This window comes from Vulpes vulpes, chromosome 4 (assembly GCF_048418805.1).
Source record: "Vulpes vulpes isolate BD-2025 chromosome 4, VulVul3, whole genome shotgun sequence".
Taxonomy (NCBI): Eukaryota; Metazoa; Chordata; class Mammalia; order Carnivora; family Canidae; genus Vulpes; species Vulpes vulpes.
This window is the reverse complement of record NC_132783.1, coordinates 25738958-25883136: the sequence shown is the minus strand read 5'-3', so window position 1 is coordinate 25883136 and position 144179 is coordinate 25738958. Positions and strand designations below refer to the sequence as shown.

The 144179-nt window shown below is 39.1% G+C and overlaps 2 protein-coding genes and 1 long non-coding RNA gene across 4 annotated transcripts; all 3 read right to left on the bottom strand.

Annotated features, from left to right (window-relative positions):
- Positions 1-16387: 16387 nt before the first annotated feature.
- LOC140598556 (uncharacterized) lies at positions 16388-28334 on the bottom strand. Of its 2 annotated transcripts, XR_012000998.1 has the most exons (5): positions 26956-28334; positions 26004-26161; positions 19332-19393; positions 16608-16698; positions 16388-16446 (listed from the first exon to the last, which is right to left on the bottom strand). It is a non-coding gene; the product is annotated as an uncharacterized lncRNA (long non-coding RNA). The 2 variants fall into 2 exon arrangements; XR_012000997.1 differs by having other exon boundaries at positions 16388-16698.
- A 50387-nt stretch (positions 28335-78721) lies between these two features.
- On the bottom strand, positions 78722-88090 carry LOC140598735 (rho GTPase-activating protein 20-like). Its single transcript, XM_072757263.1, has 5 exons — positions 87978-88090; positions 86976-87165; positions 85633-85744; positions 81501-81582; positions 78722-78743 (listed from the first exon to the last, which is right to left on the bottom strand). The coding sequence occupies exons 2-5, from the start codon at positions 87069-87071 to the stop codon at positions 78722-78724; spliced, it is 312 nt and encodes a 103-aa protein (XP_072613364.1). The 5' UTR covers positions 87072-87165; positions 87978-88090.
- A 749-nt stretch (positions 88091-88839) lies between these two features.
- LOC140598734 (rho GTPase-activating protein 20-like) lies at positions 88840-131733 on the bottom strand. Its single transcript, XM_072757262.1, has 16 exons — positions 131219-131733; positions 131024-131138; positions 120102-120411; positions 118997-119164; positions 111875-112024; positions 110075-110116; positions 109355-109439; positions 105625-105702; positions 103421-103481; positions 100597-100785; positions 98817-98989; positions 97342-97503; positions 95495-95569; positions 93428-93539; positions 91391-91566; positions 88840-90064 (listed from the first exon to the last, which is right to left on the bottom strand). Exons 3-16 carry the CDS (start codon positions 120164-120166, stop codon positions 89867-89869), a joined length of 1734 nt encoding a protein of 577 aa, XP_072613363.1. The 5' UTR covers positions 120167-120411; positions 131024-131138; positions 131219-131733; the 3' UTR covers positions 88840-89866.
- Between the last annotated feature and the right edge of the window lie 12446 nt (positions 131734-144179).

Here is a 144179-nt window from a genome sequence, read left to right as displayed (position 1 = left end):
AGTTCTGTCCAATAGACCAAGCATCTCTCCCAATTTTTTGCAGAATCACAGCCAAACTGAGCAAAGTGCAAATATACTTTTATCCTTCAGACATATCCATGTAGCTTGTAAAGTGGAAAGACTGTAGATTGTGAATTCAGAGAAATAAGGGTTTGGATCCCATTTTCTGCATTTCTAGCATTTTATCTGTCCCTAATGTGATTCTATTACTCATTAGGAATCAAGTGATAGAAAAGTTAAACTCTCAACACATATCTAGCACACAGTAATGGTCACTACTGAGTTCCCTCCCATCCTCAACAACACAATGCAGGCACCAGGTAAGAAGCCACTGCTATATTATATTGTTTGAAATACAACTTTAGCTTCACTGAATTGAGGATGTGGTACCTGAGAGCTAACATGAGGCCAGGCAGTGGGCACGAGAGTTCATGATGGTTCAAAATACCTGAAGATATTTATCCAACAAATTGCACATTTAATAATATTGAAAAATGTTTCCTGTGGGAGGAACTAGAACAAATGAGTCAGAGCATTTGTACCTCACAACATTACTTGCTACTTACTTGCTTCATATTTTTTATGCCTTCTCTTCCTCCTGTTTTTGGCTCTTCCTCTTCTCTCAGTGACATCTACAATGGCTTCACTTTAGAGAACTGTGGAACTGACGTGAATAGCCTACGTTCTCTACTTTTCCCTATTAATATGCTGCTAAGGAGAACCCTAACAATAACTTTTGTGGTTTAATAGAAACAGCTACTCAACTAGACCAAAAATACTCTTTACATTATAATGCACAATTACCCAAACATAGGAAAAATGCTCTGTGAAATTATACACTAACATCTTCAAATAATTCCAAATGCTTAATGTCTACTGAAAAAAAACTGTCTGATAGAGCTCACATTTCATACATGCATTTGCTCACTCCACAAATATTTAAAAGTCTACAATTGGCCAGACAAATGTTCTAGGTCTTAGGTACAACAAGGGAGCATAAGATATGAACGTAGGGGAAAGAGAATATTAGTACATAGTATCAGGTGGTGATAGGTCATAATTGATAAGAGAAAAATAAAGTAGGGAACAGAGATTAGGAAATAGTGGGAGGTTATAATATTAAATACAGTGGTCAGGAAAGTCTCCTTGCATATGAGGGGGATAACCATGTACATATCTAGGGAAAAAGAACCTTGAGGCAGAGTGTCTGGGCAGCTCAGACAATTACATGTCTGACCGGTCATGATCTCAGTGTCTTCGAGTGGACTCCTCATGGAGGCCCTCCTCCACTCCAGGGTGGAGTCCTCTGGTCAAGCCCCCTTTGAAGACCTCCCTAGAGCCACAGGGGTGAAGCCATACATTGGGCTTAGCGAGGAGTCTGTTTCTACCTCTTGCCTTACACCTCACCCGACTCATTCAGTCTCTCTCTCTCTCTCTCTCTCTCTCTCTCTCTCAATTAAATTTTTAAAAAGAATCTTAGAAAAAGGGAAAAACAGATATAAGGAACCTGATATGGCAGCAATATTGACATGTTTGAGAATAGGATGCTGGAGCAGAACGTGGAAGGCACAATTAAAAAGAGAAGGGATGAGAATTAGGAGCCATAGAGGGCAGAGTTATCAAGCTTACTACAGACTCTCAATGAAGCAAGGGACCACTGAGGAGTTTTGAACAAAGCACTGATGTAAGACCATTTGGATTTTTTTTTAAAGATTTTTATTTATTCATGAGAGATGCAGAGAGAGAGAGAGAGAGACAGAGACAGAGAAGCAGAGACACAGGCAGAGGGAGAAGCAGGCTCCACGCAGGGAGCCTGATGCGGGACTCGATCCTGGGTCTCCAGGATCATGCCCTGGTCTGAAGGCGGTATTAAACTGCTGAGCCTTTTGCTTCAAAATACCATGGACTTTCTTCAGAGAGTTAGAACAAATTATTTTAAGATTTGTGTGGAATCAGAAAAGACCCCGAATAGCCAGGGGGATTTTAAAAAAGAAAACCATAGCTGGGGGCATCACAATGCCAGATTTCAGGTTGTACTACAAAGCTGTGGTCATCAAGACAGTATGGTACTGGCACAAAAACAGACACATAGATCAATGGAACAGAATAGAGAATCCAGAAGTGGACCCTCAACTTTATGGTCAACTAATACTCGACAAAGGAGGAAAGACTATCCACTGGAAGAAAGACAGTCTCTTCAGTAAATGGTGCTGGGAAAACTGGACATCCACAAGCAGAAGAATGAAACTAGACCACTCTCTTGCACCATACACAAAGATAAACTCAAAATGGATGAAAGATCTAAATGTGAGACAAGATTCCATCAAAATCCTAGAGGAGAACACAGGCAACACCCTTTTTGAAGTCAGCCACAGTAACTTCTTGCAAGATACATCCAAGAAGGCAAAACAAACAATAGCAGAAATGAACTATTGGGACTTCATCAAGATAAGGAGCTTTTGCACAGCAAAGGATACAGTCAACAAAACTAAAAGACAACCTACAGAATGGGAGAAGATATTTGCAAATGACATATCAGATAAGGGATAGTTTCCCAGGTCTATAAAGAACTTCTTAAACTCAACACCAAAGAAACAAACAATCCAATCATGAAATGGGCAAAAGACATGAAGAGAAATCTCACAGAAGAAGACATAGACATGGCCAACACGCACATGAGAAAATGCTCTGCCTCCCTGGCCATCAGAGAAATACAAATCAAAACCACAATGAGATACCACCTCACACCAGTGAGAAAGGGGAAAATTAACAAGGCAGGAAACCACAAATGTTGGAGAGGATGTGGAGAAAAGGGAACCATCTTACACTGTTGGTGGGAATGTGACCTGGTGCAGCCACTCTAGAAAACTGTGTGGAGGTTCCTCAAAGAGTTAAAAATAAACCTGCCCTACGACCCAGCAATTGCACTGCTGGGGATTTACCCCAAAGATTCAGATGCAATGAAACGCCAGGACACCTGCACCCCGATGTTTCTAGCAGCAATGTCCACAATAGTCAAACTGTGGAAGGAGCCTCGGTGTCCATGGAAAGATGAATGGATAAAGAAGATGTGGTTTATGTATACAATGGAATATTACTCAGCCAATAGAAATGACAAATACCCACCATTTGCTTCGATGTGGATGGAACTGGAGGGTATTATGCTGAGTGAAGTAAGTCAATCGGAGAAGGACAAACATTATATGGTCTCATTCATTTGGGTTATATAAATAATAGTGAAAGGGAATAGAAGGGAAGGGAGAAGAAATGGGTAGGAAATATCAGAAAGGGAGACAGAACATGAGAGACTCCTAACTCTGGGAAACGAACTAGGGGTGGTGGAAGGGGAGGAAGGCAGAGGGTGGGGGTGAATGGGTGACGGGCACTGAGGGGGGCACCTGACCAGATGAGCACTGGGTGTTATTCTATATGTTGGCAAATTGAACACCAATAAAAATAAATTTATTATTTAAGAAAAAAAGGATGCAAGTAAGAAGACAGCACAGAGAAACCTGCATTTCTGCCTCCTGGGCGGTGAATGCCGAGTGGATCTTTCCAGGTTGGAAGGAAAAAGAGAAAGAGTTTGATGTACTTGTGAAACAGGACATAAAGCCACCCCGACGAGGCTTTGACAAAAGTTACCGGTAAATAAAAGATGAGCGATTTGTCTTTTTGAGGCTTAACTAGGGTGGCACCTGGCTCCGTGATGGGGTTGTAACAAGGAGAAAGCTGCATAAGCAGGCACGATGGGGATTCGGTCACGGGGGGACAGTCTCTGAAGGTTGAGCCACTCACAGGAACACGGCCCCCGTACCGCAGCCTTTCAAAGGGAGTCGCACGGGATTTCTGGGTCTGGTTAGAATGAATTTACTTAATTAAGAACAAACTTTAGTTATGGGCATTCTCTGCAATCTGAGAGTGCAGCAACCAAAAGAAAAGCAAGGACATAATCCTGCTGCCTTTATAGGGGATTACGGAGATGCTCCGACTCGAGCCTTTAAACCCACTCCAGACACGCCTCCCGTCCTGCAGGCCTTAAGACCCCTTTGAGCAGCTCATTCCACCCATCAATGTGTCCGACAAACTGTGATCACATAGATGCAAAAAGGACACTTCACACCCAGATATGTCCCCACTCAGCAGCGTCCAGAAAGTTGGGAGCCAGGCCGCTGCACCTCGGGGCCAGGTCCCCCTGTGGCCAGGCCGGTGGTGCAGCCAGGCCCAGCTCCCGGAAAGCACGGTGTGGGCAGCTCAGGGTGCAGGTGAGGGGGTGCTGTGATGTCCGGGGGTCGGGGGCACCCCACCCACCTCCTCCCGGTCCCCCTGCTCTGCACGAAGGCTTTGGCTACTGGCTCTGGCCCAACAGTGCCTGCCCTAGGCCTGTGTCTCCCTTCCTGTGGGAACCAGGACACAGCCAGGCTTCAGGGTGGCCCTGGACCCCTGACACTCTGCGGGGGAGGGTCCCCAAGGGTCCTTCAGCCTGGCCCCCGGACTAGCCAGCCCTCCACCTCCACACCAGGATGCTCCAGGGGCAGGACACAGGACAGGGCCCCGGGAGGGCCTGGCGGGTGGGAGGGTACTCCTGTGACTGGCCCTCCTCTCCATCCCTGGGGTAGGGTGCTCCCGTGACCCAGTCCTCCTCTCCATCCCCAGGGGAGGGTGCTCCTGTGACCTGCCCTCCCTCCTCTCCATCCCCAGAGGAGGGTGCTCCTGTGACCCCACCCTCTTCCCCATCCCTGGGGGAGCTTGCTCACAGTGACCAGCCCTTCTCCCCAGTCCCAGCCCCTTTGCCCTGGGAAATGTCTCTCTTCATGTCAGTTGACACCTTGAGCCTTCCTGAGACCTTTGCCTCTAAAATGGGCTTAAAAACACAAAGGCTTTTACAGTTTGACTCCTTCTCGCTCTTAAAGTGCAATGATGGTCTCTTGCCATTCTGGACATCTTACCTGTAATTAGAAGAAATTCTCTGAAGGTGCATTTACCTTGTTTTCAATGATGAGAAAAATTATTATTTTAATGAACCTGATTATCCCTGTCTTTTTGGTTGTGTGTGTAAGTGCCCTCCGCATGGACTTTAGGGATGGAGTTCTGGATCATAGGCTCTATGTAGTTCGTGTATTTTAATTTTACATGCATTTTATACTCCATGAGCTATTGTTTCTGCTTTTAGGGTCATAATTTACTTATATTTGCCCACACATTTTTTCTTTCCATTACTCTATACCTTAATGATTTTAGTGTTTCTCTCTGTTATCGTATTTTTGTCCTGGAAAAAGTAATTTTCGTAACTCTTTCAAATGAGAGTGTGCTGCTGATGAATTCACTCCATCTTATTTTGGTTGGAGATATTGATTTCTATTCTTCAGTCCAAAAGATACAGATATAGAATTCTGTTTGGCAGTCATGTTCTTTCTGGAATTTAAAGGTTATTCCATTGCCTTCTGGCTTTCATCATTTAAGATGATAATACTTAACTGTCAATTTTATTGTTACTCCATGAAGGCTAAACTTCTCTTAATGCTCCCACCCCTGGCTGCTTTTCAGTTTCTAATTTCTTTTTAACTTATATTTTAATATGCTCAGATTCATATGTCTTATGCTAGTTTGCTTCTTTGTGTTTACCTGCCTGGGATCTATCATTCTTGAATCTATAGATGATGCATTTTATCATTTTTAGAAAATCTCAGCCATTATTTCTTCAAGTATTATGTTAGCATCACCTTCTCTCTTCTGTGTTGCTTCATTTGCAATTACATAAATTAGACGTTATTCCATATACACACATTTTATCTTTTTCTTCCTTCTCTTTGTTCACATGTAAAAGCTCTTCTGGTGCTCTAGTCTGGATATTTTCTCCTGAACTTTATTCCAATCCTCCATTCTTCTTTACCTAATCCATGGATGAGTGACTTTTTTTTTTTTTTTTTGTAAAAGACTAGATAAGAAATATCTTATGCTTAGGACATACAGGTAGAAAACTGGGCATCCTAATACACAGAGAGTCAGACACATTATGTAACCACGTGGCTATGACCTGTTCCAATACAAAATCCATTATCAAGTATTCTGCACTTGGACTGTAGGCTGACATTTGCCAATATTATGTTTAATAAGACCTTTGAGTTCATAATTTCATTACTGTATTTTTTATGCCTAGAGTTTACATTAGACCATTTTCATAGCCTCTAGTTCTCTGGTGAAATTTAACAGATTACCAGCTCTTTCCTGAGCACCTTAGTTGTCATTATTTTGTCATTTGTGTCTGAGAATTCCAACATCTGAATCAGCACTGAGTCTACTTCTACTGCTGTTTTTTGCTCTTAGCTGTATCTCTTGCCGTGTCTATTAACATCTTATGAAGTCGGAGACTTAATTAATATGAAAAACTCTCAGAGCTCTAGATGATACATTATCTTCAGCCTGTAGTCAGCATATGGACGTATCATCTTAGTACAAGTCAGGTCAAGCTCGATCAAGGCTGAGTTTAGTGCTTTTAAGTCCTGGTGTATTTCTGCTTCTCCCTTACTCCTGTGGTTACTTGTTTTCAGAAGTCCTACATGAAATTCTTGGGAATTTGTAAGGGGCCCTACTCAGTGGCAAGCCCTGTGTGCCGTCCTGGTGCTGGAGCTGCCCACTGCTGCAGGGCCCCAGCCCTCTGGCCTGCATGGCCTCGGGGTCGCTGGGTTCCTGGAGGAGGCAGCGGTGCTCCCTTGCCCAAGTCTCACTTGCAGGGAGATCTTGTTACTCAGGCATGGCGGGCTTAGCATCCTTGGCGTCTGGGTTGCACCTACCAGTCTTCAGAAATGTGGAGAAACTCCATTTATGGTCTCCGTCCCTTAGCAGCCATCCTGCTCAGCTTCTCAGCTATTCCCTCTCATCTTAGAAATGGATGTTTGCTTGTCATGAAGAGCGACGTGTGGCACCAAGTCTTCCCCTGTGAGCATCTCTTCTCCTGCCATAATCACCTTTCAAGCACACACTTACTTGCTAATTTTTCATTGCCTTTAAATAGATGGTTGATTTTTATTGTCTGCTTGTTTGAATAATTTCTAGTTTTTTCCTTAGTTTTTTGCTTCGTTTTGAGAGGATATTATATAGATTGCTACGAGCTAGTCTGTCATTACCGGGAAAATGAAAATTTACCTATTATTTTTTTTAATCTCTTGAAAATAATTCAACATGACATTTTCTCCTCTTTTTATCACTTGCATTTGCTGTATCAAAGTCATGCACTTCATGTTTCCTCTCTGCTCCATGTCCGAGGAGATCCCTCAACCTGTGTTACCCACACTCCCTTGCTGCCTGGCTTCCTAGTGGGTTTGGGGGGAAGAGAGTCCAAGCATGGCAGCTGAGAGGCTGAAGCATTTGTTACCTTTCTTCATGGAAGGAAGCATTCTCACCCTTTGGCCTCAGGTTCTGTGTAAAGGCTGCTCTCACACGGGTCTAGCTTCCGTTTGGCTAGACCACCATCCTGCTTTGCCCTTTCCATGTACTTTGGGCCTAAGGGTAGGTGGTGGGGTTTCTTGCTTTTGCTGGAAATGTGGTATTTAACTTGACCTTGGTTATTCCCTTAATAGCCCCTTAGTTACGTTTCTTTCAGTTAATCTTTTGAATATGCCATCTGCTCTGCTTGGACCTTGACTGATACATATTCACATTCTTCATTAGGGTAATGAGAGGGGCTTTTGGGGATTTGTAGCTAGGATGGTTCAGATTTTGCCCCAAACTATGGACCTTTTAACGAATGTAGCCTTGCATTCAACAGAGTCAAACCTAAAAGAACAAATAGTGATAATTTCATAAAAAGAACTCTCCAAATGCACGTGTACACTAATGTAATTTGTGCACCTACAAAACACAAGATTAAAAAACAAAATGTTAGTTATGAAGTAGAACAAGATACATAGAGTTGTTAAGTAAGATTCCAGCTGGCAATGTACTACAAAGGTAAGTCAGTAATTAAAATGCATTGGGCTGGACAAAAATGGGGTAGACAAAGCTCAACTGGCTTTAGTATGTCAGTGTCACTGACTTTGAGTATTTTTCATTACTATAACGATTAGTCTAAGATTTGCAGTTCTTCCCTTGACATGCTGACCTTTTCACACTGATTCTTTCTACCTGCTGCTAAGATGCAAAATCAATATAATCAAACAAGCAAATCACTTGATACTGAAATTGCCTGATAATAGAGAAGAAAATCTTATTACCCAGTGTCCTTGGATGTGCTTATGCATCTATAAAGACAGGCCCAGAGACCTACCTTGAAGGAGACCTGTTACACTCCCACATCCAACATATGACCTTAGTATTTAAAGGTGTGCTGTTGAACAGAATCCAGTGGGCGGACATGCCTGCTGATGTTTGATGCCGTCTCCCCTTGATGATATCCTATGGTATTTCTTTCTCTTTTACTTTTATGGTAGTTTTGTTAGCTTTCCTCCCATCCCCATTTCTATCCTGTTTTTCTGCACCTCACCTGACATAGAGCTCGTCGAAACCAGATATGTAATGGAAGGGTTTTAAGGAGGTGATTCAAAGGGATTGTGGACCCTGGTCGTTTTTCTTCCCTTCCCATCCTTCCACTCCTTTGGGAGACATGCTGGTCATTTGAAGTATTAACAGCAGCCCCTTCAGCCTTTGTGGGTTTTTTTCTGCCAGAGTCCTGGATCTTGTTCACAAAAACCCAAAGCAAGTTGCTTCCTTAGGGGGGTTACCCTGACACAATTCCTTAAATCATAGTTTGTCAGTAGTCATCCATGTATCAGTTAGATTTAATATACTACTAATTAATCTGTATAAAAAAACTAACTGTAGTACTTGTAAAATTTGTAAAACTTTGTTTTTAGAGCACCTTGCTCTGTTTGGAAAGTTTTGACTATTAAATTTTACTCCCTGAGAAAGAAAATCCCATAGGGAGTTCTATGATTCAGGTATTTGCTGGAAATGATATTTTATTTAGCTGTGCTATGTGTTCATCATTGTCAAGAGTGGCAAAGCATATATGCTGATTTAAGGGCACAGTGCATTTCCTTTTGAATATTTTATCAAAGTTAAGTTTCTTAGTTACTTTTTTAAAAAAGTGGTAATGTATTTTATAATCCATTGTTTTGAATCTAGGAATCAAACTGGTAACAGGACAATATAAAGAATCTACAACACGTTTTTCCCTTTGGAAGCAATCTTCATATAACTCATCTATAATAAGGATATTACATATTCTCCAAATGTAATGCATTCACGTTAACTGGTGATAAATTGAGATGTTCATTCTTAATGTCTGGTTGGAAACTAGTCCCAAATTTTAAAAATTGCTGTTTAAGGAAATAAATCTTCTATAGAAAAATGTATTTTTATAGCATACTTGTAATTCATTCCATGAATGGGGCAGATGGGGCTAGTTGTAATCATCAACTCAACTAAGTGCCTTTTATTTGCTGAGATTGGGTCTCATGTCTATAATATAAAAATGTGTTCTAACACATTTGTTAGTTGTTTGTCTCAACTTTTAGTGGAAAAAAAGGTGATTGGTGTTGGGTTTAAATTATGAAAACATTTCAGACTTAAACTGCAATTGAAAAATATATTCTTTTTTTAAACTTTATTTTTTAGAGCAATGTAAGCTTCACAGCAGGACTGGGAGGATCATGGAGATTTTCCACACATTGCCCACTGACACACACACGTGGCCTCCTGCATTATCAGCATCACTCACTAGGTAGTGCATTTGTTACCAATGATGAATCTACATTGAACATCAAAATCACCCAGAGTCCAGAATTAACCTCGAGGTTAGTGCTTGCTGTTGTGCATTCCGTGGGCTTAGACAATCATATAATGACACTTATCCATCATTCTAAAATCATATAGAGTAGTTCCACTGCCCTAAACATGTGCTCTGTACATTTATCCTTTCTTCTGCCACTGTTGACATTTTTACTATTTCCATATTTTTACTTTTTCCAGAATATCATTTAGTCATAATCACGCAGTCTATAGTCTTTTCAACTGGTGTCATTCACTTCGTAATATGTACTTAGGGTCTCTCTGTGTCTTTTCATGGCTTGAAAGCTGATTTCCTCTTAGCACTGAATAAAATTCCCTTGTCAGATGTACCATAGTTATTTTTCCATTTACCTACTGAAAAAGAATAAAAAAATTTAAAAATGATGGATATCTTGGTTGTTACCAAGTTTTGGCAATTATGACTTAAAGATCTATGTGTATGTTTTTGTGTGGACACATTTAAAACTTTTCTGAGTAAATGCCAGGAAGAGTGGTTGCTGGATCAAATGGTGCGTTTAGTTTTATAAGAACCTGTCAAATTGCTTTCCAATATGGCTAGACCATTTTGCATCTCATCAGCAGTGTATGAGCGTGTTCCCATTGCTTCACATCCTCACCAGCAATTAGTGTTGCCAGTGTTCCAGATTTTAGGAATTCTACTAGGTATTTTGTGGTATCTTCTGCATTTTTCTGTGGGCATATAATGTGGACTATTTTTCATATGCTTGTTTTATATCTGTATATATTTTAAGGTCTTTGGCCCATTATTTAATTGGTTGCAAATATTTTCTCCTGGTCTATACCTTGTCTTCTAATTCCCTTGACATTGAATTTCATTGAGCAAAAGCTTTTCATTTTAATGAAGTTCAGCTTATCAATTATTTCTTTCATGGGTTGTGTCTTGTGTTATATCAAAAAGGCATCACCATACCCAAGATTATCTAGGTGTTCTCCTATATTGTCTTCTAGTTCTATGACCCAGTTTTTTCTTTAAGAATTATTCTAACCACATATTTTATATAACCACTTTTTAAAAATATACCATTTATATAAGAGAAAAATGAATGACACAGTGTTTTTATATTAGATTATATTTAGATTTTTTGACTGTATAAATGGCCAGTTTCTTATAAGATAAAATATATTTGCACATCATTCTGAAAAATGGCTATTATAACTATTTTTAAATGAAAAAAAAAGATCTCATCTAATACAGTAAATTCTGTAGTACCATTGATACCACTGATAGAATCATCTTCATTTGGGGAAATAATTACTAATAATTCATAATCTTGTGTTGGAATAGCTCTCTTAGAAAAAGGATTATTTAACTATTTTATTAAAGGTTTCCTGGTCAAATGATGAGAGACTCTTTAACTCTGGGAAACAAACTGAGTGTTGCTGAAGGAAAGTGGGTGGGGAGGATAGGGTAACTGGGTGATGGGGATTAAGGAGGGCATGGGATGTGATGAGCATTGGGTGTTATACTAGATGTTGCAAATTTAATTTGTTTATTTTTAAGATTTTATTTATTTATTTACTGAGAGAGAGAGAGAATGAGCAGAGGGAAGAGGCAGAGAGTGAGAAGCAGGCTCCTTGCTTGAGCAGGAATCCCTGATGTCGGGCTCAATCCCAGCGTCCCAGGATCATGACCTGAGCCCACCCAGACACTCCAGCAAATTGAATTCAAATTAAAAAAATCAAATAAAAGTTTCCTGGAATTTTGTGCTATGTTTTAGAAACTCCTCCTCCTGACTCCCTATCAATGGATTCACTTATTCACCCAGAAAATATTTACTCAGTACTTTCATAGACACAACAGGGGTTAATGGATATTTGTATTATGGATAAATGATTAAATAGAATGCAAATAAGAGTGACATGCATTCTTTCTTTGACAAATATTTACCTCTCAACTTTTAATTTTTAGCTCACTGATCCTTCATTGATGAAGTCTTTCATTTATTTAGCACTTACACTGGAATCTCGACCTGTAAGTTTTAGATACTAGATTTATATAAATAAGAGATAAGTATCCATTCTGCATATGGGTATTTTTTAAACAAAACAAAATTTTGAAAAGACAATCTTGTGCCCAAATCCTTTTCTAACCTAAAAGGGGGGGAGCAAATATGGTGGCAGGAGTTTATGGAACATCTCTTATTTCTTTCTATTTGTTTGTTTTCTCTGAGAAATGGAGAAGAATAAGAAGTCATAGACTCAGTAAGGATCGGTGAGGATGCATTATTAATTTGAGAAGAGGTCTGGCCTAGTCTTCCAGGAATGCAGAAGAGTGAACAGAATAGGAAAAATATATTGGGTGCCATTAAAGTCCTACTTGTGGTGAGACTCAAATGATCACAAAACTCACATGGTATGTGTTTTTCTTTAGCTGCATGAAACTTTGTGAGTTCAGATCCCAAGGAGGAGGAAATTTGTTTTAAACTAGGATTGTGATTATTCAAGCAAATGCTCTGAAGGGAGCATTGCATAACGGAGTTACAGGTACATGCCTGAAAGAAATTAAACCTTCCATGGAATTTAAGCTAGTAATATTGAAAAGGAAGGCACAAGGATGAGGTCATAAAGAACATCGAAAATGCAGTAGAAATGATGGACCGAAAGTCCAAGTGGGTCTGTGGCATTTTTGGAATTAGAGTACTAGAAGAAGTAAGCTGGAAAGATAGGAGCTGGTGATTGGTGAGCTGGGTTCTTAAGGCAGTGGAAATTAGTAATTACAAACATAGGCATGATTATGTGAGTAGCTGAAGCATGCTGAGAGCCAAATCCACTGGAGAGAAGGACATGGAGTCACTGAGTGAGACACCAGGATCAAAAGTCATCAATGTAGATAATAAAATTATCAAGGATTTTGATAAGAATTGTGGTGTAAGTCTTCAAGGAATAAGAGGAAACACAAAGGAGTAATAAAAGGCTTATAAGTAGGGAGGAATATAGTGAGTGCAATACATATGGGTAATTCCTCAAGATTATTGTAAAAAACATGAAATTTTAGAAAGGAGGAGGGAGAGAGCCTGGTCACAGCAATGATTACAGGTCTTGTTACAATTCCTGAGCCTCCAGAGGAACAACTATGCCCCCACCCCCACCCACCTCTCCCCACCTCTTGCCTTCTGCGTTCCAGGCATTTGTGGGAAGAGGGCAATGGAGGACATAGCCTTCAATTGACAGGACTTTAGGGGAAGCGATGTCCTCAGTGGGGAGACACTTTCAAGTAGGAAAAAATATTGATAAGAACTTTGGGGTAGCAGTTAGAGATACAGGCAGGTTTAGCAAACCCTGATCGTGAATTCTGAACATCACTGTGCAACAGTGTCAGGATATAAACGTAGGAGTATCACCTAACAGAACGGGAATTTAAGACTGATGTTAACATATTTGGGGATTAGATCCGAGAAAGTCATTATGCAAATGTGAGAAATGAGGAAGATTTGTTTAATGCTGCAACATGCTCTGTTTGTGAGAAATAAATTTTTTCTTTTTTTAATAAATTAATTTTTATTGGTGTTCAACTTACCAACATACAGAAAAACACCCAGTGCTCATCCCGTCAAGTGTCCCCCTCAGTGCCCGTCACCCATTCACCCCCACCCCCCGCCCTCCTCCCCTTCCACCACCCCTAGTTCATTTCCCAGAGTTAGGAGTCTTTATGTTCTGTATCCCTTTCTGATATTTCCTACCCATTTCTTCTCCTTTGCCTTCTACTCCCTTTCACTATTATCTATATTCCTCAAAAGAATGAGAACATATTATTTTTGTTCTTCTCTGACTTATTTCACTCAGCATAATACCCTCCAGTTCCATCCATGTTGAAGCAAATGGTGGGTATTTGTCGTTTCTAATGGCTGAGTAATATTCCATTGTATACATAGACCACATCTTCTTTATCCATTCATCTTTCGATGGAGACCGAGCTCCTTCCACAGTTTGGCTATTGTGGACATTGCTGCTAGAAATATCAGGGTGCAGGTGTCCTGGCGTTTCATTGCATCTGAATCTTTGGGGTAAATCCCCAACAGTGCAATTGCTGGGTCGTAGGGCAGGTCTATTTTTAACACTTTGAGGAATTCCACACAGTTTCCAGAGTGGCTGCACCAGTACATATTCCCACCAACAGTGTAAGAGGGTTCCCTTTTCTCCGCATCCTCTCCAACATTTGTTGTTTCCTGCCTTGTTAATTTTCCCCATTCTCACTGGTGTGAGGTGGGATCTCATTGTGGTTTTGATTTGTATTTCCCTGATGGCAAGTGATGCAGAGCACTGTCTCATGTGCATGTTGGCCATGTCCATGTCTTCCTCTGTGAGATTTCTCTTCATGTCTTTTGCCCATTTCATGATTGGATTGTTTGTTTCTTTGGTGTTGAGTTTAAGAAGTTCTTTATAGATCTTGGAAACTAGCCCTTTATCTGATACGTCATTTGCAAATATCTTCTCCCACTCTGTAGGTTGTCTTTTAGTTTTGTTGACTGTATCCATTGCTGTGCAAAAGCTTCTTATCTTGATGAAGTCCCAATAGTTCATTTTTGCTTTTGTTTCTTTTGCCTTTGTGGATGTATCTTGCAAGAAGTTACTGTGGCCAAGTTCGAAAAGGGTGTTGCCTGTGTTCTCCTCTAGGATTTTGATGGAATCTTGTCTCCATTTAGATCTTTCATCCATTTTGAGTTTATCTTTGTGTATGGTGCAAGAGAGTGGTCTAGTTTCATTCTTCTGCATGTGGATGTCCAATTTTCTCAACACCATTTATTGAAGAGACTGTCTTTCTTCCAATGGATAGTCTTTCCTATTTTATCGAATATTAGTTGACCATAAAGTTGAGGGTCCACTTCTGGATTCTCTATTCTGTTCCATTGATCTATGTGTCTGTTTTTGTGCCGATACCACACTGTCCTGATGACCACAGCTTTGTAGTACAACCTGAAATCTGGCATTGTTATGCCCCCAGCTATGGTTCTCGTTTTTAAAATTCCCCTGGCTATTCGGGGTCTTTTCTGATTCCACACAAATCTGAAAATAATTTGTTCTAACTCTCTGAGGAAAGTCCATGGTACTTTGATAGGGATTGCATTAAACGTGTAAATTGCCCTGGGTAGCATTGACATTTTCACAATGTTAATTCTGCCAATCCATGAGCATGGACTATTTTTCCATCTCTTTGTGTCTTCCTCAATTTCTTTCAGAAGTGTTCTATAGTTTTTAGGGTATAGATCTTTTACCTCTTTGGTTAGGTTTATTCCTAGATATCTTATGATTTTGGGTGCAATTGTAAATGGGATTGACTCCTTAATTTCTCTTTCTTCATTCTCATTATAAGTGGATAGAAATGCCATTGATTTCTGGGCATTGATTTTGTATCCTGCCACGCTACCAAATTCCTGTATGAGTTCTAACAATCTTGGGGTGGAGGCTTTTGGGTTTTCTATGTAGATTATCATGTCATCGGTGAAGAGGGAGAGTTTGACTTCTTCTTTGCCATTTGAATGCCTTTAATATCTTTTTGTTGTCTGATTGCTGAGGCTAGGACTTCCAGTACTATGTTGAACAGCAGTGGTGAGAGTGGACATCCCTGTCTTGTTCCTGATCTTAGGGGAAAGGCTCCCAGTGCTTCCCCATGGAGAATGATATTTGCTGTGGGCTTTTCGTAGATGGCTTTTAAGATGTCGAGGAAAGTTCCCTCTATCTCAACACTCTGAAGTGTTTTGATCAGGAATGGATGCTGTATTTTGTCAAACGCTTTCTCTGCATCTAATGAGAGGGTCATATGGTTCTTGGTTTTTCTCTTGCTGATATGATGAGTCACACTGATTGTTTTACAAGTGTTGAACCAGCCTTGTGTCCCAGGGATAAATCCTACTTGGTCATGGTGAATAATTTTCTTAATGTGTTGTTGGATCCTATTGGCTAGTATCTTCTTGAGAATTTTTGCATCCATGTTCATCAGGGATATTGGTCTATAATTCTCCTTTTTGGTGGGGTATTTATCTGGTTTCGGAATTAAGGTGATGTTGGCCTCATAGAACAAATTTGGAAGTACTCCATCTCTTTCTATCTTTCCAAACAGCTTTAGTAGAATAGGTATGGTTTCTTTTTTAAACGTTTGATACAATTCCCCAGGGAAGCCATCTTGCCCTGGACTTTTGTGTCTTGGAAGGTTTGTGATGACTGCTTCAATTTCTTCCCTGGTTATTGGCCTGTTCAGATTTGCTATTTCTTCCTGTTCCAGTTCTGGTAGTTTATGGCTTTCCATGCAGGGATCCCAATGTGGGACTCAATCCTGGGTCTCCACGATCAGGCCCTGGCCAAAGGCAGAGGCTAAACTGCTGAGCCACCCAGGGTGCCCTATTCATTTGTTTCTAATAGTGATTAAGAAAAAATCATTTTAAGATACATTGAGTACCACGTGCCAATTCAAAGTTACCATTGATGTTTTTTTTTAAATTTCCAACTGATCTAGATACTGAAAAAGGAATCTGACAATATTCAGTTACCTGACAAATAAAATACATATACATAAAATATACATAAAATATATATTACAAATAGAGACAGTCATATATATCAAAGGAAAGGCTAATTATCTAACTTTCTAAAAGTGAATTCCACATCATCAATTTGCCCAATGCAGTAACATCTTGTGGAGGCCTGTAAATGCAGCAAAAAGAAGTTTATTAGGTAATGGTGTCATTTCTGCATCTAGAGAACAATATGCTATCGGTGATCTAATTATTAATATTAAATTTAAACTAGAATATTAAAATTAAGTTAGAACTTTCATGTTATAGGACAGGGAACTACAAACAAACCTTAAATGAATTTCCAAAACCCTGGTCCAGAAAGAGAAAAAAGAACAGGCAACTGAGAGGTTCAAAGAATTGAGAGAATCATCATGTGTACCTAAATCCAAAAAATAAATCATTTTAGTAACAAACTACTTGCAAAGCTCTTCCTTTGGACTGATAATCTATTCAAGTAAGTAAAGTACAGGAGAATGTTGATCTGTATATCTGAATGACACACAAAATCATGGTGGCTTACAGTTTTATTAGATTCAACATTTGGGTAGTAACATCTCATAGAGAATTCAGATTTACAGGCAAATTTGCACATACAAGAGCTTCTCTGAATGTCCTAGTTGTTAGGGTTTTTCAAACAAACTTAGGAAATGAAGATAAACAAGCCCAGAAAAATGTAGTAAGTAACCTGGCTGGAATGATTCAACAGGAAAACTGGAGATAGTGCCTTATGGTAGAGCTGCTACAGAGTATTCTCTTGAGGCGGGTGCTCTGCCAAAATCCTAATGCACCACAATGACCGTTTCTGAATTCATAAAGTATGGAAGGGTTGCCATATAGTGTTATATCCAACTGTCATGAAGTTTGAATGATTACCTGTATGCATATAGTCTTTAAAAAATACTATCATCAGTGTCATTACCTCTTTCCTTACTAGTAACCTACTCTTACCTCGCTAGAGTGTCTTAGCGGATTGGGAAGTTCCAACACAGGAATCAGTACATAGTGATGGAATCAGCCCCTATGCCAGAATAAAAACTCAGGTCTAGAGAAGAATAAGGAGAAAGACTGGACGATGGGCTTTAGAACTAGACTAGGAACTGACACTACTCTCTTACTTTCTGCCTATGTAGATATCCTTCCTTATCCCATGGGCCTCAATTTCCTCATCCATAAAGCAGAAAATAGAAAACTTATTTATGCCTTGGATCGTACTGCTGTTTTCCAAAAAGTGGCTAAGAACACATAAAAGAAACAACAATACCTCACATTGATATAGCACTTGGCAATTGTCTAAAAATATCACGTACTTTATCAGGCTTTCACCTTCTGAGAGATGGATGAAAAAGTCAAGTGCATTTCCAAGTACACTGGGTGGAGAGACTCTGCCTTGGAATCAGATAGACCTGACTTGGGATTCTGGTATACAACTTATTAGCAATGTATCCTCAGGAAAGGTTATCTTAACTTCATTTATTACCTTATCTACAAAATAGGATCAATAGCACCTACCTAAAAGAGTAATTCTGGATTAAAAAATTCAAAAAATATCAGGAAGGGAGACAGAACATAAAGACTCCTAACCCTGGGAAACGAACTAGGGGTGGTGGAAGGGGAGGAGGGCGGGGGGTGGGGGGATATGGGTGACGGGCACTGAGGGGGACACTTGACGGGATGAGCACTGGGTGTTTTTCTGTATGTTGGTAAATTGAACATCAATAAAAATTAATTTATTAAAAAAATTTCAAAAAAATCTGGGTCCATCTCCCAGAAGAACACCTCCAAGCTGTGCACATTTTACCAATGGGAGAGTTGAGACTAAGTGATGATAAACAATTGTAAAGCTCACACTTAGCAAATCCTAGAGCCAGCCTATAACTAGAACCATGAGAAGAACAGGCGTAGTGAACTCAGGAGTGAAATAGAATGAGTTAATCTATATATAGCTTTCAATTTTCCTGGATAAAACATTTCTTAAAGGAGGCTAAAACAACCCAATGCGTTGACAGCTAAATGGAATTTGTCCTCATATATTTCTTTTATTTCTTACGCTTACTTTTCAATGACTCACAAAACAATTTCCTTTCTTTGGCCAGACACCTATTATTAACTATGCTACCTCAATGTTATGTGCAGGAAGAAAACTTATATTCTGTTATGTAATCTGATATTAATATACTCATGAAATAGCCACTTATATGTCATATACAAAGTAAGAACACTTAATTAGGAGACAAGATTGTTCTTCTGGCTTTGGCTTTCCCATTTGGGCCCTTTCACCTTGGGCGAGTCTCATCATCTTTGAAACTCTTTCACTTAATCTGTAAAATGGTGTAGGTAGACTTTGTAATCTCATCCCTTTCAGAACTAGATTCAATCACAGGTGAAATAACATCTTTCCCAAGAGCTTTAATGACGTTAAAGAGAAATGCATATACAGGATGATGTGATCATTGCTGCCCCTCTCAGACCTCACCCTTTGAAAAGGACAGTTGGTATGGAATTAAGAAACACACTTAAGTGGGATATGACAGTGAAAAACTGGAATACACAATCTTGGAAGATTGGGGGAGGGGACTTCTCTGAAATTACACAGGATAATGTAAGCCACCATTTGATAAGCTTTTACCAATGGAACTGCTTCTGTATTGTGGCAATAGCTAGGACCAAATAAACTCACAATGCCTTCCAGTCTAATTCTTTCTGATTCCATCACTATCACAAAACATTTACTCCTGGATATCTAGATGTATCTACTTTTCAAACTTCCTATCTCCTTCCAACATCCAGCATCACTCACAAATCTCCAATTTCTCTGACAACTTGCCCACTGTCCCTTTTCAAGTACCATACCCCACTAAGATTTCATGTTCTCATGCATTTGAGGTTCAGTTCTGCTATTTCAAAACAGCAAATGTAACTATCTCTTGTTTTGTAAGGAAATATAGTCCCCACTGTGCACAAGTAAATATAACTCTAGAAAAGGCCATGCGTGATTTGGTATTTCAGCTGCACCTGTCTGTGACTTAACTTGGTTTCTCTTTACTTGCTGGGAGACTGTTGTCCACATGTGGATGCTGTTAAAAAAAAAAACAAAACATGACTATGAAATTGGCAAAGGCATAATTTAGTGTATTGAAATGGTAGTAGATAGCGTCAGATTATCCAGCCAAATTGACTAATGACTAATCAATACAATAGGAAATAGTCTTCAAAATTCCTAAAGTTACAAACTGAAACTATACCAGTATGGACGAAAAAAGTTTGAACTCCCGCTCAATTATCAATAGAAGTAGGAGACAAGTGATAAAGGTGGAGAAAATAAAATATAATGAAGTAGGAAGTAAGAATTCCATATGTAATGTCCTTTCACTTAATTCTTCCTTACAAAGATCCTAATTCAATCTCAACCTGTATATTAACATCAGTTCTACAGAGTTCCAAATATAAAGCTGAAAAATATCAGGAAAAAATTATTTCCACAGTAAAATTCACAAAATATATCCTTAATACTCCTCTAACAAAACAAAAAATCTTTAAAATGAACACTGGGTGTTTTCTGTATGTTGGCAAATTGAATACCAATAAAAAATAAATTTATTATTAAAACCTAAAAAAAGACCTGACTGTAACAGAGCATTGCATTCCTATTTATTTACTCCCATCCCAGGAGGGGGGACTGTACCAAGTTGTGATCTAGCCCAGAGTGGTGTGTGTGTATGAGGTGTGTACTGTATCAGGCTTGACCAAATGACTTGTACTGACACATGAAATGTGACTGGAAGCAAAGTGAATCATGTCCAAGAGAATGCTTTAAGAGTCGTCATGTTTGGGGGACTGTTCTTTCCCTTCTGCCAGAAAAATGCATGTCTCTTGTAAGTGTTGTTCCCTTACACATCAAGTGGAACCAAATGCTGGAAAGAGTCACAGCCTCCTGTACCCCACACTTGCATGGACAAGAGCTAAATCTTTGTTGCTAGAAACCGCTAAGACTTTAAGGTTATTTGTTTGAGCAGTCTTCTTGGCAAAAGTTGACTGATACAATGACTTAAGCAAAATAATACTTTTTAAATTATTCCCTTGGTAAAAATGAAGCATCTTTTAATCAAGGAAATTTATGTGAAGCAGAAAAATGACAGGTGTATTCAAAAGAGTGAACTGTGCAAAATAAGTTAATTTCATATTTACGGCACACTCATCGGGTCCTATTAAAAAGTGAAGTTTCAAACAAATGTAAATGTTTCTTTTCTTTTCTTTTCTTTTCTTTTAAAAAAGATTTATTTATTTATTTGTGAGAGAGAAAACAATGGAGGGGAAGAGGGAGAGCAAGAAGGAGAGAAGCAGATTCCCTGCTGAGTGTGGAATCCTACTCAGGGCTGGATCCCACAATCCATGAGATCATGACCCGAGGTGAAATCAGGAGTCAAATGCTTCACCAACTGAGCCATCCAGGTGACACTAAAATGGTCTCTGATGGTTTCTAATCACAGCTAATAATCAGCCACACAGCAAGGAAACAATTTAATAGGATTCCTAGGAATGGGATACTATATTAGACAAAAAAACTAAGTCCATAAATAAAAAACAACAACCACAAATCACTAACATATATGCTATGTTTCTCTGAGGGGCTCAGGCAAAGACAGTAATCTTTAAAGTATCTTACAAAAAAAAAATCTGACATGGAAAAAAAGTCAACAGAAAAGACAAGAAGAATAAAAAGAAAAATCTGTTACACAGAAAACATGTGATCTGATCCTAGGAAACAGGTACTCTTCACAGGAAAAAAAGGTATACCTCAACTATTTTACTTAGATAAATTACCAATCTCGACAGGCCAAGAAACTTTAGAATAAGATTATGTCACAGAGAACAGAGTGGCTATTTTATAGACAAGCAATTAGAGAGCATATTGTGTTCCCAGAGCATTTTTGCTCTATTTTACATCAGAAGTTTTTTAACTGACCTCCACTTAACTCATTCCCAGATTTACCTGACACTGCATCAAGTCAGCTGAATGACGTCCAAAGCAAAGTCTTCTCAGTTGGCAGCCTGCTCTCTGCTTTACGGGCACACCTCTGTCCTCAGCCCTTGACTAGCATGCTTGTGTCGCGAGAGTCCCTTGTGTGTGTTCCCACATATGTTTATGACACTTGTACAAGATATTTTAATCGATAACTTAACCAAATATTACATAAACCAAAGATATACGAGTTAGAAAAAAATTCATTTGTTTCTAAGAAAATCAGCTGTATATTTTTAAAAAACACTCAAAGGTAAATCTGTAAAAAGAATTGTCAAGTTACAGAAGGAAAAAAAAAGAGGAAAAAAACAAAAAAAGTTATAGAACGAAAGCAATTATAAAAGATGGGGGAAAATCATAATCTGGAAGGAGTTTATACTCCACTTGCTTTACAAGAAGGAGGCTTTATTCATATTACTTTAAAAATAGCAAAACTAAAAAAAATAAAAAATAAAAAAATAAAAATAGCAAAACTGAATACTATAAGGAGTGGTTATAAAAAATATATATGGTTGCAAACTCTAGTGAGAAAACCTATGCTCAGAATCATGAAGGCTTTGGTCATAAATTTTATTTTTTTTAAAAGATTTTGTTTATTTATTCATGAGATAGAGACAGAGACAGAGACACAGGCAGAGGGAGAAGTAGGCTCCATGCAGGGAGCCCGACGTGGGACTGGATCCCGGGTCTCCACTATCACGCCCTGGGCTGAAGGTGGCACTAAACTGCTGAGCCACCCAGGCTGCCCATAGTTTTAAAAATTAAAGAATCAATGTGTTCTCATTCATTTAGGGAATATAAATAATAGTGAAAGGGAATATAAGGGAAGGGAGAAGTAATGTGTGGGAAATATCAGAAAGGGAGACAGAACATAAAGACCCCTAACTCTGGGAAATGAACTAGGGGTGATGGAAGGGAAGGAGGGTGGGGGGTGGGGGTGAATGGGTGACGGGCACTGAGGGGGGCACTTGACGGCATGAGCACTGGGTGTTATTCTGTATGTTGGTAAATTGAACACCAATAAAAAATAAATTTATTATTTTAAAAAAGAATCAATGTATACTTACAAAACTTAAACTAAAATTAAATGGTTGAAATATCAGTTCTATTTTCCCTGCTAGCACAAACTTTTTCTATTACCTGACCACGTACCGGTCCATATCACATCAGAAAAGAGAATTTCAACCAAATTATTATATAACCAAGTTTGAGCAACAGATTCCCCACACATGCCTCCCTAACCAACTTTGCTATCCCTATCAAAGTATTTCCCACCCTGATCTGTATTTATTTAGATGCATCCCCCAACTGGGCTGCAAACTCCATGGGGGAAAGGATTATATCCTCAAATTACATATAAATTATCATTCCCCAAATATATATTATTCTAAATGGCAGGAGACTTTACTAAACACAGATTTCTCCTTCCCCTTGCCTCCTCCCTTCCCCAAAGATTCCTTGCTCCCAGAGGGCACGCACTACATCATATTCATCTATGTAGAAATCTCAGTACCTGACTCAACACCTTGCTCATGAGGGCCAGACACAAAGAACCCAATGGACTAAAAACTAAGAAAAATAACTGGCATTTTCCTGTAAATTAATAAGATGATAAAGGCAAGAATGTCATTCAGGAAAGTGGAACTTGCTAGAAAAAGGACTGAGGAATCAAGTTCCCATTCCCAACAAATTCTTAAGAAATCAAAAGTTAACCAATAATTGAGAGTATTTTAACCGACTGGAAATAAGAGGACAGAGTAGATAAGCAGATGTGCTTCCTGGAAAGAGAACCGGAATCAGGCCAAGCACACTCCACTCACATACCAAAAGTCAATTCAAAAACCTATGAGAGAAACCGAGTGTTCATTCAATGCATTTATTGTAGCACATCATGTGCACCATCCTGCAGGACCCCCCCACCCCCCACCACTCACAAGAAAGTCAATACCAGTTTCTGCTCTGTAGGACTTGACATGCTTTTGGTGGAAACAGAATAGGAACTGGTTAAATTACCATAAAAAGTAAAAGGGGCCAAGACAATTGCATGGAGAGCAGCAGCTATGGAAGTCTCAGAGGCAGTTTCACAACAGTGTTTGAGATTCACTCTGAACCTTGAAAACTAGGAAAGTTTGGGACAAGACAAGATTGAGAGGGAGTGGGTTTATTAAAATAGGGCAAACAATGTCAGCAAAGTCACAGTATTACCAAGCGTAGCTCAGATTATGGTAAGCAACAAACCTAGCTAGAACACTGGGTATTGCAGACAAGTTGTAGAAAAGGAGACTGAAAGAGCAGCTTCGATGTGTGGAGTGACTGAAAAGTCAGGCACAGATTCAACATGCCCTGCCTTTGGCTCAGCTCGTGATCCTGGAGTCCGGGGATCCAGCCCTGCATCAGGTTCTTTGCTCAGTAGGGAGCTTGCTTCTCCCTCGGCCTTTACCTGCCTTCATGTTCTCTCTCTCTTGCTGTTTCTAATAAATAAAAAAAATCTTTTAAAAAAATCTAAATATGCCTTGTCAATTGCAGCATTTGAAGAAAATTATAAGGCAACCACCTCACCCTAATGAAATAGAAAAAAAAAAAGACTAAAAAGTAGAAATCTATAATAAATTTTGTTCATTTGATCAATATGATGGTATATTTTATGTATCAACCTGACTGAATCATAGGGTGTCAGATATCTGGTCAAACATTATTCTGAGTGTATCCATGAGAATATATTCAAATGAGATTAAGATGTGAATTCATTGACTGACTATAGGAACTTGCTAGCCACAACATGGGTGGGCCTCATCCAATCAGCTCAAGGCCCAAACAGAACAAAAGACTAACCCTCCCCTGAGAATTCCTCCTGCCTGACTGCCTCCAAACTGGGACATTAGCTTTCTTCTGCCTTTGGACCTAAGTTGAAACACTGGTTGTGTCTCGAGCTTGAGAGTCTTTGACCTGAGCTATACCCTCAGTTCTCCTGGTTCTTAGGCCTTCAGACTCAAACTAGTACAGCACCAGCTCCCTTTGGTCTCCAGCTTGCTGGCTTACCCTGCGGATCTCAGAACTTGTCAGCCTCCATAACCACCTTAGCCAATTCTTACACTGAGATATATATATATATATACACACACACACACACACACACACACACACACACACACACATCCTATTGATTCTGCTTTTCCGGAGAGCCCAGACTAATACAATCAAACTTGAAATTTCAGATGTCTGTTATATTGCTACAATAGAATCTATCTGATAAAAAACTAAAGGACTCTTGATACACCTTCTAGTCAATGAAAACATGTTAACCTTGACCAAAATGTAACATTAAATAGCCTTCAGATAAGTTCAGAGCAATAGTCATTCAATATCAACCATTTTTAATTTTACTTCTTTTTATTTTAATGAAGAAAGAAATACTTCTTATATAGATAAACAATTCTTTTGAGAAAAAAAAATGAGCCTGTATGTGCAAGAGTAATGCTAGGACTAAGTATATCACAGTGAAATAAATAAAGCAGGCACAGTACCCAACCTCAAAGAGCTTACAGACTAGGTAGGGATAAGCCATTAATCAACCACCAAAGAAATGGAAAATAACCTGATGAATGCAAGGACAATGATGAACATGGTGCTACTGGAGTATATAATGGAGAGAGCTAATCTCATCTGGAGTTCAAGGATGGTTTCTTGGCCCTGTGATGACTGAACAGAGGAATCTAGCAAAGGAAAAAGAGAAAATGCAAATGTAGAGCAAGTGGAAGGCACTCAGACATTTAATAGCTGGGTACAAAGCGTATAAGCTGCAAAAAAATAGAACAAAAAAATGAGTGGCTAGGAGATGGTTTCAGTGAAGTCAAGGAAGAGAGTGCTTTAAGAGGGAGGTATCTGTCATCTGTCAACAACCCCTAATGCCACTGGGCAGATCAGCAGAAGGAGCTCCAAAAAGCCTGCAGTGCTTTAGTGACACAAAGTGCATGGTGGCCTGAGAGAGTCACTAGAAAGCTCAGGGCAGAAGCCATCTCAGTGCGGGCAGAGGAGCACATTGGAGGTGAGAAAACTGGAGACCTAGAATATCCAAGCAAAGAGGGGATCCCTGACGAAAGGGGATGTAGAATCAAGAGGGAACAATTTTGAAAAGAAAAAGTCTGAATGTTTAATATCAATGACAATGATCATCAGTGTCAGAGGGTGAATATCAAATGAAGAGAGGGGATGCTCTACATCCTAAGTGTTCATCAGAGGGGGTACACAGGCTTGTTCTTCAGAAAGAGGAGGGGACAGACACTTCTCTATGCCTGGAGGACGAAAACAGAACGAGTGCACAGATGAGTGAGTGTGAGTGTGTGCTGTCAGGAGCTGATGTGTCAGTGTTATTTACATTATCTTTCCAGTTGTTTACTGACATTCTAGGGTTAAAATTACCATAGGGTTTCCTATGGGATTCAGATGGTGTCAACAGAATTAAAAATCTTACGTGTGGCAAGGTACAAAGTATTTCAAGGGATTATTAAATGTCACTTTTGTGTATAATATGGCATTGGTCCTACCATGAATTGAAACAAAGCAAAATATATTTATAAAAGTTTAATATAGCATATAAATACCCAATAATGTGCATTTAAATTTAATAGAGAAAAAAATGAAGAAAGATCAGGAAAGCTGTTTACAAGCACACTACATTCCAAAGTCTACAAATGGGCCCATGGAACTAAGTCGCGGAGGGAAAGCTCTCCAAAGCCTGCTTGGTTCCATGCTGTTGCTAGAGGAAGAGTCAGGGAAACTGTCAGCAAGAATGACCATGCTCCTTTTTCTTTGCTTTTCCTTTCTGAAAAACAAAAAGAATGGGAGGCAGGGAGGGAGGGAGGGAGTGAGGGAGGGAGGGAGGAAGGAAGGAAGGAAGGAAGGAAGGAAGGAAGGAAGGAAGGAAGGAGAAAGAAAGAAGGAAAGCAAACCGATAGACAGACAGACATGTAACCCACCCCTAACTGTGCACAGCCATACATCACAGGACTTAGTTCACCAAAGGGAAAGACACAAGGAAATGTCGCTGTCATCTCTGCCCACTGAGATGAATTAAATCAATCGCCCATTCAATCCCGCCTGAAGGAGGCAGCTGAGCTGGGGCGGGACCCTGAGGCTGCTTGTCCTGCCCCTGAACAAGGGGCCTGGGACGCGGCCTGGGCGCTGCTGCTCCTGCTGGCGCGCCTGTGGACAGCGCGCGCCTGCACGGATCTCTGCATGCAGAGAATTCGATGCCTCAGGAAACCACCAACAGGGAATGTCACCTCTGTGACCTCCAGCTCTAGGAGCCAGGCCACCAGCAGCTCCGGGAACCCGCTGACCAACCGCCATCTCCATCTCCAAGACGCATGGCTACAGCCAGAATCCCAGCAGCTGGGGGCTGGGCCAACAGGATCTCCAGCAGCTCAGGGTCCCAGAACACAACCCAGGCGACACTGGCCTCGGAGACCATCCCCACGACAGTTCAGCCGCGGCCTTTTCTTATCAGTCACAATCACACCAGCTATTAGCTCTAAAGGAAATCCAGGATCCAGAGTGGATACTGGCAGCTCTCTGGGCGGTATTGTGCTGACACTGGGTGTCCCGTGGGTTCCTTACATCGGAGGCAGAAGGTATTATTCCAGAAGAGGCGTTCGATCACGAACCATTGGTGAACATGATGCCATCATCTAAGGAGGTCCAGGACCAGTGGAAGAAGACGGATACAGCCCTGTCAGATCATTTCGGTGATTCGGCCATGCACATAATATACAATGTGCTATATAAACATGTGGAGCGTCCTCCTGGTTCCTAAAGGGAAAACGGGTTTGGTTTGGGTTTTCTAAAGGAGTATTTGGAACATAGAGTTAATGCAATGGTTATAGTCACTTTTAAGAAATACACAGTAAGACAAGGCCTGCCCTTTCCTTGTATGGCACTGGTCACAGCAGGGGAGTGATCGGCAGACATGGTCCCCCATGGGTGCTGTGCCCTCCCCACATACAAATAAGGCCCTCAGGATGCTGACAGAAACACCACACAGCAAAAATTATAGGAGTTCACCAGCTCGCAAGCATAACTTTAAAGCGTTGTGCCGGGTGCACTGCCCCCAGGGCCCAGTCAAACTAGCGATGATATCTGGGCTTTGCCCTGCTAGGGAGAGCCTGAACTTTCAATGAGAGGTAATCTAAGTATTTTTTTCCTCTGTGTATTTCACTAAATTGGAACACTGAACAGTGTTTTAAAGATTTGGTTAGGTTATTGCTGATGTGAGACTAGTGTCACTACCAGAAATCGCTCTATTTCATATGGAACAGTTATTTTCTGTTTAGTGAATATTTTTAAGAGGTGTAAAGCTTTCTGCTCCTAGAATCGCTGAATGTCCTGTAAACTTCCCTAACCTAAGTTCCTCCTGTGATTTCCAAACCCACCCCACAAGCTAAGGCTGTGCCAGTCCATCCAGGGGCCGTAGGGCAGCACTACCTACACAACCCCTCAGGCTCCCACCTACATACCAAATGCTGCATTTTTGTGCACTGTTGATTTTACTCAGATTGGGGACATAGCATTTTTATACTACAAAAGCTTTGGAGTACATTTTTAAGGCTTTTAAAGATAAGCTTTTATTATTCTTCAGGCCACTGGTCTCCTGGGGGCGGGCACATGGCTGTATTATGGTATTAGAGAAAGCCCCATGTTGTAGGGACCCCAGGGCCAGTCAATGTAGTTCCTGTTACAAGCAGCCAAAACTCGTTCATGTTTGGTGAAAAAATGGTACTTAATCTGACTATATGACCATCCGACAGAGTGTTGCTATCTTAGTAAATTTCTGCTAATCCAGAAATGCACTAATATGTCCTAATGTCCCTCGTCTGCACTGCAAAGGATTTAAATGTGACTTGTGATCAGCTTTTGTGTTTCAGAGGATGCTAGGAATTTCTATGTAAAAGCATCACGTCTACGCACTGTGCATTAAGGCCTAGTCTGCTGAGGACCAGGTAATGACGCAGGCCTGAGATGTGTATTGTAGAAGGAATCCAAGAAAGCCTGGGTGGGCAGAGTTGGTAACAGACCACATACTTGCCTGGTAGGAACCCCCACTGTTTCCATTTCTTTGTAAAATGAGGATGCGGGTGGGGGGTGTTTTCAATTTTACCTTTTTCATCTCTTGTGTTCTTTGTGCTTCCCAGCTTGAGGTCCATTAGAACCCCAGAGGCAGGGGATCCCTGGGTGGCGCATCGGTTTGGCGCCTGCCTTTGGCCCAGGGCGCGATCCTGGAGACCCGGGATCGAATCCCACGTCGGGCTCCCGGTGCATGGAGCCTGCTTCTCCCTCTGCCTGTGTCTCTGCCTCTCTCTCTATCTCTCTGTGACTATCATAAATAAATAAAAATTAAAAAAAAAAAAGAACCCCATAGGCAGCCGGAATCTGAGCACTCTGAGGATAGGGAACCACTTCATGTCCCTGAATACCTTTCCGGTGGCCTGAGGCCTGTCTTCTCCGTGTGGAAGCTGCATCGCTCACTTCCCAGGCCAACCACTGCTCCCCTAGTGCACATTTCACGGGCATAAACTCATTACCTAGTCCTGTTCACTGCGGCAAATACTCGCTTCTGTTCCCGCTGAGAAATGTATTCACTTGAAGATACGTGAGAATCCAATCCAGGACTTTAGATAATCCAAAACATGAATCACTCCCATTCAGGTAAATGAGAGTTGACAATATATTCGTGAGAATTTTGTATTTTTAAGGAGAAAAATTTAAAGCAAATTCCTTTAACTCTTTTTTCCTTTTATTATAATGACCAGGTTTTGGTATTTAATTGTCACTGAGAACTATTTTTAGAATAAAATTTTGTTCTTCATCTAAAAATTAAAAAAAATAAAAAAGTAAATACCAACCTAAGAAATAATAGACACATCAGTCAGTTGATTATGCATTTAATTAAGAATAATAGTGTGTATAGTTTTGACAGAAGTCAGCCATGATAATAATATATTTAATTACTTTTTAGACTCTTGTTAAACAAACTCCACAAAAGGGAAGGCCACATTTTAGAACTCCTCTTCCTTTCTTTAATTTATTTTTTATTGGTGTTCAATTTGTAAACATACAGAATAATCCCGTCATTGCTCACCTCAGTGCCTGCCACTCAGTCACCCCCACCCCACGCCCACCTCCCCTTCCACCACCCCTAGTTCGTTTCCCAGAGTTAGGAGTTAGAACTCCTCTTCTATTCAACTCTGTACCCTCTTGATGCAATAAAGCACCACAAACAGTGGCCTACAACTCAGTAACTTATCTTCCTTTTTCTTTTCTCCAAGCCGTCTTTTTTTTTTTTTTTTTTTTTTAGGCACAGGATTTCTTTTATTTTTGATTTTTTTAATAATAAATTTATTTTTTTATTGGTGTTGAATTTGCCAATATACAGAATAACACCCAGTGCTCATCCCATCAAGTGCCCCCCTCAGTGCCCACCACCCAGTCACACCCCCCGCCCACCTCCCCTTCCACCACCCCTAGTTCATTTCCCAGAGTTAAGAGTCTTCATGTTCTGTCTCCCTTCCTGAGCAGTCTTTTTTGGATCATGTGAGATTTCCAAAGAGGGCTAAGGCACAATGAAGGATGACTAAAGTTCTAGGAAACATTTTTCCTAAGGTTCTAAGAAACATTTTTCTTAATGTTCTGTGAGCTTGTTTCTCAAATTCTCATAATTTAATATACTTAGCTGAATACATCTTTATTGTGCAGGTTACATTCACTGAATTATATAAAGTATAAATATAAATCATAAAAATTTATATTACAAGACAAATTTTAAACCTTCTTTTGAATATTTTATTAATTCAATGATACAATGTAGAACTTCACATTTTATTTTGAATGGCTAAGTAGTGGCTGAATCGTTTATGAGTATCCACTCATGTTACTAGATGGAATACATTTTTCTTGAATAAAAATCTCCCTAGAAACACAACTTTCCTTCATAAAGAACTAAATCTAGCTAATTCAAGTGTTTTATGTTATGTGCATTAAATTAACTTCACTTTGCAGCTTATTGACTATTTTTATACCAATCATTAAAAAATAATCTAATACTCATCATAAAATATATCCCCAATTAAAAAAAAAGGCATTTTCTTCTTTATCTTCCTACACAAAGAAATCCTGTCTGGAAACAAGCAATATGTATGTTTAATTTTAGTTGTCTAGATATTAGATTTAACACTTAAAAGTGTTATATTCTTTTAATTTCCTCTTGTGATAAGTGATGTATTCATGTTATTTGCCTTACTGAATCTAACTCGAATGCCTCTTCTTTTCATCATAGTTTTTAGCAACAAAAGATTGTAAACTTTCTCCTTTTTAGTTTTTACCATATCTCTTCTTAAACCTGTGTATTTAATGCAATGTGGATTAATTTTAGAATACTAAACTTTCATTATTACATTTGTTAAGCATAATTTGAAAGAACCCTGCAGCAAATACCATCTTCACATGAACCTTAGTCATTTCACTGCTCTATATCCAGGTTTCTGAGTAGTCCAGACAGGACTGCCAGGTTCTTAGTCAATGGGGTATCTTAATCGAAGGCTCTGATTATCTGTGGTAATAACCATAAAAAGATCTATGACCTAACAACAAGATGCTGTTGGCCACACAGTTATGTGGCTCAGAGATAAGCTACTTACACAGTAGACCAAAATGTGTACACACATACCAGTACATACTCAGCAATCCCAGGGTAAAAATGTAACACTTTGCCAGAACAAATACTTCCATGCACATGAACAGCAGACCAGAGTTCAAGTGGAAGAATTTGCTTTCTGTGACTTCCAAGGAAAGAGACATAAGCTTTCTTCCGAATTGAAAAGGCACACTGGACGAGGTGTACTGCATCAGGAGAGAAACGAAAGGGAACAGAGGAGGCCAGATCACCCAGCATTCACTGAGCCCCGACTGCCAGGGTGGGCAGTAAGAAAATAAACATAGCTGTTCTATGTTCCTCAGTTCAGTTCTTGAGGAACTCAGTTCAGTGACAAAAACACATATATAAGTAAATCATTTCTCTAAGTGGGCCCATGGATATATTACTCTAGATTTCTATTCTAGAGGTATTGGGAAAATCTTAAACAATTCTGCTTCAAATTCACTTAAAATGTTAAATTAGAAATTAAATAGAATTTAATTTTCAATTAGTAATAATAATAACTTTAAATATAAAATCGAAGACTCAGCACTTTTCCTCCCAAAGAAGAATTTCACAGAATTCCTTTTTTAAATTCTATTTCATACTTTCAGTATCACCAATCCTGTTAACAAAGGCCGCAGCGCAGTTAGGAAACAAACACTCTAGCTTCTCCTTGGTTGATGCCTCAGCGGTAGGCTTTACTGCCCTACAAATTATGAAGGTGTAGGCTCACTTAAATGATTTCTAAAGACCCTACCTACTAACATCCAGCATTCCCCATTCGGAAAGGTAGCTGACTGCAGGCACAAGGTTGACTAAGAAACAATCAGCTGGCACAAAACCTGCTTCTCTTAAAAAGCTGAAAGCGGTTTAGCATAATAATAATGATCTTAAACCTATCTCTAAAGCTGCCAAACCACCATATCTAATAAAGGTCTCTGCACAGCACAACAAGATATCTTCCCTACAGGACATTTCTTACATTTATAAAGTCCTAGTAACCTTTCCAAAGAGAAGACAGGCCACCCAGCCATAGCCAGTACGATGGCCCCGGTAAACAATATTCAAGTGGCCTAAGCGAACACATGCTTCCCTGTGCATCCAACTGAGGAGCCCAGGAACAGGGCACTAGGCTGCTGCTGTCCTCATTGGGAGTAGGCCCGTTAGGACTGTCATCCACATAGCACGTTGTTCCTTGAGTGGTGATTATTTACTTAAACGTCTTTGGCATGCTTGGGATTTATACCAGCTACCTTGAGATGTTAGAGAAATAAAACAGACTTTGCTCTGTTTTATATAGAAACAAAACTACAGAGACAAAAACTATACACATGGCAGAGTGGTGATAAAAATACTTGCTAACTTATATGGCACACATAGGGGCCAGGTGTTTTGCTTATGTTATCTTATTTAACTTAATCTTCACAAAATCCAATGAGGTAGGTATTATCATCATTAATTCACAACAGAAACAAGAGTTCCAAGATTATTTTTACCACTATGGAAACAGTGACTAGATTATCTTTTGAACTATAACATGTCCAGTGTTCTGTACAGGCCCTGGCCCACAGCAGATGCTCGAGGGCTATCAGTTGAATGAATGCATCAAGTGAAGTGTTCAGCCAACAAGGGTCAGAAATTAGGCATTTATTGCCTTTCTTAACAGAATCCAAACTGGGCTCAGTTTTGTACAGGCCCTGGCCCACAGCAGATGCTCGAGGGCTATCAGTTGAATGAATGCATCAAGTGAAGTGTTCAGCCAACAAGGGTCAGGGCCAGAAATTAGGCCTTTAAATTGCCTTTCTTAACAGAATCCAAACTGGGCTCAGTTCTGCATTCTTTCTACTTCTATATCAAGTGTTTGTTTTGTCCACTGACTCTAACTTTTCCTCATCCTCCAACAAAGCTAATTTCCCTCACCAAAGGGAAAAAGAGGCTAAAACACATATTGCCTACGCATGACTTTTGTATAAAAGAAAAGAAGGTGCAATGCCTTTGAATGAATTCAGGATGTTTTGAGAACTTAAAAATATCAAGGAACATGAGTTCTAAATAACTCTAAACTATGTATATTCTTAAATGAAACTGTTTGCAAATGTTCAGTAGTTTCAAAACTATCTAAATAGTAAATTCAGAAGCATGGAAGGCTTTTAAAATCTGTGTTTACTCTTTTGCAAATTAACTCTAAGGTATTAGAGCACAGAGGTTTACACGGTGGACAGGGAAGACAAATTACCTGGACTCAGTTCCTATCCAGCTACTCAATGGCTGTGTGGCTCAGGCAAGTTACTTAGATTCTGTATCAGCAACCTCACCTGACAGAGGAGGGGACAATTCTAGTGCCTTCCTCACATATTCATGGTACATATTAAGGTTCTAATACACATGACCACTTATAGGCACATAGTACCTATTCTGTGCTAGCTGCCGTCACCATCATCATTATTAAGGATTAAATGATGTATTTCAAAGTTATCAATCTATACAGCTTAAGGATATTTCTAAAAATAGTCGTTTGACTTGCGGATAATCTCCAATTGAATTAAAATAATATATTTATAAGTAATATAATAATTTAACTTCCTATAGTAATATGTAGCCACAGTAGGGCTAGTACTTAAAATTTCATAGGACCTACTGCTTCTAATTGTACTTATTTTAAACTTTTAACTAAGGAAAGACAAATATGTACTTTACTATAAAATAATCCATTAAAAGATCTCCAAGATATTTAACTGATATTATTATGGTATTACTAAAGAAATCATTAGATAGCTGCTCCCTAATATTCTGTAACAGAGTCTAGAAAAATTATTAAAAAAACATTTATATAAATCTGATTTAAAAAACAGAAAAGAAACTGAATTAGAGAAAAGTCTTTATAATTTTTGGTATAAATGAAAAATCCAGTTGATTTTTTTTTTTTTTTTGGTTGCTAGGTTGGTGCCCCTGCGATCTGAATGCTGCATCAACAACATTTAATAAGCCCATGGATCTCAATGTCTTCATGACAATGGAGAAAGTCTTGTCTGTGCTTTAGAAACAATCAAGTTGCTTCTCTCACAGGAATCCACATTTGATCTCTTGGCTTGACCATTTTGAAATATCATGTGTCACCAGAAGACTCCAAGATAAACTGCCTAAGACTACCCAGCCTTGCACAAGGCAGAGAAAGGAGAGAAAATAATATGTAATAAAATAGCTCTCCTGCTAATGGGAAAACGAAACTGACATCAGAATTGGGACAAAGCTTTGTTGACATCACAAGTTTGGCTCAATACCTAGTGCTCTCTCAACATATTCAGTCCATCCCCACAACCTGACATCCCTCATGAGGTGTTCCAAAAACCCAGGTTTTCTATATGCTCCTTTTTCTTATAACACCAAGCCACCTTTTCATTTATGTTGATATTATGCTGCAAAAAAGTCCCAGGAAGGGATGCCTGGAACTATGTCTTTAAGAACATGAGATGTAGCACTATATCTAAAATATTCCAAGAATTCAAAGTCTTGACTTTAAATGATGTAATTCTGTACATAAATAATTTTCTATGAAAAGATCAGAAATTTTTAAAAGCCTGTAAAATCTGAGTAGGTCAAATATTTCTTCCAATATTACATTTTTCCTTTGGTGTAAAGAAATTAATACTTAGTCATAAGAATCACCCATTTTTTATGGAGCCTAAGAATTCTTTTGGTTCATTTTAAGCCACATCTTTCACACTTAGAATTTTCTGGTTCAGTTGGAAATACTTTTCAGAAGTCTGAACATACAGTTCAATGAATTGTTCTGAAATGTGTGCATGTGGGAAGAATTTTTTGCTTATGAGATCCTTCAATAATTCATATATTTAAATCATCATTTCCAAAGCAAATCTTCCAAAATCAAATAAATTGCAAAACTACCAGAGAACTAAGTCTCCAAAAAGGAGTTCCAATTCTCTGCCAAAACAGACTTCAAATTCTTAATCCCTTGTCCAAAAAAATTGGACCAACTATTGATGTTTTCCACCAAGCAAGCCACATAGCCACAAATGTTTCTCATTTACTCCAATCCTGGGACATACAGCTCAAACAAGAAATTTCCTGAATACCCCAAATTTCAGATACAATTTGGAATGTAAGTGATTCATAATGTTAAGCAGGAAACATTATGGTCTTCTCCTACCAGCTCGATGTTTCTGGAATGCAACCCTCAGGAGATTATTCCACCGAATCAGAAGGCTGACATCACTGTCAGCCTTGTGACCCATTATAGCTGGGTCCTCTGCTCCCAGCTCAGATGTGATTCTGAACCCTGAACAGTCTGCTACTCCAGCTAGCATTCAAGGAAAACAGACGTTCCGCCAAGGGAGCGAACAAAGATCCATACTGTGCTCTGTGGCAAGGAACACAGAGTGCACTCGATCCCACTCTAAGGAAAAGCCAAGATAATGTTAAAAGGAATTAAAGACACTGTCATCACTTGTGCACCAAAAGGCTCTCACACTGGCCTCTGAACAGATTCTAATTAATTTGAATATGAAACTTCACAGATCTTCTAGTTTATGAATCCTCTTCCAGTCCCACCCCCACTTCACCTCCTCTTAAATCGAACAATAATTTCTGAGAGTATCAAAGTTGCCAACAGTCATCTTCTGTAGATTCCTACTCTATTTCAAGGAAGGAAGCGCACCTGACATAGCAGAAGACAGGTACGACACTGAATGACCGAATGACCGGGAGAACTGTGTGAGTCTTTGCAACACCGGCTACTAAACAAGAGAGACGTGCAGGTGGTTCCCTTATAAAGAAATACATAAGTAGGGCCTAGAGGAGTGATGTGGGTAAAAGGTAGATATAAAAACTTACCGACATAGTATTCCATTACCTAAAGGGATCATTGCAAGCAAAATATACAGTTAAAGGGAACTCAAAGCTGAGCAGCCAATCCTTTGGGAGTCTGGGCAAACGTAGAGTGTTATCGATGATACAGACATAACCACCAATAGGAAGAAAGGTCACAAACAAAAGGCAGCTGAGCAAAGGTAAGAGTTACTATTTAAGCATAAGGAAAAAATGTAGTTTAAACAGAATAACATTCTCTAAAACACAGAATAAAGAAAGAACACAAAACAGTGGGTTTGCCTAAAGTAAATTCCATGAGTCTACATGTAGGCTTTTTGATATCAGTAACATTCACAAGGAGACACTTGAACTGAGTTTGTAAATTAAAATTGTGAGGTCATGCTGGAGGTGCTGGAAGAGGACTGCATCAGGAAGCCATAAAAAATACAAAATGCTTGGAAAAAATTAATGTATGCACATTTAAAAATATCAGTTGAAATTTGTGGTTGGATCAACGTATATCATAAATAACCTAAAAAGTGGCTTGAATATCTCCAGCTGCCAAAAAGATTCTATTTTCCAGCCCAATCTAGCCTTTTGTAAGAGGCATCTATCATTTATCCAGACAAAAAAAAGACAGTAATTACATTGGTTATCCAATGCTTATCTGTATGGAGAAAATATGGTTAGCTAATAACATCAGGAAATGGAATATTCTAGATGACTATCCTTTCTGGTTACTTTAAAACCTAATTCTGTGCATTTTCCCTCTTCTGACTGTGGACTTTACACTCAGAATGGAGTGAAATCAGCATAACTCTCAGCAAATTATTAAATTTACAGTCTTTCGGATCAGAGTAAATGACATGATGTACAATGAAGCTTCTAGAACAATAAACATGGTAAATTCTTTGTTTTTAAAGATTATTAATTTATTTATTAGAGAGAGAGAGAGAGAGAGAGAGAGAGTGAGAGAGGCAGACGGAGAAGCAGGCTCCATGCAGGGAGTTTGACATGGGTCTTGATCCCGGGTCCCCAGGATCACGCCCTGGGCAGAAAGCAGTGCTAAACCGCTAAGCCACTGGGCCTGCCCGCACATGGTAAATTCTTAAAAAAATATTAGTTTCCTTATTCTTTCCCTTCTCTCTTACTTCTGCCAACCATAGCTTTGCTTTTTTTTTGCAGCTTAGGTACCAGGAGCTGTGCTTTCACATGCAATCAACCAATTTCCCAGTGAATTGCAATGTTTCTTCATTCTGTTAACCATCTGATAAAGGAGTTTTAATTAGAGGACTCCTCTAAAAACTTATTGCTTAACTTTTTCTCATCTTGGCGGAATTTCTGCTGAGGAATCAGCTATGTTCAACTCACAGTTTCTGTCAGAGCCCAATGTAATGTGCAGCACTAGGCAAGGATACAGGGATATGGAATTCAATAAAATACGGTTCCTACTGAGGATGGTTAATTTTATGTATTAACTTGACTGGGCCACAGGATCACCAGATAGTTGTTCAAACATCATTCTGGGTGTTTCTGTGAGGGTGTTCTGGCATGCGATTAACATTTAAATAGATGGACTTGACTAATGCAAATTGTCCTCCAGTGTGGGTGAGCCTCATCCTATCAGTTGAAGACCTGAACAGAACAACAGGGTGATCCTCCTCCACATAAGAGGATTCTCCTGCTTGATGATCTTCAAACTAGAATATCTGCTCTTCCAGCCTAACGGTGTGTAAAGTGGGACACTGGTTCTTCTACGTCAGCCTGTGGCCTCTAGATTCAAAGTGGGACACTTGTTCTGCATATTCTGGACTTGGCCAGCCTCCATAACCACGTGAGCCAATTCCCTGGAATGAATCTTTCGATAGATAGAGATATATATAAATAGATAGACAGAAAGACAGATATCTAGATCCTATCAGTTCTATTTCTCTGGGAAACACTGGCTAATACACTATCCTCGAGAAGCTCAAAATCTAGTCATGAGGATATACCCAAATAAAATTTCTCCATGAAGCCTTTCCCAAGTAATAACACAGAATATTGCACTATGAGCCAAATAAACCATCAAGTAAAGAAACTATCAATAAATGTTCACTGAATGAATCAAAAGTACTTGAAAACAAGATCTGCCAAGGACATTATCAGAGCATGTAATTCATTCCCTCAAGAATTCTCATAAAGAGAATGATCTGGTGTCAATTTACAACTAGATTTAACCCTTTTCTGCATATGCTGAATACATGAGATTTCTCTGCTTTATGAGTTAGTTACTGTTATTTGAAGCAGGTCATTGGGAATAAATTTAAAACAGGGAGTGCAGTTATAAATTGGTTCATTCCTCTCACAGTACATAGTACAAATAAGAAGCAAATAAGCTTCCTTGAATGGCAGCCAAGTTTTTCTGCTCCTGAGATGGTGCCTCATGAACAAAGCGAAGCCAGTTGGAGTGTCGAGGGTTGGTAGCATCCAAAATGTATAGTACTTCTCCCTTACTCCCACGAACCTGAAACATAAAAAGCTGCTGAGTTTGGACATGAAGTTAGTATTAGTCATACTAAACATATCAAGAGTAGGATATGATATTTTCTCATAAGGATACACATTTCTTATTGACAGATGTTGAATAGATGCTGGATTAACATCCATTCTCCCCCTTAAACATATGTACAAATAGAACCTACTATTTTATTTGGCAGATGTCTAGACGACTCACAATTGCAGCAACTCTCAGAGTTGATAGCTCTTTTCTGGTTCAAATTATTTGTTAGTTGGTATATTTTAATAGACGTGTTGCAACTGCAACCACCCAGGGGACAACCATAATTGCAACCTGTCCCCCTTTTCCCACTGAAAAGGGGATACTGCTTGGTTCCCACTTGAGGGGGGCAGAGCTGGAGCAATCCTTTCAATTTCACTCTCCACCTGTTTCCTGAATCTTTTCCATATGAGGAGAACTTGCCAATGAAACCAGTAGAATCTGACATCCACTGAGCCACATTTTCACATTTCTAAATAGTAGATAAATAAAATAGGTTCCATTTTGTCTTTTCATGGCCTGCTCATGGCTTGTTGAGGTCAGTGCGCCCTCTGTCTTTTGTTTCATGCCATAAGGCTTCCTGGTCAGACCCACTCAACATTCAGTTGGAGGGAGAGAGGTAACTGCCAAAGGAGTGGGTAGCTCATTTTACATTCTGGAAACCAAGTTGCTTCAACTCAAGCTTCTCCAAGGCCCCCACGCTGTAGGTTATCAGGCGGTGCTCAGTTTAATAATGGAAAAATCAATCTCCATCCAACTCACTGTGTGTTTAAATTCCATTGGAATCCAGGGGAGGAGGAAAGGAGTGAGTGATCAGCACTTCAGATCTCTAATACCAAGTAACACAAATATAAGAATATAAATTCACCTTTGCAGACTTGGGGTGGGGATAAACAAATTCTACATCTCCAAAACTTCATTTAATAAAATAAAGCACCACGAGCCTAATAATGTCTGAATTTCCCAATGATCCATTTGGACAATCATGCATTCACTGGACATAATTCACTGAGTCCCTACCATGTGCCAGGTACAACTTAAGGCACTATGAATCTTTCAGTGAACAAGACAGCTGGAACTGGACATCGTTGCAGCACTTAAGAACAAACAAGCATAGGATATCACTTCAGGTAAAGGTAAGAGCTGTGAAGACAACTCAAGCAGAGCAGAAGGAGGCAGAGTGAGGGGAGCTGAGCAATCTCAGAAGAGATGATACAGCCTCTCTGACCTGAGAGGAGCTCTAAAGAAGGTAGGGACTGGCCAGTGGCCAGTGGAGGGCTGGAGACAGAGTGCTCCTACCCAGAGAGAACAGCACATAGAAGGCAATTAGAAAGGCCCCGGGAGTGGCACAGAAGCAACCAAGAAAATGAGGGGCAGGGACATCAAACAAACTGCACAGGTCCAGCCACATACTGATGTACAGACTAGGAAGCCATCTGCAGAGGTCAAGTTACCTCCAAAAGACTGTTACATCAAAACATCTGCTACATGAGCTCCAAACACTGATATGTCAAGATTTTAGCATATATTGTCCAGAAAAAATGCAGTTTTCCTGTTCTGTCTTTATACCATTCACTGCCATGTGTCTCAAACAATTCCTGTTTTCTTAAATGCCAAAGGATCCTCAATAATCATTTAAAAATCTTGCTGACAAAATGCGAGACCTCCATGAGAAGCAGAAATTTAATTTTTGATATTGTAACTGCTAAAAGAAGAACTCAGGACTATAAACACCTACTATTTATATCTCATATGTTTAGGTGAGAAGCCATGGGAATTTGTAACTTCTCACTAGGAAAGCTCATACTGAGATCTCCTTTGGGAGGCACTTGAAAACTGTGCTATGTTGCTGCTTACCCCTCACTGCCCATTGGGTAACGTCAGAAGTGTCCAGAAAGACTGCTGGGATACATAGAACTCTCCATGCCCCTCCTCAAAGAGGACATCAACTCACTGTTCTTTAAGGACAGTGAATAAATCATTAAATAAGTCACGTTAGATAATTGGGTATGAAGTCTCCTTTCCCGGTTCCTCTGTAGCTACAGTAACAAAACTGTTTACCTTGACAAAGAGCTAAATGAAGCAGAATGAGCAGCAATGCCATTAGATTCTTGAAACAAAAATTTTCTTAGAATCAGATTTTAAAATCTGCGACTGTTTTGCAGAAGGGAGACTGAAGCAGTGGAAGGAACACCCTAAGGCACGGTCCCCAGTCTTTAAAGGGAAATGATGGGGAGAGGAGCAGAGGCAAGGCTGGTGATAAATAAGCTACACATTAAAATCCTGGGAAGAGGCATGCCTGGGTGGCGCAGCGGTTTGGCGCCTGCCTTTGGCCCAGGGCGCGATCCTGGAGACCCGGGATCGAATCCCACATCAGGCTCCCGGTGCATGGAGCCTGCTTCTCCCTCTGCCTATGTCTCTGCCTCTCTCTCTATCTCTGTGACTATAATAAATAAATAAAAATTAAAAAAAAAATCCTGGGAAGACAATGGCCTCCTTTGTAGTTTCTAAGACCTTGGGGTGGGCAGATCAAATGCCTCAGGTGTAGAACATGCTCTCTCCCCTTCCACCCCTACCCCAAGGTAACCCCTAGACTCATTATAATGTATTTGCATAATGGGTACAACACTCTATCCCCCCCCCCACGGAGAAGGCTGCCAAACCTCAGAGGGTCAAACTCTTACTCCCAACTTGTGGGAGGAGTTTCCCAAATGACTGGAGGCAGCCTCCATTAAGAGACCACCTCACTGCAGATCACAGCTCCTCCCAGCCCAGAGAGGCCCAGTAATACCCAATTCCAGAACAACCTAGGAGCCGGTTCCACCTCTCAGAACCTGCCTATTCTTCCACCTTGAAAGTGCACTTTTTTTGCTTTAACGAACCGCTTTGCATTTACTACATTCTTTCTGGCTATCTTTATTGGAGTGCAGATCCCCACATAAATCTTCTGGGGAATCCAAGGACTGAGACCTCCATTTACACAAACAGACACTCTCTTCCAGAACACCATTACTGTTGGAATCCACACAATCCAACTTTTTTTTTTTATGTAGGGAAACCCCAATGGCTCTGTCAGGGACATATCTCCATTGGAGAGGACAGCACTACTCACAGAAACTACCTCTGAGTCATACATTGGCTGCCCAGTAGGAAGTACAATATACATCAGATGTGTCTGACATTTGGAATTCTTTCTTCAAAGATGTGAAATGTAACAAAGATTTCTCTGTGACTTATTAGAGTAAGGACACTCGGCCAGGGGCATCGTTGGCTCTTTGTATATTTCAGCTTTTTCCCAGGCCCTTTGCCTCCAACCAGGTCCAAGTATTCAGTATTAGTGACTTATTTCCGGTCCATTAGATGTATTCACTCTGGTTGTCTGTAACCATCTCACACCACATCACAGCTTAGGAGACAAGCACCATTTAATTTTATATTAAACTTCTGATGAAACCTGTCCCTTTCAATACATCCATTTTACATATCGATTCAGGATTACTTATATTCTCATAGCAACAAGATCATAGACAGCAGTGTACTGTAGAGTTGCTTACATATTCATAGCTGAGATACTTCTTTTTGTTCATTAACAGAACCACTATTTATTTTATTCAAAACACCCTGAACCAAATGACTTCTGAGTTCCTCTCTGCAGGCTACCTGTTCCCTCCAACTCTGAAGTGCCTTGTTCCCCTTCCCAGTCTTAACACTTCCCTGAAGCTGTAAGATCATCTGCTCATGTGATTTGTATCTTCCCACCCTACCCACAGCATTCCCCTCTTGAAATATCTAAGAGACATTCAAAGATAATCTAAGCCATCCTTCCTCTCTCCAGACAAACCAAATAAAAACTCTCCAGACAGATGGCTACTATTAAAGTCTCCATTTATCTATTTTTAATTTGATACCAAACCCTGAGGTAATAAATTGAACATTTTTAAAGTCTAAGGAATAAGGAAGATATTCCTCTTAGTATCATTTTCCTGCATCTAACTAACCTTTCAGCCAAAATATAATTTTTTCCTGTCAAAACTTGTCTTCCAAATAGCATCATCTTTTATTTGAATTTTCATGAAGATGAAGTGTATTGGTTACTGTCCTACTGAAGATCATCTCCCACATGTCTGGGGGCCTGTAATGAGTGAATATTCTCATCTTGCAGTAAAAACCATCTCGATCCCAAACCCTGTTTGATTTGCACAGACCTCCTAAGCCAGTTACATAAAAAAAAAAAAATGTAGCTAAGGTGGGGAAGGAAAAGAAAAGAAAAAGAAGCTAGTTTTAAGCACTAATATTTAAGGTAGGGATATCTTTGGAGAATCAGATGGCACCATATGTTTATATTAAATTACAGGCATTTTTTCCTTTGTTTTTAACTGAAGTTAGGCCAGATGCTCTGCCTTCAGTGTCCAATTAAACAGATCTCAGGATATCCTTAGAAGCACAAAGAAAAAAAAAGTCTGCTCATGTAATCAATTCTGACAGCACACCGTTCTCAGATTTAAACCCAAGAGAGACACATTTTTAGAAATCAACAAAGATCGTCACTAGGACAGTAGAGATTTACAATTTTTCAGCAAAGGGCACAGGGCTTTTTCTATTGATTTCTCAAAGGATTCTTTTTTTTAATAATAAATTTATTTTTTATTGGTGTTGAATTTGCCAACATACAAAATAACACCCAGTGCTCATCCCGTCAAGTGCCCCCCTCAGTGCCCGTCACCCAATCACCCCCACCCCCTCGCTCCTCCCCTTTCACCACCCCTAGTGATTTTTCAAAGGATTCTGTTAAAAATTCTTGCTGTTTTGGGCTTATACACACGTATACACATATCACCGAGGCCTACCTGTTTATATCTTCTCCAGGGGTATTATCCAATAACCCCGACCCATGGAATCCCCTATCTCCAGATTGAAAAGCAGATAGAAAACACATATTTTTACAGATCGCAGTCTCTTTAACTGAACAGCATTCAGAATACAGTACACAGGAAGTTAAATAACTTAAAAGGGTTGATGTGAAAAATTAAGTCAGTTTTTCATTACAAGTAATTAGTGCCCTAAATATGTGTAGCTGAAGAATGTCAGAAAAGTATTCTGGGCAAGATGGTGGAAGAGTAGGGTTCCCAAGTCACCTCTCCCCACCAAATTACCAAGATAACCTTCAAATAATCCTCAAAATCTACCAATTTGGCCTGAGATTTAAAGAGAGAACAGCTGGAACGCTACAGTGAGAAGACTTCATGCATCTATCAAGGTAGGAGGACGGGGAAAAAGAAATAAAGAAACAAAAAGCATCCAAGGGGAAGGGGCCCCATGTGGAGCCGGCTAAGGCTGGGGACGGTGTCCCCAGGACAGGAAAGCTCCGTCCCGGAGAAGCAGGAGCTTCACCAATCTTCCCAGATGGAAAGGGGCTCACAGGAAGTTGGAGCAGGACCCAGGAGGGTGGGGATGCCCTCAGGCTCCCAGAGGCACTAACAGACACCTGCACCCCGGGGACAGCACGCCACACCCCAGAGCCGAGCTGCCTAAAGGGCTGCAGTGCACTTGGCTAGACCGGGGAGTAGCTCGGAGGGGCTCCAGCTGCGGCTCCGCGTGAAGGGGGTTGCGTGGCAGGAGCAGGATTCCAACAGCACAGGCCTGGGAGCCCAGGGCGCCGGGGACACAGCCCAGTATCTGGCCTCCTTCGCTGACAGGTAGAAGCCGCGAGGGCCAAGGACAACAAGGAGGCTCCTGCCACAAGCTGAGCAGATGAGTGCCCCCGCCCCGGAGTCTCCAGGCCCCTGCAGACTAAGAGCTCCCGAGTTACTGCGGGAGCTGACTGTAGGGCTGGAGAGCTGGCTGCCACTACTCTGGTTGCTCCTCCTGGGGCCTCAAGGGGTAAACAACCCCCACTGAGCCTCACAGTGGCCTCACCTGATAAACAGTTTAAACATCTTTCACTGAGCCTTGCAGCAGGCAGGGGACTGAGCAGTTCCCCCAAGTGCTAACACCTGAAAATCAGCACAGCAGGCCCTTCCCCCAGGAGACCAGCTAGGGGGACAGGGGAAAAACAAATTATTCACCAAGCAGCACTGGAAAGTTCCAGGGGGGGTCGAGGGATTTACAGTACACAGAATCAGAGGGTACTCCCCCTTGTTTTTTTTGTTTTTTGATTTGTTTCTGACCCCCCACCCGTTTTTTTCTTTTCTTTTTTTCTCTTTTATTTTATTCTCTTTCTCTTTCTTCTCTTCTCTTCTCTTCTCTTCTCTTCTCTTCTCTTCTCTTCTCTTTTCTTTTCTTTTGCAAGAGAAACACAAGCAAAAATGAACTATTGGGACTTGATCAAGATAAGAAGCTTTTGCACAGCAAAGGATACAGTCAACAAAAGTAAAAGACAACCTACAGAATGGGAGAAGGTATTTGCAAATGACGTCTCAGATAAAGGGCTAGTTTCCAAGATCTATAAAGAACTATTAAACCCAACAGCAAAGAAACAAACAATCCAATCAGGAAATGGGCAAAAGACATGAACAGAAATCTCACAGAAGAAGACATAGACATGGCCAACACGCACATGAGAAAATGCTCTGCATCACTTGCCATCATGGAAATACAAATCAAAACCACAATGAGATACCACCTCACACCAGTGAGAATGGGGAAATTAACGCAGCAGGAAGCCACAAACGTTGGAGAGGATGCGGAGAAAGGGGAACCCACCTGCACTGTTAGTGGGAATATGAACTGCAGATAGGGGATTCCAGGGTGCAGCCACTGTGGAAAACTGTGTGGAGGTTCCTCAGAGTTAAAAATATATCTGCCCTAGACCCAGCAATTGCACTGCTGGGGATTTACCCCAAAGATACAGATGCAATGAAACGCCGGGACACCTGCACCCTGATGTTTCTAGCAGCAATGTCCACAATAGCCAAACTGTGGATGGAGCCTCAGTGTCCATTGAAAGATGAATGGATAAAGAAGATGTGGTCTATGTATACAATGGAATGTTACTCAGCCATTAGAAACGACAAATACCCACCATTTGCTTCGACGTGGATGGAACTGGAGGGTATTATGCTGAGTGAGATTAGTCAATCAGAGAAGAACAAACATTATATGGTCTCATTCATTTGGGGAATATAAAAAATAGTGAAAGGGAATAAAGGGAAAAGGAGAAAAATAATTGGGAAATATCTGAAAGGGAGACAGAACATGAGAGACTCCTAACTCTGGGAAACGAACTAGGGGTGGTGGAAGGGGTAGTGGGCGGGGGGTAGGGGTGACTGAGTGACAGGCACTGAGGTGGGCTCTTGACGGGGTGAGCAGTGGGTGTTATTCTATATGTTGGCAAATTAAACACCAATAAAAAATAGATACATGAAAATAAAAAAGCCACAAAATGTAAAGTAGAATAAATAAATAAATAAGTATTTTTTAAAAATTTAAGGAAATGAGACATATAATGTGACAGCATAGAGTCTCAGACAAGCCTTATGCCTAATACAGTCTTTAATACATGATAGATATTACTTTTCAGTTAATCAAACATTATTAAATGGAGTATACCTTCAAAAGTGATTTCTTGTAAAAATAAAAATTATTCAAGAGGCTTGTACAGAACAACTAGATGTTAGCCACTGCTGCTTCTTAGGCTCCTGTTTTAAAAGCACTAATATCTGTACAGAAACACTTAAAGGAATAAAATGGTCTTTTCAATGCTTGTTTTCTCTCAATTTAGTACTGAAAAACCATTAAGACTCCCTAGACTAATAATAACTACACTATATATGATGTAATTTTCTGAATAATTTATAAAAATAAAGAGCTGAATATTTAGTTGAGAAAAATAAATATAAGAACATATCTTGTTTTCCCATTACTATCAAAAACTTAATTTTTTTTGCAGAAATAAGTTATAGATTTGGGGCACCTTTTTTCAAAATATCAAAGATAAAACTCACAACAAATGTGAGAAAATAAATAACTATAATGAAAACAATTGCAATATTTCACAATAATCATAATTCTAAATCGCAGAATGGTTTTTAGTACTAGATAACATAATACTTTAACACTCTGATACAGATTTGGAAACTAAAGTTGGTCTGTTATAGCTCCTACCGAAGGGGCTCAATTGAGGAAATTCTCTAAGTATGCTGAAGCTTGGGCCTCCAGGAGGGCTATGCACCAGGTTTTTGAGCAGTAATATTTGGGGAGATTTGCAGGATGCTTCAGACAAGTAGATTAAAAAGTTGCAGGACCTGAGTAATCCACAAAACACAACATATTCCCAAGTTTTGAAGATTACTATTAAAGTGTCATCCCTTTTTCTTTCTGTCCAGTGCTTTTTTCCATAAGTCATGTGAATTAATCACTTTAAAACCAGAAATACAAAAATTATACTAATTATTTGTCTGGAAAGGGATGGTTAAACACCTATACGGAAATCTGCTAAAATGATCTGTAGGAAAACCACAAAAATAACTCACAAAAATAAATATAACATTAGATATTTTTCCTGCCCTTCAATCCTAATTTTACAGTTTGAGTTACACTGTTTGAATGATTTGACCTGCATCCACTACTCATATATTTGGAAAGTAGTTAAAGAAGAAAACTATTGAATCTGAGAATCTGACACTCTGCTCTCCTTGTGAGAATCAAGAATGCTTAGTGCTGGGGCACCTGGTGGCTTAGCCGGTTAAGCATCTGCCTCTGGCTCAAGTCATGATCTCAGGGTCCTGGGATAGAGCAAGGAACCATGGGCATCAGGCTCCCTGCTCAGGGGAGAGTCAGCTTCTCCCTCCTCCTTCTGCAGCTCCCCCTGCTTGTATTCTTTTGTTTGTGTGCATGCTCTCTCTCTTGCTCTCTCAAATAAGCCTAAAAAAAGAATGCTTAGAGCAGAGATTTTTTTATTCATAATTTTTTTTTTATTGGTGTTCAATTTGCCAACATATAGAATAACACCCAGGGCTCATCCTTTCAAGTGCCCTCCTGAGTGTCTGTCACCCAGTCACCTTCACCCCCCGCCCACCTTCCCTTCCACCACCCCTAGTTCTTTTCCCTGAGTTAGGAGACCTGAAAGAGATTTTTAAGCTCACTAATGAATGTCTCTGCTTTGATTCCCTACCCTCTCTCACTTTAAAGCTGAGGGTTATTAATTTGGGCCAATTCCAATGCTGGGGACAGCACTGGGAGGTCTGAGCTCCCCTTCCACTTCCTTTTCCAGTACCTCACAGAATTCACAAATGGTTCTGTTCAAATCATTAATTAACATTCATGTAAAAAATAAGGACTCTTAAAATCTATAAAATCACCATTCATTTGTTCTAATTCCCACTTGCCAGAATAAAGCAATGACTGTCTGTGATTATATTTAAGGTGCTGATGATTCTCAAGATAAAGATAAAAGAGTAAACTACTGAAATTCATTCTAGGAGAGAGAAGAAAATATACATTATTTCCTTTAAATTTCGTAAGAACCCTACAAAGTAAATGCTATCCCCATTTTACAGAGGAGGCAAATGAAGCACCTAAGGTCATAATCTTTGAAAGAGATAGCTCCAGGGTTTGAAGCTAAGATTTGTCCTATCTGGGGCCCTTACAGTATTCATCAGTAGAAATCAATATGAAAGAGTTTGGAACAATGGCTTCTAACCAAGTAGTATGTACGTAATAGTATGTCCTTGGGGGCATTTGGAAATGTGGGTCAGTATGATGGGGGCACTCTGGCAATTAGTGTCTGGGGCCTTGGGATGTTAAATATCCTGCAATGTGTTGTACAGTGTCTCAAAACAACATAAAAAAGCCACCATCGAACTCCAATAGCATCCCTCACCTTTTCTTTTTGAGAGGGGGAGAGAGAGAAGCTGGGGAGGGAAAAAAGTGAGAGGGAGAGAGAGAGAATCTTAAGCAGGGTCCATGCCCAGGATGGAGTCCAAGGTGGGGCTTGATCTCACAACCCTCAGGTCATGACCAGAGCCAAAATCAAGAGCTGGACACTTAACCAACTAGACCACCTAGGTACCCCCACAGCATCCCCTTTGAGGAGTACTGCTTTAGATAAAGAAAAGATGACTACACTATAATAGGCTATTAAATGAAGCTGGGGAGATTCGGAGCACCTCCAAGTGATATCCTCAAATAACCTCTACTCCGATATTACAGTGATTAGTTCTCTTGGATCTGGCATGGAAAGGACATGAACGCTCTGCCTGAAGTTATCTAGTATTTCCAAGTTTTCTCCAGCTATGAAAACATCTGAGAAGCTAACTGGGACCCGATACAAATTAAATGCATAACTGCTTCATGTGGTTTTACATTCACACTTGACTGAGAGTTGAAAGAGATGTGTTCTGTAAATTTCCGTGCACTCACAAACACATGTGTGAAAAATATTCCTTAAAGGAAATCCTACTTATCTCTGAAAGAAAACATAGTCACTGACGTCTATGCTGTAAATATGTAAACTGATTTGTTTTGCAGCTGAGATATGGGAAAGACTGTGCTGGTTTGGCACTTGGGGGCACCTCCAATTGGAGGGACCCCAAACAAGTGTGTTGTGGAGATCTGTAATTTTTCTATGAAAGTGTCTTAAATTTTGTGTTTCCACACTGATGATAATAATAATAATAATAATAAGAAGAAGAAGAAGAAGAAGAAGAAGAAGAAGAAGAAGAAGAAGGAGGAGGAGGAGGAGGAGGAGGATGAGGAGGAGGAGGAGGAGGAGGAGGAGAGAAAGAAGGTGAAAGAAGTATACTTTAAAATACTGGGATGACCACCTTGGAATCAAGCACTGTCCTGCAATTTTGGCAGTCAGGTATATATTTGTGTTCACAATCACACTGCAGTTTAGTGGTCGCAGAACAATGGGAAATCTTGAAAAGAGACCACCTTGATATGCAAATATGCTTTCAGACCAAGGAAAACCCAAAGTTGGTATGCTGTGCTATTGGAATAAAAGCTTCCTGACTGAGCAGACCCAGGGGAAGAAGTCAATCATCATTAAGGCAACTGTAGCAAAGGTGAGCTGACCTCAGCAGACCCTTTACTGGGCAGGCAGGGCCAGATTCACTCTAAAAGGGTGATTTAATAAATGCTGTCAACTTGTATCTGGCTGGGGTTGTACCATTTTAGTTCGTAATTAACTCACAAATTTATTTCGGTATTACAATTGGAAAAATGCTGTAATTATGGCAGCATTATACCAGCTCTTAAGAATTCCACGTTTAACTAACATTAAATAAAAGGAAGCCCGGCACTAGATGGTAGGTATCTGGAACTTCTTGCTGTGTCTACATCGCTTTCTTTTAGGAAATTCCCTCTCCCCCAAAGGCATTTCAGATTGTGGCTTATCCACCCCTTGGATAAACCTATTCTTCTGGACACAGTGATTGGTCCAGAGCTGGCACATGACCCAAGCAGGGCCAGAGTAATTTTGAGAGGACTGACACAAATAACAAGGTATTTCTCTAGTTTCAGAATATTAAGAGCCACCGAAAGTTGCACCAAAAAGGCTTCCAGCCTATAAAGAAAACGTACAGAATAAAGCCAACACAGCATAAGACCAAAAACTGGAAGGGTAGATGGACAGAAGGAAAGAAAGAAGGAAGAAGAGGTGAATGGATGGACTGAAGGAAGGACAAACAGATTAAACAGACATACAGACAAACAGAATCTTGACGGGTATTTGATCAGCTCAATTTCATAACCAAACCAATCTCCAGGCACTTAATCATGTAAGTCAATTTTATATGCATCCAAGTAGGGTTTATGTTACTTATGACCAAATGCTTTCTAATATGCTAGAGATGAATAAGACTGTCTTTAGCAGGGGAACACTACTTAAGTCTGAGAAACACCGGATTTCATGATCCTCTCTAACTCTAAAGTGCAAAAATTCTGTGTGTGTGTGTGTGTGTGTGTGTGTGTGTGTGTGTGTGTGTGTGTTTTAATTATTTCATCAGCTTAAGAGATCCGGATCTTTTCTTATACCTCGGTATATGTACAGAGAGCAGAAATAAGGATGGCTATTTTTTATAGTTATCACTAGAGATATGATACTAGAAGAGGATCTTTTCAGTCCCAAGTTTAGTTTTAATAAAATTATTCAGAAAAGGTAATTTCCAAAAGGTTGACTTTACAATTCAGAATCAGAGGAAAAGTCTCGAGGAAAACAGAAGCTACCAATGGCACATAACACTTTAAATAGCATGTTCAGTACAAACTACAAACCAGAGAAATAAATAGATATCCTTAAGAGCTTCTTAAAAGGTTTTTAGAATACTTAGCAAAATGACTCTTAAGAACTCAAGTTCTTAACTAATTCAGCACAGTTTTGCAGTGTCAAAACTTAAGCCAAGTGAGTACTTGGCTTTACCTGCCTTAAACATTTGCTTGGCAGTAAGCGTAAATTTCTACCAGTTAGAGAAAATGAATAAAGCACTTACATCGTAAAAAATATATATATAGTTCAAGTTAAGTGGGAATACCAAGTCGGTAAATAAGATTACAGAGCTAAATATCAAATGAATGACTCCTATATTGGAAAGCCTTCCTTCATTTTTTATTCCTAGGTATGTAGCTCACAGGCGCTTTTTACTCAGAGCCTGATATAACAGATATCACCACGACCACATCAATCAGCTGTAAACACTGGTCAACTGAATCCGCATCTATCCAGCTAAACTAATTTCATAGGAAGTCCTGCAAAGTCAGTAACTAGACTGCATCCTAAATTCAGAAATTAGTCGTTTTGAACCCTCCATGATCAATCAACTCAGTGATTTGTTTAATTGCCCAGTGGTCCTTATGGAAGACTTTCCTCCTAGGAAGAGGCTGTCATCCTACAATCAGCTCTGAGAACAAAGAACACATCTAATTCGACATAACAGTTACAGGTTTAATAAAATATTAGGTTGAAAAATGTTTGGGGGATAAACTAATAAACACCAAACAGTTCTGTGTAGCCTTTTCAACTACAGAAGAAATCTTTCTTGAGCATTCTTAAAATGCAGTAGGAAGTTCAAGCAAAGTCCTAAGTTATTTTGTGTTTCAAACCTTAGGAAACCTTCTCTGTATTCAGATAAGGATGAAGGTACAAATTCTACCTTTGAAACTTAAAAGCCAGTTTCGGATATTTTAAATATTTAGGTGGAATTACTAAAAAGAAAATTTTGTTGCACAACATATTCAAAATACTAAAAACTGCACATCTTGAGGTGAGTACTAAAGAGCAGCTTAAAGCTGGCTATATGAACGCTGTTTATAAACCATACAAAAAGAAAAGGTCATCACCGCATCAGAATTACCACCATAAAATTATTATAAATAAGACCGAAGTCAGACTGAGTCAATAACCATAGAGTTTTATTATCTTCAACACTAGTGACAACTTAATAACATATGCCTCACAAATCATTTATCTGATAATTGGAATTATATTCCTATATATTCACAGAAACAGTATCTTTTGAAAAAGTGGATGGCAATATTTATTTGATATCTATCATCTGATTTTATTTCATTTGAATTTTTTATAATACATTTATCTTTTATTGGTGTTAAATTTATTTCATCTGATTTTAATAGAACTATTTTGCAAATAAGAATATTACAGCTTTTAGAGATGAGAAAAATTATGACAGAAACAAAGAAAGAGAGAAGAAAAGAAAAGAAGTGAAAAAAATCCTAGACACAGGACCAGGAATGTGAACTAATTCAGCACAGTTTTGCAGTGTCAAATAAAAAGTCTATCGCTGAAAGCTACACGGAAGTGTAAGACTTCTGTTTCTGGACTTTGATCCAAGCGGTCATAAAAACTTGTCCTCACTTAGTAATTCCTATTTCCATTAAATGCCAAATATTCTGAATATTCTCTTTGCCTAGTACAAAACAAAGCAATAAAAAGTCAACCATGCTACTCCTACAATACTAAATGATGTAAAACATCACCCTCCTTGGCAGAGAAGTTTAGTAAATAATGAAAGGTAACATTATTTTAGTATGATGGCAAGAAGAAGAGCTGTTAAAGTGGCACTGGCACCAGAAGCCTTCATTTGCAAATGCATGAAGATTAGAGCCCTTAGTTCACAGGGTATGTACACAGGCAGGTAGAACAGTGAGGGTGGGATTATCCATACGTTGTAGTTTGCAAGTCTCAAAATAATTTTTCTGCCTATAGACTATGTCATGAATTCTTCAATTGACACTCAAATTCACATAAAGAGGCTGCGATTCCTTTTTTTTTCCTTTGAGGCTGCGATTCCTAAAAAGCATCTATGCCCCAAGCTTGTAGCTTTAAAGTAGGTGCTTAGCTCTGTGTTTGAAGATTAGTTATAACAAACAATGTAATATAGCAGCAGAACTCCTTTCAAGGTCAACCAATTTTCACAGGTATTTTTTAAATTTTATTTATTTACTGATGATATATATATGTGCAGAGACACAGGCAGAGGGAGAAGCAGGCTCCATGCAGGGAGCCCAATGTGGGACTTGATCCTTTGTCTTCAGGACCACAACCTGGGCCAAAGCCGGTGCTAAACCGCTGAGCCTCCAGGGCTGCCCACCTGTACTCTTATCTAATTAATACTTTCCTTAAGTAAATTTAAGGCTTTTATCTAAAATTTTATTGATGATGGAACTCTGTAACTAGTGCAAATCAGAAACCAGAACTAATTGCCTTAAGTAAGTTGTAGAAGATTTCTACACTGCAAACAAAGTCTGGGTTTATATTCTTCCCTGTCCTTAAGTGAAATAAGGAGACAGAGAGAGAGAAGAAGAGAGTAGCAATTACTGCGGGAGCAATACATACAAACTGGCACCAGTTTGAGACTTTATCCTTGATGTTATAAAGTTAATTACAAAGAAGTTTTAAAGGGAATAATTTTTTTATGGTCTGATGCTGTTGTTACTTAAGACCACTTTGTTTAGTCCCCATAATCATCTTGTTTATAGCCATGGCCTACTTTGGGAACATTTCTTGTAACATGGTCCCCAAACAGAACACACAGCACACCTAAATTCGTAATTGTTTGATTTTTCACAAGTTACTTAATTCCTTTAAGCCTTGGTTCCTCATTGTGAAAAAGGGCTAATATATTTACATTTCAAGATCACTCTGAGAATTAAATGAGGTAATGTCCACAATGTGTCTAGTCCTGTGCCTGGAGTTTATTAAAATACATGAATACCTTGGGGCAGCCAGGTGGGCTAAGTGTCAATTGGTTAAGTGTCCTACTCTTGATTTTGGCTCAGGTCATAATCTCAGGGTCATGAGATGGAGCCCCATATTGGCTCCATGCTGAGCGTGGATTTTCTTTCTCCCTCTCTCTGCCCCCCCCCCACCCCCACGCATAAGCTTTCTCTCTCTCTCTAAAACAACAAAAACAAAACAAAACTATGTGCCAAGCACACCTCTTTGGGGCTCAGGCTCTAGAAGAACACGTGACAGAAAATGGCTCTGCATTCATGGAACTTACAGTCTGTTGAGATACAAATTAACCATAAACTCAACAAAAGAGCAAGTCACTCCAGGCAATATCGATAAAATCTCTATAGTAAATAAAGTGAAGCACCATGAAAGAAAGTGACTGGTGTTTACAGAATGCTAATTTTCCTCCTGATTTTCAACTGTATGTGATTAGTGTTCCATATATGGAGAAAGAGATACCGGCTATTGAGAATATGCTTGTCCAATGAGATAAGCAAATGACAAAAGATAGAGAATGAGTAAGAACTGCAGTTTAAAACATAAATACGTGGCCCAAATTTTAAATGTCTGTACTGCTCTAAGATGTGCCTTCTTAAATGATGTTCTTTTTTTTTTATTAAATTACTTTCTATAGAACACATGATCCTCTCAGAAACAGAGAACATTTCATTGTTCATTGTCATTGGAAAGAAAATACAGTTGGGGCTTTATCACTTTTGTTGTGGTTGTGCTTAAAGAAAAAAAAACAACATAACCAACTTCAGAACTTACTGTAATATGTGTGATGAGTTTGATTTTAGTAAAACTAAGAACATTTTGTCACATTATTCGGGCGCCTAACTACACTGAAGTCCACAAATTCTGAGTTGGGCTGGGCTCGGAAGTCAGCGTGCTGATGAGGACAGAATGGGAAAAATTAGGATTTGTTTCTAAAACAAAGGATGGATTTATATAGAGAGAACCAGTTCTGAGATTTCTGAGACCTATTATCTGGCCCATGAATGATAAATGAACTCATTTGAGGCACTGCAGATTAACTTTAGAGGGCCAGGAAAAAAGTTTCCTGTTTTCCAATCCATTTATCTCTTTGCCACTCTAGTCATTTGCAGTGACTTTGAATCCTGTTGCTCTTACTGGACTCTGTTTAACATCCTTCCAATGTCTAAATGGCTTAATTACTGGAATTAAGATTTTGAAGAATCCATTAAGAGTATCTTCTGGAGATAGGATACCCAATTAGGAAGCACTGAGAAGGCAGCTACTCTGCTCCCAGCATCCTTCATCTCAGTCCTAATGGAATTCTGCTTTTCCCTCTCAAATAAGAGTAAGTCTTTTGATCTCTGTGAAAGAAGCAAAGATCAAGCTGATCCTCTGAATGAATATCCTCCTTCCTCTACTTCTTCAAAGATGTAGTTAAGTGTGAGTTGTACTTATTTTTTAAAAATGTTTTCCAATGCAATTACCAGACACAAAAGAAAATTACTTCATTATCATAACACAAAACACCATTTCTTTTTTCTTCTAGTTTTTTTATGTTACATTTTAAATCAATGAGAGTCTTGTAAATTTAATTTTTTTCTCTGAAAGTTCACAGTAAGAGACTTTCATGGTAATGCCACAAATAGTTGCTTTTTTTTTTTTTTCTTGTGTAAGAACTGTTACCTCTAACACAAGTCGTTCGGGGCTGTTGGTTCATAATTTACTTTGGAAACATAATGATTTTTATTTCCCAGAACAGCAATTGAGAATGTTTAACAGACGAGATGATATAGTGGATAAAGCTGTGATCTACTTCTGACCCAGTATTTGCTATTTGTTTTCCGCAAGTGAAATCTGAATTCTGAGCCCCCAGTTTCATATCTGTCGAACAATATTTGTCCATGGTGCTATTTGGAGAAAGAATCAAATGTGGAAATACATATGTGCTGTTTTTAAACTGCCAAGGCTGCTACGATTAAGTTTTATTATTACCACGGTGCTAGAAGAAAAACGTGAAAGGGCTCATGAAGCATAGCAATAGTTAATCTCACGTTTTAGTGCTTACTTTATGCAGCTACTTGCATTCATTTGAATGCTTTCAAATGTCATTTTGAGAGTTTGAAATGCCCCTGATGCTGTATCAGTTCTGCTCTAAAAAAAATCCAGGAGATGACTGCTGAGATTCCAAATACAGAATGAAAGAGCAGCTCAGATCCACCCTTACCTAGCGACTCTTCATCAGTCTTGACATATGTATCAGGGTACAGGTTTAAAGACTTCAAGAAAATTTACTTCGAGCAATAATGACACAAATGATACACCATCCATGATGTGAATTCAGTGGCAAATGTGTATTAACATTTTGAGATCAGCCTGCCTCATAGACATTTGCTTTTTTCACTCATTGTCTCTTCCACCAAACCTACCATGCAGGAAAACCTCTGATACACAAAGCTGTTGGGAATTTGGTCTTTGTGGCTGTGTCATCTAGAGAGCTCTTTGAACTCCTGATTAGTTCAGAGGTTTTAGGTCTGTAGCAGATTGGAGACCCTTACAAAGCTGAAATCATATTGCATTTTATTTGGTGAAGTAAGGTGAAATGAAGTAGAGCTGAGTGAGCAAAAGAGGTAGAAAACAGAGCCTAATAGACAATGACACACCGTGATGGTTAATTTTATGTGTTATTGTGGTTATGCTATGGTGCCCAATAGTTTGGTCAAGAACTAGTGTAGACGTTACTGTGAATATATTAGATGTGAATAAGATTTAAATTAGTAGGCTTTGAGTAAAGCAGATTACATTCCGTAGTGTGTGTGTGTGGGTGGGGGGCATCATCCAAACAGTTGAAGGCCTTAAGAGCAAAGACCAGTTTCCAATAGAAGAAGGAATTCAGCCTCAAGACTGTGCCATAGAAACCTTGCCTGAATGTCTCATTTGCCTGTGCAATTTGGGCTCAAGACTATAACATCAATTCTTACCTGAATTTCTAGCCTGCAAGCTTGCCCTATAGATTTGAGACTTGCCAGACTCCACAATTGTGTGAGCCCATTTCCTCTTTTGAAATAAAGATTTTATTGAATGATTGATTGATTGATTGATTGAGAGCATGCAGGAGAAGGGGCAGAGGGAGAAGATAAAAAGTTTCTAGATAAAAATTGTGGTTGTTTTTCCCTCCAAATTCTAATCTTCTCTTAAGGATAATACTTTCTTCTTAAATTATAGCCATTTACAGATTTTCTTAACACCCATTAATGTGCTTTGGAAAGAAATCTAAAATTTGCTGTCTGCAAAGAACCATTAATGCTATAAAATTTGTGTTCATTCTGGGAGGCCTGAGGCACCATTTTTTAAAGAAAATGTTAGAAGGGAACTAACATTTAGGAGATTGGCACAGAGACGTTTGAAAGATTAAGAGGAGTGATGACTATGGATGTAGTCTGCATGTTTGCACACAAACCAATCAAGAATAAGCTGACCCAATTATCTAGACATAACTGTGCCAGTCTCTTTGGGAGCAGAAGCCTGTGTTCTCCTAAGAGAGACAAAGCTAAAACATACTACACATTTATACCAATATTTTTGGGTTCACAAAACTTTTTGCTCAGATCCAAAAATGAAGTAATAAAGCAAAAAGTATAAAAAAAGAGTTGAGCTGCTTGTTCAAGGCTGTGGAGTGACCAGAGCAAGGCTCCACTGGTTTGCTTAAATTTCCCACTGCTCTAGCCCTGCTCTTGTACGTGCCATGTAGAACCACCTGAGAACCATTCAGCAGTCACATTTTCTATTTCCTCATATTCTAGGACCCGTGGATTACATATGTGTTATCCATAAAAAGCATTTGATGGGTAAACAGAGAATTGCTGAAAAAGATATAGATATATACACAGACAAGAGAGTAAAATTGAAATTTCAATTTCAGAAAATGTAAAATTACAAAATGAAACGTGCCTTAAAGACTACATGTCACAAAAATCACAGGAAAATGATTATAAGGCTACAGAAATTCACAAGAGAAAATGCCAACATGACTGAACAAATCAAGACAGACTTTGTTGGGAAACTGACTCTATAGGTCGGACATGGATGGGAAGAGGACAAGAAGGGAACTGTCTAGGGATAGCAAGAGCATGAGTACAAGTGCTAGAGCAGAGATGACAAACTGAGAAATTTGGAAACTTGAGAATTTTCCACATCTTTGAGTCCTGACTTCTTTTTGCTTAATACCTTCTTCAACTCATTTCTCTCTTCTTGCATTTTAGTATAAGCAGTCAGGAAGAAACAAGCTCCTTTAAAACTTTCCTGAGCAATCTACTCAGATAAATCTCTGATTTTATTGCTTCCAAGTTCAAACTTCCACAAAATACTAGAACACTCGTTAAGCCAAGTTTCTGCCATTTCATGACAAGGTTCTCCTTGTTTATGGTTTCCAATAACACGTTCCTTATTTCCATCTGAGATCTCACAGAAAGATCTTCAACATCCATGTTTCGAACAATCTGTTTCTGATTAGTTATGTATTCTCTAAAAGATACAGTCTATCTCTGAAGCTCTTGCTTTTATTTCTGAACTCTTACCAGAATCGCCTTCAACATCTATTATTTCTACCAATAGTTCCTTCACAGCAATGGGGCTTTTCCCAGTGTGGCCCTCCAAACTTCTACAGCCTTCCCCCTTACCCAGTTCTAAAGCTGCTTTGGCATTTTTAGGTGTTTGTCACAGTAAGACCTACTTCTTGGTACCAAAATCAGAGGGGAAAATGAATGAAATGAACTTTTTAAAGATTTTCATTTAATTAAGAGAGAGCACATGAGCAAGAGAGAGCAGGGAAGGAGAGAAGAAGAGAAGGTATCTCAAGCAGACTCCCCGCCCAGTGAGGAGCCCCATGTGGGGGCTCCATCTCATGACCTGAGCCAAAATCAAGAATTGTATACTCAACCGACTGAGCAACTCACATGCCCCTGAAATGATCTTTACTGAAAAAATATAAAATTGTATGAATAGGAAAAAGATCTGATTAGTAATCCCAGAAAACATATAGGTGTGGAGAAAAGAAAAAATAGGAAAGTAAAAGAATAAACTCTAGAATGACCAAGGTTAAGGAATTAATAAACTGGAAAAAAGAACTGAGAATTTTACCCAGGATGCAGTACAAAGAGAAAAAGTGAAAAGGTTGTTCGTATCGAGTGTTCTTTGAGAATCATTGTTTCAGAAAATTTTAATGGATTCTTGTAAAAGATAATAGAGGAATATTGGAACAAAGTGGTCAAAGACATAATAGCTGAGAAATTATAATATAAATAAAAATTGACACAGAGGATACAAAAATATGATTTATGAATCTAACAAAACTTAGGAAAGAAGAAAAAAGGAACCAGGAGGAATCTTCAATGAAAAAGAAACACAAAATACGGTTTGTCAGTATAACTCGAAATATACTATAATGACAATAAATGTAATAGATTAAATCGCTTTAATAAACATCAGAAATTATCAGTGTGGGGATCCCTGGATGGCGAAGTGGCTTGGCGCCTGCCTTTGGCCCAGGGCGCGGTCCTGGAGACCTGGGATCGAATCCCACATCGGGTTCCCGGGGCTTCTCTCTCCGCCTGTGTCTCTGCCTCTCTCTCTCTCTGTGACTATCATAAATAAAAAAAAATAAATTATCAGTGTGGATATAAAAAAATCAGTTATATGCTGCTTACAGGGGACACTGCTACACACACAACCTAAAACAGAAAATATAAAAAGGGAAAAAAAGAAATAGACTAAGCATATATGAACCAAAAAAAAAAAAACGCTAGTGCAACAATATCTGTCAAAGTCGAATATGAAGTTGAAGCATTAATGTGAATAAACCAAATAAGCTATAATATATAATTCATGAAAAGGCTACAGAAATTATAAATTTGTATGTGCCTAATAATATAGACTTAAACCATAAAACACCAAAAGCCAGCAACTACGAAAACTCAGAATTACAAAATAAAAGTGAAAAGCTCAGAGAAGCATAGTGGCAAAATTTAACACCTCTCTCAGAAACTGCACATTCGGAGAATATATAGAGAATTTGAGTAACACGTATGACATAATTGTGAGTTTACATATCCCTGCACTCAAAAGAGGATACAACAGAGAATAGACATTCTCCTAAAGCATGCATGCAACATTGTAAATATTTATAAAATCAACTGTACACTCTCAGTCACAAAGAGTCATAGTTATTCAAACCATATTATCTGATTACAGTGCAGTTTAATTAGAAATGAACTATTACAACTAGTAATTAAAATCCTACAGGTTAGAAAATCTGAAAAAAAAAAACCCAAATGCTTAAATAATGACTAGGTTAAAAAAGACTTCACAAGGAAAATCATAAACTGTAATGGCTTTATCAACAAACTAAAATATGAAAAATAAATTTGTGAGGTATAGCTAAAGCAATACTTAGAAGTTCTGAATAGTCTTAACTATATTTACTACAATCAGCTAGCATTTAATCCAAGAAGCTAGATGAAGAAATCAAAAGAGTAAGAAAGATGAAGCAACAGAATTATAAAAACAAAACACAAAGAGCCTAGGAAAAACATTTATGGAGATGATTTAAAAAATCAATTTCTTTGAAAGCTAATAAACTAGGTAAGCCTCTAGAAAGTTTGACTAGATGTGCCCACACATACATGTATCATCATATAATGGAATACTACTGTTCAGCCACTTGGACTGAGTGAACCAGATCATCAATACAGAGGAATCACAGATAAAATTGCTGAATGCTAAGAATTTCTGTAGTTTAGGGACCTCTGGGTGACTCAGCGATTGAGCATCTGCCTGCCTTTGGCTCAGGGTGTGATCCTGGTCTGGGGATCGAGTCCCGCATCTGGCTGCCTGTGAGGAGCCTGCTTCTCCCTCTGTCTGTGTCTCTGCCTCTCTATCGGTCTCTTATGAATAAATACAAAATCCTAAAATTTCTGTCGTTTATTTACTTATTCATTGAACAGTGTTTTGTATGTTTACATATACAATTCAATGTGTGCGTTTGTGTGTGCATGGGTATGTGGTAGATATTTATATGATCAAGTTACCTACAACATGTTCTTCATTAGTATGAAGCACATGGTGAAGTGTAAGCATTTTGAAATCTTCCAAGAATTTAAATTGATGTATGTGTGCTTGGAGTTTCCTTCTTTCCCCTTTCTCCTAATCCTGGTCTTTCCTTGCCCAGAGATAATTATTATCCTGAGGATGATGTTGCTTTGTTATGTTTTTTTTTTCCCCCAACTAGTTTTACACTTTTACATTTTGGAAAACCTCCCATTCTTATAAAGCAGTTTCTCTTTATCCACTTTAAGAAATTACAATTTTCCTTTGGCAATTTGGTTTTTCTACTTGTTTCTTTTATTTGACAAAGGAATGACTTCATTCTTTAAAAGAGCAAGCCAACTAAATTAATACTGACATTGAGGCCCAAGACTACGAAGAAACCAATTTGTTCGTAGCACCAGTTATGCTATGGGTAAGTAAAACAAAACAAAACTGGAAAAGACTCACCATCCACTATAAATCTTCAGAGTATTTATTGGCCCATTCGACTAGCATAGAAAGAATTACAGAAAAATATAAAAGGCATTGTTCAGTGCTCTCTGAAAAAAAAGCTGGTTTCTTGTACTGATATATATTCCATTCACCAAATTCTTACATGTTCCTCGTATGAATAAAAACTGAGTCTTATTAGAGAGAGAGAGAGAGAGAGAGAGAGAGAGATTCATCATGGTAATTGATCCACCAATTATGAGAATTAGCTTTCTTATACTGGTAGCCTGTGAGTAACTTTCTTTCTGGAATAAAGTCAGATAGTCATTCTAAGTACCTTTGTTTTACTTTTAGACATGTTAAACCTTAACTGTATCACTAAGTGCATATTAACTAATGATTACACACACCTTACTCCCAGGTATGGTAAAGGCCAATGGGGAACACCTAATTGCCTGTCATTCATTCTAGATTATGCAATTATCCTTTTACAGTTTATCAGTATTCTCAGGATCTTCTCTTCAAAATTAAGAAATGAATTGCTCAGTCCAAGTTAACTCTGTCCCCAGAATTTAGTTTCTGCTTTAGGATTCTGCATGATTTTATATTGGCTGATTTTTTGAAGATGCCTCTGTGACTGTCATTTAACATATTCTGTTAGGATTCATGGATTCATATTTGGCACAGGATGTGTCTTTAGTCTTAGGTAAGATGTTTTCAGTTGTTAGATTAGGTAGACTCAGTTGAAAGAGACTGGAGACTACTGTGAGTTCAGAAGGCAATGGGAAAATGTGAAGATGATTCATGCACAGAGTCCATTTTGACTGATCTGAACAGGCCTACGTGGGTCTCTGGAAAAAAGTGGAATGGACAAAAAGTTGTCCTGCTGTATTGGCCTCATGACTCTGCAATAGATAAATCAAATGACACTACCAAAGCTTCTCAGCCACAGCCAGGGGCTGTCTATAGATTTCCCCATTTGGGGTAAGTTTGCATGAGAACACTTGGCCTCTCCGAGGTCCCCCTCCTCAGGAAGGCAATAAAAGACCAAACTGAGACCTACCAGATTTGGGAAGGGCGAGTTGTCATTACTACAGATATCCACGAGAGGGAACTCCAAAGCGCTGTCTGGGATCTGCAGAAGGCTCAGGTGTGCACTTGTTGTTGCAGCAAGTAGCACCGCAGCACCAAGAGGCTAACCTTCTGAAAAGACTTCTTTTAATGGTCTTCTGGCCTGAATCTAAGGAAGAAGGGAGGTTAGTGTATTTTCATTCACTTAGCCTTATTTTCACCATTGCCATTCTAGAGCGTGTTCATTGTAGTGGCTAGAGGAGGGAAACGGAGTCATTTGTTGGGTACAACTCTCCACGTTGTGCTGTTGGCTAATACCATCGTTATGGTGTTGAAGAGTTCTTCCTCATATCCTTCAGACTGATGGTTAAACCTAGAGACTCGATCAGATTGAAGGTCAGTATTTCCTGTGCCATCAGTTACTGTCTTTGCAATGCAACAGGAGACAGTAAACCTGGAGATGTTTGTTTTCTACTGGAGTGATCAGTGGGTTCAGGTGTCAGATCTGATTTTAAAGGCTAGAAGGATTTGGTACGAAGTCAAACTGAGTGTGGTGATCCTCTGCTTTCACAGCCAGTCTCCCCTCAGCCTCAGATTTCCTCTTTGGCTTTCTGAGTGCTCAAGTTCTACCATTCAAAGGATCTGCCTCTCTGGAAACAAACAAACTTGCTGACCCTACTTCTCTGTTCCTCTGCTCTCGGCCATCCTCAAGGATGACTTTCTGCAGTCAGGGTTCTTGGGAAGTAGTCATTACATGCTGGCTATGTGGTGGCTGTGTTCCCTTGTGATACCACTCCAACCCACCCAGAGATGATGTTTTCAGTTAAATAGGTTTAACATTTACTGAAAAGAGCCTAAACCAGAATGAAGTGTGGAAACCCTTCCTCACACACACACTCAAACATACATGTATATATACACCTACACACAAGCACAAGGCTTGAAAGAGAACATAGAATAAGGAAAATAAGGTATCCTGAGTTTATGAATGCATTTATTGACCAACAGCTTCCAGAGATGATTTTTAATTACTCAACATTCCCTATTGAAGGAAGAACTTTCCAAAGAAAAGGTGATCAGCAGTGAGAAGCTGAGTTCAAAGTTCTACTGCTCAGCTGTGAATGTTTCACTTTGAAGATACCTTAACATTGCTTAAATAACTGAATTCTTTAAGAGTCAGCAGATGAGCCAAGGTGTCGAAGGATAAACAGATGAGGAACATTTCACCAAATAACCATAAACACCTGGCCACTACTATGCACAAGGTAATAAATGTTCCCAGGATGATTAATTAAAGGGGTCACTTCAAAAGGGTGGAATAATGTCAAATATATGTGGAAGAAAACTGGGGCATTTGACTTCCAAAAGGAAAGTAAGAATTTCCTAGACATGTTTAACAAGGGAACCGTTCCTGGGAAAGGGAAAACAACGCATGGATCATATATTCTATATGCACTGATGGCAATCTCCGTCTATACACTGGCATGACTCAGAAATGTACAGTTCTGTAGCTCTAAATAGCTCACTTGATGTCTAGTTTGATTCTCTGTTCCAAGACTGGTAGTGATTTAGGTTTTCTTAATTGCCCCCATGAGTGTGTCTATGTTCTGGAGTCTTCTGGTGCAGGACAGGTTGTAAAATGGTGAGGTGCCACTTATCTGGTTGCTCTGTGTCATTGATGTACACTAATAACCGCTGAGGTGTCCAAACAGCTCTCTGGTCCTGGGAAATTGGTGTGTACTCCTGTTGCTGAGGCATGTCTCTCACACCCAGTGGCTTTCGATTTCTTCCAAGTATTCTGGGACTGATGGAGATACTTTTACTAACTGATCTGTTCCATGTTGAGGTATAAGAAACTGCATGGACATAGAGTGCCCCATCTTTCTTAGACATGTCAGCTTGCTATTCTGTGAGGAATTTCTGCTTCCTTTTGGTATCTATCCAGGGAAAGATGCAGATATCCCATATACCAACCTTGTGGTTTTGGCTTGTCCCATGAGATTGCCACCTAAATCTTCTACTCTATGCCACAAATCATTTTTGTTTCCTAGAAAGCTAAATCTGTAAATCTCATAAGCAACATGGGGATCCCTTTTCCCCATATTCTCCTCTTGCCTGTAGGCCCTGAGGAGGTGATTCAGTTGCCTCTTAAGGCAGCTTAAGACAAGAAGAAGGATGAGGGAAGGAATACCTGAGGTAAAAAAATTAGTTAGTATTTCAAAGGTTCTTCTGACCCTACTTGGAATACCCCTTAGGAAATGCTGGTGCACAGAACTGAGAATGAGAAGTCAGTGAAGAAAAGGATATGTGTGGTAGTGGTGATGCCATGAGTTTTATGATGTGTGGTCTCAAGAAATAATGACCTCTCGACTTGTAAACCAACACCTTTGGCGTGGTCCTTTGCACAGTCCTCTCGCACATTAACTCTTGAAAAGTCCCTCTTGCTTCTGGGAACTCTTCCTCCACCATATGAAAGGAGGAGAAGCTACCTTATGGAAGAAATGGGGACAAATTGAGAGCCAGCGCCAATACACAGACACCTAGGTTAGGTCGACAGGAGCTGCAGGCTACCTGCAAGTGCACAGGTGACCACACCTGAAACCAGAACTGTTCAAATGAGCTTCCACTGAAGTGTTATGTGAATCATAAACAAAGAAATGGTTGTCTAACCTACTGAGCTATGGAATGATTTTTATTATCCATATAAAATTATACAACACAACACAGTACAATACAATTCAAAAAGTAGGTCATAGGATATGGTAGGCATTGAAGATAGAGGAGATAAATTGTGGGAAGATTTCTCTAATATGAATATATGGGACCAAGGAAAAAACTTTAAATGGAAATAGCTGGGTCTTGGAAGGGGTTCATTTCTCATTCATTGGAAAAACAGATAAAGAGGAGGTGTCAAGGGTCATTATGGAGATTCCAGTCTTCAGTGCCTTACTAAACTGTAGACATGTAGGTGGATGGACCACATGGGGACTTGGTAGCATTCTACAGTTGTGCTCTTCTGGAAATCACTATCACTCTCACTGGCTTGGATTCAACAGTTTGATTTTCTGTCACTGACGACATGAAAAACAAACACTTGTCTTGCACCAGCATATTCTCAGACATGGTACTAGACTATTCTTAATTCCTGATGACACGGATTATCCAAAAGCTTCCCTCAACACAATGAGGTATATGTCGTAAAACGAAGACATGTCAAAAGTATGGAGGGATTGATGATATGTGTTTCCAGGTTCTGAATCTAAACTTCATTTTACAAAAAATGGGGTGTTGCCAGTGAGCTGTGATTTGCTAGGCTCCAATAATACTCGCACTAGTCTCAGGGGAACTTCTCCTAGTTCTATTAATTACGTTTTAGAAATGTGTTTTACACCCTTTATCTTATTGAATCTTGACAACATTTCTAAGATTTAGACATTATTTTTATCCACATTTTAGGCATGAATAAAGTGATACGGAGCTAGAGAAATTGGCTAAAGGTCCTATAGCTGATAAATGGGGGCACTGGAATTTGTACCGTGGGGAGGTTGTTTGACATCAAGTCAAGTCCTTTTCTCTCAATGATGCTGGTTCTTTTCAACTTATTTTAAAGAGCACTGGAATCCTGTGGTGCCTCAAGAGCCACTGATCATAAAGAGGATGGAGCAGGAATAAAAGTCCCATGCTATGGTTTCAACCAGAGCACATTTATATATTATTACTAGAAATAAATAATTATGCATTATATGCTTAACTACATATATAATACAATATAGATGTGGGATCCATTTAAAATTGTGTTTTAAAAAATCCCCAAACACTGTATCATACCATGCTATCTCCTAATACTGCCAAAAACGTCTTGGAGTTTCTATGCTTTCGTGGGTCTCCAGTGTGTGAAACCGCCCTTGACCTGCTAGCCAGCCTTCAGAAGAAGGAGCAGCTGGGAATCATTGCCCTGGGGATACTCTGGGCTCCAGAACAGGGTTAAGTATCTGCCATGACCCCTGGCAACCTTGCTGTCTGTGTCTCCCTAAAGCTTATTAAATTATCCACAGTACCTGCAGCCTTCTCATTGTAATGACAACTCTTTGAATTATCTCCCATGAGAGAAGTGATGTCTTCACCCAATATCTTCAGACAATTTTCATACAAAAATTGTATCAGAGAAGCCTGTAATGCAAAAAGAACACAATGGGGTGCTCTTTTTCATATGGAAGAGTTATAAGTCACATTTTGTTTATAAACCTTGGATCTAACCAAAACTGTGAAAGACTTCTATGAAAAATTCAGAGTTGATAAAAATATATAGAAAACCAATTTCTCTAATAAAATAACATAGAGTGATATTTTCCATTGTACTTTGAGTACAGATTTTAAAATACTACTAGTCAGTTGGCTAAAGTCCTAATTTGTGGCATAATTTAATAGCTAATATTGGGATACCAATGGTTACACCTTAAAACTAGGATAGCTTTCAAAGTAATCTACCTTCTGAAAGTTTACTTATTTTGTAAATATTTGCTTCCAGAAAATTTTGGGATGTAACTTAGTATAATGTATGATTAAAATGTATAAAGCAGAGACAAATTCCTATGAAATCCATTTCTTAAATAGGGCAGAATATTTTTTGGAAAGTGCATAGTCCTGTGGATTTTTTTTCTATGTATTCTTTTGTTTTGTTTTTGAGTAAAACCTCACAGGGATGGGGAGAAAACATGTCTGTCTCTCTAACCGAAGTCCCTTCTCATGTCTCGCTTTGCCTAAAGCTGGCTCTTGGCATGAGCTTGGGGAAAAGCTGTCATCTTATTAGGCATGTGTGGCTTCATTAGGATGTTCTGGAATATCTCTCTAGTTTCTGTCTGATGTAGCGGAGGCAAAACAGTAGCCAAGTATTTTTCTAAATGAGCCAAGACTTGCAGAGCAAAGCCAATGTGTTTGGAGCCATGGTTGCTCATAGTGCCCGAGGCACCTAGGATGTGCCAGTAAGGACCACGGAAGCCGGGGGTTGTTATCATTGTGTCATGAAGAAACCATGGCTTTGCCCAAGGTTACAAGCTCCCGCCTCAAGGATAAGGCTGAGATCTGACCTTGGCTTGTCAAACTCTGGAGCCCAGGTCTTTTCTACCATATTACATCATTCTTCTCTCTCTTTTGTTTAGTCAGTCTAGTATTGAATCTCCTGGATGGGAAAGAAGCAACTCAACTGCCCTGCGTTTCCCACTTTAACAACACCCCTTCCCAGATTCCACCAGAGAAGGATAACAAACTCTGCAATTCCAAGGAAGCCTATGAAGATGTGCACTTTTCAGAACTGATCCATCCAATTGACTACTACACATTTCAGGTTCAAAGCATGGATTCTAAACCTCAGGGGACACATATGAGAGCTCTCCCTACCTTTTTTATGAAGTTCTCTTCCAATTCCAAGCTGCCACAATTAGGTGGACAAAGAATGCTTGGGGCTATACACACTGATAAATCATAAGCTGATATCTGGTTGGGTGAGGATTCTTGCTCAATGTTGCGTAGCACTCCGAAAAGGTATCGCAAGACAACAACATTCACATTTGGCAGCTGAGCTAGAAGCCTAAAGTCAGAAAGATGTACTTTTGAATAAGGCAAGTCATTGCACTTAGCAGCTGGAAGTATAGAGATGGAGAGCACAGAACATCTTTCTAGATCTAGTACACAGCCTGCTGTAGCAGAGTTCCAGGCATGAACGTATACAAAAATGTTTTACCGAATTCAATTTCTGAGATAACCCACTCTGTTTAAATCATTGACAAACTGAAGGTTATACCACAGACTGTTGATGCTCTGGCATCTCTTTTAGGCCACTGACTTTTGTTTACCAGTTTCATATATACAGAAGTTGTATAATGGCTAAGGAGTCCACCACGTTAATAAGGTCTGGAGAAGAGCAATAATAGCCATAAGGCATGCCTGTATTCTGAAACTGGCCTCCATGTGTGTGAAGAATTGAAACTATTTGGCATTGAATATTGTTTTAGTGGTCAAAGAGGCAAGAAGGAAGCCAATATTTTCCTAATAGTATATTGGCTGTATTTCTGAGCCATGACCAGAGTAGAGTACTTATTGCATCATTACCTCCGGGCTGCATTTATTTTCTCCTCCTTGGTCATTTCGTCAAGAACACCAAGCCATTTTTCGTAGAGTTCCGATGAAAGTAAACTTCCTTCGATATTTTCAAGAAAATCCTTATGTGGATAGAAAAATAAATCAATACATGCAAACAGACACACTCACACAGACGCAGACACACACACACACACACAAATATATAGGTATATATGATACAAAATATATATTGGAAATATCACAGAGAAAACACTTAGTTCAAAACTTCAGTTCAGTCCCTAATTTCTTCCTAGATACCCGAACTGTGACCCACACGGAGTTCACCTCATACTCTCCATTGACTTGCACGTGCAAAAGCAGGTTGTGGATTTTCTCCAACAAAAACGAAAGCATCAAAGCAGAGCCTACGCTTCAGTGGAAAGGAAGACAAAGCTCCCTTCTATCATATGGCACTTACTCTCTTGTGTGCTTTTTTGCAAACTACTACAAAAGCTACTCTCATAATTGCTTCATTCTTCCTTTCCTTAACTATACAAAAGTAGATGGTCTAATGGCAAACTCATGATGTTCCTGTGGATGTATTCATTTCTAGTGTAGACCAATTCTCCAGATAGTTTGACATCATACTATTCAGGCCAAGGTTGCAGAGTCTGTTCCTCCACAAAGATTAGTCAACTTTAAGTAGGGAAAGTTCAGAAATGTCTAAGAACTCTATGCACACGTGGTCACCATCCTCCTAGGCTGTGCCTATAACACGGAAATAGAAAAGACCCTACTAAACCTTGCTAGAAACATCAATTGCAGGTGTGCACCTTCAAGAGGGCAACACTTATCATGCTATTTGAGTACCTAATGTATCATCATTCTTTCTCCTGTGTCTTGATGCCTATATATATATATATATATATATATATATATATATATATATATTTACTGGTGTGTTTTACTGTAGCCCGGTGTAGTAGTGGTCAGGGACTTTTGCTATTTATCATATAGTTGGACAGTAATGGGGGACAAGGAAAGACCACTTGTGACAAGGAAGGACCACATATGACCTTGGTTCTAAGAGTGCCATCATTACTGCCTTCACGTAGTTTTGTTCAGAGCTGTTAGCAAGTGCCAAGCTAGATGGATTAAATTCTTTGTTCTAGTTCTCACTTCTTTCTCCATTACCATTTTAGCAATAGAATGGGATATCTGTGATGTAGCTGTATAATTTCCAAATTAATCTAGTTCTTGAGGCATTCTACTGAATTTTCAGAATACCAAAGTACTTTTGTCTCCTGCACCTACTTCAAAAGTTAGATTTATCAAAAGAGGCATGTAGCTAGAGCTGGTTACCATGTCATTATAACCTTGGATGGTGGGCTAGACATCACAAATATTAACAAAAGGATACCTAAGATCTGGTGAAAGGAGACACAAATGGCGAAATCCTTCCTCCATGACTTATAAAGTAAAAGGCACTAAGAAACAGGAGACAATGATGGTTAAGAATGATTTGGTCGCCTCACTGAGCCTTTTTGTATTCCTCATGAAGTAAACTTTTGCTTACTATTGTGAACTTCTAGATCTATTCTCAAATTTTTCATGTGATTTTTCTTTTGGAAACTGCCTTCATTAGGAGTGTGGTGAGGTAATCATCAGGAACAGGATGTTTTCTTTGGTAAACGTTATGTGTCAATGTATATTTTGAAATTTCTTATTATTATAGTAGTCACATTAGTACGAGTATTTTGCATGGAGTCACCAGCTGGGAGGTATGTGGTGAAAACAGAAAGTATCTCTAATGTAAGGGGCTTTTTCCTTCTACAGTATCTTCCTTAAATTTTTATTTCATGAAGTGTTTTCCATCTGACCAGTTCTTAATCAGTTATGCCTATGTTGGTTCTTGGGCAATCATAATGAAAGACACCATCACAGCTTGAGTAACTCATATGTGGATAAAGCTAGAACTTTCCCCACCTTTAAAACAGATGGTACCAGAAGAACAGATTCACTGTCCAAGTTCACTCTGTGCCTAGAATTTAGTTTCTCTTTTAGGATTCTGCATGATTTTATACTGGCTGATTTTCTGAAGATGCCTTCCATGAGTGGTCCTTTTTGATTGATAAAGGAAAGCATATAATGTAGGAAAAAAAGAAGAGTATATGGCATTTCATATCTCAAGCCCAGAGCAAAAGCTTGCTTCCTTTTTGAAAGAGCTAGGCTATTGGATGGTATACAGTTTTAGAGCTGCAGAAGTAAAGTCAATTTAGATTCTTTAGTCAATGTGTCTCTATAGTTTCTACCCAAAATCCACGTTACATCATACACTGAAACTTTTTAATCACTTATATAAATCAGATTTTTTCATTGAATTTACTTTTAAATCAAGCTTCCGTGATTCAAGGTCTTGTGGAATCCTCACCGGTCTCCTACTTTATCAGTCTTTTTTCATTATTCCCTTCCATAGACGCACTTCCCCATATATGGAAATCTTTTCTATACTCATTTCCCATTAGTTGATTCATCTTTAAGTGATTGAATCCTCCAATCCTACTATCTCTATTTCCCTTCCTCTTTAAAAGAAAAGCTCAAATGCTCTCTTATTCTCTGATTACATTCCCTTCATGAGTCTTTCAACCGTCCTTTGCTCTATCTTCATGCCCTCTCCCTGCAGTGTAGAAAGATAATAAGGGCTGGAGTCAGATGGACCAAGGGTTCAGAAACCTACTCTGCTTCTGATCTATTGTGTGACCTGGGGCACATGCGAACTGTACTGAAAACTTTCTAATCCATTTATAATGTGTGGAGGATGACAGTTATAGCTACCCCCTAAAATTGCTGTGATGCAAGGACTGGGGTAGTAGCAAGCATGGAACTAACGTGGTTAATTTCTTCACACCTAGGATAACATTCCCAAATCTAGTGCAGGGTTGCAGAGGTCCTGGATACTCCGCAGTTTCCATACTGACAATTCAGTATACCGATTTCAGATAACACAGGCCAAACTCTGTGGCTGTCATTTAACATGCTCTTTTAGAATTAGCAGATTCATATATGCCTCAGGGTGAGTCTTTATGCTTAGGTAAGATGTTTTCAGTTGTTAGATTAAGTAGACTCCATTGAAGGAGACCTGAGACTACTGTGAGTTCAGGAAGACAACAGCAGAATGTGAAGATGATTCATGCACACAGAGTCCATTTTGACTGATCTGAACAGGCCTACATGGGTCTCTGTGGAAAGAAGTGGAATGGACAAAACGTCGTTCTGTGTATTGGCCTCATGACTCTGTAGGAGGTAAATCAAATGACACTAGCAAAGGTTCTCAGCCAAAGCCAGGTGCTGTCTAATGATTTCTCCATTTGTGGGTAGGTTTGCATGAGGACACTTGGCCTCTCCGAGGTCCCTCTCCTCAGGAAGGCAATAAAAGACCATACTGAGACCTACCAGTATTGGGAAGGGGAAGTTGTCCTTATGAAAGATATCCGTGAGGGAAACTCCAAAGAGCTGTCCTGGTTTTTCAGACAGTGCAGCTCTGCACTGGTTGTTCTGGCAAGTGCCAGCACAGTGGCAAAATGCCGAGTTCGTGAAAGCACTGCTTTCCTTGGTGTTCTGGTCTGAATCTAAGGAAGAAGGGAGATTAGTGTTTTTTTAATTCACTTAGACATATTTTCACCATTGCCATTATACAGCATGTTCATTGTATAGGCTAGAAGAGGGAAACTGAGTCATTTCTTGTGCAGAGCTCTCCACGTTCTGATATTGGCTAACAGCATCCTCATGGCATTGGTGAGTTCTTGCCAATAACATTCAGACTGATGGGTAAACCTGGGACTTGATCAGACTCAAGGTGATTATTTCCTTGGCCATCAGTTACTGCCATTACACTGATCTGGAGGCACTGAAACTGTAGATGTTTGCTTTCTACTGGTGTGATCAGTGGGTTCAGGTATCAGACCTGATTTTATTTTTTTATTTTTTATTTTTTTCTGATTTTAAAAGCTATAAGTTTTTGGTATGCAAATCAAGCTGAGTTTGGTAATCCTGTGCTTTCACAGCCAGGCTCCCCTCAGCCTCAGATTCTCTCCTTGGCTTTCTGAGTGCTCAAGTTTCTACCAACCAAAGGAATTGCCTCTCAGGACACAATCTGCCTGACCCCTACTTCTCTGGTTCCTCTGCTCTGGGCCATCTTCAAGGACGACTTTCTGCAGTCAGGGTCCTTGGGAAGTAGTCATCACATGCTGGCTATGTGGTGGCTGTGTTCTCTTGTCATACCCCACCAACCCACCCATAGATGATGTTTTTGGTTAAATAGGTTTAACATTTACTGAAAAGAGCCTAAGCCACAATGAAGTGTGGAAACACACTTCCTCACACACACACTCAAACATACATGTATATATACACCTACACACAAGTACAAGGCTTGAAAGAAAACATAGAAAATGCAAAACAATAAGAGGTTAGGAATGCATTTATAGACCACCAGTTTCCAGAGATGATTTTCAACTACTCAACATTCCCTATTGAAGGAAGAACTTTCCAAAGAAAAGGAGATCAGCAGTGAAAAGCTGAGTTCAAATTTCTACTGCTCAGCAGTGAATGTTTCCCTTTGAAGATACCTTAACATTGCTTAAATAACCGATTGCTTTAAGAGTCAACAGATGAGCCAAGCTGTCGAAGGATAAAAAGATGAGGAACATTTCAACAAATAACCTTAAACACCGGGCAACTTGGCTTTTCTGGGATGTAGTACGTGCATCAGCACCTCCACCCATGTGGGGCCAGCACTGCACCAGAAGCATCCTGGTTCTGCCACTTAGCAAGCTCAGCATTTTAAAGCTTTGGTTTGCTCAACTTTAACGTAAATGATGCTGTCTACACCAAGTTAAACTAAATATATAAGATACTATTCGGCACAAGGCAATAAATGTTCCCAGGATCATTAATGAATGGGGTCGCTTCAAAAGGGTCGAATAATGTGAAATATATGTGGAAGAAAACTGGGGCATTTGACTTCCAAAAGGAAAGTAAGAATTTCCTAGACCTATTTCACAAGGGAACCCTTCCTGGGAAAGGGAAAACAATGCATGGATCATATATTCTATATGCACTGATAGCAATCTCCGTCTACACGCTGGCATGATTCAGAAATGTACAGTTCTGTAGTTCTAAATAGCTCACTTGATGCCTAGTTTGATTCTCTGTTCTGAGACTGGTAGTGATTTAGGTTTTCTTAATTGTCCCCATGAGTGTGACTATGTTCCGGAGTCTTCTGGTGTAGGACAAGTTGTAAAATGGTGAAGTGCCACTTATCTAATGGCTCTGTGTCATTGATGTATATAAATAGCTGCTGAGGTGTCCAAACTGCTCTCTGGTCCTGGGAAAATGGCCTGTACTCCTATTGCTGAGGCATGTCTTTCACACCCAGTGGCTTTTTATTTCTTCCATACTATTCTGGGACTGATGGAGATACATGTTCCATGTTGAGGGATTAGAAACTCTGCATGGACATAGAGGGCCCCATAGTTCTTAGACATGTCAGCTCACTATTCTGTGAGGATTTTCTGCTTCCATTTGGTTTCCATGCAGGCAATGGTGCAGATATCCCATGTACCTACCAAAGGTTTTAGGCTTTTTTCCCGTGAGATTGCCACCGAAATCTTCTACTCTATGCCATGAATCATTTCTGTTTCCTAGAAAGCTAACACTGTAAAACTCATAAGCAACATGAAGATCCCTTTTCCTCATATTCTCCTCTTGCTTCTATGCCGGGAGGAGGTGATTTAATTGTCTCTTAAGGCAGCTTACGGTAGGAAGCAGGATGAGGGAAGGAATATCTCAGGTAAAAAAAAAAGTATTTCAAAGATTCTTACTACCCTACTTGGAATACCCTTTTGGAAATGCTGGTGTACAGAACTGAGGATGAAATCCCAGTGAAGGAAAGGATATGTGTGGTAGTGGTGCTGCTGTGAGTTTTATGATGTGTGGTCTCAAGAAATAATGCCTCCTTCTCTAGAAAACCACAACCTTTGGCGTGGTCCTTTGCACAGTCCTCTCCCACATTAACTCTTGAAAAGTCTCTCTTGCCTCTGGGAACTCTTCCTCCACCATATGAAAGGAGGAGAAGCTACCTTATGGAAGACATGGGGACCAATTGAGAGCCAGCGCCAATACACAGACACCTAGGTTAGCTCGATAGGAGCTGCAGGCTACCTGCAAGTGCACAGGTGACCTCAGCTGAAACCAGAACTGATCAAATGAACTTCCACTGAAGTGTTATGTGAATCATAAACAAAGAAATGGTTGTCTAACCTACTGAGTTATGGAATTATTTTTATTATCCATATAAAAGTATACAACACAACACAGTACACTACAATTCAAAAAGTAGGTCATAGGATATGGTCGGCATTGAAGATAGAGGAGATAAATTGTGGGAAGATTTCTCCAATATGAATATATGGGACCAAGGAAAAAACTTTAAATGGAAATAGCTGGGTCTTGGAAGGGGTTCATTTCTCATTCATTGGAAAAACAGATAAAGAGGAAGTGTCAAGGGTCATTATGGAGATTCCAGTCTTCAGTGCCTTACTAAACTGTAGACATGTAGGTGGATGGACCACATGGGGACTTGGTAGCATTCTGCAGTTGTGCTCTTCTGGAAATCACTATCACTCTCACTGGCTTGGATTCAACAGTTTGATATTCTGTCACTGACGACATGAAAAACAAACACTTGTCTTGCACCAGCATATTCTCAGACATGGTACTAGACTCATCTTAACTCCTGATGACACGGATTATCCAAAAGCTTCCCTCAACACAATGAGGTATATGTCGTAAAACGAAGACATGTCAAAAGTATGGAGGGATTGATGATATGTGTCTCCAGGTTCTGAATCTAAACTCCATTTTACAAAAAATGGGGTGTTACCAGTGAGCTGTGATTTGCTAGGCTCCAATAATACTCGCACTAGTCTCAGGGGAACTTCTCCTAGTTCTATTAATTACGTTTTAGAAATGTGTTTTACACCCTTTATGTTATTCAATCTTGACAAGATTTCTAAGATTTAGACATTATTTTTATCCACATTTTAGGCATGAATAAAGTGATACGGAGCTAGAGTAATTGGCCAAAGGTCCTATAGCTGATAAATGGGGGCACTGGAGTTTGTACTATGGAGAGGTTGTTTGACATCAAGTCAAGTCCTTTTCTCTCAATGATGCTGGTTCTTTTCAACTTATTTTAAAGAGCACTGGAATCCTGTGGTGCCTCAAGAGCCACTGATCATAAAGAGGATGGAGCAGGAATAAAAGTCCCATGCTATGGTTTCAACCAGAGCACATTTATATATTATTACTAGAAATAAATAATTATGCATTATATGCTTACCTACATATATAATACAATATAGATGTGGGATCCATTTAAAATTGTGTTTTAAAAAATCCCCAAACACTGTATCATACCATGCTATCTCCTAATACTGCCAAAAACGTCTTGAAGTTTCTAAGCTTTCGTGGGTCTCCAACAGTGTGAAACCTCCCTTGACCTGCTAGCCAGCCTTTAGAAGAAGGAGCGGCTGGGAATCATTACCCTGGGGATACTCTGGGCTCCAGAACAGGGCTAAGTATCTGCCATGACCCCTGGCAACCTTGCTGTCTGTGTCTCCCTAAAGCCTATTAAATTATCCACAGTACCTGCAGCCTTCCAATTGTAATGACAACTCTTTGAATTATCTCCCATGAGAGAACTGATGTCTTCGCCAAGTATCTTCAGGCAATTTTCATACAAAAATTGTATAAGAGAAGCCTGTAATGCAAAAAGAACACAATGGGGTGCTCTTTTTCATATGGAAGAGTTATAAGTCACATTTTGTTTATAAACCTTGGATCTAACCAAAACTGTGAAAGACTTCTATGAAAAATTCAGAGTTGATAAAAATATATAGAAAACCAATTTCTCTAATAAAATAACATAGAGTGATACTATCCATTGTACTTTGAATACAGATTTTAAAATACTACTAGTCAGTGGGCTAAAGTCCTAATTTGTGGCATAATTTAATAGCTAATATTGTGATACCAAAGGTTACACCTTAAAACTAGGATAGCTTTCAAAGTAATCTACCTTCTGAAAGTTTACTTATTTTGTAAATATTTGCTTCCAGAAAATATTGGGATGTAACTAAGTATAATGTATGATTAAAATGTATAAAGCAGAGACAAATTCCTATGAAATCCATTTCTTAAATAGGGCAGAATATTTTTTGGAAAGTGCATAGTCCTGTGGATTTTTTTTCTATGTATTCTTTTGTTTTGTTTTTGAGTAAAACCTCACAGGGCTGGGGAGAAAACATGTCTGTCTCTCTAACTGAAGTCCCTTCTCATGTCTCGCTTTGCCTAAAGCTGGCTCGTGGCATGAGCTTGGGGAAAAGCTGTCATCTTATTAGGCATGTGTGGTTTCTTTAGGATGTTCTGGAATATCTCTCTATTTTCTGTCTGATGTAGCGGAGGCAAAACAGTAGCCAAGTATTTTTCTAAATGAGCCAAGACTTGCAGAGCAAAGCCAATGTGTTTGGAGCCATGGTTGCTCATAGTGCCCGAGGCACCTAGGATGTGCCAGTAAGGACCACGGAAGCCGGGGGTTGTTATCATTGTGTCATGAAGAAACCATGGCTTTGCCCAAGGTTACAAGCTCCCGCCTCAAGGATAAGGCTGAGATCTGACCTTGGCTTGTCAAACTCTGGAGCCCAGGTCTTTTCTACCATATTACATCATTCTTCTCTCTCTTTTGTTTAGTCAGTCTAGTATTGAATCTCCTGGATGGGAAAGAAGCAACTCAACTGCCCTGCGTTTCCCACTTTAACAACACCCCTTCCCAGATTCCACCAGAGAAGGATAACAAACTCTGCAATTCCAAGGAAGCCTATGAAGATGTGCACTTTTCAGAACTGATCCATCCAATTGACTACTACACATTTCAGGTTCAAAGCATGGATTCTAAACCTCAGGGGACACATATGAGAGCTCTCCCTACCTTTTTTATGAAGTTCTCTTCCAATTCCAAGCTGCCACAATTAGGTGGACAAAGAATGCTTGGGGCTATACACACTGATAAATCATAAGCTGATATCTGGTTGGGTGAGGATTCTTGCTCAATGTTGCGTAGCACTCCGAAAAGGTATCGCAAGACAACAACATTCACATTTGGCAGCTGAGCTAGAAGCCTAAAGTCAGAAAGATGTACTTTTGAATAAGGCAAGACATTGCACTTAGCAGCTGGAAGTATAGAGATGGAGAGCACAGAACATCTTTCTAGATCTAGTACACAGCCTGCTGTAGCAGAGTTCCAGGCATGAACGTATACAAAAATGTTTTACCGAATTCAATTTCTGAGATAACCCACTCTGTTTAAATCATTGACAAACTGAAGGTTATACCACAGACTGTTGATGCTCTGGCATCTCTTTTAGGCCACTGACTTTTGTTTACCAGTTTCATATATACAGAAGTTGTATAATGGCTAAGGAGTCCACCACGTTAATAAGGTCTGGAGAAGAGCAATAATAGCCATAAGGCATGCCTGTATTCTGAAACTGGCCTCCATGGGTGTGAAGAATTGAAACTATTTGGCATTGAATATTGTTTTAGTGGTCAAAGAGGCAAGAAGGAAGCCAGTATTTTCCTAATAGTATATTGGCTGTATTTCTGAGCCATGACCAGAGTAGAGTACTTATTGTATCCTTACCTCTGGGCTGCATTTATTTTCTCCTCCTCGGTCATTTCGTCAAGAACACCAAGCCATTTTTCGTAGAGTTCCGATGAAAGTAAACTTCCTTCGATATTTTCAAGAAAATCCTTATGTGGATAGAAAAATAAATCAATACATGCAAACAGACACACTCACACAGACGCAGACACACACACACACACACAAATATATAGGTATATATGATACAAAATATATATTGGAAATATCACAGAGAAAACACTTAGTTCAAAACTTCAGTTCAGTCCCTAATTTCTTCCTAGATACCCGAACTGTGACCCACACGGAGTTCACCTCATACTCTCCATTGACTTGCACGTGCAAAAGCAGGTTGTGGATTTTCTCCAACAAAAACGAAAGCATCAAAGCAGAGCCTACGCTTCAGTGGAAAGGAAGACAAAGCTCCCTTCTATCATATGGCACTTACTCTCTTGTGTGCTTTTTTGCAAACTACTACAAAAGCTACTCTCATAATTGCTTCATTCTTCCTTTCCTTAACTATACAAAAGTAGATGGTCTAATGGCAAACTCATGATGTTCCTGTGGATGTATTCATTTCTAGTGTAGACCAATTCTCCAGATAGTTTGACATCATACTATTCAGGCCAAGGTTGCAGAGTCTGTTCCTCCACAAAGATTAGTCAACTTTAAGTAGGGAAAGCTTCAGAAATGTCTAAGAACTCTATGCACAGGTAGTCACCATCCTCCTAGGCTGTGCCTATAACACGGAAATAGAAAAGACCCTACTAAACCTTGCTAGAAACATCAATTGCAGGTGTGCACCTTCAAGAGGGCAACACTTATCATGCTATTCGAGTACCTAATGTATCATCATTCTTTCTCCTGTGTCTTGATGCCTATATATATGTATATTTACTGGTGTGTTTTACTGTAGCCCGGTGTAGTAGTGGTCAGGGACTTTTGCTATTTATCATATAGTTGGACAGTAATGGGGGACAAGGAAAGACCACTTGTGACAAGGAAGGACCACATATGACCTTGGTTCTAAGAGTGCCATCATTACTGCCTTCACATAGTTTTGTTCAGAGCTGTTAGCAAGTGCCAAGCTAGATGGATTAAATTCTTTGTTCTAGTTCTCACTTCTTTTTCCATTACCATTTTAGCAATAGAATGGGATATCTGTGATGTAGCTGTATAATTTCCAAATTAATCTAGTTCTTGAGTCATTCTACTGAATTTTCAGAATACCAAAGTACTTTTGTCTCTTGCACCTACTCCAAAAGTTAGATTTATCAAAAGAGGCATGTAGCTAGAGCTGGTTACCGTGTCATTATAACCTTGGATGGTGGGCTAGACATCACAAATATTAACAAAAGGATACCTAAGATCTGGTGAAAGGAGACACAAATGGCGAAATCCTTCCTCCATGACTTATAAAGTAAAAGGCACTAAGAAACAGGAGACAATGATGGTTAAGAATGATTTGGTCGCCTCACTGAGCCTTTTTGTATCCCTCATAAAGTAAACATTTGCTTACTATTGTGAACTTCTAGATCTATTCTCAAATTTTTCATGTGATTTTTCTTTTGGAAACTGCCTTCATTAGGAGTGTGGTGAGGTAATCATCAGGAACAGGATGTTTTCTTTGGTAAACGTTATGAAAGTGTCAATGTATATTTTGAAATTTCTTATTATTATAGTAGTCACATTAGTACTAGTATTTTGCATGGAGTCTTCAGGTGGGAGGTGTGTGGTGAAAACAGAAAGTATGTCTAATGTAAGGGGCTTTTTCCTTCTACAGTATCTTCCTTAAATTTTTATTTCATGAAGTGTTTTCCATCTGACCAGTTCTTAATCAGTTATGCCTATGTTGGTTCTTGGGCAATCATAATGAAAGACACCATCACAGCTTGAGTAACTCATATGTGGATAAAGCTAGAACTTTCCCCACCTTTAAAACAGATGGTACCAGAAGAACAGATTCACTGTCCAAGTTCACTCTGTGCCTAGAATTTAGTTTCTCTTTTAGGATTCTGCATGATTTTATACTGGCTGATTTTCTGAAGATGCCTTCCATGAGTGGTCCTTTTTGATTGATAAAGGAAAGCATATAATGTAGGAAAAAAAGAAGAGTATATGGCATTTCATATCTCAAGCCCAGAGCAAAAGTTTGCTTCCTTTTTGAAAGAGCTAGGCTATCGGATGGTATACAGTTTTAGAGCTGCAGAAGTAAAGTCAATTTAGATTCTTTAGTCAATGTGTCTCTATAGTTTCTACCCAAAATCCACGTTACAGTCATACACTGAAACTTTGTAATCACTTATTTAAATCAGATTTTTTCATTGAATTTACTTTTAAATCAAGCTTCCGTGTTTCAAGGTCTTGTGGAATCCTCGCCGGGTCTCCTACTTTATCAGTCTTTTTTCATTATTCCCTTCCATAGATGCACTTCCCCATATATGGAAATCTTTTGTATACTCATTTCCCATTAGTTGATTCCTCTTTAAGTGATTGTATCCTCCAATCCTACTATCTCTATTTCCCTTCCTCTTTAAAAGAAAAGCTCAAATGCTCTCTTATTCTCTGATTACATTCCCTTCATGAGTCTTTCAACCGTCCTTTGCTCTATCTTCATGCCCTCTCCCTGCAGTGTAGAAAGATAATAAGGGCTGGAGTCAGATGGACCAAGGGTTCAGAAACCTACTCTGCTTCTGATCTATTGTGTGACCTGGGGCACATGCGAACTGTACTGAAAACTTTCTAATCCATTTATAATGTGTGGAGGATGACAGTTATAGCTACCCCCTAAAATTGCTGTGATGCAAGGACTGGGGTAGTAGCAAGCATGGAACTAACGTGGTTAATTTCTTCACACCTAGGATAACATTCCCAAATCTAGTGCAGGGTTGCAGAGGTCCTGGATACTCCGCAGTTTCCATACTGACAATTCAGTATACCGATTTCAGATAACACAGGCCAAACTCTGTGGCTGTCATTTAACATGCTCTTTTAGAATTAGCAGATTCATATATGCCTCAGGGTGAGTCTTTATGCTTAGGTAAGATGTTTTCAGTTGTTAGATTAAGTAGACTCCATTGAAGGAGACCTGAGACTACTGTGAGTTCAGGAAGACAACAGCAGAATGTGAAGATGATTCATGCACACAGAGTCCATTTTGACTGATCTGAACAGGCCTACATGGGTCTCTGTGGAAAGAAGTGGAATGGACAAAACGTCGTTCTGTGTATTGGTCTCATGACTCTGTAGGAGGTAAATCAAATGACACTAGCAAAGGTTCTCAGCCAAAGCCAGGTGCTGTCTAATGATTTCTCCATTTGTGGGTAGGTTTGCATGAGGACACTTGGCCTCTCCGAGGTCCCTCTCCTCAGGAAGGCAATAAAAGACCATACTGAGACCTACCAGTATTGGGAAGGGGAAGTTGTCCTTATGAAAGATATCCGTGAGGGAAACTCCAAAGAGCTGTCCTGGTTTTTCAGACAGTGCAGCTCTGTACTGGTTGTTCTGGCAAGTGCCAGCACAGTGGCAAAATGCCGAGTTCGTGAAAGCACTGCTTTCCTTGGTGTTCTGGTCTGAATCTAAGGAAGAAGGGAGATTAGTGTTTTTTTAATTCACTTAGACATATTTTCACCATTGCCATTATACAGCATGTTCATTGTATAGGCTAGAAGAGGGAAAGTGAGTCATTTCTTGTGCAGAGCTCTCCACGTTCTGATATTGGCTAACAGCATCCTCATGGCATTGGTGAGTTCTTGCCAATAACATTCAGACTGATGGGTAAACCTGGGACTTGATCAGACTCAGGGTGATTATTTTCTTGGCCATCAGTTACTGCCATTACACTGATCTGGAGGCACTGAAACTGTAGATGTTTGCTTTCTACTGGTGTGATCAGTGGGTTCAGGTATCAGACCTGATTTTATTTTTTTATTTTTTATTTTTTTCTGATTTTAAAAGCTATAAGTTTTTGGTATGCAAATCAAGCTGAGTTTGGTAATCCTGTGCTTTCACAGCCAGGCTCCCCTCAGCCTCAGATTCTCTCCTTGGCTTTCTGAGTGCTCAAGTTTCTACCATCCAAAGGAATTGCCTCTCAGGACACAATCTGCCTGACCCCTACTTCTCTGGTTCCTCTGCTCTGGGCCATCTTCAAGGACGACTTTCTGCAGTCAGGGTCCTTGGGAAGTAGTCATCACATGCTGGCTATGTGGTGGCTGTGTTCTCTTGTCATACCCCACCAACCCACCCATAGATGATGTTTTTGGTTAAATAGGTTTAACATTTACTGAAAAGAGCCTAAGCCACAATGAAGTGTGGAAACACACTTCCTCACACACACACTCAAACATACATGTATATATACACCTACACACAAGTACAAGGCTTGAAAGAAAACATAGAAAATGCAAAACAATAAGAGGTTAGGAATGCATTTATAGACCACCAGTTTCCAGAGATGATTTTCAACTACTCAACATTCCCTATTGAAGGAAGAACTTTCCAAAGAAAAGGAGATCACGAGTGAAAAGCTGAGTTCAAATTTCTACTGCTCAGCAGTGAATGTTTCCCTTTGAAGATACCTTAACATTGCTTAAATAACCGATTGCTTTAAGAGTCAACAGATGAGCCAAGCTGTCGAAGGATAAAAAGATGAGGAACATTTCAACAAATAACCTTAAACGCTGGGCAACTTGGCTTTTCTGGGATGTAGTACGTGCATCAGCACCTCCACTCATGTGGGGCCAGCATTGCACCAGAAGCATCTTGGTTCTGCGACTTAGCAAGCTCAGCATTTTAAAGCTTTGGTTTGCTCAACTTTAACGTAAATGATGCTGTCTACACCAAGTTAAACTAAATATATAAGATACTATTCGGCACAAGGCAATAAATGTTCCCAGGATCATTAATGAATGGGGTCGCTTCAAAAGGGTCGAATAATGTGAAATATATGTGGAAGAAAACTGGGGCATTTGACTTCCAAAAGGAAAGTAAGAATTTCCTAGACCTATTTCACAAGGGAACCCTTCCTGGGAAAGGGAAAACAATGCATGGATCATATATTCTATATGCACTGATAGCAATCCCCGTCTACACGCTGGCATGATTCAGAAATGTACAGTTCTGTAGTTCTAAATAGCTCACTTGATGCCTAGTTTGATTCTCTGTTCTGAGACTTGTAGTGATTTAGGTTTTCTTAATTGCCCCCATGAGTGTGTCTATGTTCCGGAGTCTTCTGGTGCAGGACAAGTTGTAAAATGGTGAAGTGCCACTTATCTAATGGCTCTGTGTCATTGATGTATATAAATAGTTGCTGAGGTGTCCAAACTGCTCTCTGGTCCTGGGAAATTGGCCTGTACTCTTATTGCTGAGGCATGTCTTTCACACCCAGTGGCTTTTTATTTCTTCCATACTATTCTGGGACTGATGGAGATACATGTTCCATGTTGAGGTATTAGAAACTCTGCATGGACATAGAGGGCCCCATAGTTCTTAGACATGTCAGCTCACTATTCTGTGAGGATTTTCTGCTTCCATTTGGTTTCCATGCAGGAAATGGTGCAGATATCCCATGTACCTACCAAAGGTTTTAGGCTTTTTTCCCGTGAGATTGCCACCGAAATCTTCTACTCTATGCCATGAATCATTTCTGTTTCCTAGAAAGCTAACACTGTAAAACTCATAAGCAACATGGAGATCCCTTTTCCTCATATTCTCCTCTTGCTTCTATGCCCTGAGGAGGTGATTTAATTGTCTCTGAAGGCAGCTTAAGGTAGGAAGCAGGATGAGGGAAGGAATATCTCAGGTAAAAAAAAAAGTATTTCAAAGATTCTTACTACCCTACTTGGAATACCCCTTAGGAAATGCTGGTGTACAGAACTGAGGATGAAAAGCCAGTGAAGGAAAGGATATGTGTGGTAGTGGTGCTGCTGTGAGTTTTATGATGTGTGGTCTCCAGAAATAATGCCTCCTTGTCTTGAAAACCACCACCTTTGGCGTGGTCCTTTGCACAGTCCTCTCCCACATTAACTCTTGAAAAGTCCCTCTTGCCTCTGGGTACTCTTCCTCCACCATATGAAAGGAGGAGAAGCTATCTTATGGAAGACATGGGGACCAATTGAAAGCCAGCGCCAATACACAGAAACCTAGGTTAGCTCGACAGGAGCTGCAGGCTAACTGTAAGTGCACAGGTGACCTCAGCTGAAACCAGAACTGATCAAATGAGCTTCCACTGAAGGGTTATGTGAATCATAAACAAAGAAATGGTTGTCTAACCTACTGAGCTATGGAATGATTTTTATTATCCATAAAAAGGAAACAACACAACACAGTACAATACAATTCAAAAAGTATGTCATAGGATATGGTCGGCATTGAAGATAGAGGAGATAATTTGTGGGAAGATATCCTCAATATGAATATATGGGACCAAGGAAAATCTTTTGAATGCAAATAGCTGGGTCTTGGAAGGGGTTCATTTCTCATTCATTGGGAAAATAAAGAGGAGGTGTCAAGTGTCATTATGGAGATTCCAGTCTTCAGTGCCTTACTAAACTGTAGACATGTAGGTGGATGGACCACATGGGGACTTGGTAGCATTCTGCAGTTGTGCTCTTCTGGAAATCACTATCACTCTCAGTGGCTTGGATTCAACAGTTTGTTTTTCTGTCACTGACGACATGAAAAACAAACACTTGTCTTGCACCAGCATATTCTCTGACTTGGCACTAGACTCATCTTAATTGCTGATGACATGGATTACCCTAAAGATTTCCTGAACACAATGAGGTATATGTTGTAAAACGAAGACATCAAAAGTATGGAGGGATTGATGATATGTGTCTCCAGGTTCTGAATCTAAACTTTATTTACAAAATGGGGTGTTGCCAGTGAGCTGTGATTAGCTAGGCTCCAATAATACTCACACTAGTCTCAGGGGAACTTCTCCTAGTTTTATTATTTGCATTTTAGAAATGTTTTTACATCCTTTATGTTATTGAATCTTGACAACACTTCTAAGATTTAGGCATTATTTTTATCCACATTTTAGGCATGAATAAAGTGATACGGAGCTAGAGTAATTGGCCAAAGGTCCTATAGCTGATAAATGGGGGCACTGGAATTTGTACTCTGGAGAGGTTGTTTGACATCAAGTCAAGTCCTTTTCTCTCAATGATGCTGGTTCTTTTCAACTCATTTTAAAGAGCACTGGAATCCTATGGTGCCTCAAGAGCCACTGATCAAAAAGAGGATGGAGGAGGAATAAAAGTCCCATGCTCTGGTTTCAACCAAAGTAGAAATAAATAATTATGCATTATATGCTTATCTACATATATAATACAATATAGATGTGGGATCCATTTAAAATTGTGTTTTAAAAAATCCCCAAACACTGTATCATACCATGCTATCTCCTAATACTGCCAAAACGTCTTGAAGTTTCTAAGCTTTCGTGGGTCTCCAACAGTGTGAAACCTCCCTTGACCTGCTAGCCAGCCTTCAGAAGAAGGAGCAGCTGGGAATCATTGCCCTGGGCATGCTCTGGGCTCCAGAACAGGGCTAAGTATCTGCCATGACCCCTGGCAACCTTGCTGCCTGTGTCTCCCTAAAGCCTATTAAATTATCCACAGTACCTGCAGCCTTCTCATTGTAATGACAATTCTTTGAATTCTCTCCCAAGAGAGAAGTGATGTCTTCGCCAAATATCTTCAAGCAATTTTCAATCATAAACTGTATGAGAGAAGCCTGTAATGCAAAAAGAACACAGTGGGGTGCTCGTTTTCATATGGAAGAGTTATAGGTCACATTTTGTTTATAAACCTTGGATCTAACCAAAACTGTGAAAGACTTCTATGAAAAATTTAGAGTTGATAAAATATATATAGAAACCCAAGTTCTCTAATAAGATAACTTAGAGTGATACTTTCCATTGTACTTTGGGTACAGATTTTAAAATACTAGTAGTCAGTGGACTAAACTCCTACTTTGTGGCCTAGTTTAATACCTAACATTGTGATACCAATGGTTTCATCGTTAAAACTAGGACAGCTTTCAAAGTAACCTGCCTTCTTAAACTTTACTTATTGTGTAAAATTTTGCTTCTAGAAAATATTGGGTTGTAACTTAGGATAATATCTCATTAAAATGTGTAAAACATGCATGAAATCCTATGAAATCCATTTCTAAAATAGGGAAGAATGTTTTTTGGAAAGTGGATATTCCTGTGGATTTTTCTTTTTTGATGTTTTCTTTTGCTTGGTTTTTGAGTAAAAATCACAAGTCTGGAGAGAAAACATGTCTGTCTGTCTAACCACAGTCCCTACTCATGTCTTGCTTTGCCGAATGCTGGCTCTCAGCATGAGCTTGGGGAAAAGCTGTCATCTTATTAGGTATGTGTGGCTTCATTAGGATGTTTTGTAATATCTCACTAGTTTCTGTCGGATGTCGCAGAGGCAAAAATGTAGCCAAGTATTTTTCTAAAAGAGCCACAACTTGCAGAGCAAGGCCAATGTGTTTGGAGCCATGGGCACTCATAGTGCCCGAGTTACCTAGGATGTGCCAGTAAGAACCACAGGAGCTGGGGGTTGTTACCATGAGGTCATGAGGAAGCCATGGCTTTGACCAAATTTCCAATCTCCCTCCTCAAGGATCAGACTGAGAGTTGAACCTTGGCTTGTCAAACTCCGAAGCCCAGGTCTTTTCTATCATATTATGCCACTCTCTCTCTCTTTTGTTTAGTCAGTCTAGTATTGAATCTCTTGGATGGGAAAGAAGCAACTCAACTGCTCTGCATTTCGCAATTTAACAACACCCCTTCCCATATTCCACCAGAGTAGGATAAAGAAGTCTGCCATTCCAAGGAAGGCAATGAAGATGTGCACTTTTCAGAACTGTTCCTTCCAATTTACTACTACACATTTCAGACTCAAAGCATGGATTCTAAACCACAGGGGACACATATGAGAGATCTCTGTACCTTCTTAATCAAGTTGTCTTCCAATTCAAAGCTGCAGGAAATGGGTGGACAAAGCAGACTTGGAGCTATACACATTGATAAATCATAAGGTGTCATCTGATTGGATGAGGATTGTTGCTCAATGTTGTAGAGCACGCCGAAAAGGTATCGCAAGAGAACAACATTCGCTTTTGGCAGCTGTGTTAGAAGCCTAAATCAGAAAGATGCACTTTTGAATAAGGCAAGTCATTGCACTTAGCAGCTTGAAGTATAGAGACGGAGAGCAGAGAACATCTCTCTAGATCCAGTATACAACCTGCTGTAGCAGAGTTCCAGGCATTAACGTATACAAATATGTTTTATCGAATTCAATTTCTGAGCTAACCCTCTCTGGTTAAATGTTTGACAAACTGAAGGTTATACCCGGGCTGTTGATGCTCTGGCATCTCTCTTAGGCCACTGACTTTTGTCTACCAGTTTCATATATAAGAGAAGTTGTACAACGGCTTAGGAGTCTACTTAATAAGGTCAGGAGAAGTACAATAATAGCCATAAGGCATGCCTGTATTCTGAAACTGGCCTCCATGGGTGAGAAGAATTGAAACCATTTGGCATTGTATGTTCTCATTGATTTGGGGAATATAAATAATAGTGAAAGGGAATATAAGGGAAGGTAGAAGAAATGTGTGGGAAATATCAGAAAGGGAGATAGAACATAAAGACTCTTAACTCTGGGAAACGAACTAGGGGTGATGGAAGGGGAGGAGGGTGGGGGGTAGGGGTGAATGGGTGACAGGCACTGAGGATGAGGGTGAATGGGATGAGCACTGGGTGTTATTCTGTATGTTGGCAAATTGAACACAAATAAATAACAATTAAATATATTATTAAAAAAAGAAACCATTTGGCATTGAATGTTATTTTAGTGGTCAAAGTGGCAAGAAGGAAGCCAATATTTTCCTAATAGTATATTGGCTGTATTTCTGAGCCATGACCAGAGTAGAGTAATTATTGCATCATTACCTCCGGGCTGCATTTATTTTTTCCTTCTCAGTGACTTCGTCAAGAACACAAAGCCATTTTTCGTAGAGGTCCGATGAAAGTAAACTTCCTTCGATATTTTCAAGAAAATCCTTATGTGGATAAAAAAACACACACACACACAAATATACACAGAAACACACACACACACATATGTATATTTAATACAAAATATATATTGGAAATATCACAGAGAAAACACTTAGCTGAAAACTTCAGTTGATTCCTACTTCCTTCATAGATACCCAAACTGTGACCCACATGGGGCTAAGCTCTGACTCTCCATTGACTTGCACGTGCAAAAGCAGGTGTGTGGCTTTTCTCTGACAAAAATGAAAGCATCAAAGCAGAGCATAGCCTTCAGTGGAAAGGAAGACAAAGCTCCCTTCTATCATAGGGCACTTGCTCTTTTGTGTGCTTTTCTGCAAACTACTACAAAAGCTACTCTCATAATTGCATCATTCTTCCTTTCCTGAACTATACAAAAGTAGAGAATCTAATGGCAAACTCATGATGTATTCATTTCTAGTGTAGGATGTATTCATTTCTAGTGTAGGTCAATTCTCCAGATAGTTTGACATGATACTATTCAGACCAAGGTTGCAGAGTCTGTTCCTCCACAAAGATTAGTCAACTTTAAGTAGGGAAAGCTTCAGAAATGTCTAAGAACTCTATGCACACGTGGTCACCATCTTCCTAGCCTGTGCCTATAACACGGGAATAGAAAAGACCCTACTAAGTCTTGCTAGAAACATCAATTCCATGTGTGCACCTTCAAGAGGGCAACACTTACCATGGTATTCAAGTACCTAATGGATGATCATTCTTTTCCTTGTGACTTGATGCCTATATATATATTTGCTGTGTGTTTTACTCTAGCCCAGTGTAGTAGTGGTCAGAGACTATTGGTATCTTTTGTGTAGTTAAACAGTAATGGGGGACAAGGAAAGACCAAATGTGGCAAGGAAGGACCACATATGACCTTGATTCTAAGAGTGTCATCATTACTGCCTTCACATAGTTTTGTTCAGAGCTGTTAGCAAGTGCCAAGCTAGATGGATTAAATTCTTTGTTCTAGTTCTCACTTCTTTCTCCATTCCCATTTTAGCAATAGAATGGGATATCTGTGATGTAGCTGTATAATTTCCAAATTAATCTAGTTCTTGAGTCCTTCTACTGAATTTTCAGAATACAAAAGTACTTTTGTCTCTTGCACCTACTCCAAAAGTTAGATTTATCAAAACAGGCATGTATCTAGAGCTGGTTACCATGTCGTTATAACCTTGGATGGTGGGATAGACATCTCAAACATTAACTAAAGGATGCCTAGGATGTGGTGAAAGGAGACACAAATGGCGAAATCCTTCCTCCATGACTTATAATGTAAAAGGCACTAAGAAACAGGAGACAATGCGACAATGATGGTTAAGAATGATTGGTTGCCTCACTGAGCCTTTTTTAGATTCCTCATAAAATAAACATTTGCTTACTATTGTGAACTTCCATACCTATCTTCAAATGTTTAATATGATTTTTCTTTTGGAAACTGCCTTCATTAGGAGTGTGGTGAAGAAGCCATCAAAAGCAGGATGTTTGCTTTGGTAAACATTATGTATGTATCAGTGTATATTTTGAAATTTCTTATTATTACTAGTAATCATATTAGTATTAGTATTTTGCATGGAGTCTTCAGGGGCGTGGTGTGTGGTGAAAACAGAAAGTATTTCTAATGTATTGGGCTTTTAACTCCTACAGTAGATTCCTTAAATTTTGAATTCATGAAGTGTTTTCCGAATTGAGAAGTTCTCAATCAGTTCTGCCCATGTCGCTCCTTGGGCAATCATAATGAAAGACACCAATCACAGCTTGACTTACTCATGTGCGGATAAAGTTAGAACTTTCCCCACCTTTAAAACAAATGCTACCACAAGAACAGATTTGCTGTAATGCCTCACTCTGTCTCCAGAATTTAGTTTCTTCCTTAGGATTCTGCATGCCTTTATACTACCTGGTTTTCTGAATATGCCTTCCGTGAGTGGTCCTTTCTCATTGATAAAGGACAGCATATCCTGAGAGAAAAAAAGAAGAGTATATGGCATTTCATATCCCAAGCCCAGAGTAAAAGCTTGCTACCTTTTTGAAAGAGCTAGGCGATGTGATGGTATACGGTGTTAGAGCTGGAAGGACTAAAGTCAATTTAGATTCTTTAATCAATGTCTCCCTATAGTTTCTACCCAACATCCACCTGACAGTCATACGCTGAAACATTGTAATCACTTATTTTAATCAGATTTTTTTCTCATTGAATTTACCCTTTTAAATCGAACTCCCGTGTTTCAAGGCCTTGTGGAATCCCCGCCTGATTCCTTCTGGAATCAGTCTTGATTCCTTATTCCCTTACATAGATGCACTTCCCCAAGTATGGAAATCTTTTTGCCATACTCATTTCCCATTTGTTGATTCTTCTTTAAGTGATTGTATCCTCCATTGCAACTATCTCTATTTCCCTTCTTCCTTAAAAAAAAAAAAAGCTCAAATGCTCTCTTCTTATTAACTGATTACATTTCCTTCATGAGTCTTTCACTGTCCTTTGCTCTATGTTCATGTCCTCTCCCTGCAGTGTAGAAAGATAATAAGGGCTGGAGTCTGATAGACCAAGGGATCGGAAACCTATTATGCTTCTGATCATTTGTGTGACCTGGGGCAAATGTGAACTGTACTGAAAGCTTTCAAATTCATTTTTAAAGTGGGAGGATGATAGTTCTAGCTACCCCCTTAAATTGATGTGATGCAAGGACTGGGGTAGTAGCAAGCATGGAACTAACGTGGTCAATTTCTTCACACCTTGGATAACATTCCCAAATCTAGTGCAGGGTTGCAGAGGTCCTGGGTACTCAGGAAATTTCCACAATGACAATTCAGTACACCGATTTGAGATAACAAGGGCAAACTCTGTGGCTGTCATTTAACATCCTCTTTTAGAATTAGCAGATTCTTATATGCCTCAGGATGAGTCTTTATGCTTAGGTAAGATGTTTTCAGTTGTTAGATTAAGTAGACTCCGTTGAAGGAGACCTGAGACTACTGTGAGTTCAGGAAGACAACAGCAGAATGTGAAGATGATTCATGCACACAGAGTCCATTTTGACTGATCTGAACAGGCCTACATGGGTCTCGGTGGAAACAAGTGGAAGGGACAAAACGTTGTTCTGCTGTATTGGCCAAATGACTCTGCAGTAGGTAAATCAAATGACACTAGCAAAGCTTCTCAGCCAAAGCGAGGGAATGTCTAATGATTTATCCATTTGAGGGTTGGTTTGCATGAGAACACTTGGCCCCTCCGCGGTCCTTCTCCTCAGGAAGGTAAAAAAAAAAAAGACCAAACTGAGACCTACCAGTATGGGTAAGGGCAAGATGTCCTTATCAAAGATATCCGTAAGGGAAACTCCAAAGAGCTCTCCTGGTTTTTCAGACAGCACAGCTGTGCACTGGTTGTTCTGGGACGGGCCAATGCGCTGGCAAAAGGCCGAGTCTCTGAAAGCAGTGCTTTTCATGGTCTTCTGGTCTGAATCTAAGGAAGAAGGGAGATTAGTGTGTTTTAATTCACTTAGCCTTATTTTCACCATTGCCATTATACAGCATGTTCATTGTAGGGGCTAGAAGAGGGAAACTGAGTCATTTATTGTGTAAAACTCTCCATGTTCTAATGTGGCTAAGAGGGTCCTCATGGCATTGATGAGTTCTTGCTCCTATCGTTCAGACTGATGGTTCAACCTTGGGACTTGATCAGATTGAAGGTCAGAATTTCCTGCCATCAGTTACTGTCTTTGCAATGCAACAGGAGACACTGAACCTGTAGACGTTTGTCTTCTACTGGAGTGATCAGTGGGTTCTGCTGTCAGATATGATTTTAAAAGCCAGAAGGATTTGTATGCAAATCAGGCTGAGATTAGTAATCCTCTGGTTTCAAATCCAGTCTGAGACCAGAACTGCTCAGATGAGTCTCCACTGAAGTGTTATGTGAATCGTAACCAAAGAAATGGTTGTCTAACGTACTGAGCAATGGAATGATTTTTATTATCCATATAAAAGTATACAACACAACACAGTACAATACAATTCAAAAAGTAGGTCATAGGATATGGTAGGCAGTGAAAAGGGGAGATAATTTGTGGAAGATTCCTCAATATGAATATATGGGACCAAGGAAAAAACTTTAAATGGAAATAGCTGGTTCTTGGAAGGGGTTCATTTCTCATTCATTGGAAAAACAGAAAAAGAAGTGTCAAGGGTCATTATGGAGATTCCAGTCTTCAGTGCCTTACTAAACTGTAGACATGTAGGTGGATGGACCACATGGGGACTTGGTAGCATTCTGCAGTTGTGCTCTTCTGGAAATCACTATCACTCTCACTGGCTTGGATTCAACAGTTTGATTTTCTGTCACGGACGACATGAAAAACAAACACTTGTCTTGCACCAGCATATTCTCAGACATGGTACTAGACTCATCTTAACTCCTGATGACACGGATTATCCAAAAGCTTCCCTCAACACAATGAGGTATATGTCGTAAAACGAAGACATGTCAAAAGTATGGAGGGATTGATGATATGTGTCTCCAGGTTTTGAATCTAAACTCCAATTTACAAAAAATGGGGTGTTGCCAGTGAGCTGTGATTTGCTAGGCTCCAATAATACTCGCACTAGGCTCAGGGGAACTTCTCCTAGTTCTATTAATTGTGTTTTAGAAACGTTTTTACATCCTTTATGTTATTGAATCTTGACAACACTTCTAAGATTTAGGCATTATTTTTATCCACATTTTAGGCATGAATAAAGTGATACCGAGCTAGAGTAATTGGTCAAAGGTCATGTAGATGATCAACGGGGGCACTGGAGTTTGTACTCTGGAGAGGTTGTTTGACATCAAGTCAAGTCCTTTTCTCTCAATGACGCTGGTTATTTTCAACTCATTTTAAAGAGCACTGGAATCCTGTGGTGCCTCAAGAGCCATTGATCAAAAAGAGAATGGAGCAGGAATTAAAGCCCCGTGCTATGGTTTCAACCAGAGCAGATTTATATATTATAAGTAGAAATAAATAATTATGCATTATATGCTTACCCACATACAAAATATAATATAGATGCGGGATCCATTTAAAATTGTGTTTAAAAATATCCCCAAACACTGTATCATACCATGCTATCTCCTAATACTGCCAAAACGTCTTGAAGTTTCTATGCTTTCGTGGGTCTCCAACAGTGTGAAACCTCCCTTGACCTGCTAGCCAGCCTTCAGAAGTAGGAGCAGCTGGGAATCATTGCCCTGGGCATGCTCTGGTCTCCAGAACAGGGCTAAGTATCTGCCATGACCCCTGGCAACCTTGCTGTCTGTGTCTCCCTAAAGCCTATTAAATTATCCACAGTACCTGCAGCCTTCCCATTGTTATGACAACTCTTTGAATTCTCTCCCAAGAGAGAAGTGATGTCTTCGCCAAATATCTTCAGGCAATTTTCGATCAAAAACTGTATGAGAGAAGCCTGTAATGCAAAAAGAACACAGTGGGGTGCTCTTTTTCATATGGAAGAGTTATAGGTCACATTTTGTTTATAAACCTTGGATCTAACCAAAACTGTGAAAGACTTCTATGAAAAATTCAGAGTTGATAAAAATATATAGAAACCCAAGTTCTCTAATAAATAACATAGAGTGATGCTTTCCATTGTACTTTGAGTACAGATTTTAAAATACTACTAGACAGAGGGCTAAACTCCTACTTTGTGGCCTAATTTAATACCTAACATTGTGATACCAAAGGTTACATCTTTAAAACTAGGATAGTTTTCAAAGTAACCCACTTTCTAAAAGTTTACTTATTTTCTAAAATTTTGCTTCCAGAAAATATTGGGTTGTAACTTAGGAAAATATCTGATTTAGATGTATAAAGCAGTGACAAAATCCTATGATATCCATTTCTTAAATATGGACAAATATTTTTTGGAAAGTGGATATTCCTGTGGATTTTTTTTTGAAGTTTTCTTTTGTTTTGTTTTTGAGTAAAAACTCACAGGGCTGGGGAGAAAACATGTTTGTCTAGCCGCAGTCCCTTCTCATGTCTTACTTTGAATAATGCTGGCTCTTGGCATGAGCTTGGGGAAGCTGTCATCTTATTAGGTATGTGTGGCTTCATCAGGATGTTTTGGAATATCTCACTAGTTTCTGTCTGATGTAGCGGAGGCAAAAGAGTAGTCAAGTGTTTTTCTAAATGAGCCACAACTTGCAGAGCAAAGCTATGTGTTTGGAGCCATGGGTGCTCTTAGTGCCCAAGCCACCTAGGATGTGCCAGTAACGACCACAGGAACTGGGGGTTGTTACCATTGTGTCATGAGGAAACCATGTCTTTGCGCAAGGTTACAAGCTCTCCCTCAAGGATCAGGCTGAGATTTGAACCTTGGCTTGTCAAACTCTGGAGCCCAGGTCTTTTCTACCATATTACATCACTCCTCTCTCTTTTGTTTAGTCAGTCTAGTATTGAATCTCCTGGATGGGAAAGAAGTGACTCAACTGCTCTGCGTTTCCCACGTTAAGACCCCTTCCCATATTCCACCAGAGAAGCATAACAAACCTGCCATTCCAAGAAAGCCTAGGAAGATGTGCACTTTTCAGAACTGATCCATCCAATTTACTACTACACATTTCAGATTCAAAGCCTGGATTATAAACCCGAGGGGACACATATGAGAGCTCTCCCTACCTTTTTTTTGAAGTTCTCTTCCAATTCCAACCTGCAGGAATTAGGTGGACAAAGAAGGCTTGGGGCTATACACACTGATAATTCATAAGCTGTCATCTGATTGGATGAGGATTGTTGCTCAATGTTGTAGAGCACTCCGAAAAGGTATCGCAAGAGAACAACGTTCACTTTTGGCAGCTGGGCTAGAAGGCTGAAGTCAGAAAGATGCACTTTTAAATAAGGCAAGTCACTGCACTTAGCAGCTGGAAGTATAGAGATGGAGAGCAGAGAACATCTTTCTAGATCTAGTATACAGCCTGCTGTAGCAGAGTTCCAGGCATGAACGTATACAAAAATGTTTTACCGAATTCAATTTCTGAGCTAACCCACTCCGTTTAAATGTTTGACAAACTTTAGGTTATGCCACTGGCTGTTGATGCACTGGCATCTCTTTGGCCACTGACTTTTGTCTACCAGTTTCATATATTCAGAAGTTATACAATGACTAATGAGTCAATGTTAATAAGGTCAGGAGAAGTACAATAATAGCCATAAGGCATGTCTGTATTCTGAAACTGCCCTCCATGGGTGACAAGAATTGAAACTATGTGGCATTGAATGTTATTTTAGTGGTCAAAGTGGCAAGAAGTAAACCAATATATTCCTAATAGTATATTGGCTGTATTTCTGAGCCATGACCAGAGTAGAGTAATTATTGCATCATTACCTCTGGGCTGCATTTATTTTTTTCTTCTCTGTCACTTCGTCAAGAACACGAAGCCATTTTTCATAAAGGTCCGATGAAAGTAAACTGCCTTCAATATTTTCAAGAAAATCCTTATGTGGATAAAAGAAAAATACACACAGACACACTCACATATACAAAATATATATTGGAAATATTACAGAGAAAACACTTAGTTGCAAACTTCAGTTCAGTCTTACTTCCGTCATAGATACCCAAACTGTGACCCACATGGAACTCTGCTCTGATTCTCCATTGACTTGTACGTGCAAAAGCAGGTGTGTGGATTTTCTCCAACAAACATGAAAGCATCAAAGCAGAGCCTAGGCTTCAGTGTAAATGAGGACAAAGCTCCCTTGTATCATATAGCACTTACTCTTTTGTGTGCTTTTCTGCAAACTACTACATAAGCTACTCTCATAATTGTATCATTCTTCCTTTCCTGAACTATACAAAAGTAGAGAGTCTAATGGCAAACTCGTGATGGTCCTGAGGATGTATTCATTTCTAGTGTAGGCCAATTCTCCAGATAGTTTGGCATGATACTATTCAGGCCAAGGTTGCAGAGTCTGATTCTCCACAAAGATTAGTCAACTTTAAGTAGGGAAAGCTTCAGGAATGTCTAAGAACTCTATGCACACGTGGTCACCATCTTCCTAGTCTGTGCCTATAACACGGGAATAGAAAAGACCCTATTAAACCTTGCTAGAAACATCAATTCCATGTGTGCACCTTCAAGAGGGCAACACTTATCATGCTATTCGAGTACCTAATGTATCATCATTCTTTCCCCTGTCTCTTGATGCCTATATATATATTTAGTGGTGTGTTTTACTGGACCTCAGTGTAGTAGTGGTCAGGGACTATTGGTATCTTTCATATAGTTGAACGAAAATGAGGGACAAGAAAAGACCAAATGTGACAAGGAAGGACCACATAGGACCTTGATTGTAAGAGTGTCATCATTACTGCCTTAACTTAGTTTTGTTGAGAGCTGATAGCAAGTGCCAAGGTAGATGGATTAAATTCTCTATTCTAGTTCTCACTTCTTTCTCCATTCCCATTTTAGCAATAGAATGGGATATCTGTGATGTAGCTGTATAATTTCCAAATTAATATAGTTCTTGAGTTGATCTATTGAATTTTCAGAATTCCAATCTACTTTTGTCTGTTGCACCTACTCCAAAAGTTAGGTTTATCAAAACTGGCATGTAGCAAGAGCTGGCTAACATGTCGTTATAACCTTGGATGGTGGGCTAGACATCACAAATATTAACTAAAGGATGCCTAGGATGTGGTGAAAGGAGACACAAATGGCAAAATCATTCCTCCATGACTTATAAAGTAAAAGGCATCAAGAAACAGGAGACAATGCGACAATGATGGTTAAGAATGATTTGGTCACCTCACTGAGCCTTTTTGGATTCCTCATAAAGTAAACATTTGCTTACTATTGTGAAATTCCCTACCTATTCTCAAATTTTTCGTATGATTTTTCTTTTGGAAACTGCCTTCATTAGGATCGTGGTGAGGATGTCATCCAAAGCAGGATGTTTGCTTTGGTAAATATTATGTATGTGTGAGTGTATATTTTGAAATTTCTTAGTATTAATAGTATCATATTAGTATTAGTATTTTGCATGGAGTCCTCAGGTAGGCTGTTTGTGGTGAAAACAGAAAGTATTTCTAATGTATGGGGCTTTTAACTCCTACAGTAGCTTCCTTAAATTTGATTTCATGAAGTGTTTTCCAGTTTGACAAGTTCTTAATCAGTTATGCCTATGTTGGTTCCTGGGCAATCATAATGAAAGACACCATCACAGCTTCAGTTACCCATGTGTGGTAAAGCTAGACCTTTCCCCACCTTTAAAACACATGCTACCACATGAACAGATTTGCTGTAACAGTTAACTCTGTCCCCAGAATTTAGTTTCTCTTTTAGGATTCTGCAGGATTTTATACAGGCTGATTTTCTGAAGATGCCTTCCAGGAGTGGTCCTTTCCGATTGATCACGGAAAGCATATCCTGTAGGAAAAAAAGAAGAGCATATACATTTTGTATCCCAAGCCCAGAGCAGAAGCTTGCTTCCTTTTAGAAAGAGCTAGGCTATTGGATGGTGTACGGTTTTAGAGCTGGAAGGACTAAAGTCAATTTAGATTCTTTAGTCAATGTCTCTCTATAGTTTCTACCCAAAAATCCACCGTACAGTCATACACTGAAACATTGTAATCACTTATTTTAATCAGCTTTTTCATTGAATTTGCCCTTTTAAATCAAACTTCTGTGTTTCAAGGCCTTTGTGGAATCCTCGCCTGTCTCCTACTTTACCAGTCTTGGCTCCTTATTCTCTTACATAGATGCTCTTCCCCCAGTATGGAAATCTTTTTGCCATACTCATTTCCCATTTGTTGATTCCTCTTTAAGTGATTGTATCCTCCATTCCAACTATCTCTATTTCCCTTCTTCCTTAAAAAAAAAAAAGCTCAAAAGCTCTCTTCTTATTATCTGATTACATTTCCTTCATGAGTCTTTCACTGTCCTTTGCTCTATCTTCATGTCCCCTCCCTGCAGTGTAGAAAGATAATAAGGGCTGGAGTCTGATAGACCAAGGGATCGGAAACCTATTATGCTTCTGATCATTTGTGTGACCTGGGGCAAATGTGAACTGTACTGAAAGCTAATTCATTTGTAAAGTATGGAGGATAATAGTTCTAGCTACCCCCTAAAATTGATGTGATGCAAGGACGGGGTAGTAGCAAGCATGGAACTAACGTGGTTAATTTCTTCACACCTAGGATAACATTCCCAAATGTAGTGTATGGTTGCAGAGGTCCTGGGTACTCAGGAAATTTCCACACTGACAATTCAGTACACCGATTTGAGATAACAAGGGCAAACTCTGTGGCTGTCATTTAACATCCTCTTTTAGAATTAGCAGATTCATATATGCCTCAGGATGAGTCTTTATGCTTAGGTAAGATGTTTTCAGTTGTTAGATTAAGTAGACTCCGTTGAAGGAGACCTGAGACTACTGTGAGTTCAGGAAGACAACAGCAGAATGTGAAGATGATTCATGCACACAGAGTCCATTTTGACTGATCTGAACAGGCCTACATGGGTCTCGGTGGAAACAAGTGGAATAGGCAAAACGTTGTTCTGCTGTATTGGCCAAATGACTCTTCAGTAGGTAAATCAAATGACACTAGCAAAGCTTCTCAGCCAAAGCCAGGGACTGTCTAATGATTTCTCCATTTGAGGGTAGGTTTGCATGAGAACACTTTGCCTCTCCAAGGTCCCTCTCCTCAGGAAGGTAAAAAAAAGACCAAACTGAGACCTACCAGTATTGGGAAGGGCAAGTTGTCCTTATCACATATATTTGTGAGTGAAACCCCAAAGAGCTGTTGTGGTATTGCCGATGGTGCAACTCTGCACTGGTTTTTCTGGCAAGTGCCAGAGCGCCGCCAAAAGGCCCAGTCTCTGAAAGCAGTGCTTTTCATGGTCTGGCCTGAATCTAAGGAAGAAGGGAGATTAGTGTATTTTAATTCACTTAGCATTATTTTCACCATTGCCATTTTGCAGCGTGTTCGTTGTAGTGGCTAGAAGAGTGAAACTGAGTCATTTGTTGTGTAGAACTCTCCACGTCCTGATGTTGGCTAACAGCATCCTCATGGCATTGATAAGTTCTTGGTCATATCCTTCAGACTGATGGTTAAACCTAGAGACTGGATCAGACTCAAGGTGAGTACTCCCTGTGTCATCAGTTACTGCCAGTTACAAGGCATCAGGAGGCACTGAACCTGTAGATGTGTTTTCTACTGGAGTGATCAGTGGGTTCAGGTGTCAGATCTGATTTTAAAAGCTAGAAGGATTTGGTATGCAAATCAGGCTGAGTTTGGTAATCCTCTGCTTTCACAGCCAGTCTCCCCTCAGCCCCAGATTTCCTCTTTGGTTTCTGAGTGCTCAAGTTTCTACCATCCAAAGGATCTGCTTCTCAGGACACAATCTGCCTGAGCCCTACTTCTATGTTCCTCTGCTCTGGGCCATCTTCAAGGATGACTTGCTGCAGTCAGGGTCCTTGGGATGTTGTCATTACATGCTGGCTATGTGGTGGCTGTGTTTTCTTGTCATATCCCACTAACCCACCCAGAGATGATGTTTTTGGTTAAATAGGTTTAACATTTACTGAAAGGAGCCTAAACCACAATGAAGTGTGGAAACCTACTTCCTCACACACACACTCAAACATATATGTAAATATACATCTACACACAAGTCCCAGGCTTGAAAGAAATCATAGAAGCGAAAAAAACAATGAGAGGTTATGAATGCACTTATAGAGGTTATGAATGCATATATATATTATATATATATACGAAGGCACCAGTTTCCAGAGATGATTTTTAATTACTCAACATTCCCTATGAAGGAAGAGCTTTCCAAAGAAAAGGTGACCAGCAGTGAAAAGCTGAGTTCAAAGTTTCTAGTGCTCAGCTGTGAATGTTTTCCTTTGAAGATTCCTTAACATTGCTTAAATAACTGATTTTTGAAGAGTCCAGAGATGAGCCAAGGTTTCGAAGGATAAGCACATGAGGAACATTTCACCAAATAACCTTGAACACCCGGCCACTTGGCTTTTCTGGGATGTAGTGAGTGCATCACCACCTCCACTCATGTGGGTGCCAGCACTGCACCAGAAGCATCCTGGTCCTGCCACTTATGAAGCTCAGCATTTTAAAGCTTCGGTTTGCTCAACTTTAACATAAATGATGCTACCTACAACTCGTTAAACTAAATATATGATATACTACTCAGCACAAGGCATGGCTCAGGGCAGCCTTGAAAGTGCTCTGAGGGTATAGAGAAAGACAGGAGTTAAAGGTCTTCCCAAAAGATTTAAAACAAGGAAACAACCTTCATAGAAATGAGTTGGGTCTTGATGTCAGACTTTTGAATTTTTCTAAGCTTGATTTTGGGTAGTTTTTGCATTCTTTCCTATACTGTTCCTCCTCATTGATGACAATAAGCTCACCCAGAAAGAATAAACTGTGTGTCTGAATTGTGTTTAAGCATGGAGACATGAGCCAAGGGAAGGCACTTGAAGAAAAGCAAGCGGCTCACCTCTCCCTTGCTTGTTCTGGGCTGGGTGCCTGGGCTTCAGTATGAAATGGATTTGCATCTCTGTGATCTTCTGCTCCAGAAGGAGGGCCTCCTGAGTTGGGGAAGGAGAGATGGAGTCCTCTGCTTCCTTTGGCAGTGCTTTAGTAGATGGAAGATGGCTCATTTTAATTCCATAGGGATGTTCATGTCCTGTATGGAAAGAAACCTGAATATTTAGGATGATGGTGATGGCTGTCATCAAACTACCTGAGTGTAAGCATCACCCTATTTGTATATGTTGGTATTCTTGTCATCAAGAAAAAATTTGTATATGTTGGTATTTTTGTCATCAAACCAAACCTGAGTGTAAGCATCACCCTATTTGTATATGTTGGTATTTTTCTGGGACTTCTAGATAAAGAAGGCTGTGCCTCCTCAGTGAGCATCATATGCACCCTTGTGGGAACACCTTACAGAAAGCGTGTGCCCAAGGGAAAGATTTTAAGAAGAGAAAACAATTGAAAGCATGTTACTTTGCTTGAAATACATATATTCATGAGTGCAATAAACAATGCTGACTTTTGCTGGGTAACTATCTGAGAATGTTGAAGGTTTTCTAGTTTGTGCCTTGACACTAACTCCATCTATACATCTTAGGCAAATTACTTGACCCCGTCGAGCCTTACACTAATTCTTTGAAATGCTTGTCCACACACAAACTTATCAGAGTGAATATATTAATAAGCATTGGTGGTTAATATTCTTATTTTTTATTTTTATTTTTTGGTTAATAAATTTTTAAATATTTGGAGTATATATATATATAGAATTGCTATCTTCACTATTCTCTCCAACAGAATGTCAGTCGAACAGATTTTTTGTTCATTTCCTTTTGTCAATTCTCCAGCCAGAGCTACTCTAGAGTAGTGGGATGGGTTGCCCTTATGCTTTATGGTTCCCTTCCACTGCTGCCCTCCCTCTATGGGGTGTCCTGCCAGGCAATGATCAGAAGGAAGGGTGTGCAGAGTGGGAAACCCAGAAGCAAACTGTAAAACGATGGTTAGAGAATAGAAAACCACACCCAGAGCTATCCAGAATTGCCTGCCAAGTGATTTGTTTTGCTCTTTTATGCTTTAAATTGTTTTTCCTCTCTAGAGAATTCTCAAAGACCCTATGAAATGATATGGATTTCATTTTTTAAGAATAGAATGAAAATTCTCATTCTGTCATTCCAGATTTATTACTGAATGTACCTAAAGGAGCTTTTGCTGTTCTTTTCATCCGTCATGAATGCAATGTTCACAAGAATCACAGGGACTTCGCTCCATTAAGGAAAAAGAAGCTTCTATGACAGCAATACAACCAAACCAAGATAACCAGGAGTTAATCCACAATTGAGAATTGAGAGTATGTTTTAAAAAATGCATTTTTGAATGCTCTAATGGATCATCATGAACGACAGGCTCTTCAGATTCCTTAGAGCTGCGTTCGTGTGTGAAGCTATTCAAAGTCTCAAAAGTTACCATCTACATCATTTTATCTAAATTAATGCACTTTATTAAAACATATATAAGTATTTAACTTTTTTCCTTTTTACTGCTAAGCAACTATTTTTTTAGATTTTATTTATTTATTCATGAGAAACAGAGAGAGAGAAAGAGGCAGAGACACAGGCAGAGGAAGAAGCAGGCTCCATGCAGGGAGCCCAACGTGGGAGTCGATCCCAGCTCTCCAGGATCACACCCTGGGCTGAAGGCAGCGCTGAACCACTGAGCCGCCAGGGCTGCCCCTGTCCAACTTTTACAAAGATGTCAACATTAATTCAAAACAGGAAGTGGTACTGAGGGGTTTTGTTCTCAGTGATGAGCTTTGTGACTCTATAGTCTAAGACTGGGAATATATATTTTGCAGAAAGAAATTGGTTGTTTTTTAAAAAAAGGAAATTGGTTGTTTAGATTTCCAGATTATTTGAAAAAGAGTTATAGCTTCACAGGTTTATTAAAAGGATAAAAAATTTCATGTAAGAAGGAATGCTTTAAGATTTCTAGAAGAGATTATTGTCACCATTACCATCCATTACTATACTTCAAGGCCTGCTACCAATCCTGTCTTCTTTTTCTTTTTCTTTAAACCCTTCCATTACTGGAAACACTAAACAATTTTGCTAATCCAAAGATTTTTTTTTCAGAGAACTTGTGCTAATAACTATTTTAGAAGAGGTGCAATCTGTTTATCAATAACCTTAAGAACAGTGATGGAAAAAACCTGAGAAACAGCAAAGTGCAGGCGATTTCATCAGTGAAGATGAGAGGAGTTTAAATGTGATTATCTCATTTTCCTTATGATGCAGAGAAAACTGGGCACAGGGCAGGGGTGTTAAATACATATCTGTACCTGGATTCAGAGACATAACTGGATTTTAGAGAATTCTCACAAATAGAGGCTTCTTAGCAGTTAGGAACTAGAATTCAAAATTGACATATGAAAAATAAATGTATGGGAAAAATTCCAATCCATTTTGCTTTCATACCTAATGAGTAAATAAGTAAGTAAATAGTAAATAATCACACTTTTTCAAGACAGCTCTGTTTGTCAGGTAAAAAGAAGTAGAAACAAAAATTTACATTTCTCTCCCTCACTAAATCATAGCTGCTGAATGAAGAGATGTTATCAATGCCTGGGCAACAGTACCTGGTAATTCTTTATTAAACATGTGAGTGAATATTGCATGTGATTTTCACTTTTAAGGATTTTGAAGCTTAAGAAAGAACAACCATTACTTTGAAACTTAGAGTTACAATTTTGAACCTAATCAATCCCATCTTAGATTTTCCCTGACACTTACCAATTAGTGGAAGTTTTTCCTTGCCAGAACTCGCCCACAGCTGGAAGTCGTTCTCAGAGCCCTTGGAAACAAAAAGAACTAGGTGTCAAAACATATCTTTCACAGTACTTGAAGAACACATTTCCTTAGCATATCTGTGTTTCCAAAAAGAAAGAATTGGGGCCAGGATAAATGGTATTTGGTCCATGGAGGTAGCTATAGTACTTGTTAACTAGTTCCCCTCACAGCTTCCAATAGACTGTCCCAGATTCTTGCAATTTTTGATAAAGACCGGGAAACCACAGTACAGCCAGCCCCTCACTTTGTGGGTGGCCCATGGTGTAAGAAATGAGATTTGTGTCCCTTTACTATGGAGTAAAAGTCTCATCTCAGAGTCCTCTCTTCTGCTGTCTCTAGACTCCTTGGATAGCGTTGGCCTTTGTCTCCAAATGTCCCTGCCCAGAGATGCATGTTGTCCAGAGAGCCATATACTCTGCTATGACTAATCCTGAGCAAAGTAACTTGAGAGGCATCAATAGCTCAGCAGCCCTGAGCCAAAGGAGACAAATGCCCAAGAGACATTGAGGAGATAGTGGACGGAAGTCTGCCACTGGCTTTGGGGCAGGCAAACTCCACTTTAGGGAGAGAAAGGATGAGGACTCTAGGCAGCATGTCAGATGCAGAAAATGATTACTCCCAGCACAATTATTGCCCAGTAATACTGAAAATCCCAATTGTTTGAAACAAACAATTCTAAATTATAAAGATTGCTGAACTATTTTAAAGAGTCTTCCTGGAGACTAAAGCAAAAAAACGTTTGAAATGGAATTATTGGTAATAGTTATCATGTGCCCTTGACTCCTGATTAAAAATCATGGCCTTCACCTTATGAAGGAATGTCATAGGTATGGGCACAGACACAGATACACACACACACACACACACACACAGCTAAATCTGCTCAAGATTGTGTTGCAAATAAGAAGTAAGAGCTAATAAGGTAGGGTAGGGTTTGGAAATGCCATGCTGGAATCCTTTAAATCAGGTATACATAAAGCCAAATAAGCCCAGTTCTTCATTAAAATAGAAATTCTTTGCCTAGTGACATTGATCGCTTTAAGTAAAGAAAATCACAAACATGAAATAAAATGAGTTAAATCATTAGTCAATCTCCCCACCTTCATCCCTCAAACCACTCACTCTCTTTTCCAGGATTTAATTCTTACTTAGGGTTTCTATATCATACAGGTTAGAAACGTATGTAAAGATGTGCTTTAGTCAGTACATATAAATTCAATTTTATTTTGGATGTATTATTAAATGTTGTTTGTACAGAAATCATTGATTTCTTCTGCCAAATTCTCGTTGCTCTGAAATTTTAAAGGCCTTTATTATACCATTGGCTCAGATAGAATTTACAAACAATCTTATGATTATGTCACATCACATTTACAGAGGATTTTGGATAAGAAGCTGTGCTTTCCAAGTGCTCCCTTTGGTTCTCTCCATCTATCACTGTCCCTCTTTTTTCCCTTATAAAACCTCATCCTCAAATATCTTTCTCTTTCATAAAAAGAGATCAGCCCCAGATCCATGGTCTTATTCAGAACTTGTCTTTGTCTTGACCAGTTGCTAAAGGGTATGAGCTGCTTCATCCTCAGGATCTGCATCAAAAGGAGGTAGCTTGTAGCCATGTAGTCTTTATGTCAAAATGTACAACAGAACATGTAATTTAGGATTCATTAAACGGATTGAGTCCTTCCTTGTGTGATAACTAGGGTCAATAGGGATGGAGACGTATCAGAATTGAAAACACAGAAAGAAGAGTCCAATAGAGGAGGAAATATTTAGAAATTTAGAAACAACAATAAAAAAGAAACTTAGAAACATCTTTATTGTCTGTATTTAAAATATATACAGTAAACTGCATATTGTTATTAGCACTCTAAAATTATAGTCCAATTTTAGGCTATAACTTTGAATTTGCAGAAAATTTCAAATGGGAATATAAGAATAGCACTCATGTATAAGCTAATACTATAGCTTCGCTGCCTTCAATTTCTAAAGTTGGAAGGAAAAATATGAGTATGTTATCCACAATAATCAGCTGTCTTATGATGGGAGGTGCACAACACCTACACACACACACACACACACACACACACTCACAAAACTCAAAAGTCAAAGTTGGTTCGTAAACTAAAAATAGATAGTAGGCAACTTACGGTTATTCCCAGCATTGTTAGTAACATGTTGATAGTGTCATTTGCTGTGTCGGAATTTGTCACTGTTACAGTTACGGACTGTAAAAAATAAATAAGAAAAATTGCTACAATTTTTTTAAAATTTAAAGCATGTGACCAAATAATTGTCAAATTATTATCCATACTCCAAAAGTAAAGCTTGTTTCCAGGTAATGACAAAGTAAAGCACGTGTAGAACACGAACCCTTAATTATAATTTCATTTTTTTATATAACATGAAGCTAGTAGGAAACATGTCAGTAAAACATATATTTCCCTCCAAGAATTTGTGGCATACAAAATACAGCAGCTGAAGCAAGGAAGAGAAAAATTGAGAATTCTAAGAGGGCACATGGGGTGACCCTCAGCTCCATAAGGCTATTTCCAAAATGGTGGGAGGGGGATAGTATTAAAGGAAGGCACTAGATACTTTCCTCTCTTACTGAGTTGTGTTTGTATAGTATGGCTTAGTTCCTTTGTTTGTTTGTTTCTGGGTTTTTTTTTTTTTGGCTTAGTTCCTTTGTAATTACATATTCGGTTTCAGTAAAATCAGATAAGAACTGGCTATGAAAGACACTTTTTAAAAACTACTATTTAGTCCATATTTTCTTTGTCAGGCATCATGGTTAACTAAGACTTCCATTGTTGCAATCTCTTAAGACTGATGAATCTAGGAAATGAGACTGGAAATGTTAGAAGTTGATGTTCCATTCACAACTCTGCCAGCAAGTAGGTACTTCTAATACCTCTCTATCAGACCATACATTGAGAAACTGCTCCATACAACTAGGAAAAGTTTAAAGAAAATTTTCTGAAAGGGGTTAATAGCAATCTGAGATGGATCTATAAGACTATCTGAATTACAAACTATCTGAATTACAAAAATTACGAAAGTCATATAAGAGAATATGTAACCAGAACATTTACTATGCATACAGTTTTTATAACATGTTTAGGCAATGGGGCCTGTGTCCTTCGGGAAACAGTGCATAAAGAAGAAACAGCACAAGTGGACACCCACAGGCCTTGAAAATATTAAAAGCAAAGTTAAAAGAAACTCTTTCATAAATCACTCCTTGTCCTTTCATTGTATTTTTCTTCTTATGAATTGAATGCAATTGCTTGATATCACAGATGGTCCCAAAGTAATTCAATAATCATTCAAATAGCAATTCAAATAGTAATTTAAGGGATGTATGTATATTTTCCTGCATGTTGTAGGTTCTCCCAACAGACAAATTCCATTAGATAGAACTCTCTCTAAACAAATAACTTCAGAAAAATAAACTATTTTTTGAAATAATTCAAAAGAAAAAGAAAACTTAGGTTATGTTCATGAGTCAAAACTGTTACTTAATATATGAAGAACCAGGAAAATGAGATCAATTTTCAAGAGCTGAAGCCACACCTGAGATGATCTCGATGCTTAGACTATTAGCCAAACACAGCTATTACAATAATGCTCAATGATACAAATGAAAATATGTTCACATTAAACAAAAATAGAGGCATCATAGTATAGAAATAAGAAGTATTAATGACTTTTCCTTATTTGAGAGGAAAAATATTTAACATAGAAATTTTTATCGGAAAAATATTTTTATTTATTTATTTTTTTTGAAAAATATTTTTAAAAAATTTATTGACTAGGCTACATTGCATAATGGAGATGATGAAAAGAAGTCAGTGATTTGAAAATAGATACTAGAAATTATCCAGTGTGAAGAAGAAAAGGGGGGAAAAGATTGAAAAAAAATTACAGAGCCTGAGGGATCTCTGAACAATGTGAAAGTGTCTGATATGGAAAGAATGGAACTGTCAGGAGGAGAGAAAGAGAAATAATGAGGAAGGAAATATTTGATGAAATAATGATTAAAATTTCCCAAATTTGGTGAAGACATAAATTTACAAATTCAAGAAATTCAGAATATGTCAAATAGGACAGATTCAAAGACAACCATGCTTAGGAACTTCATAGCCACTCTGCTAAAAACCAAAAATAAAGAGAAAACTTGAAAGCAGCTAGAGAAAAAATGACAAATCACCTACTGAGGATTAATGTTTAATCACAGACTACTCATCAGAAAGCATCAAGACCAAAAGACTGGAACATCTCTAAAGGACTAAAAGGAAAAAAATTTGCAAACAAAATTCTACACCCCCAAAAATATCCTTCAAGAGTCAGTGTGAAATAAAGCCATATTCAGATAAAAGAAATTAAGTAAATCTGTTTGCAGCAGTTCTGCACAAGGAATGCTAAGAATCATCTTTCTAGGATGAAGTGAAACAGTGCAGTGGGAAACTTGGATCTTTAAGAATGGGTGAAGAACATCAGAAATGTTTATTTCACCAAAACTATACCTCAATAAAGTTGATTTTTAAAAATCTCAAGGTAATTTTCCAAGGAAAGTTCTGAATGTAAACCACTGCCACAATTGATATCAAAGGCAGAGACAAGAATGTGCTCTGCTGCTAGAGAATTCTCTCTCCTTCATGCAGTGCATCTAGCTGGCACTTAACAACAGATCAAACTATTTGCATGGCTTTTGCTTTAGCCAGGAATACCTTTTTTGTTCCACCTTCAAATGCTGTTTTGTGTGATCTAGAGCTACTTCGAACTATAACAACAACCACAAAAAATACCATTTAAAGATACCCAAAGTATCTTGTTCATCACTGTAAATGTCTTGGTTACTGTACTACAATTTCAGAAATCAAATTTTACACACAAAACTGGGCCAATTGGTTTGATTTTTTCCTCCCCACAGTATAAAGAAATTGAAATAGAAATATGCTGATCCCTTAAAAGTGTCATCCCTCTTAGTTCAATTCAATCCTGATATTCCTTGGAACAAAAGACTTTTTGAAACTCCTCTGCATTTGACATAACTACTCAATAAAACACCTGATCCTTAAGTGGATCCTGTACTAGAAAGGAGACATTATTGAGGTCAACTGACAAAATGAGAATGGGAATGGCAGAGTAAAGTATTACGCCAAGGTTAAATTCACTAAAGGTGATAACTGTAGAATATCTTTATTCGTAAGAAATGCTTAGGTTTAAGGAAAAAGGGCTATAGTATATGTATGACCCTCAAACGTATGTATACACATACATGTAATAGACACAGAGAAAGAAAATAAATGATAAAGCAAATGGAATAAAGTGTTACCAATAGATGAATCTGGATAAAGAGTATACGGGGTGTTTTTTGTATTACTTTTATATTTACAACTTTTCTCTGAGTTTATAGTTATACTAAATAAAATATCTGGAGGGGAAAAAGGACTGTGGAGACAATCCAGACCATTCTGTATGTAAGTGGTGGCCCTTGGAAAAAATGATGGTTCCTTCTAAATCACTGTATTACAAGCCACTATAAGCAATTAGAAGGATCCAGAGAAATGTCATAGACACATAACATCCAATACTCTTTCCTTGCTTAAGCACTGTAGTATGTATTCCTCTTGCTTCATGTTACCTAGGACACAGTTTTTAGGTCTATAAAGAAGTACATGGAGAGGGGGAAAATACATTTTTCCTCATGGCACTTTTCTAAATATTCTCTCTCTCTTCCTACCTTTTGCTCTCTCCTTCCTCTCTCCCCAACTCACTGCTTCCTCCCTCTCTGTGTCTCCACCTCTATCCCATTTTTTCATTCAGTCAGAATTAGGAACTCAGAATTTAATTGTTGGTCTTAAAAATACTTACACAGGCACAGTTCTTGATGTTCTCAGTGAAGATTTTGAGGGGAATGCTTTTTGGCTGCTCCTTCTCTTTGGCTAGCATGATGTACCTAATCCAATTCGATAGTAACCCAAAAGAGAGTAGGATAAATTACCTTACTTTCAAATCAATTTATGTTGATCATATTTTCAACATACTTCGTTATTTTTAAATGCATATAAATAAGCTCAGCAAAAAAAAAATTGGGGGTTGGAAGGAAACATGCAAAAATATTTCAGGAAAATAAGCTGTGACTAGGAAAACAATAGATCACTCTTGTCATGTGAGATTTGACCAGCAGATCCAGGCACCAAAGCTTTCCTGCCTAGACCGGAGGTCATACTAGCACCTTCAAATGTAGGAATGAGAAGTTGCTTTGAGCATTACTTGGTAGGGTAAACTGCACTTATGGAAATTTAATATATGTTTTGAGAATAATGTTAGCTATAATCATGAGGTTGGAAAGTGGGGGAAGATGAGAGTAATAACCAGAATTTCATAAAAAAAAATAAGCAATATATGGATGTAAAGGAGAGCAGGTTATTTGTAGTAATGGGCAGGGTACAATTAAATAAGAAATCATTGGAGGATAGTGTAACAATTCGTACTAAGGGGAGGGAACATAGTTTGGGGGCACTGCTTTGAAGAGATCTACATTTTTTTCATCATGGGTTAAAGACTTATAATATTACACTGACAAAATACCTTTGAAGGTAAGAACGCCATTTTTCCTTTTGTTCTGAAGAGCTGCAATTTAAAAAATGAGAAGAAAAAAATTGAGGAACGTACGATACTCCTACTAACATATTAAGATCACCACTCCAGACTAAAAATATGAGCAGCCCGTTGTTAAGGGATGTGGATGTGTAAATTGTACTCCCCTTAGAGTGGTTTTGATGGACTCCACTCTTCTGTGAGTGGTATTAAAGCAATGGGAAGTAGATCCTAAAGAGGGAGAAAAGTTGATTTCAAATCTGAAAACTTAATTGTGACTATGTGATGCAAGCTATGAGATCACGGGCACGTTGTTAACCACTCTGATATTTAGTTTCCAGAACTGGAAAGGGGTTAAATTATAGCTCAGAGTGTTCCTGCAGCTGCAAGGGCTATTCAGATATAAAGAATATTACCATTCAAATTAAATCACATTTAAGAAATTTAGCAATTTGATGGAACTGTCTTGGCTCAGAAACAAGAATATCTTTTTTGGAAAAAAACACCTGTAATAGTTTTATTTCCTTATGCATATGGCAGATTGTAATATGTTAAATTAGTTCCTAAAAACCTTATTCTTCATCACTGTGATCTTCTGAGAAAGATCAATCCCCTGATGCAAAATTACTAAAGATTAATATTTTCTCTGCTAAAATTTTCACAGCATTTAATATCCAAAGTTGCAAATGTCTTAAGGCTCATTCACACGTGGACTTATCACTTACCAGCATTCTTTTTTATTGTGGTAAATTACACATAAAAGAAAATTGACCATTAGTGACCTTTACTATATTCATCGTTCTGTGCAACGATCGTGACTGAACATGTTTATCACCCCAAAGCAAACATGTGTCTATTAAGCAGTCACTCTCCCTTCCCTCCTGTCCCTAGCTCCTGTACCACATTTTGTATATTGTTGATAAAAACTTGGTTTCTTCTTTCTTTCTTTCTTTCTTTCTTTCTTTCTTTCTTTCTTTCTTTCTTTCTTTTGGGACAACTACAACAGAGTGAGGTTCAAGGTCTCCTCTCCAAGATCCTGCCCTCTGATTCCCAGGAGGTATCTGCATGTTTAAATCACCGGAATAGATTTCTTGAGCAAGTACTATTAAAGGGTCCCATTAAATTTGAGAAATTGCTTTTACACTCCCAAGTTAATTCCCTTAACAACAGTATGTAATTATACAAATAAATTGATCATGCCATTGAATACTAGGTTGCCTGAATTGCTGTGTACAGATTATCTTAGTTGGTAACGATCTGAAACAAAATATGATTCCATTGAGGCACTAAACTCAGATTATTCATTTGATTCCATTGAGTAGAGTTTAGTTGTGTAAGACACATTCTTAGGCTGACATGAGGATGGGAATGTGGCTCTCGACCCTGGATATCCTGAGCAGACACCTCTGAGTTTACAGGGATCATGCCACACTTGCATCTCTGTTTGAAACATCCACACCCCAAGCCTCATTCCTGTTTTACGCAGTTGCACTTAACACACTGCTTTCTTCTCCTCACCCCACTCCACCAAAATCTCGCAGGTCATCATAAAGGTAAGACAACAAAATTTGAAAAACCATTGATCAAAACCGAAGGAAATTACTCCAGTAGTTCCCACTATACATTATCTACTTGTTTCCTTGTGGATATAAGCACCTTCTTACGCAGAGTACAAGGCAAAACAAGTGTCATGGGAGGTCAAGAAGTGAGTCACCAGCTTGGTAGACAATAGATTACAATGTTATCCTTTTCAAGCCATGTAGATACAGGACACCAAGGCATCGGTCTTACCTGAAGGTGGCCACGAAGTTCACCGTGGGCCAGCCCAACACAAAGGACCTCCCAGAACGGATGTTGGCATCTCCCACTGTATCCATGCAGTTGGCAATCCACATGGTGTTCAGTGGTATTTTCTTTTTTATCTTAAAGTTTTTCTTATACCTAGAAAGATCCCAAACAAGACCTCTGTTAGTTCATTTCAAAAATGTTATGGGAGCAGCTGTGCTCTTTAGAGACCAGTTCTCACTGCTCCAGGGCAAATCATGTCTCCCGCATCTCTATTACCCTCTGTGCACACACAGAAAATGGTTAGATGGGCCTTTGCAATGTGTGTGTTGAGCAAACTCTGGCTTGGAAACCTGAAAACACTTCCTCTAAAGGCAGCAAATAGCCATATTTTTGAATGGTGAGTATTGAGTAACCACTGTATATTTTAGAGCTTTGTAGGAAAACCATTCATTCATTTTCTATTGCTGGATTTGTTACTTATTACAGATAATTTTTATGGCTAATATTGCAGTTAATTATTCATTTATGACTTGCATACTTCAAAAAGTGTTTGAGGGGCTGAAGAAAGGTACCTGATACATGACTTATAAAAAAAGTTATATGCTTTTTTTTTTTCTTAAGAGAGACAAACCAGGGGCACCTGGGTGGCTCTGTCAGTTAAGCATCCAACTCTTGGTTTTGGCTTGGGCCACGACCTCAGGCTCTTGAGATCATGCCCCTGTGTAGGGCTCCCCATTCAATGAGTCGGATTCCTCGCTCCCTCTGCCCTGCCCCCCACTCATGTTTACTCTCTCTCTAAAATAAATAAATAAATAAATAAATAGATAAATAAATAAATAAATAAATAATCTTTTCAAGAGTGTGAGGAAGACAGATGAAATCGAAACAAAAACATAAGCTTGGATCAGAAAGATTTAAAAGTTACTTTCAACGTTAATTTACAAAATATTTTCTAGCCTTTGAAGCATAGGTTATTTTCAATTTCCCTTCTTAAAATTTTGTCCATACCATTTTCCCTTAGATTCTGGCTAAAACAAAAAAATTGTTAGCCTACAGACTGAGCCCAACTGAAAAATCATCCATCCATCCATCCATCCATCCATCTGTCCATCAATCAATCCAAGATCAGTGGTCCGGAGGTCTTATATGTAAGTCATGGATACTTCCCGTTTCTCTGAGGAGTAAGAAGGGGTGAAATGGGTTTTTGATAATTTCTGCCTAATCCTCTTTGACCTCAAAGGTGAAAACCACCATTGATTTATTTTGGTTGATTAATTGATTAATTTGGTTAATTCATAACTTTGACTCGCAGGTGGGCTTGAGATTTAAATAGTTACAAGTCCTATAAGGAATGCCTGGGGAACGTGGATCCTCCACTCTGGAACTCCTTACTATTCAGAAACACATGTGGAAAACACTGAACTAAACTGAGATGAAAGCCACCTCATGTGCAAAAATCCCTATGGCTCCACTGATTCATGGAACAATTAGAGCTAAACTCTTCAGTGGGATTTATAAAATAAAAAAAATCTTTTAGGAAGCCCACTTGAAGGATAATCTAGATTCAAACTTAGGACACAATGAATATAAATATGATGGATACCAACATCTTTCCACATTTTTTTTATTTCAACATTACACCCAAGTGCCTGTATCTCTGTGCTTGGAGATTTTTATGGAACATAGTCAATTAACAGATAAAATCATTTTTCTAGATAGTAATTCCAAAGGCATTGTCACGTCAAAAATATATGGCCAAGGGGAATGATAGACAGGTATCTGCTTGTTCTTACACATTTTTTTCTTTCTAATATAGGTATCTGTGTATATACAGACCCCTAAGATCCTGTGTGGAAACTTCCAAATACATTGACCTGGAAAAATCCATCCAATAACTTTAGTTCAATAAGGCACCAGGATTAGTTGAACCAAGGAATTTTCCTAGAGCCCAGTGTGTGGTTTCTACTCTCCTACAACGTTTTGAACACTTATCATATGCCAAGCTCTGTTCTAAATATTTTATAAATATAAATATAAAAAATTTAATCCTCAAGCAACTACACTAGATGGTCTCTATTAGCTCCATTTTACAAATAAGGAAACTCACAGAAAGTTTAAATAAATTGTCAAATGCAGGAGACAGGGTTTGAACCCAGACAGCCTAACTCCTAAGCCCATGTTTGTAACCACTTGACCGTGAAGTAACCTTTTCATCTTTCCTACCCTCATCCTCATTTCTGTCCCCAGAGCCATCAGGTTTTCTCGTGGGATTTACACTGGGAGTGAGAGGATAAATCTCAAGGCATTATATCAATAAAACCAGTTGCTAGCTTGGAAATATTTACAACGTGTACAACTAAGCTTTATACTTCAATAGATTCTTCTAAGGTCTTACTGTGTTTCTTTACTCTCAATCACTGACCCAATTGGATTATCTCAGCAGAAATTAGAAAGTGTTAATCTACTGTAAACTGACTCAAGAAGAAGAGGAGGAGAACTGCAGTTTTTATTTCTAAAAATAGTCATTTATTATAGTTGTATTAACATGATGTCCTTCTTGCTTTCCACTACCTTAATCTTTATGCCAGAAGGTAAGCCCCAGTGAACTGTGGAGTTTTGCAGTATTCTAGGGAGATTTCCTCTGTTCTAAGATAGAGGCATTCTCTTACAAATGTTGGGAGAAGGGGTCATAGTCTATTCTGTAACTATTCGTCATTTCACCGACAGTGAGTTAATAGTCATCTTCATCTTTTGACCAAATTAAATTCATTTTTTATTTCATTTCTACATTCCTTAATAACTAATGATGAGGAATGTGATGTATAAAAAGGGTGTGATCTAAGTTCAGTCCCTTTTTCTAAATTATTCACGGGTCTCTACTAGTACAAATATCTTAATATTTTATCAAATAGATACTATTCTCTCTTTCTTAAAGATTTCATTTATTTATTCATGAGAGACACACACAGAGAGAGAAGGCAAAGACATAGGCAGTGGGAAAAGCAGGCTCCCTCTGGGGAGCCTGGTGGGGGACTTGATCCCAGGACCCCGGGATCATGACCTAAGCCAAAGGCAGACACTCAACCACTGAGTCACCCAAGGGCCCCAAGTAGATACTGTTCTTAAAAATAAAATAATTTTTATTTCAATTTTTAAAGTACTTTAAAGTACTTTAATTTTTAAAGTAATTTTTATTTGAAAAATAACTTATTTAGCATTCTAATGAATATCAAAAGTGATAAGGAAGGTTCCATTTGACTTCAATTCTTGCAAACACAACTTTCTAGTGTATGAAAGAAGTGACAAAAATCCCCAAACAATTTTCACTATTATTAACATCTTGTACAACTAGAGAAATAGAATTTCTTTGTGAAGAAACAAACATTTAATTCCCCTCATTGTTACACACAAGCCAAAATTCACTAATTCTGACCGAAAAATTGGTAGAAATTAATCAAGTATTTATTCAATTTCTGTTAAATTCTGTAGTGTCAACCTAAAGATGAGAGAGTCTCCAGCTGAAGCCTGAGGGTGAGCTGAGGTAAAATGGAACCTGGGTCACCCTACCCCCTTTTTATTGCTAATTGGAAAAATTAGGCACTAAACTCAGATTATTCATTTGAATAGATTGATTGAGGGTATTGATTTCTCCATGTAAGACCAAGGCATGACAGGGATTAAATATGTTGGTTATTTCAGGGGCTATTTCTTTTTAGTTTTTCCTTCTAGAAAAAAAGGTAAATTTTTTCATATTAACAGTGATCATAAATATACCCAAATATTTACTATGGGAATGATCTCATAGTAGTTTTCTAAAGATTGTGGCAGGCATTAAGTGCTGCCTGCTACTGCTATGGATGAAATGGTGTCTCCCTCCCACTGCTTTCCTGCCTTCTTACCATAAAGCCCTCTCTGCCAATATCATCATGTTTGGAGATAGAGCTTTTGAAGGTAATTAAGTTTAAATGGGATCATCAAGGTAAGGTCCTAATCCAGTAAGATGGATGGTCTTGTGAGAAGTGGGAGAGATCTGTATGTGTGTACATACATGCATTGAGGTAATGCCTTGGGGCACACAGTGAGAAGGCAGCCACGTGCAAGCAGAAAAAGAGCTCTCACCAGAACCTGACCATGATGATATCTCGAACTCGGAATTCTAAAATCTGTGTTCTCTCTATATCAAAGACCTTGGCTTAAATATGAAACTCAAATGCCTGTGATCACTTACATTTTCTAATATTACCAATGTATAATATAAAGTATATAAGATAAACTTTTGGGAACCGAGTCCCTTTCAAAGAACATTAACAAATAAATTGATAAAGATTTTGTCATATAAAAACCCTTGAGTAGACATAAGGACATATCTCAAAAGCAATATGTGAAAGATGAAAAATGTTCAACTTGTTTTGTCTTAATGAACTATTCGAAATAAAAATTCAGCCCTTCAATAGAGGCAACTCTCTAGTGGAAAAACAACACTATCTTTATATAAAAATCTTTTTAGCAGAATATCGTAGGCTCTGTAAAACCCGCTGAGAGGTAGGCAGCACCCAGGAGAAGAAATAGCTCTGGTAAGAAAAGGAAAGTCTTCTCCTCTCCCTAAAGGCTATAATACTTACAAAGATGAAAAAAAAAAAAAAAGAACATATTCCCCTTACAAATTGAATATGAGTGGTCTGCAAGGTCCTAACAACCAGGAAATGAGTTTGCTATTTGTTAGCATGTCTCTTGGGCTAAGGATGGAAGGGTACAACATGGTATGTGAGGAAGAACATGGCCTTGTGATGAAGGCAGGCCTGGGTAGGAATCTCTTGCATGGTTTCCCTATGTATGACTGGACCATTTCTGAGACTTCCTCTGTCCCCATTTTCATCTCTGCAGCCTGTTGATGATAAAAAATATGGGCCTTGGAGTGCTGTGAGAAAAATTTTCTTTATGCATGAGAGATACACAGAGAAAGGCAGAGACATAGGCAGAGGGTGAAGCAGGCTCCCTGTGGGGAACCTGATGTGGGACACGATCCCAGGACCCAGGGATCACGACCTGAGCCAAAGGCAGATGCTCAATCACTGAGAAACCCAGGTGGGTGAGGCATCTGTGATGTTCCTAGTGTGGTTCCCAGCATGCATCCCGCATATTTTGGTCTCCCATACTCACTTTGGTTAAATAAAGAGAATGGTAACTAGTCTGCATTTTTAAAATAATGACATGGGCCTCTATCAAGAGGAAGAGAGTCTTTCATATGGACCTCATGCCAAGGCCTGGACATCCTTTTTCTCTTTGGCCTCCTTATGACATCACCACCCTCGAAGTTACATCTATGGGCAATTTCCCTAGTCTCAAATATATTTTACTACTATCTTTGCCTCTGATTTTTTGATAGCTATATTTCCTTCATTTTTCAATTCGCTAAGCATTCTGATCTATTTGTTACCAAGCAGACTGGAGTTAGTTGTTCACTCAATGTAAAGGAAGGGTTGCTTTCAATAGTGAAAGAATCTAGGTGTTCATGGAATGTTGTATGAAATTCAGGAAAAAAGAGAGAATAGAAATGGTAGCACCACATAGTGAATAAAAGCCTGTGCTTTGAAATAAATAGACCTGATTTCAAATGTAGACTCTGTCCATTACTAATATGGTAACCTGGGCAGATCCATTAGACCTCTGAGCATCAAGGTTCTCCAATATAAAAATACTCCCATCTCACAGGGTCGTTGTAAGGTTGGACAAAATTAGGTACATAAAGTTTTTTAGCATAGTATCTGACATGTAGTAAGCCCCTGATAAATTACTATTAATGTAACTCAGATGAGTATAGCATTTTGCCAAATTATTACTAGCATGTCTTACCTATGACATGGCATAACTGGGATCTAGGGTGAAAGCAGTAAAAAAAGAGGGAGTTAGTTTTTTCGCAAGACCATAGCTTCTTGATATTTTGTTTGTGGGAGTGTTCTTTGTCTTCCATGTTTTGTGAATAATGCAAACAGAGATGGAGTAAGTAAACAGGTGACCTTCCATGAACTGCTCCCAGACGTTTATTGAGCAATCATCATGTTCTAGACTGGATATTCGATGCATTTGTGTTCAGGGTTGAGAGGAAAGTGCACACAGTCGATTCTTTCTCCTAGATTCCATCTATCTGCTCCATCTTTTTTTTTTTTAAGATTTATGTATTTATTCATGAGAAACACAGAGAGGAGAGAGAGAAGTAGAGACACAGGCAGAGAGAGAAGCAGGCTCCCTGCAGAGAGCCTGATGTGGGACTCAATCCTGGGTCTCCAGGATCACGCCCTGAGCTAAAGGCAAAGATAAACCCCTGAGCCACCCGGGTTAACCTGTTCCATCTTTCCTTTTTACTAAACTGCTAAGATAGAGCCCTGATACCATCCATTAGGACTATGGCCTCCCCTAACTACTCTCCCTGCTTCCACTCTTGCTTACCCATCCATCTATTATCTAGCAACAGTCAGAAAAATTTGCTAGAAATATAAATCAGATTTGGTCAGTCCCCTAGTTAAAAATCCTTTGGCAAAATATTTCCACTTTTTTACCATGGCCTGTGAAGACCCTGTGTGACTAGACCCCTGAGCATAGTATCATATCTGATAGCATGGCCTATGCTCTGGGCTCTAGTCAAATCAGGCTTCCCTGAGCCCCTCTCTCTGAGGGGTCAGATTGTACCCACGTAGGCCTGCAAGTCCCTCAGCCTCGACGGCTCAGGCACATTGTCTGGGAATGTGGCTGCTTCTCTTCTCATAGATTTGGTTTTAATGCTCCACCTCAGAGAAGCCCTCCTAGACTATTCCTCTCTAACACGTTCCCACCCTCTCCGCACAGCCCCCTATCCACCTTCTATCAGCAGCACTAATCATTATCATTCCCCCTCTTATTTTGCCATTTGTAAGTCCCAGGCAGGAGAGACATTGGCCTGTCACATTGGCAATTGTATTTGCTGCAGGGACATGACACAAAACAAGACCTCCAGAAGTACTCATGGAATGAAGGATTCAAGCATTGGCAAACACAAAAGGGAAAAAATGTAATGTTTTCGTATAGTAAGGGTTAATGGGAATGCAATTTTTTGGAGAATCACAAGAGCACCAAACATGGTACACCTACTTGGTATTAGACATCAGTAATAAATCGCTGTACAAGAAAAGCTGCCACTTCTTCCTCCTCCAGCCTTTCTTGAGCTCAACGGGACCATGGATGAGCAGGGTACGAGTGGCACCCTCAGATGATGTAGTGCTTTCGCTGTGGGTGTCCACCTCCACAGACGAGCTCTTCCTACAACACATCAAACACAGAGCAGCTAGTTACTGGTCAAATACACAATATAGTTTAATGCCAAGTTTCAAGGTTCACACAACACTAAAATGTAGTCTCAACCCCCAAAGCAGAGCTCCAGAGCTCAGAATCAGGGATTCCTGAGTTACCGAAAGCTATAGAAAGTGGTGAGGTCACTTGGGAAACTGATGCAGAGGGAGGACAGTTTCAAGGACAAAGCCCTTGGGCCTGCCAATACTTAGAGGTGTGGTGGAGAAAGAAGCAAAGCTCATTGTGAGCCATTAGGTAGGCAAAAGCCAAGAAGCCAAAGGTAGAGCACATTACAAGAAGGTGAATGAACAACAACAATAAACAGGACAACTTGTGGCCTAATATAAAATAAAACAACGTGTGAAGAATCAATTACAAATTGCTTTTATGTTAAGATAAAATGAAGATAACTGAAGATCCTGGAAGTTGACCCCCATCTTATCTAATTCAATATTCAAAATTGGGGTAAAAATTCTCAAAGATCAGCAAAAATATTGGAAACCTCAGAAAGTTTCTGAACACAAGAGTTTAGCTATTCCTTGGCTGAGCTCTGACAGGAATTCCTGGTCAAAATAGGTACTAAAACAACACAATTGAACAGAATGTAAAAATTCTTTCATAACTAGGACAGGTATTTTCATAGACCCACTGAAAATTCTGTCTCATGGAGAGAGAGAGTTGGCTCTCTCGTGGAGCCAAGAAAGTGTCTCCGCCTCCCCCAAGGATGTATAAAGCCTGCTCCCTTCTGCTCAGCAGCACTGAATCTTAAGAACAGGAGCAGCTTTTCAGGAAGCTGGTGCTGAAGTGACTACTTAGTTTCTATGTATTAGAGGAAACAAAAGAAAACAACAGTTCCTGTTATTGCCGGTCTGTTTGGATGATCAGAAATAGTGTATCAGAAGACTACCTCATGCGCTGAAGCCTTGAATGACCACCTGTGAGCTCAGCATGCTTTCTGATTGACGGGAACATCCTTTTCTCTTCAATTCGTGGGACGGGAAATCAAGGGAGTCTACAGCACTTGGCAGAGTACTGTCAACTGCTTGAAGCCTCAAGATTCCGCAGCGGTCCGCGGTCACTGCCATTATGATGTCACAGATTCAAAGCTCATGCTGTAACTGCCAAACTGACATACTGGTTTCCTTTTCTTGGCCTCCAAGTTTTGATTTTTTAAAAGTAATCATTTTATTTTGAGATAACTGTAGATTCGTTTGCAGCTATAAGAAATAACACAGGGAGATGACATCAGTTTTTTTTACAGATGGAGTCTTCCAGAGACACTTCCATCACCACAAGGGTCCTTCCTATTCCCCATTTACAACCACACAAATTTCTTTCCCCCTCCACCACCTCCTTAATCCCGGGCAATCACAAAATCTGTTCTCCATGTGTAAAAGGTTGCCATGTCAAGAATGTTATACAGATGGGATCACATAGTTTATGACATTTGGGGATTTGCTTTTTCCCATTTGGTGTAACTGGAGATTCATCTAGATGGCTGCAAGGATTCACAGTTCATTTCTTGGTGTCCCTTAGTAGTACATTATGATATGGATGTATCACAGTTTGTGTAACTACCTGTTGAAGGAGTTCGAAGTGTCTGCAGGTTTTGGCTGTCACTAATAAAGCTACTATAAACATCTGTGTACAGGTTTTTGTGTCAGTGTGAAGTCTTCACTTCTCTGGGCTAAATGCCCAGGACGGGAAGAGCCAGGTCATATGCTAGCTATTTTGTTGTTGTTGTTGTTGTTGTTGTTTTTATATTTTTTTCTTAGGAACTGTCCAACTGGTTTCCAGAATGGCTGTGCCATTTCACATTCTCCCCAGTACTGTATGAGTCGTTCAGTTTCCCCCCATCCACACGAGCATTTGGTGTTGTCATTTTTTATTTTAGCTATTCTGATAGCTGTGTAGTGTGATATCTCACTGTGGATTTCACTTGCATTTCCCAAATGGTTAGTGATACTAACCATTGATTTGCCACCTGGACATCTCCTTCAGTGTCCAAGCACCTACAGGAGCCTGTTAAAAACATGTTACATGAAGACAGTGTTCCCTTTCCACTAGGAAACTGATGATTTTACAGATGATGAGGCTCCTGCGCATACAGGTTGGGCTCTGAATCCAAGCAGCCGTGACGTAACATGAAGGATTCAAATCCAGCTGACTCAGGAGGTCACGCAGCTTCCTGTGAGGACCCCCCACCCCCACTCTTCCCACATGGACAGTGTCTTTCTTTGACAACTGTGGAGGACTGAAATTTGATCCTACAGACAAAGTTTGTGGTTTCTCTTACAGGCTCCTGTAACAGGCATGTGAAAACCTATCTTTTATGCCCCACTAGACTCTAGGGACCTCAAGGAAGGAGTCTATGTCTGATTTATCATTAAATTCTCACAAACATTGACGCATCAGAGGAATCAAAAAATTCTGTATTGAACAAGTGAATGAAATAGTTTTCTGGCAGGGATGGACAGGGGAAAAGGCATGACATAAAATAGTCTTTGTCTTATTTACTTTATTCATTCAACGGATAGTGTTTGAACCTGTACTAGGAGAAAGGCACTTGATAGGTCTGGGCAACAGGGAGCCAGGCCCAAGTCTCACAAAACCAGGATTTAAGTGAGGAGGGGGGAAGACAGATATTAAACAGAGAATGCCATCAAGAACTGCCTAACACAGCCTCTGGGAAGTACTGCAGAGGAAAATTAAAGAGTGAGATGAGAAATTTAGAGAGGGACTTGACACCTGATTTCAATTATGGAGAGGAAGACTTCTTTGACGAGCTCATTTGAAATGACCTTTAAAGAATGACTTGGGACTACACAGAAGAGAGAAAGAGGAAGAAAGTGGCAAGGGAGGGAAGATACATTTGTCAGTTGAAGGGACAGAATGTGACTAACTGATGTTTCAGAAACATGGAAGACTTTGCTGGATTGGAGACACAGGCAGAAGGTACAGGAGTGTGAAATCGGCCTGTAAATTAGGTAGAGGTGAGAGCACAAGTCCTGGTAGTCCTTTTAGACTTTATTAAGGCTTCTCATCTTAAAACCAAACTAACACAGAAGTGGCATGTAGATAGTGGCCTCCAGGCTTCAAACCACTTTTATTAAATTTTTATTATTTATTTTTTTAAATAAGTTGATTTTTTATTGGTGTTCAATTTACCAACATACAGAATAACTATTTTATGTATTTGAGAGAGAGAGAGAGAGAAAGAGACAGTGCATGGGCACAAGAGGGGGAGCAGAGAAAGAAAGAGAGAGAGAGAGAGAGAGAGAGAGAGAAGCACAAATGGTGCTGAGTATGGAGTCTGACCTGGGGCTCTCTCTCATGATCCTGAGATCATAACCCTGAGCGGAAATCAAGAGTCAGAAACTTAACCAAGTAAGCCACCAGGCGCCCCTTCTCACCACTTTTAAAGGACAAGTGCTAGTCTGGCCATGCTTGACTGTATTCAGAACCATGGAGGCTCATTGGGCAACACTTTCTGGCCTCCCATCAAGCACCTGTCAAAATCTATTTCAGGTAAAAAATAATCTATTTCAGGTAAAAAAATATAGGCAGATTTCTCTCTGCACCTTCCCCAATTCTCAGAATATGTCCCATTCTCTGCGTCTCCCTTCAGAGAGGTTAGAGATTTAGAGGCCAGGAAAACTTCTCTCCTTTTAGAATCTCGTCCTGTTGATCAATTCTGATATGCATCAGACTCACTTGGGAGGCTTTTCAGGCACTCATTCTGAAACTGCCTCCCCCAGAGCTTCTGATTCATCAGATCTGGAAAAAGCTCTTTGAGTGATTCTTACATGTAACCAGGATGGTGAGTCACTGGTTTTAAGGAATTAATTGAGAAAGATACAGTTTTTGATAGCATCTTCTCCTTGTAGTAAAGCAAAGGAGAGAAAAGTTTGCCTGAGAAAGCTAAAGGGAGCTTTCTTTTACCATGTCACAGTTACCTTTGCAGTAATAAAGCTTAATTTCTTCCATAATACCATTGTGATTTATTTTAATTTGATGAATGAGCTCTAAAGAGAATAATAATGATGGGGTCTGTTTTCTTTTTTCAAGACTTTATTTATGTATTTATTCATGAGAGACACAGAATGAGAGAGAGAGAGAGAGAGGCAGAGACACAGGCAGAGGGAGAAGCAGGCTCCATGCAGGGAGCCTGACGTGGGACTCCATCCTGGGTCTCCAGGATCATGCCCTGGGCTGAAGGCAGCGCTAAACAACTGAGCCACCTGGGCTGCCCGGGTCTGTTTTCATCTATTTCACCGAACACCTATGTTTTCACCCTAAATATCAAATAGAAGAGATACTGTAAGGTGATCTTTATGCCCATAATACCGTATTATTGATCTATTGTCCATTTTTGTCAATACCATACTGTTTTGATTATTACAGCTTTGTAATATATCTTGTAATCTGGGACTGTGATACCTCCAGTTTTTTTCTTTTTCAAGATTGCTTTGGCTATTTGGGGTCTTTTGTGGTTCCATACATCCTTACGAATTACTTGTTTTAGTTCTGCGAAAAATACTATTAGTACTTTGATAGGGATTCCATCAAATCTGTAGATCATTTTGAGTATGGAACATTTTATTAATACTTGTTCTCTCATCAATAAGCATGGAATATTTTTCCATTTGTGTTGTCTTCAATTTTTTTCACCAATGTTTTATAGTTTTTCAGTGTGTATATATATATATAGGTCTTTCACTTCCTTGTTTAAGCTTATTTCTAGGTATCTTATTATTTTTGGTACAATTGTTAATGGGACTGTTTCTTAATTTCTTTTTTTGCTCTTCATTATTAGTGTATAGAAATGCAGTGGATTTCTGTATATTGGTTTGTATCCTGTGACTTTCCTGAACTCATTTATCAGTTCTAGTCCGTTTCTGGTAGAATCCTGAGGGTTTTCTACATATAGTATCATGGCACTTGCAAATAGTGAAAGTTTTACATCTTCCTTACCCATTTGGATGCCATTTATTGCTTTTTCTTGTCTGATTGCTGGGGCTAGGACTTCCAGTACTATGCTAAATAAAAGTAGTGAGAGTGGAAATCCTTGTTTTGTTCTTGACCTTGGGGAAAAGCTCTCACTTTTTCACCATTGAGTATGACATTAGCTGTAGTTTTTTCACATATGGTCTTCATTCTGTTGAGGTATGTTCCCTCTAAACCTACTTTGTTGAGTTTGTATCATGAATGGATGTTGTACTTTTAAATGCTTTTCTGCACCTATTAAAATGATCATCGTTTTTACCCTTCTCTTGTTGATGAGATGTATTATGTTAATGGATTTGTGAATATTGAATCACATTTGCATACTAAGAATAAATCCCACTTGATCATGGTAAATGACTTTTTTAATGTATTGGTGGATTTGGTTGGCTAATACTTTGTTGAGGATTTTTGCATGTATGTTAATCAGAGATATTGGCCTGTAGTTCTCTCTCTCTCTCTCTCTCTTTCTCTCTCTCTCTCTCTCTGTAGTGTCTTCATCTGGTTTTGATATCAGGGTAATGCTGCCTTCACAGAATACATAGAAGCTTTCATTCTTTGTTTTTTGAAGTAGTTTGAGAAAAGTAGGTGTTAACTCTTCTTTATATGTTTGGTAAAAAAAAATTTTAAGTATTTTATTTATTTATCCATGACAGAAAAAGACAGAGGCAGAGACAGAGGCAGAAGGAGAAGCAAGATCTACTCAAGGAGCCCGATGTAGGCCTCAATCCCAGGACTCTAGGATCACAACCTAAAGGCAGATGATCAACTGTTGAACCACCCAGGCGTCCCTACATGTTTGCTGAAATTTACCTATGAAGCCATCTGGTCCTGTACTTTTGTTTTCTTGGGAGTTTTTTTATTACTGATTTGATTTCACTGCTGATAATCAGTCTTTCAAATTTTGTATTTTTTCCCAACTCAGCATTGAGACGTTATATGTTTCTAGGAATTTATCCATTTCTTCTAGGTTGCCCAATGACTTTGCATATAATTTTTTCATAATATTCTCTTAAAATCCTTTATATTTTTGTGGTATTGTTTGTTATTTCTCCTCTTTCATTTCTTTTTTTAAATAAATTTATTTTTATTGGTGTTCAATTTGCCAACATACAGAATAACACCCAGTGCTCATCCTGTCAAGTGCCCCCCTCAGTGCCCACCACCGAGTCACCTCTACCCCCCGACCACCCCCCCTTCCACCACCCCTATTCATTTCCCAGGGTTAGGAGTCTTCATGTTCTGCCTCCCTTTCTGATATTTCCTACCCATTTCTACTCCGTTCCATCCTAGTCCCTTTCACTGTTATTTATATTCCCCAAATGAATGAGACCATACAATGTTTGTCCTTCTCCAATTGACTTATTTCACTCAGCATAATACCCTCCAGTTCCATCCACGTCGAAGCAAATGGTGGGTATCTGTCATTTCTAATGGCTGAGTAGTATTCCATTGTATATATAAACCACATCTTCTTTATCCATTCATCTTTCGATGGACACCGAGGCTCCTTCCACAGTTTGGCTATTGTGGACATTGCTGCTAGAAACATCGGGGTGCAGGTGTCCCGGCATTTCATTCCATCTGCATCTTTGAGGTAAATCCCAGCAGCGCAATTGCTGGGTCGTAGGGCAGGTCTATTTTTAACTCTTTGAGGAACCTCCACACAGTTTTCCAGAGTGGCTTCACCATTTCACATTCCCACCAACAGTGTAAGAGGGTTCCCCTTTCTCCTCATCCTCTCCAACATTTGTGGTTTCCTGCCTTGTTAATTTTCCCCATTCTCACTGGTGTGAGGTGGTATCTCACTGTGGTTTTGATTGTATTTCCCTGATGGCGAGTGATGCAGAGCATTTTCTCATGTGCTTGTTGGCCATGTCTATCTCTTCCTCTGTGAGAATTCTCAGGTTGTACTACAAAGCTGTGGTCATCAAGACAGTGTGGTACTGGCACAAAAACAGACACATAGATCAATGGAACAGAATAGAGAATCTAGAAGTGGACCCTCAACTTTATGTTCAACTAATATTCGATAAAGGAGGAAAGACTATCCACTGGAAGAAAGACAGTCTCTTCAATTAATGGTGCTGGGAAAATTGGACATCCACAAGCAGAAGAATGAAACTAGACCAATCTCTTGTACCATACACAAAGATAAACTCAAAATGAATGAAAGATCTAAATGTGAGACAAGATTCCATCAAAATCCTAGAGGAGAACACAGGCAACACCCTTTTTGAACTCGGCCACAGTGGCTTCTTGCAAGATACATCCACGAAGGCAAAAGAAACAAAAGCAGAAATGAACTGTTGGGACTTCATCAAGATAAGAAGCTTTTGCACAGCAAAGGATACAGTCAACAAAACTAAAAGACAACCTACAGAGTGGGAAAAGATATTTGCAAATGACGTATCAGATAATGACAGGAAATTTGCATCAGCTCTCAATGTGGGTAGGAGACTCCTGATACTTTACAGAACGAGATCTTAGGTTTTAGACAGGCTGGGAGTAAGAGTCAGGACTGTGAAAGTCTAATGATTCCCCTCCTAATGTCCAGTGGTTCACATCTCTTTGATAGATACCAGGCTATGAATTTGTGGCTAAACATTTCCACTGCCTTCTAAGCTTGATACCCATCCTGGATCAGTATTATGAGTAATTTCTATCCTGATTCTGGCACTCTGGATTTTCGACTACCACTAATTGATCTCTATAAAGAGGGAAAAAAGGGAAGCCCAGGCCTTGGCAGTTGAGTGTTCACGCCACTACCCTTTGCTGCCCTCTACTGACCATATCTGGAAATTACTTTTAACCTTCCAGGTCCTTGTCCCAAAGCAGATAGAGATACTGCAGTGAGTGAAACCAGGCACACAAAATTTGAGATGCACCAAAAAACTAAGTAAAGAAGATATGATATTTTAATGTAATATTTTTAGAAGTCAATTTTCAAAAAATACATGATGAACAAAATACCGAAATGTACCCTAAAACAGTACTACTAGCTTATATGTACAAAGACCCTGCCATCCATTTTTCATTCAAGAAAAAGGTCTAATACCACAGTGGAAAATCATGCTACCAGCGCTGATGAACCTTTTTCATCACTCGCATATTTGGGAAAAAGACCCAGAAAATTTAGAATAAACCAAAAAAAAAAAAAAAAAGGTGCAAGTGGAACAGATATTATAACAGTAGACTCCTGAGAAAAACAAGAGAACGGAAAAAAAAATTAAGAAAACAAAACCAACAAACATCTTTAGAGTCAAGAAGCCAAAAAAGAGGTGGCTACAAAATAAGAACAAAGGCAGATAAATATTTCTTGTATATTAAAGGTATCATCGACCAAATTGAATAGAAAGTCTTGAAGATTGAGTTCAAGGAATCCTATTTGACCTTGACACTTGGAACATTCATCTTTCAGTTTTCCTGACCTAAGGTTACCCTTTTTTTCCCTCAATAACTAGACCTATTTAGTCCTTCAGTAAGGAGAAAATTAATCATTGGAATAACAGAAAAGCTATTTTAATTGGTAGAATCAACATACAAACAAAGCTTGGAAGACAACAAGTGTAAAAGAGAATCTGACTAATATTAACACTGATAATATGAAATACTGGAAGTCTGAATATTAAAGCAGCAGAGAGATATGGAAGATAATGTCACAGATTTTTCTCACCTATTTATTTATATAGCAAGAAATCAATTATATACCGTGTAAAATTGATGTAACAAAATAGAGTTTAAATATACTCTTTAAAATGATAATCACCAGAAATATCAAAGCAATGTAACTGGAAAAATGTAGACATGGATGGATCAAAGAAATAAGTTTCTCATCTTCCAATAGATGCTATCTAAGGTTGATAAACAAGATAAAAGGAGAAATCAAGTATTAACACATATTTCAGAGGTACTGTGATAACCACCAGGAGAACAGAAAATACTTAAAAACAGGGAGCTGGAAATAAGTCGGGGAACAAGTTCAGGCTGAGAATTTACTTTTCTCTTGGTATCATTCTCTACTGCTTGATTTTTAAAACATGTGTATGTATTAAATTTAAGTTTAAAAGTTAGAAGAAACAAAACCAACTCGACTTTTTGCAGCTGCAGCTCTTGGCACCACTTCCTTCCCATCTGCAATCTCTCTCCTCACACCAGTAGTCCAATCCTATGGAGGCAGGAAGGAATAAGAGACTAGAAAAGTTCCTGTCCTGGGGATCCCTGGGTGGTGCAGCGGTTTAGCGCCTGCCATTGGCCCTGGGCATGATCCTGGAGACCTGGGATCGAGTCCCACGTCGGGCTCCCAGTGCACGGAGCCTGCTTCTCCCTCTGCCTGTGTCTGCCTCTCTTTCTCTCTCTCTCTCTCTCTCTCTCATAAATAAATAAAAATTTTTAAAAAGCTTCTAAAAAAAAGTTTCTGTCCTGAATTTAAGTTTTTTGGAATATTTTTGTTTTGTGCTTGGGTTCTATCTTTTCAATGTGCAACTCTTTGGAATACTAACTTTTGACTACTTTAATCTGTGATATCTAGATCCTCTTTAAAGTTTTGCTAAACTTTGTTATCCTTCTTTTACTTCTTGACAAAAGACTAATCTTGACTCATTGCCTCTTACTGTGATCACAGTATTTTATTTTCTTAGAATCTTGATTCTGTCCAACTACTGCTTTGCCTGGCCCAACTCAACCTGCCTAGGTAGGAATGAAACATCTATGGAAGAGAGATGACAATTATCATTTTCAGAAAAAATAAAACTTCATATACTAGTAAAACATAGCACTAAGGGAGTAGGATGATGTTCATTATCCCATTCCTCATGCATTTTAAGAGGAGAGTGTACTTCCCTGTCCTAGAGAGAACAGACTTGGGAGAATGTGGGAGGAGAAATTCTCTCTAGACTTGTGGTCTCACAATCTTGTACCAAAGTAGCCAAAACATGAGACACAAGACACAAGGAAATGAAGAAACCAGAATACCTATCTACATTTTTGAAGAAGGCAATAATGTCTCAAATGTCACTCTCTGAGAGAAAGTAGGTAATATATATGGGAGACCACTGCACACATCACCAAAACAAAACAACAGCAAAAGCAAAGGAATACCTATATTAAACATGGGGAAGCACAACTATTGATGGGCACTTTCTGCTCAGTCATACAGATTCACAGGCCATGGATTCAGTGCTGGTGCAGCTGGCTGGCTTGCCACCGGACCTAGACCAGGTCCTCGCTGTCTCCAGCATAGGTGCTACTAAGTTATCTGCTGTGCTCCGATAGCAGTATCAGATGACATTACATAGTCACTTAATTGGGGTACCACAGTTTTGTTTGTGACAACTTCTATAGTGGACAGTTTCTTTTGGGACTGCTGACCCCTTGGAGACTAGAACTAATTAGAGATTTGAAGCAACTTTGAAGAGGCTGAAGAAGCTATACTCATTCCTGTGAAATCCCAGGACACAGCTGCAGCTATAGGAACCTCGGCTCTAAGTAAAAGCCTCTGGCTTACACTGAGCCAATTGTATAAAATGGAGAGTGAGAGCATTTGGACTTTAAATAAAAGCTCCATGAGCTTTTCCTTGCAAGGGGATTTAGTTTGTGGGGAAGTTGAGTAACAAAAATCAGTTTCATATTGTTCAAATTTGGGACATTTTCATATTGATATAGTTCTCTGTATTCATTTCATAAAATCTGGTGAGCTATTTTGGACAACATGACTGGGCATAATTAGTGATAAGAAATAGAATTAGAGAGTGAACTTTCAGCTTAGTACTATCTGACTCATGGTGCTAGTCTTTTATGGGCAAAAAGCAAAATGCCCTTCAAGAAGTCCCAGAAGGACTCTGTGTAGGGAGAAGCAGACATGGGGTCTGTGTGAGCACAGCAGCACTGTGAGCATGCACCACTCGGCTGAGAGGGACAGCTGCCTGGTCCCCTTCTGATGCCTGAGTACAAAGGGTTATGACATTGTTTCTCAGCCTTCCATCATGCGTACACCGCCTTCATGACTTTTCTACAAATACATGTTTTTAAGTATTCAGCATGGACTTTACAATCTTTGCTCAGGGTAATATGTGTTAAAACATGTTAGGAAAAAAAAAACAGGTATCTTTCTGACTACAGATGAAAATGCATACATAATTAATAAAACTGAAAAAAAAAATGCCTGGGAGTATGCCTACTTAAAACAACTCACATGATGCCAGTGGAATCCACAATGTAATATATTTAAAAAATTAAAAAGCTGGCAAGCATTAGGAGGGATGCGTGTTATTCCCCTCTTCAGGATTCGACTCCAATCCTGATGACACAACATGGTGTTGGAGAAGAGATTTGGGGTCGCTCTCTTCACTTTCTCACACCATCCCAAGCAACGTAGAGCAGACCTTTTTAAGACCTATAGAAGCTGTGTAGAGCTTTTGTACTTAAAGAGTTTCTTGGTCCCCTATTGGAGTGGGCTTGAGTGAGGACAACTGCAGTTGTCTGGCCATCCCATGGCTTGTTTATGGAGATGCAGTAGCAAACCCTGTTTTTGCATGACGTCTAAGCCTCTACCCAGCTTTACTAGGGAACCCTATAATTTGGATGATAACATACATTTCAATTGCCTGCTGTGTCCCCTTTCTCGAACTGGTTCCAACCCGTAAAGAAGCCCAAATTCCAACACAGCATGTAGTTACATAAACAAGTGAAAGAATGAGAGAAGAAAACATTGATGGAAGAAAATGCATGCTGCTATTATACAGCAAAAATACTATGTATATATAAACATTTAATGATAGCTTATTTTGAAAAAGTGTTTTTTAAAAAATGAATGCAACTCAATACTCAAATAGTGTTGAGTTCTCCTTCCCCAACTTGCAGGTACAGTCATGTAGTATTCCAGTCTTTCTGGCTGAGTCCCTGCAGCTGGAGCAGGGCACCTTCCGCTGTTGCCGAGTTTCTGAAAAACAATGAGAAAGAATATTGGTTTAGGGTCAGGCCTGGGGCTAGATCCTGGATGTCTGAAGTTCAGCAAATTACCTGGCCTTCCTGAGTCTCAGGGTTTATACGTGTAAAATGGGAATAACCCCTCTAGATTTGCTGTGAGGATTAAGTAATAATGCATGTGAGTCAGTGACACTGCCGTTCAGAAAGAAATTCAGATCCATGTCTAGGTATCCACTGGGTATGTCCATAACTAGATAGTTTTGGAAGAGGTTTGAGATCTTTCCCTTGCATGGATAGTGGAGTATGTGTGGTCGTGCCTATAATCAGAGGCTTTTGTTAGCACAGATAAAATGCCAAAACAATAAAGATTTTGATGTCATGTGTTCCTTTGTGCAAACAAGCTTGCCTAGCAAAATGGTGCAGATAAACACAGATGAATGGAATTTATACAAATAAATGAAAATTATGTTTCTCTAGTATAAAAATAGATCAAATGGTAAGAGCACAAAAATAGGTGAAATGGTAACATAAACTGACTTTTGTAATCAGAGGGTCAACTCTTGACATTTTCCTCTCTAAGCTTTTTCTGATAGTTTTGTTGCTAAGGCTACCATGTTTTTGCCAGATTGGAAGAGGACTGTCAACTCTAATGAAGATTAAGTAGATTTCCCAACGAGATTTTTTAAAAATAAACATCAGTTAATGCTGCTGGCTTTCAAAGCCATATTCATGAAGAATGGAAAGATCTTTAAAGAGTTGCTCTTAGAGACTCCTAAATCTGGGAAATGAACAAGGGGTAGTGGAAGGGGAGGTGGGTGGGGGGATGGGGTGACTAGGTGACGGGCACTGAGGGGGACACTTGAAGGCATGAGGACTGGGTGTTATGCTCTATGTTGGCAAATTGAACTCCAGTAAAAAATAAATAAAAAATAAATAAAAAACAAAGATCTGCTCTAAGAAGGTGTAACTAATAAAATTTGAAATTTAGCAGCATTTCTATTCCATAGTTATTCCAACACACAAGTTTTTATCATGGTTACATTGTACAAAAATAACTTAAAACAGAGCTTTACATATTTAATAAAAAGATGAAGATATTATTATTTACAACTTTAGCCAAAAATTAATTCCCTAAAGAGTAAAAGGTTATTTAATGAACAATTCTTTTGACTGGTTGGGAAAGTGTTGCACAACGGTTCACAAATTCACACTTGATTTATTCTTTGAACGATATAGATAACTTACAGGATTCAGTCCTCTGTCTTTTGGTTCCTGCCATTAATTGGTTAAAGTCATCCGAGGACAGTGTAATTACAACGCTCCCAAAGAAACCTGGAGTTTTGTAAATACAGTAAATGGAAAGTAATGTGTTATGGACATTCAATTGCTAAAAGGATGTAAAAGGGTAGGAGCCATTAGGAAAGGTGAATACACACTTCTCTTGATGTGCTTGCTGAGGAGCCAAATGAGCTTCTTGATCATGGACAGAAGAGACCACCTAAAGTTTAAAAAATGTAGAGCTGTTTGTGTGTCCATTGATCCTGCAATTCTACTTGTGCACTAAAGCAGGAAAATTAAATGAAAAATTACCTAGCCAATACACGTGCTGTGTTTTCTTCCTCTGATGTCTTTATATCTTTGTAGCCAGAAATCCCAATGTTAATTTCGAATAGGAAAGGCTGAATACTAAAGTTAAAAGTTCACCTTAATTTGAATATTGTAGCATTAGTGACATCTGATGGAAAACGAGTTACAGGGTAGCATTATTTAGGTATCCTGATCTTTCTATCACTTTCATCAGATTTTCGCACAGCCCTCTCCCCACGTCCATGGGAAGAGTGTACTTTCTGGCCCCATTGAAGTTTGGCTTAGCCTTAAGACTTACCTGCATCAGTGGAATATGGGCAAAAATGTCAGTGTGAAAGTTCTGAAGATAAGCTTTAGGAGTCCTGGTGAGCCATTGCCCCTTCAATAATAGAAGGAGACACGTGCCCTGCAGATTTGCAGGGGCAAAGAAGAAGACAAGCACTCCAGATAACCCACAGACTACACGGGAAAAAATTGTTATTCTATGGTTGTTTGTGCAAAAGCCAATTAATACATGAGACTATTACACACCTCTGTGTGAATTCCCATGGAAGCTTGACTCCTCTCTCCAATTGATGACACTGGGAGAAGATTCCTGGAGACGTGTGGTTCAGTCCCTTCTGGGGCTCTATTTCAGACCCGGATAGGCCCAGTCGGAACATGTTTCCATTCCTCTACCTATGGTAAGCAAAACTGAGTCAAGAGTCCAGGGCAGGCCCATTAGGTTCTCTTAGAATCTTGGGTTCACTGTATAACATGGTGTGGAAGTCATGTAGGGCTTTTTTTTTTCTTCCAAACATTTATTTAAATTTTAATTAACATATAGTGTAATATTGGTTTCAGGAGTATAATTTAGTGATTCATCACTTACATATAATACCCACTGTTCATAGGTCATTTGCAATTCTTACATCTGTTGATTTAAATATCTTCCTCTTAAGGTGGACTTCAAGGTATAGGAAAAGAGGGCAGGACAAGTTTAGATGGAGCCATAGGCTAAAGCTTTTCCGGTTGAGCTTTGCCAATAAAGCTTGTAGCTTGGCTCCCACTCAACTCTAATATATGTACTAGTAGGAGTCAGTAGTGGTATAAGCCACGAAGTATAAGTGGTAATATTAGGACTTTTTAATTTGGCGAATAAAAACAACTGACAGAAATTTAAGTATTGTCCGTGATCTATTAAGAAAGTTGCTACTGGTGAATATTTTTCAGGGAATGACCACATTATTTCTGGTTATTTAGCAGAGGCATTTAGTGTTTCCTAAAGCAGTTACTGCTTTCTAAAAAGAATTTCAAACTTTTGTCCCAAAAGTAGGACCAGATTTTTTAACTCTTCATATTTTTACTGAACTTCCAGTTCTGCTTTCCGTCTCAACCTAATGTTTCATGTTTAGAGGTTACAAACAGCACAGAATTTAAATGCTTTAATCTTACTAGTGTCCACTTTGTAACATACCTCATGTTTGGAAAACCAGACTCTTGACCACACCTTAATTCAACATCATTTTCCTTTCTGCAGAACTGCTTTTCTTATTCAGGAAAAGGACATATGTGGGTGGACCTCAATTAGATAGCTTCAACAATTCTCCAGGCAATGGGCTTTCACAATAGCATTCACTATACCTGTCATCAAATACTGGCACTTATTTGTCTTGCAATGAGAGAATTGCCTTTTATTCTTAACAAGCAGGCAACTGGATCAAAGAGATTAGATTACTCAGGTGAAAAAACAAATACATAATGAGATAAACCTGTGTAGTAACTGCCTGGAAGCTTGCCATCTATTTTCCTCTCCATATCTCAAGCTTCAGAAAGACCAAGACTTTGTTTCATTCATCCTAATACTTGGAACTTTAACAGGTGCTCACTTTGTCATTTCTGAATGAGTGATACAGGCTATGTGTTTTTACTTTATAGTGAAGGTTAATGAGTTAATTCATATAAAAAGCTTAGAACGGTGTCTGATACTAAGCACTTAATTACAAAACAAGGTAACATTTAGAATAGAGATTAGAAAAGATGTCAGAAGTTTGCCTTAAACTGACCCTTAAAAAATAAGGAAAACTAGGCTGGCAATAAAGCTAAGAGGATAGAAAAGTTCTCCAGTCCACTATATGCTAAAATGAATTAATTCCAAATGACATGTATTATTTTATACAGAGAATGATGCTTATTTTAAGTCTAAGGTTATAAGATTAAAGGGATATAATCAAAGCTTGTTCGTTAAATTGAAAGTACCTCCAGATTTATTCAAGTTGGTATCCTTAGGCCTCAGTAGGCACAAGATATTATTTGCTATACTGAATCCATTCTATTATATGTGTTAATACCACACCAATATAAACATATTTAAGACAAATTTTAAACATACATATTTAACTTTATTTCATCATCATTTAAAGCTTGATTTTATAAAACAAAAAAATTAAGAGTTCTGTATCACAGGAATTTAAACAGTGGCAATACACATAGCTTTGTAGGTTCGAGTTCTACAACAAATCAAAATCAAATAATTGGAAGTGTTTTCAATATGGAAAATATACAAATGAAATAAATGGCAGAGACCTATTATGAGCAATGTTTCATTACTTGCAGGTTGTCATTAGATAATTTCAGAATCTAAACAAAGACTCTCAATATTCATACTTCTGTTGCTGTATTTTACATTTAATATCTCCCTACCTATAATCCAGAGGCAAAGTCCTTGACCAAAAGGTCTGATTTAAGAAGGCATTTAGTTTTATGGCAAAAGTTATCCATCTACAGTTACCACTTTCAAGGAATTGACAACAATGCTGATGTGATCTGCTAGTTCCCTTTTGAACAATGTGCAATAATTTATGCCAACCCTGTATCAAGTCATACAGGTAACAAAAAATGGGACAATTATGCACAGTTCAATAGATGTATAATGTTAAGTTTCCCCAGTCTAAAAATTAACCAGTGATACAAAATTTATCAACTATAGTTGACTTGGTTTCAGGAAAACCGCATCTGAGAACTACAAGTACATCACTGTCCTAATCTCATCCTCAGTCACTGGTCGGAATTTTATAGGCCACCATGCTATTTACTTTGTGGATAGTAGTAGTAAATGAATGAAGACAGACTTCCTCAGAATTGGTAATAAACTGTGGTCCCGACTCTTCCCATTTTTCAAGGACAACCAAATCTTTGTATAAATCAGTAGGTCAAATGAACCTAAATTGGGGATAAGATCATTAAAGTACAATTAGTTTTTGAAAGGTACAAGTATCCTTCCTCTCTCCCTCACATGTGAGCCACCTATCATGTCAGAAAAGCTAGTTTGGCTTGATCTCTAATCAGTTATATTAGCTAATTGCTTTTCTTCAATGGAAATTTTAGTACAGAAAATACTGTACTCCTTTTTACTTAATGAAAAACTCGATTGTTTTTTTTTCTTCAAAGAGAAAAGCCATTAAAGATATTTGCAGAAAGTATATAATTGATCACGAGACAGCATGAATCTAAGCCAGAGAAAAAGAACATCTTGGTTTTGTGACCGCTGTATCCCAATGCCCAGAACCATGGAAGGCATACAGTAGGCATTTAGGGTATATCTGATGAATGAAGGAGTAACTAAGCCAGAAAAGAAAGACACAGTTATACCTGTCTAAGTCTTAATTATATACAAGGAAATGTGTATAAAATAAAAGTAATGGAAGAAATTACGTCAAAATATTCAGGAGTACTGAATGAAAACTTTCATTCTTTCCCTATTCAGCACTTGTAAATAAAACACAACCAGCATCGCTTTAGATTCATGACGTTTTTCTCACTTATATACCATGACATGGATAATTAAGAAAAAACTCAACAAAACTGTTAATTCTTAAAGTAATAGCTTAATCTTTCCACAACAAATCTGAACCATCATGAAGTCATATAATACTTACAAGAGACTTCCAACAGCGGCAGAAACGTCACGGTAGCTGTGATCTGTCGGATTACGGAGAGGATCTCATCCTGGATGACCTTCTGAGACTTTCCTCTGGGTGTGCTACTGAAGAAACCAAATGAGTTGATTCATTTTAAGTTTTAACAAGTTATTTAAAACACTGGTAAGATTATTTGTTTGATTAAATGCTTCAAAACTCAAATTAAGGAATGCATTCAAAAGGAGTTTTTAAAAAACAATTATAATTTCACTTATTATTCCAGTGATTAAGGCTGATCTTAGTATCAGGTCATTAAATAACAGATGACCAGAAAACCTGCCAAGTGCTTCAAGTCAGGAAACATTCAGCATATTGTAAAATAAAGATAACAATTAGTATCTAAGATCTTTAATTGGCATAATCATTTTGGCATTTTTAGGAATACATAAATGTCTAATTCTGTAGTGCTTCAAAGAAGATGTTATATCAAGTCGTTTTTATTATTAAACATTTTCCAGGGGAGGGGCAAGATGGCGGAAGAGTAGGGTCCCCAAATCACCTGTCCCCACCAATTACCTAGATAATCTTGAAATCATCCTGAAAATCTATGAATTCGGCCTGAGATTTAAAGAGAGAACAGCTGGAATGCTACAGTGAGAAGAGTTCGCACTTCTATCAAGGTAGGAAGACTGCGAAAAAAGAAATAAAGAAACAAAAGGCATCCAAGGGGGAGGGGCCATGCAAGGAGCCAGGCGAAGGCCAGGGCGAGTGTCCCCAGGACAGGAGAGCCCAGGCCCAGAGAAGCAGGAGCTTCACCAATCTTCCTGGGCAGAAAGGCCTCGCAGGGAGTTGGAGCAGGACCCCAGAAAGGCGGGGATGCCCGCAGGCTCCATGGGACACTAACAGAGCAACTTCGCCCCGGGGAGAGTGTGCTGAGCTCCCTAAAGGGCTGCAGCGCAGACACGGCTGGACCCGGGAGCAGCTCACAGGGTCTAGGGCCACAGTTCTGCAGAGAGGCGGCTGTGTGGTGGGAGCACAAATCCAACAGCACAGGCCCAGGAGCACAGGGCGCCAGGGACACAGCCCAGGATCCGGCCTCCTCCCGGGACAGGCAGAGGCCAGGCGGGTCCAGGATGGGAAGGACGCTCCTGCCCCAAGCTGAGCAGATCAGCGGCCCCGACCCCGGAGCATCCAGGCCCCAGCAGATGGAGAGCTCCGTAGTAACTGCAGGAGCTGACTCCAGAGCTCCAGAGCAGGCCGCTGCCACTGCAGGTGTTTCTTCTGGGGCCTCAAGGGGTAAACGAGCCCCTCTGAGCCCTGCACCAGGCAGGGGGTAGAGCACCTCCCCCAAGCGCTAACACCTGAAAATCAGCACAACAAGCCCGTCCCCTAGAGACCAACTAGATGGACAAGTTCCAGGGGAAGTCAAGGGACTTAAAGTATACAGAATCAGAAGATACTCCCCTGTGTTTTTTGTTTGTTTGTTTGTTTTTGTTTTTTGTTTTTTGTTTTTTTTTTGTTTTTGTTTTTGTTTTTTGTTTTTTGTTTTTTGTTTTTTTTTGCTTTTTGAATTTTATTTGTTACCCTTGGCCTTTTTTTCCCTTCTTTTTCTTTCTCTTTTTCCTCTTTTTTTCTTCCTTTTTTCGTTTTTCTTTTTCTCTTTTCTTTCCTCCTTTCTCTCTTCTCAATTTCTCCTTTTCCCAATTCACCTTGTTTTTGGCCACTCTGCACTGAGCAAAATGACTAGAAGGAAAACCTCACCTCAAAAGAAAGAATCAGAAACAGTCCTCTCTCCCAAAGAGTTACAAAATCTGGATTAGAATTCAATGTCAGAAAGCCAATTCAGAAGCACTATTATACAGCTACTGGTGGCTCTAGAAAAAAGCATAAATGACTCAAGAGACTTCATGACTGCAGAATTTAGAACTAATCAGGGAGAAATTAAAAATCAATTGAATGAGATGCAATCCAAACTAGAAGTCCTCACAACGAGGGTTCATGAGCTGGAAGAATGAGTGGGTGACATAGAAGACAACAAAGAGGGAAACAGAGGAAAAAAGAGACAAACAATTAAAAGACCATGAAGATAGATAAAAGGAAATAAACGACAGCCTGAGGAAGAAAAACCTACGTATAATTGGGGTTCCCGAGGGCGCCGAAAGGGACAGAGGGTCAGAATACGTATTTTAACCAATCATAGCTGAAAACTTTCCTAATCTGGGAAGGGAAACAGGCATTCAAATCCAGGAGATAGAGAGATAGAGAGATCTCCCCCTAAAATCAATAAAAACAGTTCAACACCTCGACACTTAATAGTTAAGCTTGGAAATTCTAAAGATAAAGAGAAGATCCTTAAAGCATCAAGAGACAAGAAATCCCTGACTATTATGGGGAAGAGTATTAGGGTTACAGCAGACCTCTCTACAGACACCTGGAAGGCCAGAAACGGCTGGCAGGATATATTCAGGGTCCTAAATGAGAAGAACATGCAACCAAGAATACTTTATCCGGCAAGGATCTCATTCAGAATAGAAGGAGAGATAAAGAGCTTCCAAGACAGGCAGGCGCTGAGAGAATATGTGACTTCCAAACCAGCTCTGCAAGAAATTTTAAGGGGGACTCTTAAAATTCCCCTTTAAGGAGAAGTTCAGTGGAACAATCCACAAAACAAGGACTGAATAGATATCATGATGACACTAAACTCCTATCTTTCAATAGTAACTCTGAACGTGAATGGGCTTAACGACCCCATCAAAAGGCACAGGGTTTCAGACTGGATAAAAAAGCAGGACCCATCTATTGGCTGTCTACAAGAGACTCAGACAGAAAGACACCTACAACCTGAAAATAAAAGGTTGGAGAACCATGTACTACTCAAAGGGTCCTCAAAAGAAAGCAGGGGTAGCCATCCTTATATCAGAAAAACTAAAGTTTTTCCCAAAGACGGTAGTGAGAGTTGAAGAGGGACACTATATCATACTTAAAGGATCTATCCAAGAAGAGGACTTAACAATCCTCAATATATATGCCCCGAATGTGGGAGCTGACAAAACTATCAATCAATTAATAACATAAATTAAGACATATTTAGATAATAATATACTTGGTGACTTCGATTTAAGGCTTTCTCCACTGGATAGGTCATCTAAGCACAACATCTCCAAAGAAACAAGAGCTTTAAATGATACACTGGACCAGATGGATTTCACAGATATCTACAGAACTTTACATCCAAACTCAACTGAATACACATTCTTCTCAAGTGCACATGGAACTTTCTCCAGAATAGACCACATACTGGGTCACAAATCGGGTCTGAACCGATACCAAAAGATTGGGATCATCCCCTGTATATTCTCAGACCATAATGCCTTGAAATTAGAACTAAATCACAACAAGAAGTTTGGAAGGACCTCAAACACGTGGAGGTTAAGGACTATCCTGCTAAAAGATGAAAAGGTCAACCAGGAAATTAAGGAAGAATTAAAAAGATTCATGGAACCTAATGAGAATAAAGATACAATCGTTCAAAATCTTTGGGATGCAGCAAAAGCAGTCCTGAGGGGGAAATACATCACAATACAAGCATCCATTCAAAAACTGGAAGGAATTCAAATACAAAAGCTAACCTTACACATAAAGGAGCTAGAGAAAAAACAGCGAATAGATCCTACACCCAGCAGAAGAGAGTTAATAAAGATTCGAGCAGAACTCAATGAAATTGAGAACAAAAGAACTGTGGAACAGATCAACAAAACCAGGAGTTGGTTCTATGAAAGAATTAATTAAGATAGATAAACTATTAGCCAGACCTATTAAAAAGAAGAGAGAGAAGACTCAAATTAATAAAATCATGAATGAGAAAGGAGAGATCACTACCAACACCAAGGAATTAGAAACGATTTTAAAAACATATTATGAACAGCTATACGCCAATAAATTAGGCAAACTGGAACAAATGGACGCATTCCTGAAAGCCACAAACTACCAAAACCGAAACAGGAAGAAATAGAAAACCTAAACAGGCCAATAACCAGGGAGGAAATTGAAGCAGTCATCAAAAACCTCCAAAGACACAAAAGTCCAGGGCCAGATGGCTTCCCAGGGGAATTCTATCAAACGTTTAAAGAAGAAACCATACCTATTCTACTAAAGCTGTTTGATAGAAAGAGATGGAGTACTTCCAAATTCGTTCTATGTGGCCAGCATCACCTTAATTCCAAAAGCAGACAAAGATCCCACCAAAAAGGAGAGTTCCAGACCAATATCCGTGATGAACATGGAAGCAAAAATTCTCAACAAGATACTAGCCAATAGGATCCAACAACACATTAAGAAAATTATTCGCCATGACCAAGTAGGATTTTTCCCCGGGACAGAAGGCTGATTCAACACTCATAAAACAATCAATGTGATTCATCATATCAGCAAGAGAAAAACCAAGAACCGTATGATCCTCTCATTAGATGCAGAGAAAGCATTTGACAAAATACAGCGTCTATTCCTGATCAAAACTCTTCAGAGTGTAGGAATAGAGGAAACAGTCCTCAACATCTTAAAAGCCATCTACGAAAAGCCCACGGCAAATATAATTCTCAATGGGGAAGCACCGGGAGCCTTTCGCCTAAGATCAGGAACAAGACAGGGATGTCCACTCTCACCACTGCTATTCAACATAGTACTGGAAGTCCTAGCCTCAGCAGTCAGACAACAAAAAGGCATTAAAGACATTCAAATTGGCAAAGAAGAAGTGAAACTCTCCCTCTTTGCCGATGACATGATACTCTACGTAGAAACACCAAAAGCCTCCACCCAAAGATTGCTAGAACGCATACAGCAATTTGGCAGTGTGGCAGGATACAAAATCAATGCCCAGAATTCAGTGGCATTTCTATACACTAACAATGAGACTGAATAAAGAGAAATTAAGGAGTCAAACCCATTTACAATTGCACCCAAAAGCATAAGATACCTAGGAAGAAACCTAACCAAAGAGGTAAAAGATCTATACCCTAACAACTATAGAACACTTCTGAAAGAAATTGAGGAAGACACAAAGGGATGGAAAAATAGTCCATGCTCATGGATTGGCAGAATTAATATTGTGAAAATGTCAATGGTACCCAGGGCAATTTACACGTTTAATGCAATCCCTATCAAAATACCATGGACATTCTTCAGAGAGTTAGAATAAATTATATTAAGATTTGTGTGGAATCAGAAAAGACCTCATATAGCCAGGGGAATTTTAAAAAAGAAAACCATAGCGGGGGGCATCACAATGCCAGATTTCAGTTTGTACTACAAAGCTGTGGTCATCAGGACAGTGTGGTACCAGCACAAAAACAGACACATAGATCAATGGAACAGAATAGAGAACCCAGAAGTGGACCCTGAACTTTTTGGTCAACTAATATTCAATAAAGGAGGAAAGACTATCCATTGGAAGAAAGCCAGTCTCTTCAGTAAATGGTGTTGGGAAAATTGGACATCCACATGCAGAAGAATAAAACTAGACCACTCTCTTGCACCACACACAAAGATAAACTCAAAATGGATGAAAGATCTAAATGTGAGACAAGACTCCATCAAAATCCTAGAGGAGAACACAGGCAACACCCTTTTTGAACTCGGCCACAGTAACACCTTGCAAGATACATCCAGGAAGGCAAAAGAAACAAAAGCAAAAATGAACTATTGGGACTTCATCAAGATAAGAAGCTTTTGCACAGCAAAGGATACAGTCAACAAAACTAAAAGACAAGCTACAGATGGGAGAAAATATTTGCAAATGACGTATCAGATAAAGGGCTAGCATCCAAGATCTGCAAAGAACTTCTTAAACTCAACACCAAAGAAACAAACAATCCAATCATGAAATGGGCAAAAGACATGAACAGAAATCTCACAGAGGAAGACCTGGACATGGCCAACATGAACATGAGAAAATGCTCCGCATCACTTGCCATCAGGGAAGTACAAATCAAAACCACCATGAGATACCACCTCACACCAGTGAGAATGGGGAAATTTAACAAGGCAGGAAACCACAAATATTGGAGAGGATGTGGAGAAAAGGGAACCCTCTTACACTGTTGGTGGGAATGTGAACTGGTGCATCCACTCTGGAAAAGTGTGTGGAGGTTCCTCAAAGAGTTAAATATAGAGCTGCCCTATGACCCAGCAATTGCACTGCTGGGATTTACCCCTAAATTCAGATGCAATGAAATGCCGGGACACCTGCACCCCAATGTTTCTAGCAGCGATATCCACAATAGCTAAACTGTGGAAGGAGCCTTGGTGTCCATCGAAAGATGAATGGATAAAGATGTGGTTTATGTATACAATGGAATATTACTCCGCCAATAGAAATGACAAACACCCACCATTTGCTTCAACGTGGATTGAAGTGGAGGGTATTATGCTGAGTGAAGGTAAGTCAATCGGAGAAGGACAAACATTATATGTTCTCATTCATTTGGGGAATATAGATAAGAGTGAAAGGGAATATAAGGGTAGGGTCAATAAATGTGTGGGAAATATCAGAAAGGGAGACAGAACTTACTTACTCCTAACTCTGGGAAACGAACTAGGGGCGGTGGAATGGGAGGAGGGCGGGGTGGGCGTGACTGGATGGTGGGCACTGAGGGGGGCACTTGACGGTATGAGCACTGGGTGTTATTCTGTATGTTGGTAAATTGAACACCAATAAAAATAAATTATTTAAAATAATCAAATAAACATTTTCTAAAATAGACCAAAGGCTTCAGGAACAAAGTACATTTCATTATGAGAGAGAGTTCTGAGTTTACAGGTAAGCATGCCTTGGACAATGCTAAGAATTAGCATATAATGAGGGGGCATTTCCCATCCAGAGGATCTAAGAACTTCAGTTCAGAGTGTCTTAGGAAGTTCATAGCATTAAATGAAATACAGTAGAGCTGCATATCAAGCTAGGAGAACGTCTAGGATAATACTTCATGGTTAAAAGTACCTTGACACAATCCATTAAATGGGCCACCTAATACATCCTAATACACCTAATACATAGCTTACATATAGCACCATAAATACTAACGGTTGAAATTCATGGATTTTAGACTAAGGGCAGTTATGTTAAAAGTACACTATACAAGTCCATAATAGGCATGACTCTTTTGTGAGCACAGTTTGTGAGTCTTATTCTTCTCCACAGGAGATCTAACATAATTACAAACAAACTACCTTATACGAAACTAGTTCAATTTGGTTAGAACTCATTTAGTCAAGAAAACAAGTTTTGGGAAAAAAATCATGAAAATGGAAGCAGTTTAATTCATACTTACCTGTCATCTTTTGCAGTCTTGTCGCACTCAATGTCAACCTGCCACCTTTCAAGGACTTCACTGCTTTCATTATTTGAGATGGATACCACCAGCTTCTGAACTGAACACTTGTATAACCAATCTGCAATATAGAACAAGGCATCTGTTTTGGTTCACTGCATTACAAAGTAACTCTTCCCAGGTCTCACTTTCTACCCTTAGCAAATCCTACCACTGGTATTTTGGAACTCCTCCAACCTGTAC

Coding starts and splice junctions, on each gene's coding strand:
- LOC140598735 (XM_072757263.1), bottom strand. CDS start 87,071: ATGACACCTTATGATTTATCAATGTGTATAGCTCCAAGTCTGCTTTGT. Junction 85,745..86,975: donor AAGACAACTTGATTAAGAAG/GTACAGAGATCT, acceptor TTTGCATTACAG/GCTTCTCTCATACAGTTTAT. Junction 81,583..85,632: donor TTACAATGAGAAGGCTGCAG/GTACTGTGGATA, acceptor CTTCTTCCTTAG/ATTCAGACCAGAACACCAAG.
- LOC140598734 (XM_072757262.1), bottom strand. CDS start 120,166: ATGTTCCCGTCAATCAGAAAGCATGCTGAGCTCACAGGTGGTCATTCA. Junction 97,504..98,816: donor ACTTGCCCTTCCCAATACTG/GTAGGTCTCAGT, acceptor TTTTTCCTACAG/GATATGCTTTCCGTGATCAA. Junction 90,065..91,390: donor TCTTGCCCTTACCCATACTG/GTAGGTCTCAGT, acceptor TTTTTCTCTCAG/GATATGCTGTCCTTTATCAA.